Raw genomic sequence first — 132,029 nt, 5'->3', positions numbered from 1 at the left:
ATTTTATTTTTGATAAAAATATTTTTCTTCATTTTCAATAACTAAACATGTTTTTTTTTTCATTTTTCTGATGGAAAGGAAAACTAGAAAAGGAAAAAAAATCAAATTAAAAAGAAAAATATTTGTCTGTATCTAAAACATACCCTTCATTTTCACTGCATTTAATGAATACCTTAAATGTAAAAATAAAAACAACTATGGGATAATATATTATTATAATATTTATAAATAACACAACACCATTAACAAAAAAGGAGGAGGGGTTTTTATTATACCCCTTCTAACATAACACTATTAATTAAATAGCATTTTTATTTTACTTACTTTGATTTTAAAATAATTTATATTTTTTTTAATTTTAATTTCATCTTTCAATATTAATTTTATTAAGGATTAGGCTACATAATGTTTTTATTTTTTTATAAAATTATCTTAGATTTTTTCTCAATTTCATCTTTATCATTAGATTAATAGAAAATTAGAATTCTAAATTTATTTCAGTTTATTTTTTATAAGGCTATTTTTATCTTAAGACTTGGATTACAAGTTTAGTGGGTTAACCTTGGTTGACCCAAGTATTTTTTTTTAATCGATTATTTTTTCAATTTTATCTTTCAACACTAGGTTGTTTGAGAATTGAGTTTTATAATTTGTTTCGATTTGCTTTCTATTAGGTTATCTCGATCTAATAACCCAAATTGTGGGTTTGATAAGCTAACTCGGGTTCACTTGAGTCATTTTTTTATTCTTTTTTAATTAATTTTTTTTTCTAATTTCATCATTCGGTATTGAATTTAATAAAAATTGAGCTTCTTAATTTGTTTATAGGTATTAGCAGTTAACCCGGGTAGACCTAAATCAATTCAATATATTATTGTCTCAATGTTTTTTAAGGAAACTGCATCTTAAATATTTATTTTGAGTCCAATTATATTTTTATTGATTATATGTGTTGCTTTTAAACCCACTAAGAAGATCGAGTCATATCAAATTAATTTTTGTATAATTTATTTTTTATACTAGAAAAAATATCAATAAAGTCAAGATATTTTTTTAACATTAAAAAAAATTAATCCGAGTTAGGATATAGAATCAAATAATCCAAAAAGAATTGTATTATACGAGGTAAACCGGAAATAAATAAAACGGAACTCCTATAGAAGTGGTGGATTGGTATGAGACACGCAAGTCCACTAGTTGGTGTTATGGTCAATTTCTACCATCTTTATTCCTAAAGATTATTAACGTCCAAAATAAACATTCCAAACCAGCAGGAATTGTTCAATAGAAAGCTGAAAATTGGCCGAGATTATTCTTGAAGATTCTATAAGTTCTTCAGGGTAGTGTTTTTTATTTATTTATTCTTTTAAAATAATTTAATATCCTATTCTGTTTAGTTTTTTTTTTTCCTTGACCGATTAGCAAAGTGTATAGAAACACGGGTCAACCCGTGTTTCTAAAAAATTTACTTTTTTTTGCGAAAAATTAATCTTTCTTATATGTTTTGGATCGTTTTGATATGCTGATTTTAAAAGTGATTTTTAAAAAATAAAAAAATATCATTTTGATGTATTTCGATATAAAAAACACTTTAAAAAACAACCGCAATCACTCTTCCAATCAGACACTTGTTCAGAAACTGGCCAGGTCAATTATCTTTCCTAATTGCTTGTATTGCAAGTAAATCTTAAGTCTTAGAATATTATAAATAGAGAAACACCCTTGTTGTATTTTCTTTTGCCTGCCTCGATAGAAAGTTTGACAAAGCTTTTTCAAGTTTTATCCTTGTGATTTATTTCTTTTCAATTTACCTCTTCTATGTTATTATGTTTATTTTTAGCTTAATGCTTTGTATTTATGTTTAATGTTTGTTTTCTGGAAAGTGATTTCCGGAAAACTACTTTCTAAACTTTCTTGTATTTGTTTGTCATTAGGAAAGTTGGTCAACGGAAAAATATTTTCCAGTCAAAGAAAAATTTGGCTTGGTTTCCAAGAAAGTGTTTTCATTTTATTTTGAACGGAAAACACTTTTCGGAAGTTGTGAAAAATTTAGAAATATCATATTATTTGCTGATTATATCAAATTTGGTCCTCAAACTTTAGATTGTTATATATATTTTGTTTTGAATATTTGTTTTTCAATTTCATCCATTAGAATTTAATTTTTATATTAATTTTGGTCCTCATTTGTATAATTATTATTTGCTTTTCCCTTATCATTTTTTAATTGAAATTTTTTATCTATCAAATTTGGTTTTCATTCTTTTGATTGTTACTTATTTTATTTGAAATAATTTATGAAATGTTAATTATTATTTTAATTTCTTAATCTTTCAATTTTTTTATTTTTTAGATTTGATCTCTATTATTTTGATTATTATTTATTTTATTTGAGATAATTTATGAAATTATATTTTTTTCAATTTCATTCTCATTCAACTTTTTAATTTGTAAGATTTGTTTCTCATTATTTTAATAAACTTGAAAAAAATAAAACAATAATAATTTATTTTCCAGCTCATTTTCCATGACATAACCAAATACTGGAAAGTATTTTCCAACTTATTTTCCATTACACTACCAAACATCGGAAAATAATTTACTTTCCCGGAATTCATTTTTTTAAAAAAAAACTACTTTCCAGCAAACAAACCGGCCTAATTTATCACTCCCTTTACATGCTTTCTTTATTTCCTAGCATCTTTTCTTTTCTATAATTTACTTATTTAATTGCTTTCTCTACTATGAAATTTAATATTTTTCTTTAGTGTTCTTTGCAAGTTCTATGCTTGATATGAACATAAATCTTCATGATTTGTTGCTCGATTTAAATTGTGTAGTTTAGATTGAGATAAATATCTCGTCTATTTAGATATGAAAACTTAATAATCTTTTGATTATTAATATTTTAAAATTCATGGTGACCTTTAATTTATGGTTTATGCGACCGATATAGATTCTTGAATTTATATCTTAATTTAGCTTTTGTGTCTAAATTCAATATTGCTGAGTATGATTTCTTTAAGATAATCATTTTTTTTTAGATTAATTTGCTAATCCTTGCTTATTTGGACTTATTATCTCTAGATTTTTTTAAAGATCCATGATCATGCTTGATCGTGAGGTAGTGGCTACTTTCTTGTGAGTCTTCCAACTACTCGAAGGAAGGAAGACATTTATATTGGTAACATATAAATTGGGACGCCTGCTAGATCTAGTAATAGAGTCTTGTAAGAAGACAGCTAACCAACAAAAGGCGCGCATTACTAAAGAACAATATTGTGGGAAAACCCGTAAACTCCCGGTCTGAAAATCAGAAAACCAATGTTCATTGTTAAATTCTCAAAAAAAAAAAAACAAAATGATGATAATTAAGATGGAGAATTGTTATAAATTGGGATAAAAACTCTTAGTGATTTAATTTAATTTTGGGATGCAATAACATAACAAAAATTAGTACATAAAATGTTAATTAGTGATAAATCTCATAAATTTCCTGTAAACCCAAGAAATAATAATAATAATAATAATAATAATAATAATGTATGTGAAAAATATTTATGATTGAAGTTTTATGGAAATAAATAGGTGTGACTGAGTGGTTAATAACACTAACTTCAGGTTTGGTGAGCTAAGATCAAGGTTTGAATCCTTGTATTATTAAATTTTATCTTTTAAGAAAATAAAATAATATTTAGAGATTAGTATTAGCTGGATTAAGAAAATAAAATAATACAATTTGTTCACTAACTACTTTCCACTTAACTATAACATATATTTAGTACTTGAGTATTTTGTACCTGGGTGTGTGTGTATGTATATATTTGGTAGATTGAGGAACAAAACTATGAGGTATATAAATGGAGGATATTTTTGTAAATTACATGAAATTATTTTTTATATATATTTGAGGCCCTCGACCATAAAAGAAGAAAGAAAGCTTTCTTCTTCTTTGTTATTTATAACCTTCACTTCAAAGTGAGAGTTTAGAATGGTAGTTAGTGAAAGAAGTGAGAGAGACATTTTAAACAAAAAATAAAAGAGAGTTAAGGATTTGGAAAGTTGAAGACAGAATAATGAGAATTTTTGGAGAGGGATGAAAAATTTAAGAAATAATACCAAAGAAGGGGATTGAATAGCTTCAAACTAGATTGGTAAAGTGCCTACTAACTTAGTTCTTGTTGTTTTTCACGTCTACTTTCTTTAAAAGGGAAATACATTTTCAATTGCTAATTATAGAGTTCTAGTGCAAAATTAGGGAAAATGACTATTTTGATGTTAATTTCTTAAAATATCCTGAATTACGTACTAAAAAAAGTAAAATTATGAAGGTTATTGAAAAGAAATGTTGGGAAAAACATGTACCTAGGCCCAACTAGTAAGGGTATTGAATGAAGGTGAAAATCTTGTTTGAATTTCTTGTGAATTTATGTGTGCAGGAGCTATTTTGATGGCATAAATATGCATAGACAAAGATTGTTGTGACAACCATGAATTTGTATGTAAGAGTTATTTTGATGGCTAAAAATTATATGAACAAAGACTGTTGTGACGACTATGAATTTATGTGTATAAAGGTTGTTTTGATGGTTTAAATGTGTATGAATGAAGGTTGTTGTGACAACCATAAATTTGTGTATATATGGACTGTTTTGATGGCAAAAAATTGTATGAACAAAGATTGTTGTGACAGCCATGAATTTATATGTGTAGAGGCTGTTTTGATGGCCTAAACATGCATGACAAAGGCTATTGTGACATCTTTTGGATGTTCTTTGCCTTATCTTCAAGGCTATGGATCTTTCACAATTGTTTGTGTTGATATAGAATAAAAATAAAATAAAATAAAATAAATTTTTTTTTCTAAGAACACATATCAGGTATAATTGATTAGGATTTTCTCATTTAAATTACAAGCTCTTGTGTCTAAGGACGAACAAGAATCAAACCAAACTTGTTTCTTAGTGGCTACTAAGTCACTCAATTAACACATGTTACAAATCCCTTTAGCTTTTTATGGTACCGAGGAGAATGAGTAGGGTTTTAGAAAGAGTGTTCATTTACTTACATAAAAAAAATAGATTAAAATTTATCTACCATATCAGTTATGTGGTATTTATATATAAAAGAGTTATAGGTGTGTTAGGACTATCAAATAAGAGTTTTAGATTAAATTGTTTTTCTCAACTTAATCCTATTAAATTTAGGCCCAATCACTTTTAACTAATGCCTATATGGATATTTATCAACATCTCCCACTTTATACGAGAAATGAAATGTGCGACTGAACGAGAAAAATATAGGTGATGAATGTTATATTAAGCCACCATTAAACTAATATAACAATAAAATTCAATATCTCATTTATACCCTTAACTAAATAATCATTTGAGATCAAATAGCTTTGATCCCTTTAAATAATATCAAAAGTCATGTGTACTTATGATTATGTTGAATATTTTTATTTAATATAATTGCTATAATTGCTTGAGCAATAAATCTAAAAACATTAGTGTGATTCAAAACAGTTTTTTCTTGGCCCCTCATGTCAATTAATTTTAACTTTACTACTTTCCTAGACATGCTTTGTTGGACCATATGATTAATGACCCTTGGATAACATGTTAAAGTAGCAATATCAGTTAAATTGCATGGATCTTGTATATTTTCTAAGATTGATTTGAAAAATAGATATCATCAAATAAGAATAAAAAAGAAAGATAAATGGAAAACTCCCTTTAAAATTAAATATAATTTGTTATGCCTTTTAAACATACTAATACATCTAATACTTAATGGGATTAACAGTAGGTAAGTTCATTGTAGTTTATTTTGATGATATTATAATTTATAGCTAGAATTTAAAAGAGCATGTTGAACATTTACGAATTAATTGGTTGTTTTGCAAAAATAATGTTTATCTACTAATATGAAAAAACAAGACTTTTACATGGAAAAAATTATATTTATTAGATATATTGTTAGTGCAAAAAATATTGAGATGAATGAGAAAAATATTAAGATTATCCAAGAATGACCTAAACCTATATTGGTTTAACTAATTATAGTAAACTCATTATAATTCATATAGATAGACTAGCACTAGCAAATTAAACACAACAAACAATTAGAAATATAAAACAAGCAATAATACATCTTATTTTAGATATGATGATTTGAAATGATAATATCGTTTTTATAACATAACTAATCGACTAGTTAAGATTCATAAGAATCATAATACCCATATTCTTCATATACATATTATTTCAATTTTAGTATTACCATACTATTACAAGCACTTGTATCACATCATTATTGCCCACTACAACCACTATCACTCATCAATAAAATAAAAATCATAGTAATCCTTATCATTTTTAGCATCACATTCATTGCGACCATGTCTTCATCATTAGCACCATTGCCATGCATGTTCCATGATATCACCATTTAATTATAATAAATAAATTACTAATATTTTTTTTCATATTTTTAATTAATAATATATTATTATATTTCTTAGATCAATACAAGATTTTTTTTTTCTTTTGTACATCTGTTAAAAAAATAATAAACATTTGCCAAAAAACATAAAACAAATTTTGTAAGAAAGAAAACCAAAATAGAAAGTGGTACCACAAGAGGCTCTTAACTTTCCCGTTGTTTTCTTTCTTTCTTTTTTCTTAAATGAATAACCGCTCAGGGAATATAAATGTACATTTCCAAAATCAACCATTTAACATTTTGATAGATCATAGTGTTGTGCAAATATCAGATTGCTACAGGATGGAGGCAGCTGCTCGTTTAAATATTTGATAGTGGACTGCAAGTACCTGTCATCAGCACTAAGGCACAACCTAGCAGTTTCAATCAGCTTCCAGCAAACTTCTAATATATCCTGACATACCTGCACAAAACAAAAGGCAGGAGAGGAAAGGTCCAATGGAATGTTTGGTTAGTTAAGGCATCAAATTTTCAAATTGCAACACATGGAAAGCAAAGACTTTTTCTGCCAGTTGCTCAACAGGCTACTGGGGCATCACCTATATTTCCTTGGCTCCAGATTTGGGGAAGCTTTCACAGAGGGATTAGCTGTTTGGTAAACTTTTTGGGGTGCGACAAATCACCCATGAATTACAGCATATGCAAACTATTAAAATTGTAAATATTGGCTAGTTAAAAGGTGTGCGTCATACACATGATGAGCAGTGGGTCCTAAGCAATCTGATTCAAGATCCTACTCCAGCAAAAGAAAGTCCTTCTAAAGATTGACAGTTGGGGGAAAAGAAAGGGTATTTATAATTTATTTATATTTCAAAGAGGTCATTGGGGCAGAATAATTTGACGCTTTAAGATGAAAAAGTTACCTGAGTGCTCAAACATATATCCCCAAGATAAAACATGAGAATGGGGCAAACCATTTCCAGAAAAGATTTGTAATGGATAAATAGAAATTTTAGCTGGTCCTAACGGGTGCAAATGGCATGATGATTAGGCTGTTGGCATGGCAGGTTTAATGCCCATCCACTGGTGCATATTCTTTGCACTGATGGAAGATGACACAACCAATGTACCTCTCTCTATGATAGAAATGAATTGTGCAAATTCCGTTTTTCAAGATCAAACAATTATACTAAAATTAAGTCATCAAAAGATAACTGAGAAACATACCACAAAAGATGATGCGATGCAGTTGCAAGCTTCGAGTGCCATGGTTCCACGAGCAGCCTTAATTAGAATACATCACATCAGCATATGAGAAACATGGCCTATTACTGGCATGGTGGCATTACAACTCATTTGTTGAAAGCTTTGTTACCTTTGGGGGCTCTTGTTCAATGAAACTAATGAGATTCTGAAGAACACACTCAGACAATGCAGCAATTTCATGTGCATAGGACGGATCACCAAAAAATAACAGGTCATTGCCCATAATCTGAATAAACCAAACAGAAAATCATAGGAACTTTCAGATGTAAACCAAACTTGTAAAAGAAATTGCATGTGCATGCAACACTGGACTTGGATTGTTGCAAGAAACTCAGTATGAGACAAACCATAGGTAGCTATTAAAGGCAGCATAAACAACAATACTACTACTTTGCAGTAGCTAGGGGTTTCTTCCAAATTGCCTTTCATGAAATGTTTCATTTCATGCTTAATTAAACCCAAGGGAGAATGATGCTAGCAATATATGAACATATCTAATGCCAGAGCATATTCATTTTCATATATAATATCCCAGCTCATATCACATGGTTTTTAGTTTACTGCGGTTAGCTATCACTTAAAGATGTATATAAAATAAAAATTGTTGCCGACACAGAAATAATATTGAGAGTTGGAGCCAACCACCCACCCGAAAATAGTAAGAAAATGGCATTTCAAATTTTTTAAAAAACTTAAACATGAAACCTTAAATTGGAAGAGAAGTAGAAGTACCTCCGCACAGTATGGATAGTATGGGAGCTTATCCTGAGAAAGTGTTGCCAACAACAAAATTATCCCACAAAATAACCTTATCTTCATTTTTGGAGTCATCCTACAACAACATTTCATGAAGATGAGGTTTGTTAAATTAAATTGATAAATTTCAAAACTAAAGCAGTAACAGACAAGGCTTACCATGACTTGAAATAAATGAGAGAGAGAATGCTATTTGGAAATCTTGTGATGCCTTGGTCAGGATTACCTACAAATTAGAACAAATATACATGTATTAAAAACAAAGAAAAAAAGAGAGTTAAAGGAACAGTGTGACTCTGCAGAACATAAATCTTATACATGACAACTTGACAGCATGCCATAGAAGAAAGATTATTCTCATTCATTTTCTTAAGATGCTAAATCATTCTCAATCGAAGATAAACTCAAGCAGCACCAGGTTTGGTTTTACAGTTTCTGATTTTTTCAAAACATCTGTTTGATTTTTTTATTAAAATCCCAAGTAAAATATTGGGAATATCAAGCAGCAAAATCAGAATAACTAACCAAATTCAGGGCTATCTAATAAGCAGTTAACATGAAAAGAAGAGTTTTCCACAATGAACTAATGAAAATTCTGACCTCATTACAACAAAAGTTGGTTAAATACAGTATTCTCACACCTTTATTATCCTTTCTAAAGGCTTGTAGAAAAGAATACTTGTCTAAAAATTTCAGGATGTCATTTTGGAAAAACAAAGGATTGTTCAGAAGACATCCCAAAGAAAGTAATGAAATAAATACGCCATGTGAGCTTAAATTTTTCACCAGTTATGTTAGAGATAAAAACACTGATAAAAGGTTTCAGAGACCTGGAAACATAACCAAGAGGCTACATAATTTTTGAATGGATGAGAGCATTCCACCAGCATCAATTGATGTTCTGGAGCCTACACAAAGCGTACAAGCCAATTGAGCAACCAATAAAAATCAGAACATTATATCACTCATAATGTAAGACCACATTTAATTTTAAGGTCTGTGTCACAGATTGGACTTATCACATCAAATACGTGTACACATCATAGACCAAGACATGTCACATCCGTGCCCAATTTCAAACTGTTTTACAAACTTTTCATGTCAAGGGCAAGAGTAGTTATCGAGGATAGAAGCGCCTACAGTTCCCAGCAAATTTATTCACATCTGTTTTTTATGTATGTGTTTGCTTTATCTATGTGGAAATATGATATCAACTTCCTGGTGAAAGGTAAAGACTTCAAAACAACAAATACAGAAACCTAGAAATCAGATGTACAATATTGAGAAGTATCTCTAAATGTCCCTCTATTCATATGCCGAGACAACTGATCATGAAAACCCACCTACTGTGTTACAATTAAAGAATTGTTTATCACATCAAACTTACTGTGTCCAATGCGATAGCATGGTTAAATTTTAATTTTCCAAAAATGATGTTCAAATGTGGCAATTTCTTTGGAATAAAGCAAATCACAATCATTTCTGCATTTTGCTCATTACACAGTGACTACCCTAAGGTTGGCATTTCAAGTTAACAATTTAATGCTCTGACAGTTACTTTAATTTCTATCCAATAATAGCTTTCGATTTTTGAACTTGAAAATGCTTCCAATAATGTTACATGTCAATTTTAAAAATAAGATGGATAGAATATAAGTGGACACAGTTGGTTCTCTGACAGTTATACAGGTTTATATCCCCATATTAGCACTCTGATTTTTTAACTTGAAAACAAAAGAACATGCATTTACTAATATTAGATGTCAATTTCGAAAATGGGCTAAACTCAACATCATCCATTCAAAGTCCGGAACTTAAGTAGTTGGTGTTTTGGAAAAATAAAAACCAAGAATGTAACCTTCTCTGATTAAATTTAGCAATTATCTGAGAAAGGGATCAGTTGGCACAGTACATTATGATTTGTGTAAGTTTATAACCAGAGATTTAACATTGCCTTGGCTGTTATTACAACTGAGAGATTATTACCAATAAATGTATCGGATAGGATAGCATATATCAGCTTATGTAGTTCACAACCAAAGATATTACATTTTCTTGATTCTGTATTATAACTGAGAGAAATGATTAGCAATAACTGAATACTCATAAATTAAGAACAGATGGCAAGCATCAAATAAATTGAATGGTCAGGAACTGACTCAAGTGCTTCAATTGTAAGAAATGATGAACTAACCATCTGTCAAGTCAAAACATTCTAGGCAGCTTATTGCAGAAACCACCAGGCCATCTGAATGAGAAACTGAACCACCTAATAAAGCAACCTGAGACATCAAAACGAATATGATGAACATATGTGGCTTACTTGCAGCACCAGATAGTCGCATCAAAGGCAAGAACATTACCTCAGCGGTCTCAATATAAAGATTAAACTGCACAACATGCTCTAAAACAGAAGGTATTGTGACCTCACTAAATGCTATGCAAGATTTGACAAAATTGAGGTGCTTTCTTCCATCTTTCAAAGCTTTGATAGCCAAACAATTGCTTGAATGGACTAGAGTCTCCTGCAAGAAATTTCAAGTACTGGATGAAGAGTTTAAGATAGTGACAGAACCTCTTATTTCAGAACACACAGGTTTCTAGGGTATATTCAGAGTCAATTCCATCTTCAGTTTATGAACTGAAACTGGTTCTGTGAAGACAGCATATGAAAATCTCAAAAAAACCAACAAATTAAACACACAAAATAACTTCTCTCCAATTATGTTTCCTTTCTAGCCAGGTCAATTGTCAATGACTTTAATTTCATTAACTGTTTCTTTGTGAATGTCAATAACATAGCCATCATGATAAATAAGTTTGAATGTCACTGGGTAGTTAGACATTTCCACTGCACTTAAACATTAACTATGCCACTGCCACGCAGTATTGATGTATAATCCTCATACAACTCTCTGGTCTTTTCTCTCCCCTCCTTTTCCACCACTAATAATTAACATCTCTTCACTTTCTTCTCTATGCATGGTTTTAAATTGCAGTTATGATCGTGAATCATGGACTTTCATCATATAAAATAACAGTGGTACCATTGCAGTGGGGTCATTGCTGTTGCACATCACTAGCAAGACAAATCTTTTCATGATGCATATTTTCTAATAATTCACTAAATAAAAACAATATCAACACTTCTAGTAGTTAGACATATCATGCAAACAATACATAATAACTTAAATTTATGTCAAAAATATTCATTTTATTAAGAATCATCCTGGAAATCAAACATAGTCAAACTTAAAGATAATAATAGAACAAATTAACTTAAAATCACAACCTAGGTTAGTACAGTATTAGTAACCAGAATTGAAGTCAATTTAATCTAAATTTCTAATCATAAACTGTAAACAATTATAATTAATTAAATCCAAAAAATAAATATAAAAAAATAAATTAGGTTAAGAAAATTAAATGACCCACCACCAACACAAATGTTAGTGATAAGAATTAAAGCTCAATTTAACAAATATTTTAAAATTCTAGACAACTAAAATTGTTAGCAAAAAAGTTTTGAAAGTTATTTCAAAAATAATTTGTGGAAGGCCTTTAATAACTAGAACTCCAAGAGTACCTACCACTCGGTACTCCCAGGTCATAGAAAAAATGAAAAACAGTTAAAAATGAAGATGAAAGCAGGCCCTTATCTTCAAAACATGGGCTGTGACAGCCGTTATCCAATATAATGACTTTTTGAAGCAGGAGCTTTTGGAAGAATAAATATTTTCCTTAGTAATTTTAGTTTTTTTAATTAGTTTAGGAATCCTTATGCTATTTAGACTCTATATTACTCATATAACTTTTAATAATGATTTCTCTTCCTATAAGGATTGGGTGTTTAGGAGAGTGGTAGCAATTGTTTTTCAAAATGCTTTTCACTCGGAAATGCATCAAATTAATGTTTTTTCATTTTTTTAAAATTCTTTTTTACATCAGCACATCAAAACGATCTAAAATACAATTTAAAAAATTAATTTAAAACAAAAAAAATCAAATTTTGACAAAAAACAGGTTAAAACTCGAAGCCAATAACGCACTTAGGATTTAGACCTAGAACTAGTATAAATAGGGCTTCCTATACTATTTTTCCAGGACATGTCATATTTTCTATCAATTAATTTAGGTTTTAGAGGTTGTCTACAAATGCTAAACCTATTTTTCTAGTTCCAGCTTCAATTTTCTTCAAGTTTTAGCCATCATATTAACTGTTCTTTGCTGCTTTGAGTTGATTTATCTTCCCACCTTACATCAGTTTTTGGTACAAAATGCCATTAGCAATATGATAATAGCAGTTACGAAAACTTAATGCTGATTTTCTGTTAAATAGTGGCTGTTACATAAGTCACCACTGTTTTTTTAAAACAATGCCTCTATATGTCAAATGTCTCTAAAAATCTTTATTTCTTTTTATTCTCTTTTCCCTTCCAATATTTTGAAGGTGCATGAGCACCGCAGCTGGTATATACAAAGTTGTACTGCAACATGAAGATACCTCTGCTAACAAAGGATACCAAAAACATTGTAGCCCTCCATGTTCTATAACTTGAACCTCCTCTTGACTGCATATAACAGAGTTCAATAATTTTGTATATAGAATTAAGATTCCCTACTTCCATTGTGAAGGAGTACCTATTACGCTCAAGTTTGGACAGCATGATCAGTAGAAACACTAATCAAAAGCATATTCCTAAATATAGTACAAACACAGTCATCTTAGCTTCAAAAGCATCTAACAGCATACCAGAGAAAATTGTATAACATTTAAAAAGTGTAATTGTAATGCTGGATATGCTAGAATTAGAAATCTTGCAACCTAAGGAGAAAAAAAGGGCTCTATTTCTATACATTTCATTTATAAAAAAAGGAGTTCTGACCTTGAGTTCATTTATGATACCGAAAGCTCCACGGCATTCAACTAAAAACGTTAGATGTTGTTCCATCTCTGTCCCATAGTCAACCTAATAGTCAAGAGCAACAATAATTGTCAACCGATCTAATGATAGGCTACGTACACGTCATAGAACACAAGGAAAGATGTATAAAGCTAGCTGAGATTAGTTACCATCTCAACAAAACGAGAAATCAGCCGTAGTGGCTTTTGGTATTCATCATCTTTCATACTTCCAAAATCTATAACATCATGTAGAGACTGAGAAATTTCAAAAAGCAACTGTATGGTTGACAGATCACGCAAATAACCGGTCCTGCACAAGATTTAGTCAAACTGCACTAAGAGTTGATAAAAAGTTCTTCAAACATTGCCATGCATGATAATTAGAAAAGAACATATTAAAGTGTAAGGAAAGGGGCAGATATTGAAGTATAAAGAACTACAAAATAATGAATGAAGATACTGAAAATGGTTTTCCAGAATCTTATTTCACAAATGAATCTACCAATGTCTGTTACATCATGTAATTTTCATACAATTAGCAACAAGGCTGGAACTCAATGAATCTTGTAGGTCACATCCTGTATTTTTGTTGTGTAGTCTAGGATTGAGTATTTCATGTTGTAAGCAAGATTACTAAATAATGCAATGGTTCACCAGGTTTTTTTTTTTTACCTCTTACAAGACCATGAAAATTTAGATGTTTTGAAACCTTAGCAATAGATGGTTCATTTAAAAGAAAAAAGAAAAAAAGGAGAAGCAAAAGGTGGTTCTATGCATGAAATGACTTCCAAAACTCTGAAAGTTAATGCCACATTGTTTGTGATTAACACAACTCTCTCAGAACCACTAATGGTATTTTCAGTGTGCTACATATTTAAAAGAAGTGCACACCAAGCCCTTGTATCCATACAACTTATCAGATAACTACCCAGGTCAGACATACTTGGTTGCTGCAGTGTTTACTAAGCCATTATTGGTATGCACCAACCTACCAGACTACAAAAATCCTCCTATAGACTGACAGATATTTTAGCAGGCTCAAGAAAATGAATGGCATCAACGCAACGAAAAAAAAAAAGTTAGAAAGTAAACACACATTAGATTTACCAGGATGATATACATAGGTAATGAAAGTTACCTTGTCGCCATACTAAGGATATGCATATTGATGTTACTCCTAGGGTTCCCATACATTACATCTAAGATTTCAAGAAAATGGTCCTGCAGAAATAGATCACAACCAATTGCTTGTTAGCAGCTAAATCAAATTCCATCATGGCGTTGAACCACAAACCATTTACTTTCTCAGCATGTGCATGCTTTACAAGCAATTAATAAAAACAAGGGTACGGGAGGTGTGATGGATTCTGCACTCTTATCTTACCAAAGCAAGTACATCGTGCAAGTCTGTGAAATGAGAAAGAAGCTTCATCAAAATCGACTTCAAGCTTTCAAGCTCATCTTCATGTATTTCTTTATGGCATGCTCGCTTTGAAATACCCTCTAAAATGGTTTTCAAATGATTATCCTGGCATAATCATTGGACTCAGAGAACAGATAACTACAGCACCAAACACACAGAAGAATACCAATAATACAGCATAAAAGAGGCACAAATAGGAAAGCATTGCACTCGGCAGTTATTATTTATTAGTGATGATTAAAGTAAAAGCAACATGGTTTTCTGTTCTATTATCCTTCCAGAACTGAAGAGCAGTGGGTGTGATTTACAACCACATGAAAGAGAACACCCCTAGACTCACAATCTCCGCACATGCTCCTTAAGATATGTGCTTGAAATCCCTTAAGCTTCTCAGCATAGCACTGATTTGTATTAAATTCTACATGCTGGGTCTTTTACAATTGACTTGTTATTCTCAGAACCAATTTAAATCCCTTAAGCTTCTCAGAATCACTTTGCAAGGTGCAGTACGAAGTGGTCACAGTCAAGAAATCCATCTCAGCAAGATATCATGATATCATCAGAAACAAAATTAGGGGTGTGGCTCCAGGAATGGAAGCGACCAAACAGCATGCACAAGAGCCATTTCATAAGAAATTAAGGCAAACAAGGCCAAAAGGAGCCAATGCCGCAACTCATCCAAACTTACCATCTGATTTTGAAGAACAATGTCCATATAAGCATCCACAACCGTCACGTACTGATCAAGTCTATCATATTGAGCAACTGCCTGGAATTATTAGACAAGATATAAGCATAGCAATACAGTTAAGAGTAGCTTAAGAAAATATATGAGTGTGTGTGTGTGTGTGTGTGTGTACATATCAAAGAACATTCTTCTGAAGAGCTAAATGTTGATTAAACTAGCAATAATATCAGCAGCATCTGAAATTCTATCATAATTTACCATAAGCTTCGCAGCCATTCCGCATCTATAGAAAAGCCAAACTTTAACTTTCAAATTAGATACAGGTGCTTATACTGCAATGGCTATCAAGCATTCTTGAAAATGCACGACTCAACAAGAAAATCACAACCAAAAGCAATACAAATGAACACCGAGCAAAAAAGAAAGTACACAATCCTACCACATGCCCTTTATAATAAGTAAACAAGAATGACATTGAAAAATGTTGGATTAACGGAACAGAATACTGAAAGAGATTTTCTAGAATATTGGAAAGGTAGCTCACACAGCTATTTAAAAGGGAGATGAGCCATTCAAATTCGTATATATTTCAGTTATTTATATTGAAACAAAATATTGGCATATGGGTGATTGAGTTACTAATTTGTATTGTTTAGTTCTTAGCGTCAAAATATCCAAGTGTTTAACTTTATCTAGCAAGTCTAGCACCTATCTCTGCCATTTTTATGGCTACTAAAGTTCATATTCACTGCACTCTAAACAAACTTCTACAACTGCACAGAAGAACAAGCCATGACTACCAATGAACCCAAGCCTCAAGGAAAAGCAAGATTCCCACCAGAACTTCCTGGAAATAAAATATAAGCTAGAAGTCCTTGAAGAAGCCTTCTTCAAAGCTAACGACTTCAAAAACAACTCTTCCACCTTACTTGGGGTTTTTCCCAATGCTCGAGACTCGCACCAAAAGACATGTTCCACATATCCTGGCCACAATCCAATACATGAAAAGAAGGCCGTGATGCTTCTCACCACTATTACAGTCCATCAAACAAATAGCAAGTTATGGTGCCTTAAGAGGTCCCCTTGCCTGAAAAAAATTGCAACTATTGATTTTATTAAGAACTATTGTCCAAATAAAAGTATTAACCTTGAAGGGTTCCTTCACTTTCCAAAGACAACGGGCAAGATGGAAAGGTAAAGGAAAAGGAGATTGGGCAAGATGAGAGAGATAGGATTTGCAGGAAAAATTCAACTTCTAAGTGGGGCACCTTCCCCTTCCTCTAAGCTCGAATTCTATTGAATCACCCCCCTCATTGATATTGGTGGCCTACCCATAATTTGCAGGGGACAAAATCATCTCATAGACAAGTGTACCATACACATTAGGCATAAAAGTAAAATGATTGATGAAAATGAAAGATAATAAAACAGGAATATAAAGCTCTAAGGACCTGAATAACTTTATCCACTACTGAGTAGACAATGTCTAGTTTGGATCTACTTTCACTGAGCCTGAATCCAAGTAACCTGTAATTCAAGCACTGAGCCAACCAAAAAATAATACTAACTCAAACATGACATTTAAATTTTGAAATAGAAAAACTAAAAGGCAAAATTGTGAAGTCCTTGCATGCACGACAAGTATGTAAATACCTATAGTGTGTGTGCATGCACGCATGCAACATGGGCAATACCTGATCGAAATAATGATCTTGGCTGCACTCAATCAGATGAAGGATACCCACAAAATTGGACCTAATTACTTCAGTTGGAAGTTCTTTCAGTAGATGGTGAAGAACAAATGAGATACAAGGGGAACTCCCACATAAATCTTCTTGATTCCTTCCCAATCCTAACTCCAGAAGTACAGAATCTACTTGTCTCTTTCAATAGAAATAAGTGAGTCAATATAACAATACAACACAAGCCACAACTAATTCATCTTACAGCAGCAATTTGCGATGAGATACTTCAGTAGTGTACTACAGTGTTACTAAGGAGCACATAGCTGTGTCTCTATTGTAATGAGAGAAAAAAAAAGTCAGAATGAGTTTTGCAAAGCCCAAATGCTAAATTGTTGTACTGTTCTCTCCTTGTACTACTAGAGTTCAGAACAATTTATATATCAAAGAAACTTTGTCAACTGACAGCACATGGTTTTGCTGCTGTACTCTGACAGCTTGTGTTGAGATTTCAACAACGAAAATTAGGAGTGCTGCTGCAACCATAATTACCAAAGAAACCAAATACTGACCTGAGACTGAGAAGTATTCTCAAATATGCATTTCATAATATATTCAATAGTTGGTTCCATCAGACTAACAAGCAACCTTTTCTTGTCAGCAAAATGTCCATCCTCCTTTGCTGATAAATGACGCATCAATAGAATTTTGGTGTCATTAACACAGGTGACCAGGTGCCCTGCTACAGTAAAATTAACATAATATGTCAAATAGAAATGAGATAGTGTATCGCAACTTTTTAATCCTTTCAGCAGGTGCCCTAGTGATGACTGGGCATGGTCAACTCAAAATGAAACACGACACAGAAATTTTCCAAAAGAGACCCAATATCAGACCACTTTGTGGGAAAAGTGATCTTTCTATCCTAAGCAGTGAGAGCATTTTAAATGCAAACTGCATGAGCTGGCATGTTCATCCTTAATGGTGTCGTACTTTCTTTTTCTACATCAAACGACCGCCCCCAATCCCCCATCCATTCACCAATGCAAGAGAGAGAGAGAGAGAGAGATAACCAAGAAAAGAACTATCTCCAGTCAGTAAACAACATTTTTTGCTCTATTTGTTTGACCCCATTCTCACATTATCTTTGCCTGATCTTTTCTCCAGTGCTTCTTTCTCCCCTTACAGGCCATGGGTAAGAGAAGAGGGGTTTATGCAATATAATAAAATGTATGTGTCATTTTAGATCAACTTACAAATGCCATTTATATGTTAGGATAGATTAGCAATGGAAAAGAGCTATGTTGAGAAAAATGGAAACAGGATACAGAATCTAAAAGTCATAATAGGAAAGAAAGAACTCAACAGGTACAGTCTCACAGATGGTTTCTGGATGGTGGTCCTAGATGTGAGCAGTTGAGAATATCACAAGGGCTGAATCTGTATGTTCTATGTTGTGAGCATGATGATATAAATAGACATTTACCTAATTTTTAGAAAACCTGATTTTTAATGAAATTCCAATCATTCCTCTCAAGTTTTATCTCCCTCTATTTTCACATCTAAACCCTGGCATAAAACATAAAGATGAACATAATCTAATATGGCCTGCTGCATAATAAGAGTCTATATTTCTAGCAGGACCAAATCAAACTCATATTTGATCTGGATCTTCAACACAAATCAAACCGGCCTAATTAGATTTGAATAAAACTTGACTACATGAATCCAGAAAAGGGTGTGCCAAACCCACTACATAAGACCACACATTTGGTAACTTGAAATCTAATAATATTTCATACTCTGAAAATAGCATATGAATGGCAATAAGCCACTTCTGAAATTAAGCAGAAACATATACCTATATCAGACAAAGGCAACTTCCTTGCACAGTGGGCCATGTACAAACGGCAGTAGGCAGATGCTAATGGATCAACTACCCCTCTTGCCATCATAACGAGGCGCTGGAGACTATCTAGAGGTTGGTCAACCAGAAAACGCCAGCAAGGAAATATAGCCAACTCCAAATAACTGAAGCACAATACCCAGAAACAATATGTGAGAGAGAAAAGAGAACGAAGCTCACAAGACCATATATTAAAAGGAAAACAAAAAAGCATAAAATGAAAGAAATTTATCAAACCACTAGACAGAAAAAAACTATTATTAAGAGAATGGAATGTAAATAGAAGACAATATGGATAGCGTATAAAATCTTAGATTCCCATGAGTAGCCCAAGTATCACTGAGAATACATTAACAAAAGAAAAGAAATATAAGAATAAAATTACATGAACCATTGGTAACATTTTAATATTTTAAGTTATTGACCACCAAGGCTTGAGCATAACTCAATTTTATCGAGACAACCAAAACATAGAAGAAAAAAATAATAGCTAATTGGAACATCAGAAAAAAGAAATTACTAAGATTAAAGGAAACAAGGAAGATCAGCATCCAGTAGCTCCCCTAAGCATGATGTGAACCTATACTGAGCTTGGGTAGAGAAAACAATAACCATCCCACCTTCAAGCGCCATTCAATTTTACCACCCACAGCAAAGTAAAAATGGTTAACCTTATTAACAATGATGATCCAAATGTGACTGTGATTATTGAGGTCTATAGAGGAGTATACAATAAGTCCTTTGATACAATGAGTAGTGAGGTAGTGCTATGTCCTAAGAATGCCTTGCATCAGTAAAAGTGTAGATGGATTTTCCTTCACCTAGGAATTTGCATCACATTTCAAGTAGGGGATTGTTTCAAATAGTTGAGGTAATCCCCTACTTGAGAATTGATGCAAATCCCTACAAGGAGGAAAATTTATTTACACTTTTCCTTATGCAAGGCATTATTAGAAAGCAACACCACCTCACCACTCACCACTCACCACTCACCTTATCAAAGGACCCCTCGTGAACCGCTCTACAAGGTCCATCTTAAATATTTTTACATGCCAAATATCAACTGCATGTTGCTTCAAGCACAGCTAGCACAACTCAGTTCAGCACACTGGTCTTGATTTATGAAAGCCATTTTAGGAATGATTTTCAGTTTCTTAAACATATCTTGCTATATATACTCAGTTAAGACTGTTAGACATCTTGCTAAGGTATTTGCTTGTTGCCTTTGAACCACCAAAAGGAAATAGGTGCCGGATAGGCACAAAGAAATGTTTAGCCAACAGAGAATAGCAAAAACCTGTCAGTTAATTCTACAAAAAAAAAATCAAAAATTTCGTTTTTTAACATATAAATCTACCACACACACAAAAAAAAAAAAAAAAAAAAAGACAATCTCTACAGATGCATATTTTATCTTAAGGCAAACGCTTGTGTGACATTGTTTGACATAAGGTGATCATTTCAAACTAAAACATTATGAAGCATTCCCAAGTTACTCCTGCTTTAAGTTAAACTCCTAGTAAATGCAGCACCTGAATCATAATTGAACTAAACCGACATATCATCATAGGAGCAGTTTCCTTTTCAAGATGCCACTCTTTGCAGTGAAACAAAACATATGAGACTAACAAACAGAGTACAAACAAAACTACAAACTAAAAATCAATGCAGAGAGTTTATGAATCAAAGAACAAATAAGAGAGGAAAAAATGCTTCACACACTTGGCATAATTTCAACCAAATAAGGGTAAAGAATACAGAGAATATAAGAAGATAAGGACTTCACATGCGTGGAAGTAGCTCTCGAATTGAACCAACTTTGCAAAACCAGTTATTGCAAGTTTCTTTCGCATCAGAGCAAATATCACTTGCTTTAAAATTCTCTGCCAAATAAACAGAACAGTAGTTTCAGGAAAAATTATCTAGCTGCTTCAAAAGGAATGAAAGAAAAGAAAATAATCAAGAATTTTAGCATGCCCAGAGTTGAGAATAGTACAATCTTTGGCTTACAGCAACAAAGATGCAAGTTCAAGTTTCAAGAGTCCCTTCATGCAAAAAAATATGAAAGGTAGGACTGTCTTCAAATTATTCCACCGAAGAGCCAAGACTGCAATTCAGTGGGATGATGACTGGGTCATGGCATTTCTTTTCAGATAATTTAGTCTGAGAACAAGGGTAAAAAATTTCGAAGGCTTCGTAAACTACAGTGTCTAATGACACAACTCTGTTGGCTCTTCAATGATTTCATCATGAAATCAACAGGAATTGTATTTAGCACATTGACATCATAAGCATACCAGAAAGATTGATGTGCACACTTATCGAGATAGTAGGACAAGCATGCTTATAAGTTATTATGTCAAACAGTAAATGGTAGAACTCAATAACTCAAGGTACAAAAAAAAACATGGGTACTCAACTACTTGTTTATGCAACATCAAACTTGATATATCTAATACTAAACAGGAATTACATCCAGCTGCATGATTGTCGTTATCAAGTGAAAATGCAAGTGACATAGACAAACAAATGGAAAAAGATTTAGACCTGGTAAAGAGCACAGAAAGGTTCCATCTTCTGAAAATTCAGCTTTCTGCTGGATGCGTTTCCATACCATATCTCCAAGCATGTCCAATACATCTGTAGCAAGTACAAATAATGTAGGATAAAACTGTAGAACCGATGTATCCATCAAAAGCTTAGCAACCTACACAACAGGCAAATGAAATCAAGTTAAGAAGAAGTTCACCGAGATTCAAAATACACTCATGGACCTACACTTCTCAAATCATGAGGATACTGATTTTTTTTACACCATGAAGTAACAGTTGTACAACTCACAATTTTCCTAGCATGTGAATTGCTAGATTGGTCTTAAAGTTTGTATACCAAAATCAAGCCACTTTCTTCAAGAGCAATGTGACCACATTATTTCACAGACTGACAATATACATTGATCATTGGCCAGCTCAACTAATTCTCATAACCAATTGGTTAAAGAAGAAACCTACAAAGCCAGCCACATCCATTAAAGAAATCCCCATTGAAAAAAATAACCTTTATAGTTAACTTCAAAGCTGTTACACGATCTTCAGCATGCCAAGCACGGTTGATTTCATCTTTGAGCTCGTGTAATCGTGAGACATACTCCTGTCCAGTAATGACCTTCACATCTTCTTGGGAAATCCTTTGTGGATCATCCACTTCCTCTAAATGACTACTTTCCGAAGATTTCCGGAATGATGTGCTACTTTTAATGATCACATCAGGCATCTGTAGAAAATATATCATATTTCCACTAGTATCATTAACTTCAGGGAACAAAATCAAATAATTGAAAAGAATAGATAGACTTACAGAAGCAATTGATATCATTTTGGAGACTGGAAATTTTTGCATTAAGAATCTCTTGAAAGAAGTCCACTCCTTGGATGAAACTTGACTGTTATTGTTAGTAGTAGTATTAGCAGCTTTTTCTTCAGCACTAGTTGAATCCACAGCGTTTAGTCCTCTTAGCGGGTCAAAGAAATCGTTATTTCCATTCTTTTCAACGACCACCTTCATATAAAAAATGAAAAGAAAAATTTATTGTGAAAAAACAAACAAAAACAGAAGAAGAAGAAGAAGAAGAAGAAGAAGAAGAAGAAGAAGAAGAAGAATGGAAGAAAGATGTGTGAGAATTTCGAATGTTGGACCTGGTTGTGGAAAGACGGCGATGGAGGTAAAAGAGGATGGTGATCGGTGCGTGAGCGACGAAGCACGTGGCCTTGCTCTTCGGCACTGTAATCTCGACGCCGGAACTCCATGCGAAAGACAGATTTTCGACTTCTAAGTCTTTGATCTTTCAATTCCATCATCAAGAAGTATAGGAATTAAATTCAGATTTGAAAACGGCAGTAAATTATAAATTAGTTGAAAAAAACTAATCGATTATTATTATTGATAAACAATAGATAGATATATCAAAATTTTTGAACAAATTTGGCACTTAGTATAAAAATGACCACTTAACATATCAGTAAAAACTTTTGGTGAAATATCAAAAATTTGGTTAAATAACTTTTTTTATAATTAAATATTACATTTTAAATCATGATATTAATTAAATTCAAAATTAATTGATATTCAATTCATAATAATCGATTAAATTAACTGACCGGCTAATACTAAAATATAAAAAATAATTACTACGTGAACAATAACTTTTCAAGATTTTAATTGGATTCTATTTTTTAATGTACAAGTTGGATAAAAATATATATTTTGACTCATAAAACATATTTGAAAGAAAAAATCATAAAATTATGATTTTTATGTTAAACAGTTGATCGATTCATACAACTGGATCAATTGGTTGATCAGTTAAGTCAGAGAATTGATGATGAAGCTACATGTTAAGTTGTCGCACTTCAAAAACAAAAACATGTTTAAATATTGTTATTCTAAAGCACAACAATTATCTCTTCACACTTAGGATGACGACATTTAGTAAATGTCTTGCTTTAAAAGTATGAAAGTGTGTTATTTTACTAAATATTTTTTAAATAGTGTTATTCTATCAAAAGTTTTAATTTATTGTTCTAATTTAAAAAAAAATCAATTTTTTTAATATAAAAATAATTATCCAATCATTGTCAGCACTTGTTAAAAAAAAAACATCATAATCATTATCTTTAAATAAAGTTTCAAATCTAAAATAAAATACTAATATTAAAAAAATTTGATAATCTCTAAACATCCATAATCACAAAAATTTCAAATGATTTTTTGATATTGTTATTAAATTCAGCTCAGCAGATTAATATTAAAACTTCTTAACCCAATTGTTTACCTATCTTAGATTTTAAATTAAATCGTGTGAAGATTGTCTCAACATGACTCAATTGATTTAGTGAGTCCAAAGACAGCCTATACGATCGGTAAAATCATGGTTTGACATTTAAAAAAAAAATTAAGATTGAGACGTCGGGCTTCCCGACTTGACCTGCCAAACTCACAACTTGGTCATGGACTCCACTAAGTTTAATAAAGAAATTTTAATTATTTTTTATTTAATTATATGATACCAAAAATAGTTGCTCACAAAATCGATCATTAACCCCATATTGGGACATTTACTTGAAATTATGATAACTCTATAGAAAGTAAATTGAAACAAATTAGAAAGCCCAATTCCCAAATAACCCAAGCTATCATGCCAACGATCCGAGTTATGAAGTCAACATTGTTTTATAACTTTTTTTGCTAAACTATTTTTATTTAATTATTTGAAATAAGACGCTTATAAAATCGAGTATCAATCCAATGTTGGATGTTTGTTTGAAACCATGATAATACCATAAAAAACAAAACAAAATAAATTATGTAACTCAATTCTTAATTAACCCGTCAAAACTCGCGATATGGATCATGAACTACACTATTTTTAACAACTTTGTTTTTTCTAAAACTATTTTTTATTTAATTATATGATAGAAAAATAGATGTTCACAAAATTAACTATTAACTTAATGTCATGAAGTTTATTTGAAATTGAGATAAACCTATAAAGGAAAAACAATATAAATTATAAAAATTAATTTAAAATCAATAAAATATTGAAGGATGACATTGAAAAAAATAAAAAAAACAACAATGAAGGTTGAAATTGGGGAAAATTAAAAGAAAAAAGAGGGGAAAAAAAGCCAAGCCCGTGGGGTTGGGTGACTTAGCACGACTAGGCTTTTAAAAAAAGCCCTCATGCGTGTGCCGATGCCTTCTTTATTTTTTAAGGGGCATGCCACATTTCATCTGCTCCTTTTTAAGAAAAAAAATTAATATAGATGAAGCGTCACCTGCTGCTCTAAATTTCAGCCACTCGTTGTCGAAAAGTCAAGCTACCAATTCTAATGCTTGAAAAAACCCATTTTCACCTATTTTTCAACCAAGAAAACAAATAAGAAATACCATAGGAACCTTAATAGATCCATTTCTAGTATTAAATAAGCATTTAATTGGTTACAAGATAAAAAATAAACTCGAACCAAAAACACTTTCCGATGCTTGATATGCTTTTCCGGCAAAATAAAGGGGGAAAAGACCTTAATAGAACTTCTATCATCAAATTAAACTTATTAATAACAAGAATAACTAGTTTCACCTTTGAAAATGTGTCATCTATCAACTTTGTCTCTCATTCACCATATTCCAAGAACTTTGTCTCCTTTCTCAAACTCAATGATGAAAATATGAGCAAAATAAAGTTTTGGACTAAATCATTTTATGTCAAAAATAAAAAGACTAAAGAGGAGATTTGACAAAATTTAAAGGCATAAAGGCACTGATATTTTTTTACTTTTTTTAAAGGCTTCCCATTCCTTCTCCATATCAATTTTAATCCTTTCATTTTCAATTTTCCTCAAACAATATGATCAAATTCTTTTCTATGAAATCGAGCATCAACATAATGATGAGGCTTTTTTTAGATTGAGATAAATATATAAAGAACATATTAAAACAAATCATCAACTTCAAATCCCAATAAACACAACATTAAAGGATCAGGTTGAAAATAAAAGAAAAAATATGACCGAAGGCAAAAAAAAGGGACCACAACTAACATCATTGTACTTTTAAAAATAAAAAGTTGACCATTTTCTTTTCAATTTTGTTCCTCTCATTTTGGATTTTCTAGAAACAATAAAATTAAAATCTTTTTCATGAAGCAAAGCATTAACCAATATTAAGGCATTTTAGAGACCATAATAAGCATATATAAATAAATAAAAATAAATTAGTAGCCCTAAATATCTATCAGCGCAACATTTAATGACAAAACTAAAAAAAAATCGATGGAAAAAAAACAAAGAAATATTATGTATATCCACAATGTTTCTTATCAGAGGGCTCACCGACACACTTAGCACTCTTAGTGTTTTTTTTTTCTTTTTAATGCTTAAAGATTTTATAGATATCAAGCCACATAGTTGGTGCCACATCATTAAATAATTAAAAACAATATCACATCATTAATGTGTGTGTACATGGATATAATAATATCATGTGTTACTAATTGATTGGTTACATAAGATATTAAACTAATAGAAGGTGCTTCCTTAGTATAAAGTTGCTCATCAGAAATGAGCCTAGATAGATTTTCTAAGAAATGAGCAGTTACGTTGTCTAACGTGAATAAATATAAAATATTGAAAAGGGTCAGCTAACTCATTTAAATGCATAAACAAGAGATTATAAATAAGATTCATCCCTGTCTGCTATCTTGAAGTAATGGACAAGTTGAGCACAATCTGATTCATGAAAAACACGAGTGAAGCCAAGGTCGATATCGAGCTTCAGTCCATAAATAGCAGCACAGGCTTCGCCTATAGCAATTGGATACTGCACATTCAATCCTTTGTGGGCTGAAAATAATAATTTGGCCTAAGTGGTTTCTTGCTATGACTAAAAAACCACTGACATCAATCTTGATCAAGTCAATAGTTGGAGGTCGCCAACAAGAAGTTTTTTTTATTGCGAGACCGAACTTTGTTAGTTTCCTCTTATGAATTAGCAAAACAATAACGAAGTAAAGCAGGATGAGCAATCTCTACAACTCTAGGTTCATCAATACTACAGGGTTCTGGAAAATATAAGGTATTTCTAGCAAACTAAATACTCTAAGCAAACACGACTTCATTCTCAATGTGCATTTAGAAAGTGTCGTACCAATCAACAATAGAGTAGTGTATCTTTAAAAGTTCTCTAATAGAAATGGTTAACTTTAAGATTCCATATACTTTTTTTTCCCGAACAAGTCAGTACAATGATCTCTATTCTCTAATATATATATATATTAGAGAATAGAGATTCCGAACCTAGAGTTTAAAGAATTCACGGGGTATATAACCCTTGAGTCTTATTTTTTTATGGAAAGGAAAAGTTGAAATGTAATTTCATTCAGATGATTGTGGGTTTCTAAATCATTATATCTATGAGTTTCACATCAGTTGATATAAGAGTAAGTCTTTAAATCATATTATATCCCTTTTATCTTCAAGTTTTTTCATTTCATTGTTGTCGAGTTCTTTATTTTCTCTAAAAGTTAGTTATGGAATCAAGTTAAAAAAAAAACAGGAAATTATTTGCAATCTTGATCAATTAAAGTCTTGTTAAAAAAAGAACAACAACAACAACAAAGAAAATCACAAGAATTCTTTTTATGATTTGTCGCAAATCTTGATTCAAATAAACATAGAGTTCGACCAATTGCTATAAATTTCAAAAAAAAAATCTTGATTCTTAGATATAAATCTTGATTTGAGATATTTTAGATTTACTTGGTTGGGTTTCTTGAAAATTACAAAAAAAAGGGTAGTTATTGGGTCTTTTTTTTCAACCATTATATATATAAGTAATTTTGTTATTTTGAGTAGATCTTATTCCATTAGCTTTTTAGTTTTTATAGTTTTTTTTTTCATGTTTTTGTATCGCTCATATTTTGCTTAAATTCGTATTAATATTCGTGATTTCATATTCGTAGTTTTGTATTAATAGTTTTCAATCTTTATTCATTCTTGAGTCTTTACATTATTTTAGTTGCGCCATTAAAATACTAATCTTTGATTTTTTGTGAACCACACATTCACATAATTTGAAATATTTCTTTCACTTCCATAATATAAAACCATGTTTCCTACAAAATCCTATAACTCCCATTACATTTCCAAACCAATTATATATCCTACATCATTAAAATAACACATACACATCAAAATAAAATACAATTTCTTATCATTTAAACTCAATTCATCCCTTCCCTTCTCTTGTATGTTTCTCATGGCCGACCCTAGGGCTTGCAACCATCATTTAATTATTCTTCAATTTAAACCAACTTCTAGTCTATTTAGCATCTATTCTATATCAAATTTATAATTTTACAAGTAATTATATTTTCCTCTAATTTTGTTCAAGAACCCTAATTTGAAAAGGTTAGAGATTTCATTCTAAAATGCTCAAAACTCTAATCAACAAAGAAATAATTAATGAAGAACATATTACCACTCAAGTTTGATACAAAAATCACCTCCTTTAAAAGTTTGGCTTCTAATACCTCTTTCTCCTTCACAATTTGTTTGTTTCTCTCTCGAACCCCAACTTTCCCTCTCTCAAATTTCTCCTAAGTTCTTGGTTAAGTTTGTTTTTCTCTCTTAAATCTACCCTCACACACTAAATAAATCCTCATTTTGGTGAGAAGTTAAGAAAAATAGAAGAAAATAGAAGACGGAAGCTCATTTTTTCTCTTTATAGCCAGCAAATGGTTCTTAAAATGAGAGAGATAATGTTTTTTTTTATTTGTAATTTTTCCCTCACTTATGTCTTTATGTCATTTTGTGTAATTTACTCAACCCCTGGTACCATTTTGACACTATTAAATGTCTAAATTCATCATTATTTTCCCTATTATCTCTAAAAAAAAACTTCAATTCAATTATAACATTTTTATTTTATTTTATTTATTTTCATCAAGGTTTATCATTATTTCATAAAATTTATAAATCTCTGAACCAGAGGATCTACAAAACATTCTGTTCAGTTTACACTTATTTAAACTCACTTTAATGTTTTTAATAAATTCTTAAAATCCCAATCCAGGGGTTTAAATAAAAAGGCTAAGGAAAAAGAAAAGAAGGTTAGAGACTATCTTAATGGTCCAATAACAAACTCTGTTTGCAGTAGAAAAAGAAAAAGATGATCCAGCTATAACAACAACAACAACAACGTGCTTTTAAGAGTTATAAGAAAAGTTCAAAGTACTACTAGATGCCAACAAAGAGCAAAACCATAAGATAATAGAAATAATTTGAACAATATTGGAGGCTTAAGATAGAGGTGTAAAGAGAAAGTTATCAAAAGATACTTGGGGGTGGGTGAAAGTTATTAACGAAGTTAAAAAAATCCTTCATTATAAGTTCAATAACAAAAAAGTTGTTAGAAATAGTTTTTTCACATGCCTCTTTCCATGATAAGTCATCTTTCTATAAATGTTTGGAATATATCGATGATTAATGGATAAACTTGTTTGTCATAAGAGAGCAAAACTCTATGTGCCTGGATCTATCTCATGGAGCATTAAAACATATCAAGGCAGCCAATATGGATATAGAGAAAATAACAAGAGTAACCGTCAAATATAAGCTATATTAGTACTTATAAACCCTCGCATAAACATATAATCGAAGGTAATGAGACCTTGACGAGTAATGGAAATTCAAGATGAAAAGAAATGAATAAATGGTAGAAATAATAATAAATATGACGTGTAAAGGAGATGATGATCTCCATAAATAAATTTAAAGGTATTGTTGAAGTTGAAATGAGGGTTATGAATTTTAGTTGAACTATATTAGAACTTATAAACCCTCGCATAAACATATAATCGAAGGTAATGAGACCTTGATGAGTAATGGAAATTCAAGATGAAAAGAAATGAATAAATGGTAGAAATAATAATAAATATGACGTGTAAAGGAGATAATGATCTCCATAAATAAATTTAAAGGTATTGTTGAAGTTTGAAATGAGGGTTATGAATTTTAGTTGAAATGAGGGTTATCCCTTTGCTAAATCGGGGGGTATGGGCAATGTCTCCCGGTATTCAAAACCCTTTTATCATATTGTTGGAAGCGTCACCATCTCCTCTTTTTGTTGGTGCAGTGCGTGTCTCTGTTGGTGGTTTAGTTTGTTGTCGGCGGACCTTTATTTTTTTCCTTATTTTCTCTCACCTTCCTTTAAAAGTACAATTTAGCCTTCTTTGTTGTTAGTATTTCAACTTTAATCCTTATTCTTTTGATTTTTAATTTTTGGCATTGACCCTTTTGTAAAAGTTTTATTTGTTTTCAATTTTATTTTTTATTCCCATTTTACTAAATATTATATTCTCTAATTTAGTTTTATTCTTTTGATTTTTAATTTTTTTTCTTGGTCTTTTTGTAAAATTTTTGTTGGTTTTTAATTTTATCCTTCAATTTAAATTGATGATATTATGTTTTTCGATTTGATTCTCATTATTTTGATTTATAATTTTTTTTCTTGTTTCTTTTGTAAAAGTTATTATTCTTTTCAATTTCACAATTTAATCAAAACATTGTTTTTGTATTTTTTATGCCAATTTTGATCCTTATTCTTTTGATTTTTTTATCCCTTTGCTAAATTGATTTTTCTTTTCAATTTCACCCCTCAATCAAATAAAAAATTAATTTTGTTTTTCAATTTTTATCCTCATTCTTTTAATTTATATTTTTTCTAAATCCTTTTATATAATTGAGATTGTTTTTCTCTATTTTATCCTTCAATATTTGATTGATTGAGATTTGGATTGCATGGTTTTTCCAGATTAGGTGCTTCGAGTATAATAACCCGGATTACATGTTTGTTAAGTTAACATGAGTTTTTTTTAAGGGTTTTACAATCCTCTTTATTTTTTTTATCGAGTTATTCGAATCTCATGATTTAGATAATGGATTTGGCGGAATATCCCAAGTTAACTCGACCTTGATTACCAGGATTACAGGTTTATTATGACCAGTTTTTTTATGTTATTTTTTTTTCTTATTTGGGAACTTGAACATTATTCTTTACACAAAAAATAGTCCAGCCTCGGGATGAAGTGCGGGCACCAATAAGGCTAAGGGTGTGTTTGAGATTGTGGTAGCAGTAGCAATTCAAATTGTTTTTCACTTAGAAATGCATCAAAATAAATTTTTTTATTTTTTAAAAATTATTTTTGATATCAGCACATCAAAACCATCCGAAAAAATAAAAAAAATTATTTTAAGCAAAAAAAAATTAAATTTTGAGGGAACGCGGTTTGCACCGCGATCCCAAACACTCCCTAAGTAGTTTTTGAAATTAGACAGACTATTTAACTTATTTTACAAAACTAGAAGAAACAGTTTTATAAAATGAACATAGCAACTCGAATAATTTAAAGTCATGCATTTAATTCATAGTTCGAAAGTTGTTGCTCAATTAACACTAGTATATTTTGCTTTCTTCAAGAAGTTTTGAAGTTTAAACCTCTTTTTTTGCAATAGAAAAAATCTGCTCGAACAATTTAAAGCCATGCAATTAATTAATTCATAGCTCGAAAGTTGTTGCTCAATTGGCACTAATGTGTTTTTTTTTTTCCCTCAAGAAGTTTGGAGTTTAAACCTCTAATCTCCTAGTTTTATTTATGAACAAAACCCCGTAAAAAGAAATTCAAATACTTGTAACTTAACCCTTTTAGTTTATCAAATTAATTAATTCTCTATATTTTAAAGTTTTTATTTAAATTTCATGTTCATTTTTATTTCTTGAAAATAGAATAAAGAAAAAATAATTAGTTTAATAGGGAGCTTAAGATCAGTTACAAAAGAACGTATTTTCTGAAAATTGAAAACTATATCGGTGAAGGGACCATTTGATTATTTCTAATACTATAGGAACTAATTAACTAGTTTTAATAAACTACAATATATATATATATATATATATATATATATATATATATATATATATATATATATATATATAAACAGCAAATATAATCATATATATTTAACCTGAAACACAAAAATTGTATAAAGTGCAATTACAGACAACGGATTAATACGTTACAATTAAAGTTCATTGGAGTATTACATAGAGATAATTAAAATCCTAGAGGATTGTAAAGCAGTAATTAAATTATTATTTTTTTAATCAACATTGTAAGAAGTAATTAATTATATAAAATGTGGGAGAACCACCCAAATGTGTTTTCTTTTTTATTGTTTTATGAATAAATAACGAACCTCAACCCAATACCATTTCATGGGTAATTGCACATTCCATATACGCAAAATTCACCTTTCTGGCACCGGTTATTGCACTTCCCGCAGTGCCTCTTATCAAGAGAAAGCAGCACACACTCTCCTCTGCAGCAATCTTCTGTGTATTTACACTTTCTCTTGCATGCACCGCAATTTTGTTTGTCTGTAGACAAGTCCATGCACTTGTTGTTGCAGCATTTATAGTTTTTACCTTGCAGAATCTGGCATATTTCGTTGTCTTTGTTGCAGTGGTCAGCGGCTCTAGGATTCTTTTCTGCTGCGAGGAACCGACTCAACCTTTTTGAAGGCATTAGCTCCTTTCCATCGTGCATAATATTAAGCCCCTGTGACAATCTAGTTGAAGTATCGATACTTTGATCATCCTTTGGTGGTTTCTCTTCATCTTCGCCGATTCTTTTCACTGTGAGAGTAGTGGAGAGAGCCACTGTTATAGCTATAATGAAGATTATCCGGACGAGCTGCATTGTTTTGGAATTCAAGAGAGAGAGAGAGAGAGAGAGTTGGTCTTCTTCTTTCTCTTGATAACAACGCGAGAGCTGGTTTTGAAACCTTAGGAGAGAGATGTAGAGCAAATGGCGTGTAAGACTTCGGGTTTATAACAGGACAAAAAGGAAGGGTTGACGCGGGAAAAGTTGTAAAAGGTGGATCCTCGTCTTATGAAACGTGCGGCAAAGAGTGCGGTACTGTCAATATTAATCTAGGGTTTAGTTGTTAATGAAGAAAATTCACTTGTAAATATTAATTTGGGAGCACCCTAACTTACGCAAAGCAGAAGGGCAAACCTGACTTCTCAGAGTTGAAGAACAAGCAAGCCCTGCAAATTGCCGACATGAGCAAAATGAGGCACGCAGTTCGTGGAAGCAAAGGGAAGTAGCATTTAAGAAACTAGGTAGCTTTTGTTATTAAAAATTAACGTTATTAGCAGCCTCTAAGTGGCATAATATTTTGTAGAATATATAAAACTTGAGCAGAAAGATACCGTGCATGTACAATCTATCTCTCAGTCTCTACAAATTATATTAATGAAGCAATAAGTAAACCATATACGAAGAATTAATATCACACGTTATTGAGTTGAAAGGAATGCATCATACATTAATTATATTTTTCATTCCGTAGGAGAATCAATGAAGGAGCACCAGGTGTCATTTGTACAAATACAGATTCAGGCTCCACTTCACATGTTTTTATATATAGGAAAAACTATTCACTGCTAGAAAATAGAAAATTAAGAAATATAAACAAAAATACTTATAGAATCTTTTAGTCGGTATATTGCGGTGACATTTACCGGCCAAATTTTTTCATCACTAAATCCGTCGGTAAATATTGACTGGAATTTTATTAAGGATTATCCGTCTTAAGTAAGCAAATCTATCGCTTTTTTTTTTAATTGAGCAAATTTTAAAATGTTAATTTTTTTGGAATAATTTTGTAGTATATGTATTTTGTTTGGGTGTTTACATGTTTTATAGTTTTTTCTCTAATAAACTTGTATGGATTTATGATTTGTACATGTTAGGGTTTGTTTTAGATTTTATAAAAATTATATTTGTTTGTAAATTATTGAAACTTATGTCGAATTACCAAATTAAGTGTTTTGTGATGAAATAAATAATGGTTTATTTAACGGATTTAATTTGTTTTATATTTTGTTAATTCTATTGTCGAGTTGTAATTTCCGGTAAATGTGTACAAATTTGCATGTAGAAAATTGATAATGAATTAAGAGAAGTATTAAAATAGATTGAATAAGCTTGAGCTAAACTTTTATTTTTGCAAATTAATTTAGTTAACGTAGTTAATTAATACATGTTGTCATCATTATTTTATATAGGTTTGATAAAAGTTATGGATGATCAGTTCATAATGTATAGAGACTTACCCCAAGAATTGTGGAGGATAGATTATTATAATAGTATTCAGGGTTTTATTAATTACACAATATCTAATCCGATAAATATTAGTGGATGTGGTATTAGATGTTTATGCAAGAAGTGTAAAAATAAAAAGTTTCTCAATTCAAATGTTGTAACGATGCATCTTCTACGAAAATGATTCATATAGCAATACTTGTGTTGAGATGCACATAGAGAACCATATGTTCCTCATGGGATCATGATAGAAATGATGGTTGGGTCAACTTCTAGTGCTAGCAACGTGTATGGAGTTGTAGATGACAATAGTAATCCTTATAAGAATATGGTTATGGATGCAATGCAAATGAATTAGAGTCAAGTCGATCACTGTCTAATCGTAAATGAAGAACCTAATGCAAACACGACTAGGTTTTTTGATCTTTTAAAAGATTATGACGAACCATTATAGGATGGTTGCACAAATCACAGTAAATTATCATCGTTGCACAGGTGTTCACTATCAAGTTAGATTATAGGTTGAGTGGCTGGTTATGACAGAATTGTCGAATAGGCAAGAAGCATTTTACATGAAGGGAATAAGTTGAAAGAAAACTTCTATACTACTAAGTCTATGATTTTTTTGACTGGATTAAGCATACTTGAGATGATATTCCCTCCATCATTTTTTTACTGGATGAAGTATCTACTCATACATTTACTGTTTAAGGCAAAAGTTGAAGGCCCAATCTAGTATAGATGGATGTATACATTTAAGAGGTTAGAGATTACACATGCAATGTAATTAAAAATTTATTGTCATATTTTCTATAATTCAAAACATTTATTTAATTCCATGCAGGTGCTTGTTCAATCGTACATAAAAAAGTTAAAAACAGGGCGTATGTTGAGGCCTTGATATTTAATTAATAAATAAATAACATTTCTTTTAAAAAACCTAAATTTAACAAAGAATGACAAAAAAGACCCAAGATAACTCAGGTCATTTTCAAAATCAGTGAAAATCCTATTGAAAGAAAATAAAAAAATAATAGAGCTCAATCTTCAATTAAATAAATATTGAAGAGTGAAACTGAAAAAACATGAGCTTATAAAAAGGGAAAAAACCAAGCAAACTCGTAACCCGTGAAGTTCTAGACCCGGGCTCAATCAAAAACCTTAATTCTCAACTAATTTTATATTGAATGATGAAATTAAAAAAATATATCAATTTTAAAGTTTTTCAAAGCAAAAAATATAGCAATAAAAAAAATAAGAATAAAATGTGATAGTAAAAGAAACTGAAAGATGATGAAACTGAAAAAAATAATCTAATTTTATAAATTATTTCAAATTAAAAAATAGTAATAAAAATAAAAGGGACTACATTTGAAGGAAAAACAAATTAAAGAGTTGTTTTGAAAATTAGAAGGGTCATGCATGGAAATCGAGGAAAAGAGATAAAATAAAGAGGGGGAATGGTTGACAGTGCCAAATCGAAGGTTTGTTGGCCACATGAGCTATTTAGGAATAAAGGGGCTACTGAGATGATTCAAATATCGATGTGGAAGCCACCATTTGGCTGTCGGGCAACACCACACGTCTCGTCCGAAGAGCGCAGCACACTTATTGACATGAGCAATGCACGTGCCAACAACTTTTGTTTTTCAAATACTATTTATATTTATTAAATTACTCAATTACTACTATATCAACTTAATTATAACAAAAAAAAACATATGATGAACATAAAATTCCTTGGACACCAGCTAAAAAACTTTTGCCTTTAGTGATAATTAAGTTATTTTATTATGCCATAAAAAGTGAAAATACTTAAAAGTCCATGGACGGTAGTTAAACAAATCTAGATTTTAAAAGTAATTTAGTCATTTAAATGTGCTAAAAAATTCTAAAAGACATATATATCCCTAACCAATTTGATAATGTCTAATGCATTTGAGAAAAGACTGTATTACCCCAAAGCTAGTACAATGACTTTTTATTGTGAATGACAAAATAGTAATTTCACTGTAACAATCCATAATGAAATGTGTTTGGGTGTATAGTGAAAGACTAAGCACTCATAGTTTTTTTTTTAATAATACTTGTCAATAACTCCCTAAGGTGTCAGTGTCATATAACCAAAGGCAATATATGTTGAAGTCCAATTTGGTGTGTTATCCATAGTAGTGGTGAGCAAAAACTAAAAAAAACCAAAAAAAAACATTAACCAATAAATCTAAACCCCCCCTCCAAAAAAAAAATAAAGTAACCGATCAGAAAACCAAAAAAAAATTGGTATCGTTGGTTTTGGTTTCAAAGTCTGAAACTAATTTAACTAAATTGAACCAAACTGGGTCAACCATCATTAAACCCAACTATAAATATCAAACAAATATAAAAGGAAAACCAAAAACCCTAGAAATTTTACCTCTCCTCACATAGACACAAACCTTCAACTGCCCTCCTCTGACCATCTCCTCACAAACCATTTTTCTCCTATTTTCTCTCTCTGTCTAATAAACAAAGGCAGCCAGTTTTTTCTTTCTTTTTTCTCTTTTCTTCCTTTCCTCTCCACATCATCAAAACATGCTCTCTATTTCCATCTTAGTTAATGAGTTTTTTTATTTTTTCTAACAGTACACACAATTGATTTGTCTTTATTATTTTTTTAATTCCTCTTATAGGTTCTATGTATATGCACATTCTTAAGTCTTTTTTTTTTCATGCTTTTTTCTCTGTTTGATTTTGATTGTTTATTTGTTGTTTTCTTAAAGATACTAATTTGTTTTGTTTGTCTTGTCCTTCTTGATGGATTTGATTCACATCTCCTTCCTTTTTCACGAAAATGATTAGTATTGTTGGCTCAATTTGTGCAGGAAGTCACTGCATTAAAGTCTGATGAGGATGGAGGTTTCATCATTGTTGTTGGAAGCTGTGGTGGAAAGATATGACATTCTTCATGGCAAATCACACTATCAAATTTAACAATTTTACCGACATAATTTTTTATCGGTATTTATATTAGCAGTCTTTCGGTATGTATATTATCGATGAGATCACAGATAGAAAAAATTTATCAAAAAAACTTTCATCGGTATTTTATGGACTATCGGTGAGTTCTCGGTAATAAACAAACCTGTTTGCTGGCAGAATTCAGTTGTCATCTTTGAAAACTCATATCTCCCTCATATAAGATATTTTTTGGTTTAAATTTGGAGTGTTTATAGGCCTTTGCGTCAGGAATCCAAAAAAATTGAGTTTGCATCAATTGGACTTCTGTAGCTCCAGATATTCAAGTTGTAATGGCCGAAGGTCAACACTGGCAGATTGCGAGATGTGACTTTGAAGGCTGTGATTTCCATGCTCTTCCTTATTTTATTTTCTTGCCTTAGATGTACAGAAAGTTATGGATGTTAGCTTTTTAATGCCACTGGAATCACTTCATTTCAACCTCTAGAGCTCACGCTCTGCACAAAACATCAACTGAAGGTCAAATCTGCCAATTATCTCCTATTAACTCCTTTTTGCATCTTTCATCCAAAAGTGCCTTCAAAATATAAAACAAAGAATATCAAGGTATTTTATATATAAAACATAGGCAAAACACTAGTTAAATGTGGGTGAAACTATCGAATAATATGGTTGCATCAAATTCCCCCACACTTAGCTCTTGCTCGTCCTCAAGAAAGGATAGGTAAAATCAAATTGAAGTTAAATTAAATTAAATCACTATGACTAATCTTCTAATCTCCCATCAATATCCAAGAATATATGCATTATAAACAAGAACACAATTAAGAAGGATAAAGAGTATAAATTTTCATGAATTTATTTACATGCAAACTTCAAAACTCAATTAATCGTCGGGATTTAAATGAAATCTATGTCATGCCAAAGTGATAGGTCCTCTCATTGATATACACTCCAACACTCATGTGTTTAAGGCTTATGTGTTTAAATCTCTCAAATTCAATCAATGAATATGTTCTACCATAAGCTTGCTCTTCAATCTCATCTCCATTACTAAAATATTACAAACAATGCATGAATCAAAAGGTCTTATTTTCTGGTTGTGATGGGGCTAAGGTTAAGGTGAGGTAAAAGAAAATGTTCAAACCAAAGAAAGTAGAGCATTCTGAAAAATGATATTTCAAACAAGATATTTCATCAAAGTACATAAATTTTCCATCTTTAATCACCAATGCTTAACTTCTTTTGATTTCAAGCTTTTTCAACATAAAATCTTAAGAACATAAAGGAACACTTTTTTCTTTTTTTTTACCTTTGGCAACTTTGCCCATCTTTTCATCAAGCATCACTTCTTCTTTATTTTCACATAATTTCCAACCATAATTCCATGAGATATCATAAGTATATGCTCTACTAATCCTTGGCCAGGGGAAAAGGAAAACATATAAAAAGTTAAGGCTTATATATGGATAAAGCAAAGAAAAGATAAACAAGCTCAAAAGGGGCTCGCTAAGGATAATATGCTTTAGGTTGGCTTTTTGGCTCAAGTGGTTAAAATTCTTAATGCCTTTATCATCTTCATGTATATATGTAATGTGAATGTAATCTCAACAAGATATAAAACAAGTTCTAGACATACATATCATTGAAAGAAGGCACAATCAAATAATATAATGTTCAAGGCTCAAAAGCTTGCATTGGTATAACACTATAAAGTCAACATGACATATTCTCAAAGTCAATCCCTAAACCAATTAAACCTTAAAACTTGCATGCACACTCCTTCATTCGATTTATATCTTCATCTATCTCAATTAATTCTCATATATAATACTCACATTCTCATAAACCAATAAGAGTTCAAAAGATCAAACATAGAAATTTGTTTTTTTTAGAACAACAAAGAAAATCAAAATAAAAAAACCAACATTCTCCCAATACCCCCACACTTAAAACACGACATTGTCCTCAATGTTGAAATAAAAGAAAAGGAATATAGGAGAATGACAAAAATAAAGTAAAATGCGAAAAATAAAAGTTAATGGAAAAAGAAAGCAAATCTGTTTTTTTTTTGTGCTGGGTTGCCTCCCAATAAGCGCTTTTGTTTTATGTCATTGGCTCGACATGTTGCATGCTCATTCTTCATAGATTGGTTCAGCTAACTCTGCAGAAGCGGTGAGTTCTATCGTCCAACCTTCATAGAAAGGTTTCAAGCGATGCCCATTGACATTGAGTACTTTGTTGGTTTCTAAACTTGTAATTTCAACTGCACCATAAGGAAAAACATTAGAAACAACAAAGGGTCCAATCCAACGAGAGCGCAACTTTCCAGGTAAAAGTTTCAAACGCGAATGATAAAGAAGGACTTTGTCTCCAACATTAAACTCTTTTCTTGTAATCATTCGGTCATGGAGACTCTTAGTCTTTTTTTGTAAATCCTTGCATTCTCATAAGCATCATTTTGTATTTCTTCCAACGTAATTCCAATCTTTTTGGGCACCAAAAGGATAGGCGCCACCCATTCACTGTCCATGATGGGGTGAATGACTCCTGCATCATGGGGAACAGTTTGCAAAGATTGCAAAGCCAATGTTGATTCATGCACGTTTTGGGGAACATATATATGCCTCTCCATCTCTTCTATCTTGGTAAAATCATAGCCATCTCACTATCAAAATCACAAACTTGCTGCACACACTTATCAACTTGATCATAACATGTGATAGAATAAACATTGTTATAAGGATATGTCATTGCATCATGAAAATTTAATTTAATTTTTTCATCTCCTACCTCCATAGATAAAGTATCCTTACCACAATCAATTTTTGTATTAGCAGTTTTCAAGAATGGTCTCCCAAACAATATAGGAGTGTTGTTTGATGAATCACAAGAATCATGTTCCATATCAAGAATATAAAAGTCGCATGGAATGACCAAACTATCAATCTTGACTAGGACATCTTCTATCACACCAAGTGGGTAAACAAAACTACGATCCGCAAGTTATATTACAATGCTAGTTTTATTCAAAGGCTCAAGACTAAGAGAATCATAAACATGTTTAGGCATAACACTAATGGATGCACCTAAATCATACAAGGCCCTTTTGAAACTAGCATTACCAATAACACATGGGATAGTAAACGCACCTAGGTCTTTTTGCTTCAAAGGCATATTCTTTTGAACAATAGCAGATACAACTTCACCCATACTTACCATTTCATGACCTTTTAGTTTGAAAGCTCTCTTGGTAGTACACAACTCCTTCAAGAATTTGGCACTTGGGAATTTTCTTGATAGCATCAAGCAAAGGAATGATGAGTTCTACTTTCTTGAAAACCTCTAAAATCTCTTTTTCTTTGTCCTCTTTCTTTGACCTAGAACTCACAGGAAATGGTGAAATTGTTTTAAAACTGGAATTCATTGAGTGAGGAGTTACCTTTGGAGTATTGGTCGATGTTTCAGTTTGTAGAGGAGGAGGATGTTCCTTCTTTGTACTCAATTTGGTTTCTATCTCTTCTTCTTCCTCCATCTCAATTTATTTCGACCTTTTTTCTTCAAGTTCTTTCACACTAACATTCTCTATTGGATTCAATGTTTGGGAGGGCAATTTTCCATTTATTTGTGCTTCCAATTTCCCCACACTTAAAGCTACTTGCCTCATTTGCTTCTTCAAGTTGTGAATACTTAACCTTGTTTCTTGTTGAAAAGACATGACATTTTGTTGCAACGTCACAGTGTTAGAAGCCAAAGTTTTCATCATCTCACGAAGATCATCACTGGATAACGATCCCATAACATTGGAGTTTATGAATGGAGGGGGTTGTCTTGCTTGATAATTCTGTTGGGGCTGAAATCCATGGGGATGGAACTATCGTCCTTAATTGCCTTGTTGAGGCTGGTTCCCATAACATAGGTTGGGATGATCTCTCCATCCAAGATTGTACGTGTGGGAAAAAGGATCATACTTACGCTGAAGTTGTCCATTGAATCCTTCATCAACTGCATGAACTTGTTTAATGTAATCTTCTTGCATTGTTGGGCACATATCTGAGGTATGTCCTTGTAAGGAACATATGCTACAAACTTTCACATACTGTACATTTTCACAAGCCAAAGAACGCACTAGAAAAGTAAGATCATTAACTTTATTTTCAAGGTTAGAAATACTTACCTCATTTACTCGTTTGTTTGCAAAGTCTCCTCGCGTGCCAAATTGTTTCGAGTTGGCTGCCATATTTAAGATCAATTGGCTTGTAGCCTCTGGTGTCTTATCTACCAATGCCCCTCCACTTGCCGCATCAATAATACTACGGTCAGTAGGCATCAATCCTTCATAGAAATATTGAATGAGCAGCTGATCGGGTATTTGATGATGAGGGAATTGAATACACAGTTGCTCAAATCTTTCCCAATACTCAGAAAGTGTCTCTCCATGAGATTGTTGAATCCCACATATTTCTTTCCTTATGTTGGCAACTTGAGATGCTGGGAAATACTTTTCAAGGAAAATCTTCTTTATGGCATTCCAAGTTCCAATGGAACCTGGGAGAATAGAGAAAAACCATGCCTTTGCTGCTCCTTTTAAAGAGACAGGGAAAGCTTTCAACTTAACCTGTTCTTCATCAACTCCGTTCGATTTCATGCCAACACAAACCATATGGAACTCCTTAAGATGAGTATGAGGATCTTCTCTTGCAAGACCATTAAATGTTGGTAGCAAATGTATAAAACCATATTTGAGCTCAAAGTTTACATTATTGTCGATGTTTATGCACAATGGCTGATTTTCCACGTTAGGAGCAACAAGCTCCTTGAGTGTTTGTTGTCGTGCAACAACCATGGTGTTGAGGCGAGCTTCCTTTCGTAACATGCGTAAAGTTTTTTCTATTGTGAGATCCAACTGTACTTGAATTTGATTAGTAGAAAGGGTTACTGGCATAAATCATCAAGAAAACTCAAAAGAAACCAACCACACAAGAGATCGAAAACAATGCAAATTGTACGAAAATCCTACGCTAGAAAACTAAAATCGCCTAAAAACCCTAGAAAACAGTGGAATTTTGCCTCAATAGGGTGGGGCTAGTGGTATACCATAAGTCCTGTTCAGAACGTCGTTTCCCTTTAGGAAGGAAAAAGCCAATACCTAATTCCACCAAAAAATCTGTTTTGAACAGTACCGCTGCCGTAATGAACAGTACCACAACAAGCAAAAAATATGTTTCTCTTTTTTTTTAAGAAAAATAAATAACAATCACAGCAAATAAAAATAATAGCACAAGAATCAACTAAAATTACTTCCCCAGCAATGACGCCAAAATTTGTTGCGATGTCGCGGTCGCACAAATTAATTACCCTAGCTTCAAACATAACATACAAGATAGTATAGAGCAAGCAAGGGGTCGATCCCACGATGAAGGTTCAAGTCAGATTTTTATGTTAGATGATATGCAATTTAGGGGGGGTTTGGATGTTATCTAGGCTAAAGCAAAAGAAAACAAAAAACTATCAAGCGAAATCAAAGAAAATCAGAAAATTATCAAGAGAACAAACCTTGGTCGCAAGCACACATTCACCTACAGAAATCAGAACTAATCATGGAAACGAAACATCAATTTATATTCTGAATATTTATCTCTTCTTAACATTGGTTAGTTAACAGATCCGCTATATAACTAACCCTAACCATCAAACAACCATAGTGTCCGCACTAGTAATTTAATTCAATGGCAGCTTTAAGAACTAGATAAGTTGATTAATCAAGAAAACATAACTGTCCGCAGTCTATGTTTGATTTGATTGAATGTTCTCCCTAAGATTAATAACGTAGATCCGCCACAATTATTAAACTCAGTTGCTTCACAAGTTCATATACCACAACTTCGGTTTTGATATTAAACTTAGCAATAGATTGTCTACAATAAAACTTAGAGTCCACTCTAGCAATTAAAATAAACAATCATAGGAAAAATAAGTATAGGAGAACAAACATATTCATCATATAAACTGGAAAAAAAAAGGTAAAATAAATCTCACAGTTCTTGAAATCCAAAGGTTTCCGTGTCCTTGCAACCAAGAAAAAGTGTTTAGCCTTGCATGTTTGTTGAACAACTAATCAAAAACAAGGAAGAATGTATAATTTCGAGTTTCTTAGAGGAGGGGGGCGTTTTTCTCTTCTTGGCTGGCTACCCCCCTTCTCTACTTTCATTATTTTTATATCCTAGGAAACCCTAGTCTCTATTTTACAAAATAGTCCTCCCGTAAGTAGACTGTTTACATTTTAAGTACTTCAATAACTATTTTCCTAAAAACGAAGAAATAGCCTTGCATGAAATCTTCAAGCTTTGACTTAGAGGAGCTAAATTGCTGAAATAAAAACTTGGATATCGGTTTAGATGCTTTGGAACATAATTTGGACTCGTTTCTTCACGAAACCTGTTTGCTGGCAGAATTCAGTTGTCATCTTTGAAAACTCATATCTTCCTCATATGAGATCTTTTTTGGTTTAAATTTGGAGTGTTTATAGGCCTTTGCGTCAGGAATCCAAAAAAATTGAGTTTGCATCCATTGGACTTCTGTAGCTCCAGATATTCAAGTTGTAATGGTCAAAGGTCAACACTGGCAGATTGCGAGATTTGACTTTGAAGGCTGCGATTTCCATGCTCTTCCTTAATTTATTTTCTTGTCTTAGATGTACAGAAAGGTATGGATGTTAGCTTTTTAATGCCACTGGAATCACTTCATTTCAACCTCTAGAGCTCACGCTCTGCACAAAACATCAACTGAAGGTCAAATCTGTCAATTATCTCCAATTTACTCCTTTTTGCATCTTTCATCCAAAAGTGCCTTCAAAATATAAAATAAAGAATATCAAGGCATTTTATATATAAAACATAGGCAAAACACTAGTTAAATGTGGGTGAAACTATCGAATAATATGGTTGCATTAGCCCACCAGATGATCCTGCTTCCAACCACAAATCCGGATCGATATTTTGTTGGGTTGAAAGATCATCCTCGTATTTCTTCTTCAATCGATTGTTATATGTATCTTGGAAAAAAAAATTCATCAAATTTAAGGAAATAATAATTTAAGAAAAAAAATAATTGAAAACCAACATACCACAAAGTGTTGAGCTTGGCTATCAAAGAACTAATGCACCCCTTTTTGGTGGTCATCACTTCGCACATGCGTTTCAACAAAAAACTTCATCGAGTTTGGCTCGAGTCAAAGAATCGTAGCCCGCAATAAAAAAATAATATTAGTTAAATATATTTATAAAAAATAACTAATAAAAAATGGATGTAATAAAAAATCTTACCATCCAAAGAAAAAAATGGATGAAAATTGTTTATCTTATAATCAAAAGATTTAGGATTCAGTTAATTGTAAGTTTTGCAACAGTAAATATTAATGATGTTGTTTGTCAAGAATTCAACAATGTATCAATTTAAGATATTATAAGAGATAAATTATTTGAAAATAATGACATGTTAAGTAGTATACTTAATAAATAAAAGGTCTCAATTTATCGCAGTTAAATAACATATAATTATGTGCTTGTCTGAATGTTATTTCTGATAAATATCTTTCCCTTACAATATTTTTTTAGTATGGGTCATTCAGGATGGGAGAATATTGACAAGTTCTCACTCGAAGGCACTTCCCCACCATCATCATGCATTGGAATGTGGTTGATTCTTGTTCTCATCTGAGGCTTAAAATAGTACGAGATAAATATTGAGATCTCTTCAACAATATAGGCCTCACATATCAAAGCCTCAACATGTGCCTTTGTTTTTACTTTTCTCTTAAGGTTGAACAAGTATCTTCATGGAATTAAATGAATGTTTTGAAATATGCAAAGAAAGACAACAAAATTTTAATTACGATGCATGTGTAAACCCCAACCTCTTGAATAGACAAGGCCCCCAACTTTTGCCTCAAATAGTAAATGTATAGGTAGATGCTCCATCGAGTCGAAAATGATAGAGGGAATATCATCTCAAGTTTGCATATTGTCTGGATGATATTATTTTCAAGTCTCTCCATGTGTTGTGTCTGCAACTTGTTGGAGCATATATCTCTAATGAGGTGACTGATCTTCGTGAGTACATCTCATATCTCTTTTGACAATAAATCATGGTAACCTAATGGAATGAGTGTTTCTATAAACACGTGGTAATCATGGCTCTTCATTCTATACAATTTACAATCCTCCAAACTTACCAACCTTGATATGTTTGAGACATGTCCATCAGGAAAACACAAACTTTTAAGTCATTGGTAGACAAGCAATTGTGCATTCTTATCTAAGGCGATGTTAGCTTTGGGCTTTACGATTTGTGACCCAACATAAACCAACTCCATATTTTTACGGTGACAAAACAAAACTATATACATCATAATTCAAAGCCCTGGATGACCACAACTATCTCAACTCATTAATTATCGTTCGAAGACAAACATCTATATTTTGACTTGGACTATTAGGACCGGTGGCAAGTTGTAAACCGTGAGTATCACTGGCCAACAAAAATAAAGAGCAACAAATGACACAAATAGATTGAATCTATTTGTACATAACCCAAGATACACATTTCTTGTCTCCACTGAAAATTAAGGATGCACATTGTTAAATTGTTTCCAGGCTTCATTATTGAAAGGGTGCATCATCACTTCATCCACCACATCATATGATTGATGTCATGTCATGTGCTCAGCAGTCTTTGGTGACATGAATAACCTTTTTAGTTTATGTGTGATTGGAAAGTTTATAAGTTTTCTATGTGCGATAAGAGCCCTTCCTCTGCTAGTTATGGGTTTATAACAAGAATGCCTATATATTACGCGCATGGTCAACTCTGCATTTTCAATATAGTACAATATACAGAAGTTTGGACACATGTCAATTTTCCGGTATTTTAGACTGAGGGGTTTCATCATAGAATTAGCAGCATAGAAGTTCTCTTTCAATATGTTCCCTTTAAGTACAATGCTTCTCGGTCATTCAACAATTCTGTCATAATTGGCCTCACTCAACTCATGATCTACCTTGATGGTGAACACCTATGCAACAATCGATAATTTACTATGATTTGTGCAACCATCTCATAATGGTTCGCCAAAATATTCAAAAGATTAAAAAATCTAATCGCATTTACATTGGGTTCTTCATATATGATTGGACATTGACCAGCATGACCCTAATCATTCTCATTGAATCCATAATCATATTCCTATAAAAAGTACTATTATCATCTACAACTTCATGCACGTTACTAGCAATAGAAGTTGACCTAACCATCTTCTCTACCATGGTATTATGAGGAACATATGGTTCTCTGTGTGCATACTAATACAAGTTTTCTCCATAAACCCTTTTTGTATAAGATGCATCGTTATAACATCCAGATCGATAAATATTTTATTCTTACACCTCTTGCATGGACATCTAATACCGCCACCACTAATATTTCTCGGATTAGATAGTGCGTAATTAATAAAACATTGAACCTCATTACAATAATGCATCATTCACAACCCCTGGGGTGAATCTCGATACATCCATGAATGATCATCCATTATTTATATCAAACCTATGTAAATAATGATGACAACATATATTAATTAATTACGTTAACTATATAAATTTGCAAAAATATTGGTTTGGCTCAATCTTATTCAATCTATTTTAATATTTCTCTTAATTCATTATCAATTATATATTTAAATTTAATTTTTTACACATTTATCAAAAATTATAACTCGCCAATAAAATTGATAAAATATAAAAACAAACTTACTAAATAAACCATTATATATTTCATCACAAAACACTGAAGTCAAAAATTCGACATAAGTTTCATCAATTTACAAACAAATACAATTTTACAAAATCTAAAACAAATCATAACATGTACAAATCATAAATCCATAAAACAAAATTGTATGAGAAAAAATTATAAAATAAGTAAGCACCCCAACAAAATACATATACTACAAAAATATGAAAAAAAAATTAACATTTAAAAACTGTGTTCAAATAAAAAAGGTAGATTTACGTAGATTTACTTATTTAAGATGGAGAATCCTCAATAAAATTTGAATCAGAACACGAATGCTAACAAATCGAGTGTTATGGTAGCCGAATTTATTGTGAAATGTTGAATTATGGTGAGATTGAAGGGGTGGTTGTTTGTTTTAGAAAAAAAATGCATAAGAAAGAAGGAGAAATGAGGGAGAGGAAGGGGAGGGGAAGAGGAGGGTAGATCACCAGGTCATAAATTAAATATTACCGATGAATTTACCGACATAATTATTCTGTTGGGCATTCCATCGGTCATTCTGTCGGTAAAAAATATCACATCACCATACGATTTGCCTTGTTGAATCCCATTGTAATATCATCTATAATTATGTTGGTATATACCGAGGGATTATTTTTGTCAGTATATTTAAGGATTAACTTCACCGTTGGATTAATTCCATCGATAAAGTCGTTGGTAAAAGATACACGTCATCGTACTTTTTTGGTTTTTTATTTTTTTTTCACTGTAATTCTCTCGGTATATATCAACGAAATGTTTCTGTTAGCATTTACCAACGGTTATAGCAATGGAAAAGTTTGTCGGTAAAATTTATCGCAATCTACTGACGAAAAAATTTGTCGGTGTTTTCATTTATATTTGTCAAATTTTCTGGTACTCTGTGTATGTTTGATTTGTTACTAAAATTAATTCATAATTCAATTCTTTTTTATATTTTAGTTTATGTTATTTAAAAAAAAATTAACATGGATGTAGACTACACACTAAATGGATTGACAATGGCTTTGTTTAACACAAAGCTCGAGTCATGCAAGGGTGGACGCGGATAATGTGGCAAGACTAATGGTCATCCCTTGTCCTTGGGATACATTAGAGAGACTAGCCTCGTGAGCTCAAAGCCCCTAAATGAAGGTCCAATGTTACTTTATTTAGTGGATGTTTGGTAATGTGGCTGCGTGTGAGGTTGAGAGTGAGCCACATAAATATGTATTTGGTTAAGTTAAAACTTGGTTTTGTTTTGGTGAGACCCACCATAAATTGAGGCTGCACCTGAGGTTTAACAAAAGCAAAAAAGTTGAGCTTTACAAACAGCAGCTCACTTTAGTTTTTCAATTATCCACCGACAAATCAGTTTGGCCACAAAACACATATTTTTGAAGAGAAAAAAAACTCGTTGAAGGAATATCAAACTTCTCAGAACCTCAATGATTCCTCTAGAAAGTAGAAGAGAAAGAAAGAAGGAAGAAGAGTTGAAACAAAGGAAAAATAAGAAGGATCGTCGTCCATCGGCCAAGCAACTCCCTCAGTTCACCACTGGCCTCCGTCGTTTCGACCGCCAGCCAGACATCGTCATCGTGCAGGGTAGCCTGCTCTTCCCCTTCCCCTTCTCCTTCTCCTTCTCCTTCTCCTTCTCCTTCTCCTCCTTCTTCTTTTGCTGCATTTCCTCGTCTCCACTGTTCTGCAAAGTGAACAGTGGAGAGTGTCTCCACTGTTCATGCCAATCCGACCCATACAAATGCATTGAACCGGGTCCGACCTAGTAAAATAAAATAAAAATCCAAAAAAATTTCTCAGATATTGTATTTTATTGAAAAACTAGTATTTAACATTATTCAATGGCACTACATAATTACATTAGAAGGAGATTGCATGATGACGTAGTCCTTGTCAGATGGATTTGATCGCAATCCCAATTTTGTTCCTAATGATATTTTACATGATGTTGTTGCACGCTCAGTAAGCCATGGAAATTGTAGTTCTTGTCGGATGAATTTCATACGTGATGGAATTGCAGATAGTTTAATTGAACAATAAAAAATACTTTATATAAAGTATTGTTTATTTCATGATGTAATAGTAGTAGTTAAATCTATAATATTTCAATTAAAAACCATCAATATATATATATATATCTTTTTAGTTATTTTATAACCTCAATTTGAAAAGCATTCTTAACCAAATACATTAAACTACTTTTTGTTCAACCTTAATTTCAACCATAGTTTTAACCAAACATATATTTTACCAAACCAATCTCAACTAAAAATTCTTTTTATAAAACAATTTTTTTCAAACTATAACCATAAAAACTAACACAATACCAAATACACATTTAACCTTTCCTGTAAACTTAAAGTAGAAGTAGCTTAGCCTATAAAACTCTACTTTCTTTCGTCTAGCTCAAATATGACACGTGGGTGATTTGGTGTGAATCATAACATCACGAGGGCATCTTTTGTCTTTGATCTTCTGCTAACTAGAACTCTCTCAAAGCTCTCCTACTCTCATACCACACGACTTCTGGAGCTCCGTCTGTTTGGACCTTGACCACTAACTTATGCTTCTCTAGCATTGCTTGTCCTCCTCCTACGCCTATTTCCACTTGCATCCATTCTTCTCGATTAGTATATTGTTGCTTCTACAAGTCATAACACTACTAGCTCTTGGGATATTGACATGTTCTTCAGAACGCTCGTACACAAATGGGTTTTGATTACAAATCTATCATGTATATCTCTAGTTAAATAATTTTGTTAGTTTCTATACTTGTTTCTTTATCTTGTTTTTCAGAGAACGAGAATTTTAAGTTCTTATTTGATTTTTAAATTATTTATTACATTCTTAAATATAAAGGAAAATATGTCAATCAGTTTTTATTGACTGGTGGTCTACACATCACATCACGGACGGAGGTGCCGCTTCTATGGCATACAATGACTCGGTCAATATGAGATTCTTGGTCAATGACTTTAACAGAGTTGCTTGTATAATGAGCCAGTACTGGTCCATCCGGACCTTAGTTAACGGACATTTTTCGAGTTAATGACCTTCGAGCCACCACATGATTCTACTCGGAGATCATTTCCTTGTCACATTTCACAATCTCATGGTTTGACCATTTTAGCAGACGAAATTCAGCAGCCAGTTGTTCTACATTAGAAGCTTAGCGTCGAGTAACCAGGCACTACAACAAAAAATTCGTTCTGAAGATATGGAGCAGAGAGGATTAGAACAGCTTAAAAATGTGGATAAGATGCACAACTAAAAACAGTTCACTCTCCAGTTACTCAGTTTTCACAACTATATGACTACAACAAACTCCTAGAAGTAATAACAGTAATATATCAAGGTGTAAACCTCCAGATCTCTCTTAATTTATCATGGTGAAGCAGAAACCGTGTCGGTGCCGGAAAAATGAGAGGCAGCATCATCTTTCGATATGGAAACATAGTTAACAGGGGCAGATAGCCTATTATCCCTCCTTCCACCTTTAGTTGCAGAACTGCTCCCATTTTGATTAGAATTTAGAGATAGCCGCCTGCTTGGAGTTCCATTAGCACTGCCATTTGCACGGGGACCAACCACCTTCTTCGTACCAACTGGTCGAGCAGGACTAGGTCTTGCACTGAAAATGGCGTCTTGTTCTGTGTTTTGCTGCTCATGGAACTTCTTCTGATCCTGTCATATCCAAGGTTATCTCCTTTTAGCAAGAGAGCGATGGAACAAATCTCATTCTAGACCCAAATCAATTCACATTCTAGTTTAAATGCATGCGTGAGCTGGAACAGTGTAATAGTCACTAAATAGGAACTCACCCTCATTCTCCGCTTCTCTTCTTCTCTTTCCTGTCTGAGCATGGCATATTCATCTAGCATGGCAAGGAGAGGAACACCATCATATGCAAACTGTATGCCACGATCTTCTTCCCAAGCCCGAGTTTTGGCAACCAAGGTGTCAACCAAAGCTACAAGGGCCAACAAAACCAATTAAATCTCTGGATGCAGATCTACACAGAACATTTTACAAACAGAACAAAGATGTTGATCTTGCCAACTCTTTGGCTTCCCTGATTCAACAGATACCTGGAATTTTGTTAACCAGGATACGGGCCTTTTCTGCGCGTTTGAGATTCAAATGTGCACCTCTGCTTGCATTATACCTGTTTTCATCCTGTTTCAACAAGACAATGCCATTTAAGTTACACCATCAAATCAAGTAATTTCACCTGCTTTCTAGAAAATCCAGTTTGATCTGTTGTTCCTTTTCACTATGTTTAACCTCATCATTTACCATTAGGACTCAAGAGTTTTTCCAGTCATATAATGCCAAAATGAGACAGTTGTCCTGCTACTAGGCAAATGTGGAATGCACAATTAGACAAGATAAAAACATCAGCAAGCAAGATCAATCACATTAACCTATTATCTGTAAAAGAAAACCAGGGGACAGAGATATCCTGTTACTAGGCAAACATGATTACACAATTAGATAAAATAAAAACATCAGCAAGCAAGATCACTCACATAAACCTATTATCTGCCAAACAAAACAAGTGTAAGCAGAGAAACAAATATTTCCCACATAAACGGGGATCTATAGATCAGCTCCCAATGCAGGAATTTCTTGGGGGACCTGAGAGGCCATGGCCCTTCATCACTTGAAATATTTTTTTTCTATTAATGCCCCCACGCATCTATAAAGTATATGTATCATCAACAGCCCTCCCTAAAACAATGACATGCCATACCACTGTACCAGGAAAGCAGTGGAGAGATCTCTTGGAAGTGATCATTGAAATTCTCAAATCAGCAGTGACAGTATGTCACATAGAAGGAGAGAGATCAAAATACCCGATTGTAGTCTTCTAGCCAACTCTCTTCCTCACATGCTGACATCCATTTCTCAACCTTATCCAAAATTTCTTTTCTGCTTAGAGCTTCTTCTTTGGCTCTTGATATCTGATTGTCCATGTCAGCCAGTAACTCAGTAGGCTCAACATTTCCAGAATCAATGAGAGTCATAATCTTTTCTCGAGCAGCCTCTGGATCTATCTCTATATGAGCATGGACATATATCTCTTCAAGCTCTGCTTGTTTTCTGAAGGCAATTTCTTTCATCCTGCTGGCTTTCAATTGATCAAGCCTTTCAACTTCAACCTCAGCCTTAAAAGCAAGTAATGGTAAAATCAGTATTCAACTTTCAGAGTTCTCACAAAAAAAAAGGCATACAGCTTTCACAGTTATTCAACCTTGCAGGTATATTTACTTGCAGAATTCAAATACCTGCTCAATCAGATCCAGCGCCAGAGCTCCTGGGACAGCCACTTCATCAACTGAAGCCAACATGTTACAGGTTACATGGTCGAACAATTTCCTTTCTTCCATTGGAGTATCCATCAGATTCCACAGATCAATAAGTTGATTTGTCAGCTCTTGAAGCTGTGGTAGGAAGATATAAATCAAAGATATTATGAATCTTAGTGGAGAACAGAAGGATGTGGTTCAAATCAAGCACATGCAGCAAAAAATATATCCATTGTGACACTTCATTTTACAAAAGAACCTTTAGACTTTGTTCCCTTTGGATGCTATACAAATTATACTGGTGCTATAAAAAAAATATCAAGTACAAATTTAGAGGAAACAATACTTGTTTTATATGTTTTGAAGATGTCAAACAGAAATATGATGCAAAACAACGTTTTCCCTACTGTTGAAAGAATATATCTGAATTACAAGTATTCATTAAGAATGCAGTTTTCAGAAAACATCAAGCAGACACATTTAGTTCACAAGATAAACTTATTTAACAACAAAAAAAAAGCCTTGAGGAAATAGGGTCCTGATATAGCATAACTAATTTTTCTGTTTAAAAATGTAAAAATTGATATCCCATTTCTTCATCACAGAATATCTTTATGCTATGGATTGATCTACAGGATCATCATTTGGTTACAGCTCTCAATCAGTACAAAATTCTTATGTCCTTAGGTTCATGTGAAAATGTACCAAGGAAAATATATTCTCCCTAGCAGAGAAAACTACAATGCCAAAAGACTTACCTTATGAAGCCTTTGCTTCTTATCTTCTTTTAACGCTAAGACTGTCTTAGCCAGCCTTGCTAATGTATCATTGCTAATACTTTTTGATTGCGCACCAGTTGAGTCAATTAAGCTTGGATGAACATCAGTTACAGTACTGAAGAAGTCCATCCCGAGGACAGCACAGAGATCATGCACACTGCTTACAAATTCGAGGACCTTGTGCAACCTACCACTCTACAATTTAAAATTAGCAGTTAACGATTAACTTGACAGATCTAGAAAGCTAGAAATTATATGATGCACCATTACCAAAATAGAGAGATTTACCTTTTCCTTTTGAAGCTCTTGAAGTTGGGCATGATATTCATCTAACTTCTTTAGGGATAAGTCAGCTTCATCAACTGCAGGAGCATCATTGATATTTAAGTTCCCAGCAATTTCACCACATATCTTCTGAATCTGTGAATGTACGTCAGAAAACTCCTTCACTCTCTCAGCTTTCTGTTCCCACAGCTGTTCAAGTGCTGGTGCTATAGCTGCAAGTTGTTCCTTGATTGTTCCTGAAGTCTTCTCAGGCTGAAATTAAAACCAAGGAAAGCCATGAGGAGCCAGCTTTCACAGTTCATTACCACGAGCAGTTTTGCATCAACAAATCACCATAATACACACTTTAGACTTATGCTTAAGCGGACCATACAAAACGAAGTCAAATAAACCACTCACAATTCCTGCAAAACTTTTTTCTCCAAGGGCTGATAGAAGACGGGCAAGTTCAATTTTGGCATCTGATAAGGCCTCAAGAAGCTGTACCCTCGACTTTGCAGCCTGCTCAACTTTCTTCTTGTACACATCCAAGCACTCTTGTTCTATTTGAATGAGCATCTTGTCCCGATCCTCGTCACTTTCACCAACCTCATCCCAGATTTCCTACACCACATCAGGGACAAGTTATGATTTCTTCATGCCATACACATGAACAATCAAAAAATGAAATACCTGGAGCTTTTGCAATAAAGTGCCACAAGTTGCTTCTCCAACAAGAGGGTTTTGAGCATCCGTGACTGCCATTCAAGTTATTTTGCAACCTCACTTCAACTACATGGAGCATTCAAAAGACATTTAGTAATCCATAGATGGGACCATGATACGCCCTATATGCTTACAAATGTAAACTACAGAAAGAGAGGAAACTGAAGCAACTTACCTTATTGACCAGCAGGAAAAGTACTTTTACCAGACAAGTAAAACATACACACCTGCAAAGACAATCGACTGATCAGGAGTAGGCATAGAGTGAGGGTAGTTGAAAAAATAAGCTCTGGAAACATTTGAGGAAAGACTACCTAACTTGTTTAATTGCAAATGCATCACGACTCTAAATGCCATTCAGTACAGAACACTGAAAACTAACTGCAAAGCTTTAACACATGTAGTAGAACACACACAATGGATGTCTTTATTTAAAAGCAAAGAGATTTAGGTAGCATACAAGACAAAGCATGGGATTTATCAATCCTGTTACATTATTGACAGAAACATAGAGATCTTTTTCACTGAATTACAGCTTGCCAAGGCTATTCAGAAAATACATGAAAAGAAAGAAAGAGAATAAAATTCTGAACTAGAATAAGTTGTTGTTTGGACCTGAAGAAGAAAACTATAATCGTGCTTAGCCTAACACAATCATTCGTATACTTGAGTCAACCTTGTACAACCATAAAAACACAAAACAAGAACTAAATACAATATTAATATCATGCCCTTTACCACTTTCTTAACAAAACCAAACAAGGAATAACATATATTCTACTGAAACTTGTCAAAAAAAAAGACAATTTTTCTCCCTATTGCTTGCTGACATTCTCAGCTACCAGCCAGCTTATTTTACTAAAAAAACCTTACATATCCCAATTACGATATTATTAAACTTCTTGGCACAATTCTAGATATTTCTTGAGTCTGAACAAGATCTCAAGCTTAAAAGGGGGGGAAAGTTGATTTCAACAAAAAAAACGCAGCAACAGTTTTTAAGTAAAAAATTCCTACATTCACTAAATCAAGAACAGGAACAAGTTCTAAGCAACTTAGATCTCTTGACAATCCGAGAAAACAACAAAAACAACACTGAAAATGATATCAAATGACAACAAAAATAATAATGCTTACCCAGACCGTCCTTGAAGGAAGCTAGGGTATTTGAGGAGGGGTTTGTTGCTTTCAGATCTAAAGATTTTAGTTTTTTTTCTCACTCCAAAGCTAGTATCCGTGACTGACTGTGTACTGTGTGCAGAGAGAAACCTTGAGTGAGGGAGTGATAATAGAATCGAAGAAGCTACCAAACAAAAAGACAGAGAAAGAAATGGAGTGTGGGTCCCTTTAAATATATCTATCTAAAATGAAGTCGCAATCGTCTCCTTCTTTAACACCCCGTGGTTTTCGGGATTATTTACGAAGATGTCACTGCCAGACTAGTATTGTTAGAGCATGTCTGATGGAGATGATAAATAGAAAGTTAAAAATAAGACGAAAAAAAATATTATTTTGGCTTTTCAATTCTTGGAGTCCAATTTCAATTCTTATACCATTTTCAAAGGGAGATGTTATTTAAAAGAGTTAAATTGGTAATATAGATTTTTTTTTTCATGTGCACTTCAATAAAAACAGGTTTTTAGAAAAGCAAAATATATTTTAATATATTTGATATAAAATTATTTTAATAATTTGATATGATTTGGTTGACTTGATAGGTCTAAAAACAACTCGGACAATTATCAATCAACCTAATATTAAAATATAAAATTAAAAAAAGTTCAATTAAAAAAAATAATATAAGTCAACCAGGATGAACTTGTCAAAATCATGACATATGTCATGAGATCATGATGATCTCATAAAAAAACATGGATTTAAAAAATTCAAAGGAAAAAATAGTGAAACAAATATTGCAATGAATAGTGTTTTAGTATTTTTATAAGAGAAAAAATAAAATACCATTTTGTTTAACATAATAAAATGTTATTTTATCATTTCTCTTATAAAAATATTATTCCTATATATTTATTGTAACAATGTTTTTCTCACTAGTTTTTTTCTTTGAGTTTTTTTATAAAAAATCTATTTTTTGTAGGGGTGAGCAAAAAAACCGGAAAACCGATTTAACAGAGAAAACCGGAAAAAAATTACCCGAAAAAACCGAACCGATAAAAAAAACCGATTGAACTGGTTAAAATATTTAAGAAAATGTCTGGTTCGGTTCGGTTTCCGGTTTTGGTGTGCCTGAACCGGCCAACCCGAACCGAACCGAACCGGTTCAGATTAGGAATGAAAAAAAAAAAACCAAGCGGTCCAAGCCGTAGGCCGCCTCCTCCCATTACTTTACTTTTCAACAACCCTAACAGACCATTTATCTGCTTTCCCTTTCGCACAGCCGCCCCCTCCCCTCTAACCCTTTTAATTTTCATTCACACTTCTCGACCCTGGTAAGAGTTGAGTTCGTTGATCCCAGGCCAGGTCGTTGTAAAGGCAGTCAAGGTTGACGTCATCGTTAAGGCTCAGAGTTGGAGTGTTAAATGCTTGTTTCCTCATAGATACAAGATCTATTTTGGTTTACAGAGATAAAACAGCTTATAGACACGCACAATTTGAATCTCCCACCTGAAACAAAACCCTAGAAGAAGGGGAGAGGATTGTGACTCCCAGCAGACAACCTGGCGGCACCCTTAGAAATCCATTTGGATTCGGGCTGGTTATACCCCCAAGACAAAGTCGCCGTCTACCAATCCAAAGGGGCCTTGGTATGCTCTTCTTTGATCTGGAGAATCATGGGTTTGGTTCCATTCTCTTAAATTTTCTGCTATGTGTGTATGTGGATGAAGAAAGATTGATATGGGTTGGTTTCTTTTATTATAATATGTGATGCAGTGAAGAAAGGAAATGCAGACTCAAGAAGTTCCTCTAGGTTATGATCTTGTTGTTCCTACAAAGCCAAAAACTAAATTTGTTAAAAAGGGAATGAAAGAAAGAAGTAAAAGCGGCTTCAGAAAAATAACCATAGGTTTTTTCGGTTTTGGACCTCAAAAACCGAACCGAAACCGGTCGGTTTGGACCGGTCCCGGTTCGGTTTGGGTCCTCTTTTTTTTTTCTCCTTCCGGTTTGGTTGTTTTTTGAAGGTAAAAACTGAACCGAACCGAAAATGATCACCCTTAATTTTTTGTTTGTTTTTTATAATATTATCTTAATCTCATTACTTATGGCATGAGTTTGACGAGTTCCCCCCGAGTTGACTCAGGTTATTTTTATGTTTTTTTAATTAATTTTTTTTCAATTTCATCCTTTTAATATTAGGTTAATTGAGAATCGTCTGAGTTGTTTTTATACTTGTTAAAGTCAACCGGGTTATATTAGGTTATTAAAATAGTTGTGTATCAAATAAATTAAATATAATTAGCTCTTTTGCATGGCTTTTTACCATTGCAGGGCAAATAAACAAAAAGATTATATTTACACTATTGTCATTTTTTTGAGTTTTTTCATGTTTTTTTAGCTATTTTACACATTATACATGTTTTTTGCAAGCATAAAAAAATAAAAGAAGAAAAGTGGAAAATATAAAAATTGAGAAAAGAAAATGAGAATGAGAAAAATAAAGTGTCAAGTGAAAAACCAAAAGAGCAATAAAATTAAAAGAAGAAAAAAATTAAAGAAAAATAAGAAAAGTCAAAATATTGGTACAAGATATGGTTTTTTTATCCATATTTTTCTTGTACAAAAATATCATAATCCTTTCTAAGTATATCAAGTAAAATTTTCCAAATGTCAAATTAATGAAAACTTGGAGGATAAGTTAAGCCAAATAAGAGACAGAGGAGGGAAAACACACACCGCGAAAAAAAAAGAGAAAAAAAATAAAGAAGAAGAAGAAGAAGATCTTTTTCTTCCTCTCTCTTTCTCTCACAATTTTTCTTAGTCCGAATTTGATCTAGACCACAACATCTAATCCATCTTTTTGTAGTTTTCTCTTTTTGCCAATTATCTTTTTTCCTTCTCCTTCCTTTTTTCCTCTTCTAAGGGTATTTTAGATATATCACTCTGCAAATCAAAGATCAAAAGACTTTTTTCTCCTTATTCAATCTTGTAATAACAAATATATTATGTGAAAAATACTATATTACTCTTGAAAATATGCTATAAAACTTAAATTGTTAAGGATAAAACAATAATTTTATTATAGAAATCCACTATAAAAGATAAAATATATATACAGTGAAACATTAAATTATTTTAGCTTTTATTACAAGAGAGATCGGTAGTTCAACAAACCCAGAAGTTTGGTGGTGCAGTGAAGACTATATTTTAATCTTTTAAAATGTTATAGTTTCGATCTCCAACTTTTTGTTAAGGAAATTCAATTTTGGAGGGTATTGTAGATATATCACTGTATAAATCAAAGATCAAAAGACAAATACCATTACTCTTGAAAACCACAGGTCCATTCACTGCCAATGAAACGCATGTTTGAGTCATCTATCTTGGACAAAAGATGTTAGTGGCAGCATGGTAGTTAAGATGGATGACGAGGGTATTATGCACAGTGATGCATAAATGATGATCAAAAGTATGAAGTGGTGCATTTGGAAAGCAAAACGAGATTTGAGGGCAAAGGTCGTATTCATTACGAGGTGTCTTCACGTATCAAACAGTCTTTTGTCATGTATGCAGAGCCAAGATATTTCTAAAAAACTAGGAAAGCTTATCTTCCTTTCTCTACTATTTCAGTCCCTCTAGTTTTATAAATTGTAATTTTAAATTAAAAGTTCATTTTATTTATTTTTTAATCAACAAATTTGATAGAAAAGAAACAATTGCTAAAAAAACAATGAAGATAAGAGAAAATTATCGGTTAACCATGTTTTAGCAACTAAAATGATAGATTTTTAAGGCTAGGTACATCGGTCTAGTAAGCCCACATGACTGACTTTTTTTATTTAATTTAAATTTAATTTTTTTGAAAATTAATTAATTTAAAATATTTTAAATATATCAATTTATTAAATTAAAACTAATTATAACGCTTAGGTGGGTTGAATTGGATTGTGACTTCATAATTTGTTTTGATTTACTTTTTATGAGGTTATTCTTGTCTCATAACTCGGATTACAAGTTTGACAGGTTAACTTGAGTTAGCTTAAATCATTTTTTGTCCTTTATTTAATTGAACTTATTTTCAATTTTATCATGGTTTTATGACCAGGATCGCGAGTTTAGCAGGTTAACCCGAGTTTATGCGGATCTTTTTTTATACTTTTTTAATTGATTTTTTTCATCCTTCAACATGAGATTAATTAAGAATGATGTAATATAATTTTTTTTATTTGCTTTCTTGGGATTATCATTCTTCAACTCGGTTCATGAATTCGACAAGTTAAATTAGATTGACTGAGTCGATCCAATATGTTGTTGTCTCGATATTTTTTTTAAAAAAAAATGTCTTGATCTTTTTACTCAAAATACTTCTTTGTCGTTCGTCTAGGTTTTTTTTAGAACTGCTAAGTTGATCAGGTCAACCATCACATAGTTAGATTTTTTTATACTAGAAAACACGTTGACAATGCTTAAACATTTATTTTGTGTTAATTTTTTTTATCCAATCCCGCAATGCAACACATGCTAATGATCTAGTTCTTACATAAATAGATGAGATGAGGATATTTTTTGAAATATGAATAAAGGACAAATGAACTTTTTATCTTTCTACCAAACTTGAAAAAAAAACTACAGACATAAGTACCGTTTGGAATAATGACACTTAAATGACATTTTCTTTCTTTCTTTTTTACCTTTTCTCCCTTTTACTTTTTCATTTCCTCTCCTACACCAAAACCACCATATCACCAAACCATGCCTCCATTGCAACCCAAATCACCACTAAACACCTTGCCATTGCCATTCAACAACTCTAGTAGTGTTTCTTATGTTGGCCTAACAATCTCTCCATTGTAAGAACTAACACCCAAAATAACAAATTCGACAACCTCCCTTCAAAGTTTTAATCCACTTTCATTTTCTAGTAGTGATTGTCATTACCTTTATCACTAAGGTTAAACAATTTCAAGCTCCATTTCAATAATTGTTAGTTTTCCTAACATTATTAGATGCATCCTCTGCTTGTCTAACAATTACTACAGTCTTTAATGTGTGTCACCGCTATTTTTATGTAGTTTTTAAAGCAACTTTTGAGGTATCTTTGATCCTTCTTCCTTCCACTTTCATGTTCAACTTTTGATTTTTAGTAAATTTTATTTAGTTTTCATTTTTATTTGATATTCTAAGTGTATTATATTTGAACCATAAAATCTTTGGAAATCAAAGACCACTAAGGTTTTGAGGTGAAATAAAATGGGTGTATAAAGCATCATTACGAGGATGGGTTATGTTGCTCAGTGGATTTAAAATACGAGAGAGCAATTTTATCTTGATTTTGACTATCAACCATATTGTGTTTTGTTATATTTTTGTGTTGATTTTGAGGTCCTTGTAAGGCTTACAACTTGCTAACATGTTTAGTTCTAGATGTGTTTTGGTGTCATTTCTGGATTTAAATGTTTTTTTCATTCTCACATATGTTTAATATTGTATTCATGTTCTTTTTTGTTTTTTTAATGCATTCATTTTGTAATAACCCAAATGTGACCCCAATTTTTATGCAAATGTCAATAAAAGAAATCCAACAAAACATAAAAAATTCATTCTTCATAAAATTCATCATTGTCCAAAATTTATTAATTATATTATTTTTTCATTATTTTTAGCTAATTTTACATATTTCACATATTTTTGGCAAGCATGAAAAAAAAGAAAAAAAGAGAGAGATGAAAAGAAAAATCAAGCAAAGAAAAAATGAGTGTGGATGGAGTGAAAGAATCAAGAGAATAATTTTAAACTCAAATGAGATAGGAAAAGAAACACACACCACAAAAGAATGATAGACACAAAAAAGTAATCAATGAGAAACCCACACAAAAAAAAGGATAATATGTATCTAAAAAAGAATGGCCATAATTCATTTCTCTCTCACTCTTTCCCTTTATTTTCCTCCTTTAGCAACCCGCTAGAATCTAATGGGTTTATTCTAGCAGAAATTATTTTTTTATTTTTTTTTCCTTCTTATCTTCCATTTCTTTCTCTTTCTCTTTCTCTTTTAACTTGAGTTTCTCTCATTCTTTTTACACTAAAAATTACTATGGTGATAATGACTTCAACCTCTTTGTCCAACCCAATAGTAACCATTGATTCTAGAAACAATGCTAACCTTTATAGAAAATCAAATAAGTAGAGGACAATGTTAATAAAGGAGAATCAATTTTAGCCATCCCCTTCTATGCTTTTGATATGCTCTATTGGCTGTGGTTATCCTTACTACCTTCATTAATGACAAGTATAGATCCCAAGGTTTATTTTAAACCTAGCCACTTGCCAAGAAAACATTGAAAAAAATCTCACTAGTGGCCATAAATTGTCAAATTATTGTAGTCCAGCACCAACAATGATCCAACAACTTTCAGATTAATTTTTAAGGGTATTTTCATCCTTCTCTTCCTCTTTTTTATTTATTTTAAATTATTCTTAATGTTTAAATTTACTTTTTAGTTGATGTGAAATGTTAGGTCATGCTAGTTTGTGATACCACAAAGTATGATGTTATCGAGGAAAGTTTATGGTGAAATAATAAAGATGCTCAATGTTTCATGATGAAACTAGGAATATGAGATTATGAGTTCTTATTGATTGAGTTATTGGAAGTATAATGGTTAGAGATCAGAACCTATCAATTTTGAAAAAGAAAATTAGGAAACAAATAAAAGGAGATTTTGAACCAAAGAAAGATAGGAGAGGGAAGAGATCATGACTCGAGATGATAAAAGGAGGTTATTTTTACCATTAAAAAGAGGAGAAACAAGAAAGAGAGAGTTAGAAGAAACCATACGCTATAGTGGAATGCTTCTTCAAATGATTCCAAGTAAGAGAAGTTTTATTCTTTTTCTTAATTTTTCTTTGATGTATTTTAATATGAACATAGTTTTATTTTATATTGATTATGTACTAAATCTTATTATTTGAGGGCTTTGATATAGTCTAGTTTTGATCGCACAATTTAAATTTCAAGTTATTTTATTTCTATTTTTTTATATTTTAAGTTTTTATCCTTGATCTTGTTGCTTACAATTTTCTAGCAAATTATTGTTTGATTTAATAAATCATAATGAGATCAAGAGGTAATATATTATTAGAAGTTTTTAGGACTAAACACCATTAGTTAAGCAAAAAATAAAGATACTTTACTGCAATTAGTGTGATTTTATATTAAAAAAATTCAAAGAACTTAATGAATCTTCAAATAATTATATTTACACAGAGATATGTTGAATTATTAGGTGAAAATGTTTTTAATGTTGTTTGAGAGAAAACATTAAATAATTAAAAGATCTTTTAATCATCAACATGAAGATTTGAGATTTTATAACAAGAAATAATAAATTGTGTGGGACTAACTATGTGAAATCAAAAGCTCTAGATTTATTTTTTATTATCTCTATAATCATAAGTTTTATTTTTTGTTCTTTTAATTTACTTTTGTCAAACACTGTAGTTTAATTTAGATGATCAACTCTATAAAATCTTAGTTCTATTTCTAAATTGTAACTATTTTGATAAATCTCAATATTCAATAGCATAATTAGTTCTTGTGGGTTCGACACTCTTTTCTTTAGAAAAAATTTACTACTTGTGATGATTTTGTTCTCTTGTAAAGATTTATCACATTTGTTAGTGATGAACTAAACAACATTGATTTCACAAAGGGGTTAGTTGCACACTTTCCACAATAATCAGTGATTTGATGATGTATTCCGTTATTGATTGGTTCTTATAATTTAATAAAACTAATTATTTAATCCTTGTAGTTTTATAAAATACATATTTAATTTCTATAGTTTTAAATTTATTTATAATTTAATAATGTTATCAATTTGAAGTTCTTTTCAATTTTTTTCTTAAATATAGAGTAAATGTAATTAGGTTCAACAACAAAATTTGATAACAATGAGTTATATTTGTTAAAAACAAATGTTAAATTAGGAATGTTAGCATCAATTAGACACTATTTGCAAAGAATAATTAATCAATTTTGGCAAATTGATTAATGAAAGTTATAATTATATTATGAAATAAACAAAAACAAATTGGGTTTTTTACTATTCATATACCACATGCCTCCACACTTCACTGTCATTATTTATGGTCAATTTTTCCTTTTATGTCCTTTAATATTTTTTTTTTACACTTTGTTTATTAATTTATTTTTTTCAATTTCATCGTGGCAAGTCAAGTTGGCATGGTTTTAAATGTTGAGATTTATTTTGATTAGCATGTTCTAATATACTTGATGTGAAATTGAATATTCTAGCATTAAATTAAAGGCTAATTTTATAAAATTGAATTTTAGGTTATTCTTAAAGTAAAAGATTGCAAGAACGAGGACCAAGATTATCTTTTAAAAAAAATCAGAGCTTAAACTGTTCAAAATGCTCAAAAGATTTTAATTTGGTCCCTTAAGTTTTATCATTTACATATTTGGCCTCTATTCTTTTTAACTTTTATATTTTAGTCATAAAACTTTAGTTATTTTGCATTTTAATTTTTGATTGTTGTTAAAAGAGAGAGAAATTTGCTAGAAAAGAAAAAAGAGAGAGAAAACTCTTAGATGACTAAATTCTTGTGTTTATGGATTTATCTTTAAGATGAGAACTCAATAGAGATGGTTTCTACCTTTAATGATGTCTAGAAAACTAGATCAAGTAGTCCAATTAAAATGTGTTTTGTGGTTAAAAATTAGGTTTTAAAGGTTTATATGACATATTGTTTTTTCATTTTTTTGGATCAACAATGTAGAAATTCTAGTTTTGGGGATCAAAAACTTGAACCCTATCTTTTCGATCATCAAAATCACCTTTAAAGACCATAAAATATTACAGGCAAATAATGCGTCAACCTTTTCATTTAAGAAAAATATGAGCAAACAACATGAAAATCAAATAGGCACGCGAGTATGGTCTTCTAAGCCCAAATGCATTTAGATTTTTTAGTTTGGAAGAGACATGCAAGTCTATCCTTCCAACCTAGGTGATTCACCTTTTAAAAAAAGAAAAAAAAAGAAAAATAGCCATTGATTGTTTTATCTTAATAATTATTCAATTATGTTATAGTTTTAAAATAATATTAGAGCTTTTTATAATAATATTAAAAATTATTTTTTCAAAATAATTATATATGAACCAAATATGGATTTTTTTTATTTGCTATGTGAATAAAGTATTTATTTTGTTGTTTTTATGATGTTTTTTATATAATTCTCTCAAATTTATTATTTTTATATATTTTTTAATACATTCATGAATTTATCTATTCATGATTTGTTTTCTTTTATTATAACTTGCTTTTAAGATTATGATAAGTTTGTATTTAAAAAATAATTTTTCTGATAAAAAAGATATGTTATTTTTCCAAAAATAAAATAAAAAGAAACACATGATTAAAAAAAATATTTTTCTTTTTTTTGAATTATTTGAATATTTATTTTGATTTCCTTAAGTTTTCATTCAATGAAGCACATTGTTAATAAAAACTATAAAATATATGTTTTTTGTGAAAAAAAATTTATTTACATGAACAATAAAACAGAATTTGGATTAAAAAAATATATCTTTTATTTCTTAAAAGGTACATTTTAATTATTATATAATTAAATAAAAGAATTCAAGAGGTGTCCCTTGTTACGCATCAAATATTTGCATGTATATTTTTTACAACTTAAAAGGAAAATCAACTTAATATTTAATTGCTTTTAACCATTCTTTTTATGATTTTTTTCAGTTAATTTATTTTATGTAGATATTATTTTTAAAATTTTCAATTAAAAGATTATATGATACTTAAGAAACAAATTCCAATGCTAATACCTTATTCTTTTATATTAAATGCAGCTAGCACGGGTACCCTGCCTGGTCACCTCTCAAATATCAGAAAAAAGTTAATTACCGTAAACAAATGTAGCCAAATTGTTTCATTTTCAATTCAATATGAGAACGACATCGTTGGCTCTCAAGCTTAGCGTGTGCGTGTGAAAGTGTGGTTATAATTATCTTTTTAAATGTTTTTTATTTTAAAATACATTAAAATAATTTTTTTTTATTTTTTAAAATTATTTTTAATATTAATATATTAAATTTGAAAATATTAAAAATATATTAATTTAAAATAAAAAATAAAATAAAAATTTTTTGAAGTTTTTTAAAAGCATTTTTTAAAGCCATGTCGGTCCTTAAGGGCTTTGCCTCAACTCCCAGCGAGCAGTCCTCACGTATCCTCTGCTCTGCTGAATTATATCTTTTACCCAAAAAACCGGCGATTCCTGAAAAACAAAGCCGAGATTTTGGGGTGAGAAAAATGGAGGGAGTGGGATCTCGGTTGGGCCGGTCTTCGTCTCGGTACGGCCTATCAGCGACGGCCGCTGTTCTTAATGGCCCCGTCAGGAAGTGGAAGAGGAAATGGGTCCACGTGTCCCCTTCTCCCACCCTCAATTACCGCAACAACAGCCACTCCAACGGCCATAACAACAACAACAACAACAACAACAACGGCTCTCGCCTCCTCCTCTGTCGGTGGACTCCACTACCCCCCTCTGGGGCCACCGCCGCTACCTCCTCCTCCGAGGATCCACCTAAACGCAAATTCCGTTACACCCCAGTAAGTAAAACACAACCTGGCATGAGTTTTTGTTAGTGAATTTTGTTTCTTGTTTTTCACTTGCTTGCTATTTTGGTTCTGCTAATTACTTTGTAGAAGATATGGAATTAAGTTAGAAAACTGTTATTTTATTTTTATTTAGTATTTTCTTATGTTGTAGATTGCTGTACTGGAGGAACGTAGCAAGGTAGAAAAGAAGGTTGAACAAGAAGTTGAGAAGCAGTTGGTAGGGTGGCTAACTTCTAAGGATGATAGACAAAATATTGGAGATGGTCTCAAGAGTGAAATTCAGGTCTCACCCTCTTACAACACTTTTTACCGCGAATTATATAGCTCTTTTTTTTTTTTTTTTAATGATTACTTTTCGTGTATACCGTTATCGTATCCCATTATTTCCCACATTTTGATGCTAAGAGTTCTTAGTAGGTTTAAATAAGAGATGGTTTGCTCTTGCTATTTTTTGGAGAAGTTGGGAGAAGTTGAGTTGAGACGATATCATCCTGCCTGACCATTTTTTCTTGGAATTTTTTGAGGCAGACAGATCACCTCATCTGAATGCCTCAAGCTTGTGAAAGTAAAATGGTTTTAGGATTCTGTCTAGACAAGTAGAAGATCAAAAGGCAATCTCATACCCTTTTTTTCTTTTTCTTTTTGAGGACTTGAGATGTTAGTTCAATTATGATTTGAGAATTCCACTCCCCAAATGAACTATTTGAAGAAATTTCAGATACCTGTTAAAAGTCTTATTTTACATGAAACTTTTGCACTTATAATTGAACCTAGAATTGTTTTATATTATTTGCTCATGTATTTGGATATTCAAACCTTTGATTCTTTTTTCATCAGGCAAATGGTCAACCTTTCCAAGACTTATTTTGGGAAAATTATTTTTAAAGTTTGACCATTATATTTGTTGCTAAACGCAACAGAATTCATGGTTTGTAGCTGTCAAAAACTTGATCACCGCCCCAAATTTAGGTTGGCAAACTCCCAATGGGTTCCCAGAATGCATGTCTTCCAATGGCAATGAGAATGCATTTTCTTAGTTGTTTCCGTTCTAGCAGATGGAAGTTTTGTTTTCAAGGATGTCGAGGCTTCAATTTGTTGAATTCTCTCTTTAATATTGGTGTTAAACAGGAATCTGTTTCCCCTGCAGGATTCAAACATGAGCCATTTGGATTTGGATTTGGATTTGCGCTTAAAAGGCCTCAACAATGATCTTGACTCTGTTGGCCAAAGCGAAGAGGATCAAGTGAAGAAAGCAAGCTCAGGTGGGTTTGGACGAGTGGTTGACCCAAGAAACTGAAGCCAATGAGTCATGTGCTAGTATGAAAGTCTGAATTGGTTTCTCATTCTGATGCTTGTAGCATGTTAATACAACTCTTTTCTATTAGATTAAGTAGCATTGCTTCACATTGTAATTAACCGTAGGCTTCTTGTCCAGTTTCTCGATGAAGGTTCTCTGCACTAGCTGCTGCTATCTGTATATATTTTCAACCCTCATAGCTTATTGTACCCTTTGTGCGTATTGTTTTTAGTACCATTACTACGACTCTGCAGCAGACAACTATCTCATCTGTTGTCTTGTTAAGAATTTCCAGATTAGAATTGCAAATCCTGTACTCTTCGCTTCTGTTATAAAATGCAACAGTGTGGATTGAGGCTGACCCAAAAAAGAAAAACTGAATGGGGTGGTCAAAACGATGTTACCCTAGATACAATGCATTGGGAATAATGTTTTTACTATGTTGCCCTTAAAAAAAACCATAAAGGGTGAAATTGTTACTGCACAAGGACCATGTGGGTATTTTAGAATTGATCTAGGTTAAAACGAGCAGTGTGTATTTTCTTTTCATAGTAAAATGAAATAATTTCAATGCTTTTAAAAGTAAGAAAATATAAGGTTTAATATTTCTAAAAGTCCTAATAATAACTAAAAAATAAATAAAATAGTAGCCCAATTAATCTAAATAAGACTAAAGTTGTTTTCGTCATAATAGTACTATCGAAGCTCAACTTCAAGTGCATAATCCTCCTTCATCTTAATGAATTAGAAGACGACCCATATATTATTAGAAATGTATGGATGTCAACTTTCTAGTATTACGTTTCCTTATATAGATCCATATATGATAAAAAAATAGAAAAAAAGTCAAAACTGGTAGATTTGAATCTTCTTATTCCAATCTTTTTGTAATGTTTGAATGCCCATCTAGAAGCCCTTCTTGAACATGAATTAATTTAATCAAGGCTTGTACTTAGCTATTTAATATCTTCTTGAAGTTCACCTTAGCTCATGTGTATTGAAGAAGTCTATCGAAAGCATTTTTGAACCTCTTAACTCTAAATCTTGTCATTTGACCAACTAGAACCTCTAACGGATCTCTTGGTATTGCTTAGATTACATCAACTGTCTTCAAACAACATGTGTGACTGATTCTGGTTGCCAAAAATATCGTTCCTGGGCAGTATTCGATTTGTCTTGATGGTCCCTCCATGGATTGGTAGTGTGTGCACGCATTTTGACCTCCGGTTTGGTGCTAGCAGCCACCTTTTTTTTTCATTCTTTTCTCTCTCCTACTCGATTCTTGCCCCCTACCCTCCAATTTTTCAAATAAGCCCTTCAAGTTTTTCATTCATTTTGATTTAATCCATGTTCTTTTGACTACTATTTATTTTATTTGAAATAATTAATAATATTGGAATTGTTTTTCAATTTCATCATCGTTTGGTTTTTTCATTTGTCAACTTTGGTGATCATTTTTTTTATTGTTATTTATCTAATTTGAGATAATTTTTAGAATTGATTTTTTTTTTTACGATTTCATCATCCATTGTTTTCTATCAGATTTTATCTTTATTCTTTTGATTTTTTTTTAATCTGACAGATTTTTTAAAATTTATATTTTTCTTATGATTTTATTCTTTAATATTAAATTGGTTTGGATTTAAGCTTTTTAGTTGCGCCCATGTCTAGGATTTCACGAGTTGAAAGTTTGAGAGATTAACCCAGCTTTAGAAGATTCACTCGGGTTTGCTTGTTTTTTTTAATCATTTTTTAAAGCTAATAATTTTTTTCAATTTTATCCTTAACATTTATTTAATTGGAGATTAAGCTTAATTTTTTTTATCTGCTTTCTACATCCTTTTTTTCTTATTTAATTGAGTCATCTCGAGTCTTTTTATTTGTTGTTTTTTGTTATATTTATGTTTTAAAAAGAAATTTTATTCTTGAATTAAGTAGAATTAATTAATTGAATATAGGTATGATATGCTCACTTCATGATGTTTAAATAATAATTTAAATTAAATTATTTAATCCGAATAATTAAATAGAATTATTTAATTCATGACTATGTACTTTCAAATTTACAAGACAAATAATTTTATTATGGGAAAATTATCCTCATCATCATTCGATTTACTCTATTTTATACTTTGCCTCTAACATCCTTGTAAAAATAAGTCATAAAAAAATACATGATTAATTTAAATTACTGACAATAATTTCTATTTAATAACTAAAAACTCATTGCAATATTAATATTACAACTTTACTAAAAATTAAAAAGGAACTACAACTTGGAATTTCATCAAACACTCTAATTTCATAATTTTTTTATCAACACAAACCTAATAAATTGCAAGGTAGTCGAAGAAACCCAAAAGATGTCACTTAGTCTTTCATGCCCAGTAGCAGCAATCACAAATCACACCCAAAACTGAGGAAATTGGAAAGATCCATTTACTTTTAAAGATTGGCTATCTTTTTGTTCACAACAATATTGTAGACCTTAGAGATGCAGAAGTCAATGGCCATGAATTGCTTGAATTTGTACGTTATCTACAATGACAAGATGTATCACGATGATATCCGAACAAGTAACTTTCGATACAAAAATCAACTAACAAATATTGCATTAATGATTAACCTTTTCTTTCTTTCCAATTTAAGAATAGCCATGAACAGAAGCCATTGCATTACTTCATACATAGTTTAATACATTCGAATCAGCCATGCTGTAAATGTCAACAATTAATGAGCAGAAAGCTTACCCAGACAGAGAAGCTCACACCCTCTATCCAAATGGGATTCCTATGACTGCTTTAATCGTATGGGTTTCTGAAGTTTTTTAACAGGTCTGGGATGTCATAACCTAGCATGTCATCCACAGCTTGTATCATTTTAGGCTTTAATTTCTCAAACTTGTCGAAGTTGTAACCACTCAGAACCTCCCTGAATTGCTCCACGTTTGGGAAATCACCTGGAGGTAAATGGAACTCCCTTTGGACCTGCATGAACATGAATAATGTCAATATTGTATATTTTATCCAGTGCAAAATTAAAACAAAAAACAAAAAGTCAACGTTGTCTGCAAGGATGATAAAAGCAGAGAAAAAGGAGTGCTGCAACCTTTCCAAACTCCTCTGCCAAATTATCAAGAAGTCTCTGTTGAGCCTTTGCTTTGCCCATCATTGCGGGCATCTCCTTTTTAAGATGGCTAATAATGTAAGCATGTATCTTGGCAGCTCTAGCACGTTTAACGAATTCATTTATCTGTGAGAAAAAAATTTCATTGAAATCCTTCAAGTAAAGCGATTCCAAGGGACAAGTTCAAATTCCTAATGAAAACGAGTTGGAGAATATGTTCAACTAAGGAACAATCTTCAGTTTCCTCATAAACATAATTTCGAAAACCAGAATTAACCTGAGGTGAAGGTTCATTACTTTTCAAAGCCAAGTTATGACTTTATATGCATTTGCAGGCATCTGTCTTACATGGTTGTCCTATGTTTTATTAAAACAAAAACAATAAACTCACCCGACGATCACAAGCCTTTTTTGGTATATTTTTTAGATCAGAAAGAAGGTCCTCCTGTTCTTTCTCGAAAAGTTCTTTCCCAATTGGACCAACAGCAGCTTCATTTACTGGTTTGTCATTGAATGAGCTGCAATGGTAAACATCAATTTTTCATGACAGGAGCAAGCTCAGTTTCTCATGAAGCTAGGTTATAAAGCAAAGGCTAGAGGACCACAAGTTATTGGCAATAGCGTAAGCTGATGTATTTGCACAATAAATAAATAAAAAAAAACCACCTATGCTCAATGAGTTCAAACAAGCAGAGTAGTCTATGCAATACAAGAGGGTGTGAAATAAAGCACGAACAAATCAATGCCATTGATCAACAGCCTTGATTAAGCCCTCTTTCTCATATAAAAAACTTTTCCGCAACAAAACTTATCCTACAGCCCAACTTCTGTAATTAATGAGCGAAAGAAAAATCTTGACAGTTTGTTAACTTAACATATTAGAGTGATATTAAACTAAATTTATTGATAGAGAGCTTACCCAATATAGACACGCATAACTTCTGGAGTATTGAGAACTTTCCCAAGTGACCACATTAAAGCTCCATAGACTCTCATAAGCTGCATAATAGAACAAAAATCTGTAAACAAATGGTTCTTTTATAGCTTCTATATTACATATGTATTATAAGTAAATGTGTCTACATGATTTATACATACACACATTAATTGAATTGAAGATTGAAAAAAATGAATTAACTTAGTAAATTCTTACTTGCTGAGTATCCACTTGATCTGCCTTGTTGAGAACAACACGAATTTTGTCATCATGACCGTGTAAAGATGAAATAACACGCTTGAACTCATCACTGACATCAAGTTTGTGAGGATCAAACAGAAGGAGAATGAGGTCACATTTTGCAGCAAACCATGATGTTACACCTGTAAAATCATAAGCTCGTTGTGTCCGTTGTTTTTCTCCTGATAAAACTCCAGGTGTGTCCACAAATGTAATATGCTCCAGCAGCTTGAAACACGATAATGAATGAGATCTTCAGATGCTCCAGAACCAAAATCAGGAAATCTCAGTGTTTTTTAGATTCTAACACTTACAGGATGTGGCATTTGAGAACATTCAAATTTTGACAAAAATGCAGTTCCAAAAGTTGTGAGTCCACTGAATGGCATATCAGCTTGAACTGCAATTGTGTTGCCTGGAACACTTCTTTCATCAGTTCCAGACTACACTAGACAACAATTAACATGCAATCAGTATTGGTAAAATAATGAACAGATTAGTAAGAGTAAGAAATGACCACAACAAAACAATGAGTGCTAGTCTTTCCAGTAAAACTAATACAGACCAACTGCTAACAAAAAAAAAAAAAAAAAACGAGCTAAATTTCCCGAAATAGTTTTCCCAAATCAACTTGCTGATAAAGCTCAGCAATTAGTGGAGTGGTGCCCAGGAGCCACCATCAAATGCTGAGATTCATCAGAAAACTCCAAACTACATGTTGACTTTACCATAATTCTGGTTAGCCATGAGCTAATTTAATTTCTTTACTTCACAACTAATTTTTAAATCCCTGATTTTTGGTTAGCCATGAGCTAGTGGTAGCTGGACCATTTGCATTAAAAGCCCAATGAGCATTAACCACGTGACTGCAGAGAAGTTCATCAAAGCTATTGCCGAACTAAATTTACATAAACATCCCCAATTTGAACAGTTACATGAAGCATCTCCAACTTTAAAGTAGACAGGTAAGTGTAACAAGTAATGCTTGAAGTTCTATTAAAAGAAATCAAAAAGCAAATGGTAAAACTGAAAAGGATCCAACAGATATATAAACATGGAAATGAATTGGACTCTGCTTTAAAGGTTGATGGTTAAGACCAAACAAGCTTACAAATCAATACAATAATAATATTTATAAGTAAACCAGTCAAGAAATTATAAGGTCACATCAATACAAAAATCATCAAGATGTAGCAGTGTTGAAGAAAACCAACCAAAGAAGACAAAGCAACCAGGGAAAATAAAACAGCACTAGCAAAACTTTAACCAATTACTGATAACAATAGGAGGAAATTAGAACATTGATTAAATGAAAAAGGCAGTTCTCCTGATGTTAAATTCCAATAATTCTAATTTTCAAGAACCTTAAGAAACTGCACAAGACAAATCAGACAAAGCAAACACAGACAAGAATAAATGAATGATTTTATTGTTGGCAAGTAATACCAGACAGTACTCATGGAAACATAACAGATAATAAATTTTTTTATACCATTACAACAACAAATCTGTCCGTTGTAGGCTCAGGTCCAATATGAGCTCCTGTAGCAAAATACAAGGGAAATCAGTACAAGGAAACAAAGCAATTCTTACTTAGCACACCCCCCCCCCCCCCACACACACACACGCACGCGCATGCACGCTGTGTGTGTGTGTGTGTGTGTGAGTGAGAGAGAGAGAGAGAGAATCACCTGGATAACTGCTTCTAAGTAAATGCTTAATGAATGTAGTTTTTCCAGTTGAGTATTGACCCAAAAGCATAACCATAGGTTTGGCATCAAAATCACTATTTGTCTGCAGCGAACAACACATCCACAAACAGATAAGTTCATATCAAGGATAATTTTTTTTTCCTTCTGGTTAAATAGACAAGAACAAATCAAGGATACTATTAAATATATTTTCATGCATATCCAGAAAAACTGAGCTCAAAAGTTTTTGGGCATATTATCCACTCACCAAGGCTGGAGATACAAAATCATTAAAACGATAAGTAACTTCTAATGGCTTCAGCTTCTGAATGTACAGTCTCTTCAAGCCGTCAATTATTGATGTAACAGAGGACAGTGATGCCTGTGAATATATCATGAAATTGAAGCTCACAGAGAAGACAGGCTTTGACTAAAAACAGGTGCATTTATCAAAAAATGAAACAGAATATAATAAGGCTATGAAAAATATATATTAGAATTATTAACGAATAGGATTCAGATTAAATGTTATCACAGGAAAAATCTTCCATTTCAACAGGCAAAAGCATTGCACGTACACAAATTAAAAATAAATGGAAACGCAAATAAATTAACAATAACAAGAAGTAAGTTTCGAGTCTCCAATTAAGCAATCCATATACAGTGTCAGGCAATTAAGAAGAGATAAATTCCGGTTAGGATTCGGTACACCAGTTATCATTGTCATCACAAACATCTCAATTGTTGCTAATGAAATATGAAACTTCTGAATGAAGTCTAAATACCAAACTGGTTTTACAAACAGGCACCAATTCAGATAAAGAACATAAACACGAACCTTTCTTGATGGTTTTGAAGAAAACCAATTTGCCGAAGGTGTTGATTGCACTGTCGGAGTACCTGCATTGCTGGAAATTAGTGAAAGCACGATAATAATTAAGTAAAACAAAGAGCAAGCGCCATTACAAAATTATTGAAAGCACGATAATAATAAAATAAAACAAGGAGCAAGCCCCATTACCATTTGCTTCATTATCATTTGATTTCAAAGAACGCCTTTTCTTCTGCACACCAAAATTAAAAAAAAAAAAATCATATGAGAATGAATAAGGAAAAACCAATTATAGCCGCAGCACACGTTCACTTACCGCCATTAACGCATCCAAACCTTCCATGGACGGAGGTTTAAGACTTTGAAAGTCAACTGCAATATCATTTAATTACATTATATTATTAAATTCCAATATCAAATTAAGTTGTTCAATTTATATATACACATCTTACCATCGCTATTGAGGATATCATTTGTTATTTCACGCCCAGATTGCGCCAGAGAAACTAACTACAAATCAAGAAAAACATAAAAAGATAATTTAATTTTAATTAATATTAAAATTAAAATTAATTAACTAATTAATGCAAACCTGCATAGCAATGATGAACTCGATGAAGCCAAGATATCCCTGTCGCTTTGAATCTGCAATGGCCCATACCTTTCAAAAATAAAAATAAAAATTAGTATGTATATTTTCTTCACCATGAGATTTTTATTAAAGAAAAAAAAATCAAGAAATAAATGAACGAACCGGCTTGAGATCCTGGCGAGATAATTTAGACAATGAAAAGAATTTGGTAGCATCATTACCAGTAATTCGACCATCACCATCTTTAAAAAAAAAAATTATTATTATTATTATCATCGAAAGTAGCAGAAACAAACTAGGAGAGGAAAACAAAGGAAGGAAGAGATTGTAGTGACCTGAATCGGCATAATGAAACCACTCTTGATACATGGTTTTTTGGTCTTTCGAGCAGGAACCAATAGCGCCTGAAGATATTTCCATTCTCTTGAAAATATCACAAAACTGTATCACTCTTGAAACGAAACCAAATAAAAATTTCTTATTTCCGATTAAAAGCAAAAATATGAAAAGAAAAGAAAGAAGCCTTTAAGGTTGGACTGTTTTCGTAATTGCTCTGCCCCGGTACTTCCGGGGGACAGAGACCTCCTTGCCGACGCAAAGGGTCCCTTGAGTTAAAATTTTGGAATACGATGTCGTTTACATAAGATTCCAAGGGGTGATGCAACCGCATTTTCCTGAAACAGGAACGGTTGGATCTAAAATATGACCGAGGTTTACAAAAAAACAATTAAAAATAAATTTATATTTTTTTATTATTGTTTTGATATATTAACATTAAAAATAAATTTAAAAAAAAATAAAAATAATATTTTTAATACATTTGCAAATAAAATACAATCTTTACTGTATTCTTAAGCATGCTCTAAATGGAACTAGTTTCATTGTTCTCTATGATTTTTTTTCTAAACATTAAAAAACAGATATTGTTAAATTTTTATAATTAAAAAAATATTTAATTATAAACTAAAAAGTTTATATGTGAATTTCATAAAATAAATTAAGAATTATATTGTCTAATAAATTTATTGATTTTAATTAAAAATTAAGTTGAAAAAATAAAATAAAAATGTTATTTTTTAGAAAACAAAAAAAAAGCTAAATATTTGTTTTAGTTTGAAACTAGATCCTAAATTTTTTTTAATTGATTTAAATTAATAACATAAAATTTTATTTTATTAAATTAAGTATTAACTCTTAAGAAAAACATGAGGATATTATGTCTAGGGATATCTTGTCACCTGGGATTTTGGTGATTGGGTTCTTAACAAAATTTCTAAACATAAAAAATAAAAAATTAGATTTATAATTGGTTCTATCAAATCTTGATGAACTACCTGTCAATCTAAAACTTGATGAGACATAACTTGTTTTTTTTACTTGTAAATATAAAAAAAATATAAAATTAATTTATGAATATTTAGGCTACCTAGATTATTTCTTAACTTTTGATATGGATAACTATATAATTTTCATCGAGATGAATTATTTTTTTATTTTTTGATGTGGGATAACTATACAATAATTTAAGTTTTTTATAGTTGATATTCATATGGATTGTTTCTTAATTTTTTTGATGTATGGTAACTATATATATCCTTTATTTACATGAATTATTTCTTAAGTTTTTTCCTAGATTATTTATTAGCTCTTTAATGTGATATAATTATATTACACTACACTTCACATTTCTCGTTTTATAACTTACTTTTATATTCATTGTTTTAAAACTTTTTTTAAAAAATATTAAAATCTCAAGTATAATTTTTTTTTTAAAGATTAAACCGTGTAATCTAGAACCCATTTTCTTGATGAGGTTAATTTCCGACCGAGTTTAATAACTACTGTCTATTTTAAAACCGATTCACGTGATTATAATATTATATACCAAAAATAGATCTCTCTCAATCCATACAAAGCAAGCAAAAACAGAATTCTTAAGCTCACCAGATGCACGTGAGCTCAGCTATTATTACTAAAAAGAAATAAAGAAATTTGAAAAATCCAGAAAAGACTTCCGATTTTTATTTTTACTAAAAAATAATATATTTTTTTTACCTGACAAGAGAATTACACAATAACACACGGGGCAATGAACAACCCAGATAAAAAAAAAAAAAAAAAGAGTAAGAAACGGATTGAGCGCAGGTGAAAGAAGCCACGGGAAGGAAAAAAAGGAAACATAAACAAATCCCTCTCAAGAACTACCTCCATCCCTGTTTCTCTGCACGATCCTTCCATGGAACTTGGGCACAACAAAATTAATAACCCTCAAAGCAGTAAAGTGTTTTGTTTTGTTTTTTTCCCTTAAGAAATACCAATCGTCTTTCCTAGCAACCATAGGACCAGAGCTAACTCAACACCAAAAATCGAGTGCAGTGTACTCCTGTCAAGGATGAAGCCATACACGGTAATCCCGGCTCTGTTGTTCTCAAAGTAGGTCACTGCAATTAGAAATGAAGATATAAATCTGATCAGATGGGATTCGATCACAAAGAATAATCAACCCATTGCATGCAAATTCAACGAAAAAGTATCGTTTCTCTGAGAAAGTTGAAGTTAGCCCACCTAGAATTTGACTCGTGTTATCATCTGATCTTAGCCACCATTATATCATTGATCACTACCTAAATTTTGCTTTTATCCCACTAACTTTTTTCTAGAACTGACCACGATAGTCCATTTTAAATCACTTTTTTTCCCCTCAGACATCATATGATGTTATTTGGTATTTCTGCACTAAATTACATGGTTACTCAGGACCCAGTACAGTTGAAGATTTTTGGTGCATGGCGTGTAATACATACCTAAAGCTTGTCTCTTCTGGAATGAGATGGTACTATAAGCATAGGCTGGAATCAACTTAGAATTGTCCAATTCATCTTCTTCATCACCAGCATCATCTCCATCTGATTCCCCGTCAGTGCCCACAACTGGAAAGACTTGGCCACTATCATGCCTTGGAGTTTCACCCTCGGTTGCATCAAATGTGTCTAGCGTTGCACAAATATGCCACTTGGCTGCTAGGCTAGTAACAGCTTGTGCCTTGTGTGTGATTTTTGTTGCACTGCGCAATATTATGAGGAGCCCTGTGACAAGAGTTATAGAGCAGAGCTGCCATAAACAGAACAAACACATATCATTCTTATTAGTTGACACTATGGCATTCATTACTTTACCCTTTGCAATAAAAGTGCTTTCGTTATCCATATTACTAACAAAAACTAGTTTAATTAGTAAATATTTCCTCAATTGCAGGTTTTTAGAACTACTATTCATCATCACAGGGGAGAGAATTCATACCGCAAGCTCTCCAGCTCTATAAATGTCAACAACAGCATGAGCCTTAGTTGTTATGAGCAATGAAGAAAACTGGCTCCCAGTTATCAAAATCAAGGAGCATAGAACAAATCCACGGTAACGATGGCTGATGATCCTCAAGTGCCTTCTGATCCTGAAGTGCTCCGACAATACAGAACCCACATCAGAGTCCACTTGGAAGACTCGAGCGAAGTCCTGGAGCCGTAGGATCTGGAGGTGACATATCAGATGGAATAGAACGCACACTAAGAAGATTACTATTGTGCGATAAAGCCAAGAGCACAGTTCCATTATGCAAGCTACAGTGTCGCTAAGAACCACATTGCCCAAGAATGGGATTTGTGAAGCGCCAGATGCATACCACCATATCTTGTATGCACATTCTGCTACAAAGCATGGAATGACAAAGATCAACAGAAGCTTCAATGAACTCTGCATGAAAAATAAGAACATCACATGTTTTAACTAAAGATTTTACCACAGTAAAATGGAGAAGAACTTTATGTGCCAAATTTAGAATAGCGTAAATTGTTTTTTCCTTTTCATCTTAATTGTCCTGCATATTAAAATCCAGTTGACGATCGTAATAGTGAAGGCATCAGATGGGTGTTAAGGCGTGGCATTGGACAAATAATTCCTTGAGAATCTTTTCTCACCACCAATTTAAAAACTTCTACAAGCAAAAAGGGATCCACGCAACAAGTCGTAAAGAAAATTAGCATAATGGATGTTCTGCAATGTTCCAAAAGAATAAAGTAAAGTCATCGTGGCAAGATGATGACTAGACAAGGAGATTGGATTCATCATTCAACTGTTTCGTGACGAGATGAAAACTCTCGAACATGTTTTGCAAAGAGGAATTCAGCCCATAATAAACCTTGCTCAGTCCAAATGGACTTGATGCGCTCTTCGTCAGATAGATCATGATGTGAGGCTATACAAAATCTATATCCTGAGGCGAGCATGTGACTGACCAGTCTACCCTAAATATGAATTTCTACTCTTATATATTAAAGAAAGAGCTGCTAGTTCTGAAAGAACGGCCACTTAAAGCTGAAAAAAACTGAAGTTGTTTATTTTATATGTGGTAATCTACTCTTCTTCTAATGTCTAACAATCACTTACAGATCCTTTGCTTTAGAAAGACAACGTTGGATTTTTTAGGCAACAGGGTTCTCTTTTTTTCATTCTTTTTGCTCATAACAATCTAGAGCTCCAGCAAACATTTTCATCACCAATCTGTGCATTTTCATGGAGTTGATTTTCATTTTCATGGAATTTTGTGTGGTTGAGAAGCAAAGAATCCTTACTCCTAGGTTAGATCATCGCTGTGATTTTGGAATAACTCAACATTAGTTCATTCCTGTTAACTGGTTTAAGAAAAATGGAAAACTATTTCAAAAATGAATTGAATTCTCAAAACTATCAACAATTGAGATTCCAGGCCGGAAACCTCCCGTTCCCTCTGCCCAGAAGAAAGAAGAAGAGAGAATTAAGTAGCCCCTAAACAGTAAAAATATTCTCCAAAAAATCTCAAAGATTTGGCACATAAATAAATAGAGATAGATAAACATACGTTGAGCTGATTGGTGTAGCCTCTTCTGACCGTCTCGCTCTCATCCCAAAGCTTATCAAAGAACAAGAACCTCCTCAGGCCATACTTTCTGACAAATCTTGATAAGCAAACAAAGGAGAGTGTGGCAACGCTACTCAATGACAATTGCACGACACTGTCGTAAGGCCTTCCATGCCTGCTATCACAACTGGAACAAGCCAGCACGAAATGTGATGTTGCAGGCACAACAAGGCCAAATAAAACGAACATGGTCCATGATAGACATGCTGTTCCCATGCTTGATTGGTCTACGCACATCCATCGAAGGTATGATCTGAAGCTTTTCAATTCATCGTACGCATGCGATTGACTTCGAGATAATTTATTGTTACGGTTTATTAATGACTCTCTGTTGTTGTTTTCTTCCATAGACGTCTGATTTGAGACTCGAGAGAGAATGGGAAGACCAGACTCGGGGATTGAGAAGGAGCGAGAGTGTTGTAAAGATTACAGAAACTGTTTCAACTAGAAAACACAGATCTTGTAACGATTTTTTCTAGTTCATGATCGCGTTTGGAACAGTATATTTATAGGCAGAACAAAAAAGGAAAAAGAAAAAGAAAAAGAAAAAAGGAGCGGCTTTTGATTTGATTAGATGATTATTATTTATTAGGTACAAAAATTAACCCAACTGGAATTGATGCTTTTGGTCTTGGTTTCTGATCTGGATTCTGGACAACCCATACAAATTTTGACCAGTGTTATCAGAACGCCGTTTCCAATTCCAAATCCAATGTCATTTTTAATTTTAAATAACTGATCTAGAATGAGTTTTATTTCAAATTATTTTGAATATTGATTATGGTGATTTCATGTGATCTAGAAATTACAATTTTTATTTTATTTTTCATTTTACAAAACTATGATGAGTTTGTAAATACTAAATAATCGCTCGACTTAAAAAACTAATCTAGAATGAGTTTTATTTCAAATTGTTTTGAATATTGATTTAGTGGATTAATTTATGATTCAATTAATCCGGCTAGACATGGACAAGACCTTATTAAATTAACTTTAAGAAATATTTTTAGAAACAAAATTTTGTCCAAAACCATGTTGTTTTTCTAAAATTTTATGAAAAAACAATGTAAGTCCCATGTTCAGTTCATCCCATCCATGCTGATTAGTGATTACAATAAACACTATGATGATGGGAATGGAAAGTATAGAATAAGATACACTGTTAGCTGAACGTGGGACCTGCACATGAAACGTGGACACCCAGTCCGTAATTCAAGCAATGGCCAACATCTCACTGCCACGTGGGATGTCAATCATCTTCTTTCATGGACTGTTGTACAGGTTTTGCCGTGTCTTCCATTTCTATAATCAAAGCTTGAAATCAAAGCCGTTCGAAGCTCCGTCGCTTGTGCTACCTAATTATATTTTTGTTCTCTCTCTTTTTTTAAAATAAAATAAAATTGTCAATGGAGCTGGCATAAGGGGGTTTGCTGGCAAACTCTAATTGGCTGCATTTTTACCACTTTTCCTTTAGCTGGTAGCAGGGGAGGCAAGTAAGCCTTGGAAGTTTTAATCACATGTGCATATGGAACAGGTAACGCCAGCTGTAAAACCCACGCAAGGTGGTGAATCGGATTCCAAAGTAATTTTTATATAGTAAAAAGATGTCTGTGTATGTGTGTACGTGTTGATATTTTTGTATGTTTTTTAATTAAGGAAATATAAAATTTTTATTTATGTTTAATAAAAAATTTAAAACAAATTAAATAAATCAACTGTAAAAAATTAAAAAAAAATTGTTGATACTATTTAGATGAGCATGCAAATATTTATGTGTAAAAACAGTTTATTTATATCAAATATAAAAAATTAAATATAAATTATAATAATCTCTTTAAAACATTATAAAAACATAAAATAATTAAAAAATAACTACTATTTGAAAAATAAATAAAAAAGATTTGCAAAAAAAATAAGAGAGTTTATTAATTTAAATTGCAATAAAAAAAATTAAAATACACACAAAAGAGGGGAGATATTAATTAAAAAAAACTACAAAAATAATAAAAGAGAGAGAGGCCACCAACTTCTAGCCAACTACATTAGCTAAGATGTTTTTGGGTTTAAAATTTCATTTTTAACCTATGTTGACACTAAAAAAACCTAAGAAAACCTTAAAATTCTCAATAAACCAATCTTTTAACTCAAAACACCTATAAATTAGTCAAACAATAAAAAATCAAACTGGAAAAAAAAAATCTTCTCTTAAGCTCAATCTGAATTTTTCAAGCAAGATGAAGCAAAAAACCACCACAATTGAACTCTTCTCATTGAATGTAACTACCTGGCACCAAACTTGACCATTTTTTCTTTGTCGGAATTATGACAACCACCAACTTTTTCTCTCTTCTATCATTTTCAATGAGTTCCCCTCTTCTCTATTGAACTGACCATGAATATTCTGTTTTGAGTAGAGTATTGTGATAATTAAAAAATTAAGTTGACTTATATATCCACCCAATAGTTCATCCCCATTGAATTGAGGAAAATTCAATTTCATTTCTCTCAATTGAATATATCAATCCCCAATTTATTTTGGCTCTACACAACGATGGCTATTAACCAAAGTTAAAGGGTGTTTGGGGGAGATTCAATAGACTTTTTTCCTTGTACCTTTTGATGACTAGTTCACCTTGTTAGATATGTTTTGTAATTATTGAATAAGCTCTTGTAATACCTGCTATTGAGATTGTTGATGTTGTTGTTCCTTTTGTTGTTGTCTCATGTTGGCTATTATTTCCAATAATTATGACATTCTTGTTCTATTTGTTATGGTTCACTTGATTTGATACTAATTTGTGACAAACTCAAAAATTAAAGCATGAAATTGGACTTTTTTAATAGGAAAAGACTGAATTATAAATAAAAATAGATATAATTGAAATAAAATAAAAGTTTATCGGCATATTCAAGGTATCGAAGGAAACATTATTAGGCATGATTAAGGTTCGTGAACTACTTTTTAGAGCTCATCAATCTAGAATTAAGATGAAATGGTTGATCATGAACCATGACTTTCATTGGTCAAGTATAACTATGAATTGCATTAGTTATGCAAAATGGTATAGAACATGCCAATAATCTAGCCAAATATAGTATGTGCCATCAACTAAACTCAATATAATAGTCAAACCATGGCCCTTCAAGAGATAAAAATACACCTATCATATTCAAAGAGGTATAATTACATTCGGGTTACTATAGATTACTTCAATAAATGGGTTAAAGTTATTCCTTATCGATCACTCAACCAAGAAACTATCATCAAAATTATTATAAAACACATCATTAACAAATCTGGACACCTATAAACAATTATGATTGACCAAGGGATAATATTTACTATAAAAGATGTAGAGGAATTCAAAAATAACTTATTATACTCCTAATTATATCCAAGCCTATTAGCCATCATAATTAACAAATAAGACTTTGATTCTTAACATACAAAAATCAGTCATAAATAATCCTAAGGCTTGGTATGTTGTATTGTCGAAAGTACTATAGACATATAGAACTTCAAATAAAATTATCTTAGAAATGTCACCATTTAATCTAATTTATGACTATGATACAATATTGCTCATAAAACTTATAGTACAATCACTTATAAAGGTTGTACAGTGCAATATAGACAACACATATTATCAATAAGCTATGTTAACAAAATTATAAAATTTGGATAAAATAAGATTTAATATATTGGATCACTTGTTAGCTAATAAGAAAAAAGTGGAGGGAGTAGACAACAAACATCTTTGATCAAAGAGCTTTTTTTTTATATATGATTAGGTACGGAAGGCTATACTACGAATTGATCATAACAATCTAAAATTTGACAAGTGGTCATCTAATCAAGAAGGTCTATATATCATTGTTAAAGCCTTTAGAGAAGGTGCATATCATCTAGCAAATTAAAATAGAAAATTACATTTATCCTTAAAAGAAGTACATATCATTTATCTAACTTATTTTGATCGATTAATGGTTAATAATTTAAGAAATATTATCTTAATGATCTTTGTAAGCTTATTTGGAACCTCATATCCAATTATATTCACCTTAAAACAATAAATTAATTATCAATTTTTATTTTTAAATTAAAGTTACTATCTACCTTTCTCATCCACTTTGCGGCTCTTAAATACCTCTTTTCGACCCGTAAGAATTAGATTAATATGATGAAGGTTGAAATGGCACCATTCTCCGCTTAAAATTAGTATGCCCATCACATGTTTTCCTCTCTTTCATTTCTCCAACCTTTTCTTTTTAAGAACAACATTGCAAGGGAGTTTTTTTAGACATTTGACTCCTTATGTATAAGAACCAAAATTGACTTTGTCAAATAGTATTGACATAAAAATCACATCAAAATGACATTGTTTTGCACACTAAAAATGCTAAAAACATAGGGGAATTCAATGGATAGTGAAGAGTCCCTTTTATTTTTTTATATATAAATAACTACATGGAAAGCATCTATACATATTTTGATGTAATGATATCCGTGCAATGTTTTTCATGAAGTGAGCTTAGGTTCAAATTATAATCCTCCCAATCCATACTATACTATGTGTTTTTAGTATTGGGTTAGTATAACCATCAACCTTTATATATTTGATATATTATTTCATATAACATTTTAAAGATTTACCACTTTATATACCCATGTATTTTCATATTTTCGTCTTCTATACCCTTTTTTTATATAATTTTTGAACAAAAAATCTCTTTAGACAGCTAAAAAATAAAAAAAAACAAAAAAACATGAAAAACCTGAAAGTATAAATGTCTATTTAGAATCAAATCATATGTGATATTGAATTTAATTCCACATGATAATCTATTACAATTTTTATATTTGAAATAAAATTACTAAATCATATAATTAAATTTAATTATATTTCTTAGAATACATGTAAAAATAAATTAAATTAATAATCTATTATTTTACCTTTAATTCAATTATACTTTGGACCACTAACCTATTGGAAGACCGTCTTGCCAACACTTTTCCACTTTTTTGTTGAAGAAGAAGAGACATAAAGAGAGCATGGAATGAATAGATGCAAGTCAGGGTATTTAAAAGAAAATAAAAGGAGTGTATTTTAAAAATAATTTTTAAAATCAATTAGAATTGAGTTTTTTTTATGAAAATAAGAGGCCTCCCGTCTTATTTGATTTTTTTATGGATTAAATTTAATTTAAGATTTAAATCAATACTCTAAAAAAAAAATTCTTTAACCATAGAAAGGCTTAGAGAGAGCCCTTGTCTTTGGTCCCTAGTCGTGAAAGTTCTTCTTCAATGTGAATTGTAACTTACTCCAATGCCGCCTCGTGCCTATCTTCTTTTGAGAATATCAGAGCATCCTCTCCGCCGTGCCCTGTATATGCCATTTCCGCCTAACCTGAATCTTCTCTTGACTGAGCTGCATTCTCTCCCAACTTGACTTTCTTGTGATGAGAGAATTTCCGAGGTATGCCCTCATGCCCGTCGTAGTCAGTAAAGCTAATCCCCAACTCCTTTCCGGCTACTCTGGTTTAGTCACCAATAAAACTTATTTCATTGACGGTGACATATTTTTATACACTAGGCTTAAAACTGATGCTGCTAGGATTTCCTCTCTCCCACGCCATTTCTCCATCAAACTCGACTGAAATTATCGACCACGTATTTTGTGGGATGCTACTGTTCATTTTGAACAAGATAAACCCTTCCCGGCAAGTGGTGGTGTCCAGCTTAAACACCATAGTAGCAATCATCCCAGGTGGATAAATATTCGTTTCGGTGGGGGTGTAGTCCAGCTATAAAATAATTAAATTTTGCATTTCATAGGCAAATTAAATCCTTTTACTACATAAATTCCATTCCTGGACCGTTTTCATCTGGTAGAAGTACGTTTATCACCCTGCTATGCATATCAGCACCGAGTGGTTTTACACTCGAACTTTTTAGTTGATAACCATGGGCCAGTGGCTAAATGGCTCCAACATGGCACTGATCGTTGCTAATTCTGAATGTTCTCCGGTGTATTAATTGTCAATTGTAGTGGGGCCGGCGAGAGATTTTCCACCCAAGACCAGAAACTCTCTACAGGAGACAACAAAAAAAAAACACAACGATTTGAGCCTCCCCCGTCCCAGACTATTGTTTGAAGAGAGGGAGGAAAGCTAACAAAACCCACTCTACAGATCGGTAACTTGCCAGATCTGGTGAAAGCTCCTCAAATCTAGTTCAAACAAAGACCACCACACCCATATTTCTATTTACTTTCCTTGAAGCACCAGCGAACCCAGGGCAGGTGTTCATCTAGTTCAAACATTGGTTTTTGCTCCTAATAACAAATGTCTACTACTGAAGAAAGAAGAGCAGTATAAAAGAGAACCCTTTTCATGGTTGACAGAATTGAAATGCAAGAAACATTGCTTGCTGGTAGAAATTGGGAGGGATAACAAAAGGGTTTTTCATCCAGTGAAACACCACATACATCAATAATAGCCTAATTTACAACTCCAAAACCATCGTAGAAAGAAGAAAGAAGAGTATTTTTCTTTAAACTTCCCTCCTTCCTTCCTTCTCATATGGATGCAACCACCAAAAGCATAACTATTTGAGAATCCTTGAATAAAAAACAGGCATCCTAGATCCTGTCCCAAAGAGGGAACAAGCTTTCACTTTCTATGTTCAGCAACATTGCTCTTCAGGCACAACTTGTCAGAAATGCATATGCATCAAAAAGAGCTCAATACAAATAGAAAACAACATTTCTAATAAAAATTTTCTGTTACAACCTAAATGATGGGTTTTCTTTTCTTTTTCTTCTTCTTTTTTTTTCAGTAGTCGAGTAAACAAGATTTCTCCTTCTCAAAATAGGAAAAAAATCATTAAGAGAAAAACAATAGTAGGATTTTTTTCTCATAAAAAACCATCGCTACATAATAAAGAAGATCGATCATTTTTGTCTTCATAATCCAATCTCGTAATTTGTTTTTTTTTGTTCTTTTCTTCCGCATCATAAAAAAAAACAAGAAAAATTAAAATTAACAAAAAAAAAGAAAAAGAGATTGAATCATATATCATTAACCATTAATCATCATCATCATCATCACCATCATCAAAGGCATAAAGCAGTGCAGTGGAGATCATCACCAGAGCCCAAGTCAACCTGGTCCAACGGTGGGAAATTTAGATCGAAAGGCAAAGGCTTGCGGCACAAAGAAGAAGCAGCGGATGCGACATCTCTGTCATCAACCACCGAAGAAGATGAATCGCAATCGCTATGACAATCTTCTGGAACAACCGGTGGGATCCGTGGATGAGATCTCCTCGGCCCATTTCCCGATTTTGTTGTTGTTGTTGGCTGCGGAGGCCTAGGACCGCTGAAAGACTCCACTGTACTGCTCAAACTGCTAGATGTGGGTCTTTGGGGATTTATACTGTGGTGATCCAAGAAGGGATCGGTTGGGCTTTGGTTTTGATTTTGATGATTGAATAACTGGTTCGTTGTGGAGATAGGAAAGTTTGTCTTGGCCTTTGCTCCGCGGAGGGTGCGAGCAGCCGCATCGTAGGCACGCGCTGCATCCTCTGCAGAGTCGAAGGTGCCCAGCCAAACTCTGGTCTTTTTCCAGGGATCTCTAATCTCCGCAGCGAATCTTCCCCATGGTCTCTTTCGTACTCCTCTGTATCTGGGCTCTTTTGCAATTACTAACATATTTTGGGTTGCAGATCCATTTGGGTCAACAGCCTGTTTTGTTGTTGTTCTTGTTCTCCCCATGTATTTGAGAAGAAAGACGGAGACAAAAAATTAAAAAAGGGAGGAAAAAGCAGAGGTTGATGGAGGAAGAGGATAGAAATCAACAACACAAGCAGCACCAAATTATAAGAGCAGATCAATCTAACTTTCCATGGATTTGAAATGATAAAAATGTATTCAATCCGAGAGTATGAAAAGAGAGAAGTTTTGAGCAGCCTGAGGCAAGGAGAGAATAGGTGAGATAGGAACTGGATGGCAGAAAGAAAGCACCACCTTCTCCTCTACACAAAATTGATAGATTTTTTTTTTTGGTTTCTCTGGCTCAAATGGCTTTTCCTTCCTTTCTCGATTTCTCTACCTTCTCTCGCCCCCACAAGCCGACCCGGGTGGATTGCTCCCTTTTTTCTTTATTTATTTTTCCCCTACCTTTGCTGTTCAAAATAATCTAGTGGTGAAATGACTGAAGGACCCTTCTGCTTTTCCTTAATTCCCACGAAGTGAAATTTCTACTTGCACACCTTAATTTGTGTCTCCGTTATGCCCTTCCCCCCTTTTGCCTTGTACAGTCGCCATAGGACCAGGTGTCAAGAGTGTAAATGGAGACGGGGCTCGCGTGCTTATTTCTTGTGGGACATGGCGGATTTGGTTCAAGATTATGGGTTTTCTTTCACATTTTGGTCAAGCTTAGCCACCTTTGGCATGATCTCCGGTGTACCTAATGTTTCACATTCTTAGAAATATTTTGAAGGCAGAATTCATTTTCCCTGAAAATCAATTCTCGAAAAGATAAAAAAGAAACAAATGCTATTCAACTTGCTTTTTTTTTTTTTTTTTTTTGAAAGCCTAAGCCCAAATAACCACGAAGAGATGCTCATCATGCCGGGTAAAGCAACCCTCTGTTGTCAATCTATACTCAATGGTACTAGGTTGAGTTTGATAAAGCATTTATAATACATTCGAAAATGCTTTTCAAAATGAATTTGAATATACATACATTTATAATTCATTGTTTCTAACTTATTTACGCAGTAATTCATCTTCCATTAGATACTTTTCAAAAGTATTAAACCCTACTTTTCTCTCATTTGATTCCTCTCGTGTTTAAGCTCTCATAATCCCTTGTATCACACCCTAAAACTTAAGTGTTTAAGCTCTCATAATCCCTTGTATCACACCCTAAAACCTAGCTTTTCATAAGCAATTTGGAGAAAAAAGCCATAAGAAGAGAAGAAGAAAGCTTCTACTTTCTTCCATCGGCCGAAAAACTTTTAAGTCTAAGGCAGGAGCTAATGTTTTTTTATTAAATTTACAATCTTTTCCTTAATCCATTTCTCTTTGATAATTCCAAGTAATTCTCCTAGTTTTCGTTGTAATTTGATATTAAAGTTGATCGAATTCATTTATATTCATTAACTAACCTTTAGGTAACATCATATTCCTAATATATACTATTTGTTTACTTTTATTTACTTATTTATCTTTCATCTGTAATTTCTACTATAACTAGAAATTCATACTTAAATATTTTATATTCAACCTCTATATCAACTGCTCATTTAAACTCGTTTAATACACACACACTTTAATATTTTCTTAAAATTTTAACTTGGGGGTTTACAAGTACTTAACCTTCGCATTTATGTGAGAACCAATTTATAGTGATATATGTTTGTTTAAACCCTATGTTATTTTTATTGTATATGTTAAGATTATGTTTTATTATTTTATTTTATGTAATTTATGTTTTACATAGATGGGCAAAAAATTAGTGCAATTGTCTCATGCCAATTTTAAACTATTTTTATAAAACAAGATACTAAAATTATCATTTAATGACATTGTAAACATTTTTTTTTTATGTTTGTTTAATATAAGTGTTATTTTCTTTACTTGGTTGGTTTTTTTTTTTTTTATGTATGTGGACTTTGTTTGTTTGGCATTTAGTAAAATTATTTTAGTGTGGTTTAATTTTATATTATTGTTAGTTTATTTTTTAGTTACCATTTTTTTATATAAAAAGAAACCAAAAGAAGAAGTAAATTGCATGTCATTTACTCATAATCTATCTTTTTATTATTGCATAGTAATAAATTTTTTTAAAAAATAGTTTATTTTCATCCATTATTTGTTTTCTTTATTTTCCAATTTAATTTTAATGTTCAAATATATATATGTGTGTGTGTGTGTGTTATTAGAAAAACCTACTATTATATTTCAACCTAAAAGTTTTTTTCATTTAAGTTTGCAAAATCATTTATAATAATGCTTGTCATGTATATCAAAGGATTGTGTTTGTCATGTACACTAATAAAAGATGTTTAAACATGTCAAGTTGTTAACAAGGATAAAATTAATCAAACTCACCCACCTTATATAAACTAAGGCACCATAAATAAACTATTATGATGGTTTGATTATGCTAGAAATCTTTAGTGGTTCAAAATCAAATAAATTATATGATTAAATCACCAATCATTTTACATATAACTACCTTTTATGGTTTAACTATAAAAAATTTGAAGTATATGGTTATGGGTAAATTATCATAAGACTCAAATATTGCATTTAACAAGCCTCGAAGGCTATTACACCTTATTAGAATATTTATATAGCATTGGCCTGCTTGACATTAAATAAATGAAGGAAGCTATATTATTTATAATGAAGGGATATTTTCTTACATCTTGTTTTAGCGATGTATAATATATTTTTTCTATGTCTCTATAGCATGATAGCATCTTGAGTTACTATAATAAGCCTAGAATATCAACTCCTTTTTAGCAATGAATTACGATTTAGTGAACCCATCTCATAATAACTTTCCTCCTCTCGAGGTCTCACAATTATATATATTTTTGTACTTTACAAATACTGTAGGAATAGCAAAATGAGAACTTACAACTATAAGATATTGAGATCAAGGATTTAACTTTTAAACAAAACTTAAAATTTTTAATGCATAATAACCATGATATAATCAAGTATAAAATTATCAAAAGCTTGTCTAATGTGCGTCTCATCCTCTAATTGGTATGGGTTTTAAAATCTTATACCCGTCTCATACTTTAGCGGATTTGATAATTGGATGATAAATGATTAGTTACTGAATGGGTATAAATAAATTGACATCTTAGAAAAAAGAAATTAATTGAAATAAACTAAGGGTGTAAATGAAATGCAATATAACTCTTATACCATAATGCACTTTTAGAAAACTTGAAGTACCTAGAAATGATTAACCTAGTATTTGATTAGTTTTCCTTGTTTTTCGATACTTAATAAAAAAATATCAATGTGAATCCTATTTTGAAGCTTATAACATTTTAATAGAAAACTAATTTTGATATCATGTGGATAAGAACAAAATATACAACATAAAACACAAGCACACATGTAGAGAAAATGGGATTGCTTGTTATTTGATCTTCTTAACCATTAGGTATCACAACTCTTCAGCCGAAGGCAGCCACATATGTATGAACATGCATTTTGTTTCCTTTGTGATAAGATGTTCTTATGATGTGATGATGATATACTTGTATATATATGGAGTTCGGGGTTTACATTATAGATTTCAAGTTTATCCTTTTTCCTTTTAAGTTTATATAGTCAGCTCAAGCCAATCAAGGTAGGTTTTTTAAGAAACCTATATATCACCAAAGTCTAGTCATGTCAAAACTCTTTTATCTAAAGAATCCTTGCATGTGGCTAAGACCATCTTGCATTATTAACATGATCTTTTACATTTAGATACTGTTATAACCTCATGTTTTAGTTTTAAACCTGAAATTATCAAAACATCAATAATTATTAGTTATTTCTTATTGGTTTTCAACTAAAATGAATCAAAACCATTCACCTATGCATCATTGGTCTTTGGAACAAGTTGGCAATTCTCATTAAGTTTCAACCCACATTAATGATGTGTAAGTGATATTTATCTCTCTATAAAGCTATCAAGGCAAGATGACACTTCAGTCCTTTCTCTCCATAAAAAGACAAGATTCATAGGTTATAAAGACCCTATAAATCCTTCAAAGTCATTAGATACACATTCTCTATTATTTACTGCATATTTATTTTAGAGTCTATTTCTAACGTATCATTGTCTTTTCTTTTAAAAAAATATTTACTTAAGCATCGAAGAGTCTCCAAAATCACCAAAGAGGACCTTTTGCAGGTACCGGTTACTGACCATCTTAGCTAGGAAGAATAAATCAAATTGTTAGAACTAATAAATTAACTAATTACATATAAATCTTGTTCTTCAACTACTTGATTTTTTTGGTACATCATGATATTGTTTGCAATGCTCTCGAGGGAACAAATGCAATGGAGAAGAATATCCAAAGTTTTTGAGATTTGTATACTGCCTTTGTATACGAAAGAATTAGTGTTTGTCAATAAATATAATACTATTTGCACAATTATCTATGAAATGAACAAACATTTTACTTTTTCCAAAGTATTTTACTCTTCTTCGTTATTATTTATTGAATGTAAAAGTATCTCTAGAGTTTTTCAATGTGTTTATTGTTCTATTTTACTAATTTTAGTTCAGTTGCCACAACAAATATTCAAAGGGTAACGATCTCCCTCTCAATCAAAGCATAATATAGTTCTCTCTCTTTATGGAATCAAAATTCTTCATGTATTCATTATTATATTAAAATACAAAATAACCCAAAAATTAAATGAGGGGGAACTCATTGTTCCCTTTCTTTAAAAGCACTATTTATTTGAACAATATTTCTCTTTTTTATTGTTTTTTTTTTAGTTTTTCTTTTTTTTTTAATTTATTATTCAATAGGTTTGCTTATCTTAGTCTCATGATTCGAGTTGCGAGTTTGGCCGGTTAACTCAGATTTTTTATCTTTTTTAGTTGAGTCCCCCCTCCAATTTTATCTTTCAATATTTGGTTGATTTGGAACAAGGCTTCATAATTATTTTTTGTTTGATTTCTATGATGTTATTTTGGTCTCATTATCTAGGTCACGGGTTTGACAAGTTAACTCGGGTTGAATTAGTTATTTTTTTTGTCTTTTGTTTAATAAATTTTTTTTATTTCATCCTTTAACATTAGATTGATTTGGAGATGAACTTCATAATTTTTTTATTTGTTTTTTATGGAGTTATCTTGGTCACATGAAACGGGTTGCGAGTTTGGCATGTTAACCCAGGTTGACTCGAGTTGTTTGTTTTTTAGTCTTTTTATTTAATTAAATATTAATTTTTCAATTTCATCATTCAACATTGAGTTGATTGAGAATTGATTTTATAATTATTTTTTATTTGCTTTTTATAAGGTTATCTTGGTTCCTTGATTCTGGTCAAGGATTTGATAGGTTAACCTGGATTGACTGATTGATTAAATATGTTTCCATCTCAATATTTTTTTAGAAAATATTGTATTAAAATTGTTTTAGTCAAATTATATTTTTATCAGTCATTCGTGTTGTCTTTAGACCCGTTTAGTTGATTCGGTCATATTAAGTCAACCCCCACACTATTTAAATTTTTTTTACTAGAAAATATGTTAGAAACACCTGAAAATTTTTATAGGTTATAAAACTTAATCTTGCTCGCAGAGTAGCCAAAAAAGATTAAGTGATTGTGTCCTATTTATTTAGGTTATCCAGTTGGTAGTTGTTTAGTAATAGGTAAAAATACTATTTTTACTTTTTAATTTTTTTATTAGTTAGATGTGAAAAAAACCATTTTTTAAAGTCTAATACATTATAACTATTTTTTTTGTTTATTTTATTGAGTAATACTGAAATTTGTATTAAATCCTCTACGAAAAGTGATGAAATTTCTATCAAATCATCTATATGAGGTCTATAGTTGTTCTGCGGTGGCTTATTTGATTATTACTCCACATTACGAGGTCAAATTTTATAACTCATGTTTGACAGGTTAATCCGAGTTGACTCAATTTATTTTTTTAGTTGAATTTTATTTCAATTATATCCTTAAACATTGGGTTGATTGAGAATTGAGTTTAATAATTTTTTTATTTGCTTTGTATTAGGTTATCAGGGTATCATGACTTGGACAACAAATTTAATAGGTTAACCTGAGTTGATCCGAGTCAATCTAATATGTTGTCGTTTTAATAAAAAAAAATTTAAAATATGTTGTCTTGATTTTTTTAAGTCATGTCGCAAAGTTTAATTCGCATTTGATTTTTCATATAGATTAAAAAAGTGCAATTAATTACATGCCATATCATTTATTTTTAAAATAAATTGTCTTTCAATACTACACTTTGTTTTAGAATGCAATACACGTCAAATTGATGAATTAGGTTAGTGGTGAGAAATTTATTTACCAATAAATAAAAAAGGTTCCAAATCCTAGAGCATGCATTTTTTTTTTCATATTTATACACTATAATTCTTTGAGAAAACCTCAAATATATCCCCAAATTATTTTTTATATCAAATAAAACCTCAAACTAGTTTTATTTCTCAATTAAGGACTTTTGTTAAAATCACTTAATGAAAAATGTTAAACATTTGATGATAAAATTAATGCAAAGAATTATTTGGTGGTAAAATTGAGATCACCAGAGACAATTTTAAGGTTTGTCCTAATTTTTTATCCATACTCTGCTAAGTTGAGGAAAATAATAAAAGGTGATGACCTACTATGTTTAACATGACATACAAAATTAAACACTCACTCTACTAGGTTAAGGAAATAAAGGGGCTGTTATATTGTACATGACTTGAAAAGAAGAGTGACAAATTTGATGTAAATAAGGTTATTTCCTTTTTTTCTTGTTGATGAAAAATAAGTGTTATAAAGTTTAAATATAAATGATATCGTTATTTAATTATTATTATTTTTTACTTTTATCTCATTTTTTGGTTTTTTTATTTAAACAAATCATGAAGTATCTAAGATAAATAAACGTGAAGTGGTTGGATTAAAAGAATTAGAGTTGTAATCATGGATATAATAGAAAAAATGGTAATGAACATTTTAATTTTTTTTATAATGGATAATAATTTTAGAGCATTTCAAAATAGAAAATAGACTATTATTTAAGACAATAACTAATAATTACGAAAATTGGCAATATTGAGTCAAATAATCACTCAACATATCTTAAAATATTAAACTATTAACTATTAAATTAATTCTTAAGACATTGATTTTATAATTATTTTATTTACTGAAAGTGTTTGTTTGTGCGATTGGACGATGCTTTTCAAATTTTTTGATTTTGTTAGCTTCAAATTATTTTTTTCCATATGTTTTTAGATCGTTTTCATGTGCTGATGTAAAAAAAAAATATATAATTTTAATGTATTTCCAAGCAAAAAACACTTTGAAAAGAAATATTTACCACAATTTCAAATACACTTTATATCTTTAAGCATAATCAGGTTGGTAAATTAAGTATAAAGCTAAAACATGTGAGGGTTTTTACTGTAGCTAAAATAACTGTTTATCCTTTCACAAATCATTATGGATTGAAGCAACTATTTTTTTCAAAAATCCCAATTTGATTCTCAAACTTTTTCTTTGCACAATTGAACCAATTTTAGCCTAAATTAGCACTCAATTGTATGTTTTTTTTAAGAGATGATTGGATTGAAACTCAAAGGACTAAAGTGAAAAATATGGTTAAAATAGGTGGTGCCTTTCAAATTTGTTTGAAAAGTACATTTGAGTCCCCTATCTTGTTAGATATTAAATGACCAGTCCCTTTTATTATAAAAACATTAATTTTGGTACCAAACTTCATTTTCATCATTTTTCATCCTATTTGGGTGAGAAGAGAGAGAAGGGATCGCTGAATTCTGTTCTAGAGAGAGAAAGTTATCGTTGCAACGATTTCGACCACCAAAACAATAGAATTTTTTTTTTAATCAAAGTGGTTCTATATAATAAGAGGAGTTTAAATTAGGTGTTTTGCATACCATATAAGTGACAAAAAAAAAAAATAGATTTGAGCTCAGGAAGATTTTTAGTTTCGAGTTGATTTTGAGTTTTGAAGCGGTTTTTGTGCTTTTGGAGGTTATGAATTGGTTTAACAAGGTTTTTAGAGTGTTTTCTAGGTGTTTTTGGTTGAAAATAGGTTTTTAGAAAAAAAAAACGACCCTAATTTTCCGACTACCATAATGGCTGAAATTTGGGGATCTGAGACAATGCATAGTCTGTTAAAGCTGAATTGGGACGTACGACATGTCTTCCGCCTCATCAACTTACAACAAAAAATAAAGGCTCTCATGCAAGCCTTTATTCTTGGGCCAGGCACCTGGTCTGACCTCATTCTTTTTATATATATATATATATGTGTGTGTGTGTTTTTCTATAAATAATTTTTAAGTTTGTATTTTATTTCTCTGTAATTTTTTTCTTTCTTATTTAGACTTTCTTATATAATTATTATTTTTTAATTATATTGGATTTGTATAATTTTTGAAGAGGTTAGTATGATTCCTCAATAATGTTTTTTTAATATTTTATATATATTAAATTTATTTTTAGAAATAAAAAATATTTATTTTTTATAATATTTTTAATATGTGCAGCCTTGCATGATATTCTTTTCTCTTTTTATTTTATTCAATAAATTTTATGTGTGTGTTGATTTCTATTACAAAATGATTTTAAGAAATAAATTCAGTAAACACAACAAGATAAATGACCAATATTGCGATAAATATCTTAATCTATATTTGTCTCTCAGTCTTTTTAATTTTGTGTTTATTTATTGTTAGTGATTTTTTTTTATTTCTTTACATAATAGTTCTTGATTTATTTAATTATATGCATGCATAAGTTTTTCAATTTACATTTAGGATTATTTTCATGTAAAAAACACGATGAAAAATTCAACATGTTCATTTTTTATTATTATATATTGATGTTTTCAACTTGATTCTTATTCATTAGATTTTTCTTTTTATTTTTTTCCTTGACCCTTTTATAAAAGTTTTATTGTTTTTAATTTTACCCTTCAATCCAAGTTTATAGTATGTTGTTTTCCCCCCCATTTTGGACCTCATTCTTTTAATTAATTTTCTGTTTGTTAATGTTTTTATTCTTTTCGATTTAACTCTCAAATTAAAAATTTGTTGTTGCCCTTTAATTAATTTTTATATTAATTTTAACCCTCATTCTTTTAATTGTTATTTTTTATTTTTTTGTGTAATTTTTGTTTTTTGATTTAAACATTCAACATTTCATTTCTTAGGAATTGAGCTTCATGATTTTTTTCATGTATAATGCTTAAAGTCTGATGACTTGGGACACAGGTTTTAAAGGTTAACAGAGGTTGACTTTTTTTTTTTGTCTTATTTTCTTTTCCGCAGGTTTGCCCATAGCAATATTTTAAAAAAAATTCTTTTTGTTGTTACTGCCTCATGTTTTTATCATATTATTAAATTAATTAAGATTTAACCTAATTATCAAATTTCTCTCACTTCTTTAAGAACATAATTGTATCCTGAACTTTTTTCTTCAAGTGAAAAAAAAATGGTGCAACCCACAAGGCCACCAAACTAAAAGGTGTGAGAAATTATTTTTCACTCACACCCATTACATTGTGGATTACAATAGTAATCCACACTGTTTTGCTCTTTTTTTTGCTTTTGTTTTTTTTGCTGTTGAATTTTTGTTATGATTTTTTTAAATTTGTTTTTGCATCTTTTAATATTGAAATAGTTGAGAATTTGGCTTCATAATTTTTTTTGCCTTTTATTTCACCTTTATATAGGGTTAACGTGGCTTGCGGGTTTGCTAGGGTAATCTAAGTTGCCCCAATTTATGAGTTTGGTAGGGTGTTTTTTTAATTGAACTTGATTTTTTTTTATCGTCTATTTTTTTCTCATGTAGTAAAAGAAATTAGTTCAAGAGAAAAACCATGTTATTAAACTTTATAAAGTCCATTGACATGTTCAGTGGTTTGGCTGGCTGAGCTGGTTCGCATGTCTGACGAGTTTATCTGTTTTTATTTTTTTAATCATTTTTTTCAACATCTTGGTATTGGGTTGGTGTTTGATTTTGCGATTTTCTATTTTTGTTATCATATAGTTATAAAAAAATAGTTTTGAAAAAAAACAAATTATAATCTTTGAATTTTTTATTTTATCCTTCAATATTGGATTAGTTAAGAAATAAACTACATGATTTATTTTTATTTTCTTTCTATATGGTTATCAATGTCTCAAATAAGTGTTATTTTTAGGTTGGCACTCAATTTTGTGAGCATATATTTTTATCAAATAATTAAATTAATGAAGTTTATTTAAAAAAATTATTAAATTCGATAGAGTCCATGACACTGGTTTATGGAAGATATGGTTGTTTATAGCTACAACCATGCTCAATCTTAACTCACAATAGTGGAATATTAAGGAGAAGGGACAAATAAAAGAAAATGAGAAAGGAAATGGGTATTAGAAGAAACTATTAAGCTTCTTGAATTGCACGATTGAGAACCAACACTTGTCAAAAAAAAAATTTTAGCAAACTTGCACAATCCAAAAATTATTTAGAAAAAGAACACAGCTCTTGAATTGCACTGTTAAGAACAACGTAACCTCTTAGATCATGTTGTTTTCAACAATGCAACCTATAAATTGCATTGTTCCCAATAGTGTAATCCATGTGGTTTGCACAATTCAGAATAACAAAAATCATATAATTATAATGTTCGCTACGTCTTTTTTCTTCTTCTCATTTCTCTTTTACTCCACCCTTCTTCATTTTAAGTCTTTTGTTTTTATTTCCTTGCCTCATTTGTTATTTCTTCAATCTAAAATCATTGCTCCATCTCCTTCACCCTCCACCATGTCGATGCGCTACCACTACCACTATCACCTTAGCAAATCAAGGTAAGCTTTCTATCTCACTCTTAGTTTTATGAATTTAGTTGTTATATATATATATATTGTGATTATGTTAGGGTTTAAGTGATTATTGTTCATATTTATTTTGTTAGGGTTTAATTGAATGTAGATAATTTAGGTATGGATTAATGCTATAAAATATATATAAAAATAAATTAGATCAATTATGGTTTTATGTTAAATTTTGAGACCAATAATGATAATTAGAGAATTTTATCTAATTGTGCTTTGAATTTTAGGGCAAATTGGAATAATTAAAGAATTTTATCCAATTGAAGAAATAAGATATCAATTGAAGTAGTTCATATTATAAATTACATTAATTAGGTTTAAATTAGATCAATTAGTATATTATGTTGAATTTTAAGACAAAATGGGATAATTGGAGAATTTTATCCAATTAAATAAATTAAGTATCAATTGAAGAAATTAATGCTATACATTAGATCAATTAGGTTTAAATTAGATCAATTAGGGTTTTTGTTTTAGTTTTGAGACTATTAGGATGATTGTGGAATTTTATCTAATTGAAGCAATTAGGTATCTATTAAAGCAATTGATGTTGTAAATTACTTTAATTAGGGTTTTATGGTTAATTTTGGGATAATTTAAGATAATTAGAAAATCTTATCCAATTGAAGTAATTATGTATGAATTGAAGCAATTGATGCTATAAATTTTGATTGAATTTGTGAGAATTTGCAAGAATTAATCAAAATGAGTTTTTTTTATTAGAATATAACTTCTAATATGGTATTGTTAAGTTATTATGGTGGTATTATTGTTAATGATATGAATAATAGTATCACTTATAATGGAGATAACAATGTGATTATGAGTACTAGTTTAGATATGTCACTAATTGGACTTAAATAAGTAATATGTGGAGGAATAAAGGTGGAGAATTATAATGATGTTGAGGTTGTTATTACTTGGTGGATGCTTGATAGGGAGCATTTAATTCATTATGTTGTCATGTCAATTTCATGTGATGTGAGTTTGAAGTTAGGTTAGGTTGTAGGTCTAATATTGATTGAGATATATTAAGTTGTACTTGAATAGTTGATCTAAATGAATACACTCCTTTATTATAGAGTATATTTAGGTCTTAAATTATACTCAAATAGGTACACAAACATCATAGTCTATTGGTATATATAAGATAGTTAGTGGTGCAATTAAATTAACATTGATACCCAAAATTGTAAAAGAAAAGGATCTAATAATGTATAATTACGTATACACCAATAATAATTCTGAACCTAGTGACTTTGAAGATGAGGGTAATGTTATTTTAAGTTTGGTTGACATGATAGATGAAGATGGGTTAATGGCACCTCTCGTTCCAGAATTCAAAGATAATAGTAAAGCTTATAAAGTGGTATGCAATGATTAGGCTCTGGGTTAGTAATTCAAGCATAAGTGTTTAAGTGGAGGTTGGACAAAATTATTGATGTAGATAAGTTGTGGCACATTGCAAACTTATTAGGATATAAAGTTCAACGTTTGACCATAACTTATGTACAATTAGAATGTGTGAATGCAATATAATATAAATGGTGTTTATGTGTGGGTACCATAAAACTTAGATTCATTTGCGATCTAAAATTTAACTAGTCCTCACACATATATCAATGCATTTGTTAGAGAAAAACACGAGCAACTCGATTCAAAATTCATTGTATTAATGGTTTCCGCAATTATGACAACTAACATAAGTGTAAATATTATTACCATTCAAGTAGCAATAAGTACACAATATGGATTTAATGTATCATATCAAGAGGCATGCCAAGAAAAATAAAAAGTTCTTGAATGACTTTTCAATTCAAATAAGATGTTATTTAAAATTCTACCTATATTGTTGTTGGCTCTTTAAGAATCAAGTCATAGTATAGTTGTACAGTGGAATCACAATAGATATTTTAAGGATATTACAAAAATACTTGGGATTTGTTTTAGGCATGTGGAGTTGTAATTGAGTATTGTAGGCCATTGATAAGTGTTGGCAGCACCTACCTATATGAGCAGTTTATTAGAAAGTTTTTTATTACAATTGATTTTGACACAAACAATGGGATATTTCCTTTGAGTTTTGCTCTATTCGAAAAAAAAAACCAATTATAAATAAACATGGTTCTTACATTGCATTTGGCAATATATTATAGGTGGTTGTACTAGTATATGCAAATTATCATATAGACATATGGTAATTAACAAGAATGTTATAGTAGAGATATGGCCCGAGTTGGTTAGGATTCACCAGTATTGTTCGCATCATTTTGTCAAAAACTTTGACATCAGGTTCAAAGATCTAATTTTGAAAAAGATTTTGGACGTGATGTGTGATGAAACATCAAAGTGAAAAACTGATACATGGCTTGGTCAAATAATTGAGACGGACCCGTGAATCAAAGAATGACAAGAACTTAAGCCAAAGGAAACAAAATGAGCATTTTGTTAGATGGGGCCATTGTTATGGCAATATGACAATGAATATATCAAAAGTATTTAATAATGTCTTGAAAGGTGGATGTGCATTGCTTGTTAATAATCTAGTCTAGTTAACTTTTTATAGGACAAATAAGCGTTTTGTCCATTAACAATCTTATGCATAAGATTTCATTTCTCGTTGTATATTATGGCTTTCATAAGTATTTTGTGAAATCATAACAGATTCAAGTAAATCAAAAGACCATACAACAACTCTTTTCAACATTGAAACGAGATTTTTTTAAGTCAACACCTCTTAAACATGGTGTTTGAAGATAGATTTGATGAACTATTAACATGTAAGAAGGAAGTTACGATGCGGTGAATGGTGAATGTTCCATCAATCATGTTCACATCTCCTTGCATGTTGTATAACATATCAAGTTGACTATACCTAATTTGTTAACCCGTTTTACAATGTTAACATGTACAAAAACTTATATGCTCCTTTACTTCATCCCTTAGTCAATGAACCACTATGGAATGAGTATACTAGACCTTAGATATAATTAGTCGACATTAAGGGACATCTACTCTGTTGCATAATCAGATGGATGCAAAAGAGGAGAAAATATAGCATGTATGGTGAGAAAGGGCAAAATAAAAAAAACTTGTCAAATTAGATCATATGCATGAACATTGTTATTGGTGTATATTGATGTTATTTGTTATTGTTTTACAGTAATGTTATTTTTTATTTTATTTTATTTTATTTTATTGATTAAATATTAACAATTAAGTAGGATAAACTTACATTTTACAGGCTCGCATTGAGACGATGTCACATACAAGAAGTGGTGCTTTGGGTTTATAAGGAATCCATCGATATGGTGGATACCATACCCGACACATTAAGGGGAGCAATTTTGTATTTGGTCTAATATATAGTTTGGTTATATGCTTGCAAAACTGTCATAAATTAGAAGATGTATGGGTGAGACAAGTAAGTATACTTTTTTATTATATTTAACAATGTTAATATTCAACCATGTTTACAATACCATAATTGTACTACTATTATGTTATTTGATTGATTTTTACTATTAGGATCATAGATTAATGTCAGCATACATCATATTAGCAGGTTTCTATAGTATCATATGCCTTCAACATATAAGGCTAAATCATGGATTTATTGATGTGTTGATTGAGAGATGGAGTCGTGAGACCCAAAATGTTTTATCTTCATGTAGATGGGATAACAGTTACACTCCAAGATATTATTATTTTACTTGGGATGTCTATTAATGGATAACCTATGATCGATGGGGGATAGATATACATAGAGGATCTATGTTGATGCTTATTAGGATATGTACCCCTATAGATGTTATGAAGAGGTATGCCATCAAGCTAAAATGGATGGAGTAGACTTGTTTTAGCCTACTACTTGATGATATGACTAAGAAGATTTTGTATGGGTATCCTAGAGCATACATCATGCACGTGTTTGGCAATATTTTATTCACAATTCTGGCTGGCAATACAACATTAGTTACATATCTACTATTATTGAAAGAGTTTGATCATATTCGAGTATTTAACTAAGGGTCTGCAGTTACTGCTAATATATACTTCTAGCTATGTCATGGATGCATGATAGACTCAAAACAAGTTGGGGATTTATTGCTACTTTTACAAGTATAATAATTAAAACAAAGTGTTTTGATTTATCATATTTCATTTATATGATAGTACTATATATGAGCAATTTATAATAGTTTAGATATTACTATATACAATTATGGTCCTGAGAACATTTGTACGTTGGGCATCCGTAGCTGATAGGAAGATGGATGATTGATAAAAATTTGAGGCTACCAATCATATTAGAAGCTAGATAGTATATATTCTAAAATAGTTTTTTTTATTAGCATATAAATTAGAATTGTTGGAAAATTATAATAACTTTGTTGTTGTGTGGGACTATGATGTTTAAAGGTAATCTAACCCACATCTTGTGATTTTAACATAATGAGTTGAATGAACAATATCCTCATCACGTTTAATTTAAAAAATAATGTTTCAAATCTTTTTTTATATTATTTTTTACATCAAATTGTTTATAACAATGTACCTTGATTCAATGTTTTAATAGGTTGAATGAAAACCTTATACTAAAAATGAGCTTTTAGCTATTCTTTATAGTTGTAGAATGTCTAGGAATATATGGACATTAATGGATCAACTTATATTTTTTAAGGTGGTTGAGTTGCATTGCCATTATAATGTCATGTGACAATTTTGGATGTAATAACACATTCTATTTGATATTGACACAAATGATGAATTGGATTTGATAAGTCATTGTGGGAAAAATAAGGATAATTGGTCATTATGTATGGAGGGGTGCATCCCATTATTTTAGTTGATGTGTACATAAAAATTATGTGATGTTTTATCACACCACTATATGACCATATTCCTAGGCGCAAGCATATGATATAAGCCTCATACATTGTGCCATAATAAATCGGTACATATTTATTCATTATTTATTAACATATGATAAATGATGAGTTTTATATATTATAGATTGATATATGTAATTGTTAATATGTTAGGTGGAGATTTTATTATAGGAGGGTTGATGAGCCATTGTTGTGGCTCATAAGGCAACTAATGATGCGAGACATGCACTAACCACCTAGCCACCAATTGGTTTAGCACTTGCCATTCTAGACTTACGTGTTTAGGAAGGCTTCATTTTTAAATGATGTCATAGATGGGAATGAGGTGGCTTAAGGACGAGGACCTATGCGAGTCCCAAAACATGATCCTTATAAAGCTTACCTATTAACAAGAAATAGGCGAAGAAGTACTAGTGATAAAGTTGGTTATATATAGCTATGATATGGCATTTTTTTTGTTTTTTTAATGATTAGTTTGTATTTCATTTTACTTTTATAATTATTTTAGGCTTCCTAAAGAGAAATCACTATTGTTGAGTATACTTTGAATTTTCATAACTAGGTTGTTTAGAATTTCAAACCAAATATTTCTAAATGAATGAAGGCATCACAATTAAGTGAAGCAATTAGAGTAAAAGAAATAGTTAAACCAATTATTGTTCTATAGGTTAGGTTGCACTATTACAATAATCAAATAAACAGTGCATCAATGGTGATAAAACTTGAATAATAGGATCTCTTAAAACTTGTACAATCATGTGATGGCCTAGTTAGAATAAACAAATTGATACTAATGCTACCAATATATATGTTTAGGATCTATAAGGGGTTTAGGGTTATGATTCATGATTTATGAGGGTTTAGGGCTAGTGTTTTATATTATAATTTAGGATTTAGAGTTTAGATTTAAAATTTATATTAGGGTTTATGATTTAAAAACGTTTGAGATTTAATTTTGGAGTAGTGTTTTATATTATTGTTGAGGTTAGGGTTTATGGTTTGAGTTAGATCTTAAGGTTTAGGCTTTAATTTTAATGGTTAGGGTTTGGTGTTTGGTTTTAGGGTTTAGGTTTAGATTTGGTTTAGGGTATAGGGTTTGTGATTTTAGGGTTAAGGTTTGGTGTGAGGGTTATGGTTTAGGTTAGAGTTTAAAGTTTGGGTTTGGGTTTGGTTTTGAGATTTAGATTTAGGTTTGAGTTATGGTTTGGGCTTTGGCTTTGACTTTAGGGTTTGGATTTGGAATTTAGTTAGGGTTGACCTAATTAAATTCCAGTGTTGTAACATAATTGTTTAGTTAATAGGTTACGCTGTTGAGAACAACATAACCTATTATATTATGTTGTTAGGGACAATGCAGTCTATGGGTAATGTTGTTCACAACACAACACAAGTAACTATTTTAATTCCAAAAATATATTTTTAGGCTATGCTAGTTTGTCAAATATGTTTTTTTAGCATGTGGTAGTTGTTTTTATTAAAAAAGAAACCCTCCGTATATGGCTAGGTGTCAAATATTAGGATAGAATATAATCGAGTTTTACCTAAGAAATAACTAACTTCACATGTATAATAATAATCACTTAGTATATAAATGAAAATCTAGATTGTTGATTTGAATTCAATCATAAGAATTTCATGAATATGAATATAATTTTTTTAATATTATAATTTTTTTTTATCTTTTTAGAGATATATAATTTTTTATGAATACAAGTATAATGACCCCATTTAATGCTCAAACTTTTAGTATGATTAACATTTCAATTTAAGTAAAAGGCTAGAAGAATTATTATTTCTAAATCTATCAAAATTTTGATAGAGTCTCCTCTTAAAATATTAATATCGAGTTATAGACACATTAAAACAGTTCTTTACAATCATTTTTTTCAAAGAGTTCAATCATCCTAAACTTAATCATTTCATCATATCACTAGATTAGAACACATAATTCCAATTTCAATCATTTCATATCTTATAAAACAATTTTCATGAATAATAACCAAATGAAATAAAATACACAAACTCAGAGAAAAACATTTTAAAATAAATTCATACATTTTCAATTCTAATATGCTAAAGTGGATTGATAATATTATAAAAGCCTAATAAGATATTCTATCAATGATATTGCAAATATCATAAATTTTAGCATTAATTACACACCAAAATTACATTGCAAAATAATTGCAATCCAAAATTACATTTTCATTACTTAAACAAAAGAGATTTTAAATATCTATACGAGGTTGCGATGTACCAGAAATTGATTTAACACGTATTGTAAATAAAATCACATAATAAAACATACAAAATAATAAGTCAACTTCAATAATATATCACGATCTTAATTCATCTTTTCAAGTGATTCTATAATTCTATTGAACCATCTTGTCAAGTCGTATATTCTAGTCATGAAACGAATTGATGCCACTAGCCCATTATCAAGCACTGATCCTATTACCAGGTAACTAGTTTTGTAGTCCATTATTGAGTACTAATTCTATTACCAGATAACTAGTTTTGCCGCCCATTACCGGGCATTATCTCAATTACCAGACAACTAGTTCATCCGTTCATTACCATACACTAGCCACACCTACCCATTATCGGGCACTAGCCCTACTTCTGGGTAACTAGTTCCACTTGCCCATTACAGGGCACTAGCCCTATTATCAGGTAACTTGTTCCACTTGCCCATTACTAGGCATTAACCCTATTACTAGGTATCTAATTCTACACATATTACAATTGAAATATAAACATACCACATTAAAAGAATTTGTAGTTACTTCACTTAATAAATTGTTAAATAAAATGTCAAGGTATCAAGCACTTACCTGATATTTGAGCTCTAAATGAACTACCCTACGTCTATACCACTCCTGCACCCTCTCCTGTGTTAACATGAATTTTAAATTTTGTACTCTTATCCATTCATCACAAGAACTTTTTTCCAAATTCAAGTTTTGAACCAACAAAATCATTTAAGTTTTATGCATATTCATTTCCATTCATAATTTCACTATACTTTATATTTAAATACAATTCTCATAAGCATTTAACTCAATCATTACAAATTTCATTTCTTCTGTCTTTGGTTGAATCATACACATAAGAAGGAAATGTGAGTTTTTTTCAATTTTTCAAAATCAATTCTTTACTACACAAGTTTCATATAAAGAAATAAAATTTATGAAATAACATATTTCTCAATATATATTTCCCTTTAATCATATATTTAGCTAAACTTTTACACCAATTAAACCAACCAACCCATCCTTTTTAATTTTCTCAGGTCGAATTCCATCATCAAAGAGTAGGTGTGTGTGTATAAATAACACATTTCTCAATATATATTTCCCTTTAATCAATATTTAGCTAAAGTTTTACACCAATTAAACCAACCAACCCATCTTTTTTAATTTTCTCAGGTCGAATTCCATCATCAAAGAGTAGATGTGTGTGTATAAAAACTAACCATTACCCATTTATTAAACCCTTTTTTAAACATAATCTTACATAGTTTAAGGCCAAATAAATTATTGTATTCAAGTCTTTCCATTTCCTAATATGGCCGAATATGATAAAAAGAAAACCCATCCGAATTTTTTTCAAATTTTCTTTCAATTGGCACTTTTCCCATACTTTAACCCTTACTTCTAATATAATTAAGTATAATCTAACTCTCAATCCAATAAAAAAAAAAATCCTATTTTCTTAAATTAAATGCTAGGCCGAATTTTCCATTAGTAAAAAGGTTAACTTTTTCTTTTTAATTTTTTCAATTCACACAATACCCATTATATTTTTATGTTAAAGAACATCATAAAATCACATAACAAAACATTTAAACTCATAAACCCATTTTTCATAACTCAATACGGTAAAATCAAGCTTAAAATTCACAAATCATCATGAATGATTTCATTAGAGAAGTCTCTTGTCTCTTATTTTCAAGAATTTAGAAGGACAAAAGCAATGAAAATAAGCTCCCTTCACTTCTTGTTTTACTCCACGAAACCCGCCACTTTTAAGTCCTTAAAGCCCAAGAAGGTTTTGAATTTCTAGTCCCAATCCTTTTTAAACCTCTCACATTGATCCACTAATCTACTTCTCTTTAGTGATTTTAAATGACAAAATCCAAGAAAAATCAAACATTCAACCTCCCTCTTTCTGTTTTTTGTTGGTTGGCCATGGCCTCTTAAGAAAACAGAATTCTCTTATTTATAAGTACAAATTTCTTTTCATTCCATCAATGACCTAAATTTTCTATAATTACACATTGAGCCTCACAATTCTTTGTTTTTTCCCCCCAATAACCCTTTAAATCACTTTTAGATCCTTCTATGGCTAAAAAAAATTATTTTGGTTTATTTCCCTCTTCTTATCATTATCATTGTTTTTATTTAACCCTCTTTTCATCCAAGTCAATTTACGCTCCTTCATCTTAAAATAAAATTTCAATTGTATTTACTAATTTAATCCATTTTATCTCCAAAACAAAATTTTAATGTTCCACTAACTTGAAAAATTTCTAACCGGGGCTTACAACTTTACTCTTTCCTTTTTAATTCAAAAATATTTTATTTTAAATTTAATTCATTTATCATCGGATTAAATTTTAATATTTCAGTAACACTATAAAAAAATTTATAAGGATTTACAACAAATATAATTTCATGATTAGAGTATAATTTTTTTTTAATATCTTAACTTTTCACTACAAGAGTTAAAAGGAATCCTAAAGATGTATAAAACAATATTTAAAACAACTTTGAGTTATTTTATAAAATATACTATAGCATAGCGCTAGATACATATTATTATGGATTGAATTGTTCATTTTAAACACTACAATCTTTTTTTTTCAAACTTTTATCTTTGCAATTTCATCATTCAAAGTCAAAATACTGAGGTTTTATTTTTATTTTTTAAAATTTATTTTAATTTGAATGAACTCACATCTACTGGATTTTGTGCAATATTAAGTGACAAATTAAGCTTTCATTTTGCGAAGTCAGAATCTAATTGGATTTCAGATTAAAAATTAAAAGAATAAGGATTAAAAAAAAAGTTAATTTTTGTGTCAATGGACTATCTTCTCGAGAGGAGTTTAATGAATATGATATTTTTCTATAACTATACTAGAAAAGTAGATCAATGTTTGCTATATATTTTTTTATTTGTTTGATTGTTATTTTTATTAGGCTTCCTATAAAATTTTTGAGATGTTTTCAAGGAAAAACGAGTAAAAAAAAAATTAGATTTTAGAGTTCAAATACTTGCACACCGATTTCTATATCACTAGAAATGATAAAAAAAAAAAAATTACTCAACAATCACTTACCATAACAAATAACTTATCATTCTATTAAAAAAAAAATTTGCAAAGCGCCCAGGCTTAGTTGAATACAAGTCTCAAATACCCTTCGGAACATATTTTAAACTAATATTTCATATTACTTATTTGTTTTAACAAATTTTGTTTTGATTTTAAAAAAAAATCTATTAATTAAAAAAAATTGTTTCATTCTTTGGTTTGTTGGATTTAAATTTAAGAGCAACATGAAAATTTATTAAATTATTTTAAATATATAACTGTTTGATTAGTAAAAAATAATAAGTTTATTTGACAATACTTTTACATATAAAAAAAATAAAATTTGGAATGGAGGTGACCTTAGGGTAGAGGGACATGAATGGAAGAATATAAGTCTCAAAATACCCTCGGAACAAACAAACGAAGATCTCAAAGATCATGCTGTGTGGGCCCCAACCCCATCCGACCCTAGCTAACCGTTTTCAAAACCAAACCCTACCCATCTCTCACACTTCATTTTATTTCGAAACCCATTTCCCAAGAATCCTCTCCTGTCCAAAGCTGCCTGCTACTGCCTGGAATCCGCTTTTACCGGTACCACGCAGTTTCCCGGTCACCACCAACCGGCTGGTGAGCAGAAGACCGTCCTGCAGGATCCATGGGCCTCTCTCGTCACTCGAGGCCTCGATACCCGACAGACGTGCTTTCTTCTAGACGGAGTCAGTGCTAAATGACCGACGCGTGTGTATGCTTCACGCTAATGACCATTTTTAAATGGGGTGTTTTGCTTTGACTGGTATTGTTATTGTTTTTCTTTTTTTTTTGGGAAGGAAAAAAAAAAGCTTCGGTTTTAGCGTGAGGTGCACCGGATTGAGTGGGTGGGTGTCAGGTGGGGCCACATTGATGGTTCTGGCTGGTTTCCAGTGAGGTCAGGATAAACTTCCTTTTCAGCCAGTAATGCCATGCCATGTCACCATCGTTACAGACACTGTAGCAAGTTGATGCGTTTTCCTTTTTAGAACGCATTGAAGAGTGAAGATTACTACACCTTAACCTGTACACTCCCGTGTCCCCATTGCTCTTACGAATTATGTGTGTGCGCGCGCCATCATATATATATATATATATATATATATATATATATATATATATATATATATATATATATAAAGTAAATCAATATTTGACTGTGAATGCAGATTTATTGTAGTTTTGATCGAAACAGTGTATTAAATAATTTACGTTACACGAAAAAAAAAATCAATAATACTGTATTAAATAATTTTCTGTTGATCAAGTTATTTGCGTTGGGTCAGTTTTCAGCTAGACCATCAACTTTTGGATTTCTTAATAACCAGACTCAATGCTATTAAGTCTAACTTTTTATCTAGATTCAAGGTTATTTTGGATTTAACTATCAAACCCAAGATATTTAATATATACTCTATATTTTTCATATTTTTTTTACATTTAAAAAAAATTATTATTGATCCATTGCAGAGCGCGAGCTAATATACTAGTTAAAAGGAAATCGATATTTTACTGTAAACACATATTTATTGTAGTTTGGATGGAAATATTGTAATACATAATTTACCTTAGTAAAAAAAATCAATAATATGGCTATTGAAACTAATACAATCATTAATTATTATTAGATTAATTAATAATAGTTTTGTATTTTTGATATTTTTAAAACACAGTAAAATACTCTTAAAAAATTATTTAACTAGTGTCCATGTGCTTTTTTTAATTTTTACTTTTTAAAACATAATAAAATGACTAAATTACCTTTAAAAATAAAATTTCTTTAACTAGCATCCAATAACTTTTTCAAATTTTCATCTTGTTTTTTTACTATAATAAAGTTGAATAAAAGACAATTTGGTATTTTATTAAATATAAAATATTTATTAAAAATTAAAATTGGATGGCGCATATATCGCGTCATCCGCTCTGTCGTTTTCAAGCGACGCATGCAGCGGATTGCAGTGACAAAAAAAAACCTCCTATGATATTGTTGGAATCGTCTTAGTGGACTTACCCTTCCTCGGTGGTGCGTGTAGCTTACTAACATATGGTTTGGTATCAACAATCTTTTTTCTCTCTCATCCTTAATTCAATATTTGACCCTCTAGATTTTCAGAGCAAACATTCAATTTGTTATTTCTTCATATTTAATCCATGTTTTTTATTACTATTTTTTTATTTAAAATAATTTATAAAATTAGAAGTTGTTTTTTTTTTTAATTTCATCAGCTTTCAATATTTTTCATCTATTGGATTTAGTCCTCATTATTCTAATTGTTCTTTATTTTATTTGAGATAGATTTTAAAATTGGTTTTTTTTTATGATTTTATCATTCTTCAATTTTTAATTAAATTTATTTTTCAATTTTATCCCTTAACATTTGATTTCATTTTATTTTTATGTCAATTTTAGTTCTCATTCTTTAGATTGATATTTATTTAGTTTTGGATATTTTTTATTGAAATTCTCTTTTTTATTTTCATCTCTCAATATTTTGTTGTTGACTAGGATTTTGTTGAGAGGACCTTAGGTCTTGACTTACATCTTTTTAGGTCATTTTCTACAATTGATTTTTTTTTCAATTTTATTCTTTTATATTGGGTTTATTGGGGATTGAGTTTCATTGTTTTTTTCTCTTTTCATTCTATGAGGGTTATCATGATCTTAGGTGTCAGGTCACAAGTTTAACTGGTGATTCCGACCACTTTTTCTTGTTTGATTTATCTATCATCGTTGCCTATTTTTTCTATTATATTGTTAAATTAACCAAACTTATTGGATCGAGTAACGTCAATGACGTAACTCTTGGATTTTTCTTACTTCTTTAAAAATATTACCATCACTTGAATATCTTTTTTTTTTTACATTAGAAAAGGTTTAGTTCGGCCTATGGCGTAACACGGGCCACCAATTTAGTTATATACTAAAAAAATTAAGGTTTTGACATAGTGTTTTACTATTCATATAAAAAAATGAAGCACTATAATGATTTTTTTTTCACTTTATTTTTTTGTATTTATTTTTGTTATCAGATTTATTTATTTTTGTGATTTAATCATTTTACAACCTAATCCATAATACAATGTTTTAAATTGTGGTAACGGAACAAAATAAAAAGAAAGATTACTGCAATGTAAAACATGAAGAACATGCTTGGTCAAGCCCAAACGTTTGATATTTTTTATTTTGATCCAAAAATTCATTTTATTTGTTTTTCAGTCCCTTAATTCAGAGAGAAGAGAGAAAGTCTCTGAAAAATAGAAAAAGAAAGAGAAAGCTTTTGGTTGACAAGATTTTAGCAATAAAAAATGACGATCTTGTCATCAACAAATTCTTTTCAATGAAAGGAGTTCAATGATGATAACTTATGCCTTTCATCTTGTTGGAAAAATCATGAAGTTTTGTGATTTTAGGTTGTTTCTCAATCTCTAACTAAGTTTTGACTATTTTAAGGCTACAAAAGGATTTATTAAGTTTTTTAGGGTTATTCCTGGGTGTTTTCAGGTGAAAAATAATTAAAAATAAGTTTTATTTTTTAGGAAGGAAAAAATGTTTCGGTTTTAGCGTGAGGTATACCGGATTGAGTGGGTAGGTGGGTGTTAGGTGGGGCCACATTGATGGTTCTAATTGGTTTCTATTGAGGCCAGGATAAGTTTCCTATTCAGAATGTGTTTGAGAGTGTGATAGTGATATTTATCAAAGTGGTTTTTTACTTCGAAATGCATTAAAAAAATATTTATTCATTTTTTATTAATAATATTTTTATATAAGCACATCAAAACGATTTAAAAATATAAAATTTTTAATTTTAAGTAAAAACAAAACTTCAAATTTTTGGAAAACATCGTTCCAAACACGTTCCAAAATGACCTCTTAACTAGTAATGCCATGCCATGTCACTGTCATTACAGATGTTAGGAGAATTAATGAAAAATAAATAAGGCAAACAAATGCAACAATTATTAAAAGCAAATAAAAATAATTTTAACTAAAAGTAAATATAAGAAGAGTAAGGGTTTAGATGAAACCTGAGATTATGGCACATGGTAGTGCTATCCTTAGAGAGAAATCGCTCCCTCTACTCAAGGACACTTCAAATATAATCTGCATCTCTCCTAAGATACAACAATCCATTAGAATTTTTGAATGCAACAAAAATTTTCCAAACCTTAATCACCCATAATTCTCATTTAAATTAAAAGGACAAATAAAAAATAACTATAGTGGAACTTGAAAGAATTAAGAAATGAATGTTTAAAAAAAAAACTATGTGAGAGAATAGTTTAAAATAGGAAAGTGCTTTTTATTCTTAAAAATCTTTAATAATATGAATTGCACATGCCATATATATTTGTTACTAATCATATTTAAGACAATTAAATATGATAAATTAATGATAACCAATTAATACCATTAAAACAGAAAATAGTTATAGTAATTAATTATAACGGCTATAATAATTATTACTAATGGTTATCATTAAAGGTAAATTAAAATTAAAATTGTAACATTCCCCCACATAATTTAAAATTATTAATATGTATATTGAATAATTTAAGTGAGCAATTAATGTTGTGTAATAGGTGTTAGGTACCTTTAGGGTTTGAACCTATATTTAATATAAATAAGTCATAACATGAAGAAGCATATTAACTAGAATGTTTTTAACTGGATTCTTTGGACCAAGTATAAACTTACCACACACACAACAATGGGTGATTTTAAGGCTCTATCAATGTTGTGTTTTTTCGGTCATGCACACATATCTTGTTACATGAGTGTCTTTAAATAGTTGCTCAAGCTCTTATAGTGGCAACCCTATAACCACACTCCCTTAAAGATGTATTGTGATCAACATCCCACAAAACAATTTGCCTTTGGATTCATTTAGAGACTAATTCTTTCTAATCATCATAATAGAGAGCACCATCATTATAAAAATAGGACTCGGGACCACCCCGTAAAATATATATGTAATATTTATCCTCTCTCTAATCACCAAATAGTTTTGTTTTTACTTGTTGAACTTCATTCATGGGATTGCCACTCATTTAAAGATAGGTTTCCACTGTTAATGAGTAATTTAAGGGCTTCGGTCTCATTTCCCTAGATGATTGAATAACTTGTTTGCAAGCCAAACCTTTAGTGAGTGAATCCACCATGTTATTTCCAGACCTAACAATATCCAAAGAAATAATTCCATGAGATATCAAATGTCTTACGGATTTATGTCTAATGATCATATGTCTTTTTTTTTCATTAAAACTTTTACTATTAGCCTTAACTATAATAGCTTGGCCATCACAATGTAATGGTGATATGTCTATGGTATGTAAATTAAATTTTTTTGAAGCCACCCAGTTTCTGAATTAGCAGCATCTAATGCACCCAAATTTACTTTCATGGTAGAACGAGTACTCATAGTTTATTTAACAAATTTCCCAACAAATTATACTATCACATAAAGTAAACACACACGCTCTAGTAGACTTTGTTTCTTTTGAATTAGAATCCAATTAGCATAACTAAATCCCTCTATTATAGGAGCGAAACCATAATAATAAAATGCATAATCAATAATTCATTTTGGAATTTAAATATTCTTTCTGAAGCACTTCAATGTGAAACATTTGGATTATATGTATATCTACCTAATCTACCAACTGCATATGCTATATCAAGTCTAATATGATTTGCTAAATGCAATAAAGATTCAATAATTTAAGAATATGTATATTGCGACACACTTTCACCATTATTTTTTTTTAATTTAATAGAAGGTTCAAAAGTACTATAGGTTCAAAAGTACTATATATTGTAGACACATCCAAATAATTTAAACTTTTTAATATTTTTTCAATGTAATGTGATTGAGTCAAAGAAAATTCACTATTTTTTTTAATAATTTAATTCCCAAAATAACATTAACAGAACTAAGATCCTTTATATTAAAATGTTTAGACAAGAGAGATTTAGTAATATTTATAACTTGAATCTTACTACCAAGTATCATAATGTCATCAATATACAAACATAATATCATAATCATTTTCCATTTGTTTAAAATAAACACATTTATTAGCTGCATAACTTGATTAATATTTTTGTGCTATTGTGTGGAGCTTGTTTTAAATCATAAAGAGATTTTACAAGCTTGTAAACTTTCTTTTCTTCACCAAGTATTACAAAACCTTCTAGTTGGTCCATCTAAATTTCTTCTAAATCACCATTTAAAAAAGTCATTTTAACATCCATTTGATGGGTTTTTAATTTATAAAAAGAAGCTAAAGAAACAAAATTCTAATGATTTTAGAAACTAGAGTATATGTGTCAAAAAAGTCTACTCCTTCCTCTTGTTTAAATCCTTTAGCAATTAACCTAGCTTTAAATTTTTCTATCGAACCATCAATTTTTAATTTCTTTCTAAAAATCCATTTATAACCTATTATCTTACAACCTTGTCGCAAATTAGTCAAAAACCAAGTTTTGTTAGAAATTAATGAATCCATTTCACCTTTTATAGCTTCTTTTCAAAAAGGAGCTTCAAAAGATGTCATAGCTTCATTATATATTTTAGGTTCATTTTCATGTAAAAAGGTATAAAATTAGCACCAAAATCTTTTGCTCTTATATTTTTTTTTTTTTTACATTTTCTAACATGATCATTAACAATGTCTATTTTAGAAAAAAAAAAACCTTCAATAATAGTTATAGACAACTTATTTTTCATTGGAAAAATATTTTCAAAGAAAATTACACCACGTGACTCAATATTAATATTATTTAGGATTTCAAGAATATCAAAATTTATAACTAAACATCTACAAGTAGTGCTATTCAAAGAATATCCAGCAAATGCACAATCAAGTCCTATTTTTCTTTTCTTAGTAATACGAATATTAACTTTTGCTAAACACCTCCACACTTTAAAATACTTTAAAGAATGTTTTATTCTTTCAAAATTCATATGGAGTTTTATCTAATTTTTTATAAGGAACTTTATTAAGAATATAATAAGCAAAATATAAAGCTTCACCCTATAAATTATTATGCAAACCTGAACTAATTAACATTGCATTAACAATATTCATTAAGTTTTATTTTTTCTTTCCATTGACCCATTATATTGTAGTGAATAAGGAGGTGTTACTTGATGTATAATACCATGTAGTTCTAAAAATTCATTAATTTTATTAAAAGTATACTCGTCGCTTCTATCATATCATAAAATATTTATTTTTCTTTATAATTGATTTTCTAATTCTGCTTTAAAAATTTTAAACTTATCAAATTATTCACTTTTAGAGTTAGTCAAATAAATATTACAATATCTTGAAAATCATCAATAAAAGTTATAAAATATCTTTTACCACCATGAGTCAAAATATTATTACTATCATAAATATCATTATGTATTAACTCCAATAAATTTGTTTTCTTCTCTATTGAATTAAAAGTCTTTCTAGGTTATTTAGCTTGTACACAAATTTTGAAAATTTTATTTATTAATATATGACTTAGATTTTAAATATAAATGTATCATTCTTTTAATAGTGTTAAAGTTAACATGCCCAAGCCTATCATGTCGTGAATCACAACATTCAACATTTGAAAAAGGCATAAAAAATGCAAAGTAGCATTAGAAAAAGGCATTAAACTTAGTTTATAAAGACCATTCGGCAAATGAGATTTTCCAACATAAGAACCAAACCTATTTATAACTATTTTATTAGATCCTAGAACAAGGGTAAATCCATTTTGATGTAATAAAGATGCAGTAACTAAATTTTTTCTAGAATCAAGAACATGAAAGACTCCATCCAAAGAATTTTTCTGGATAACTACTCCAACTTTATTGGACCTTCTCCTATGACTTAAGCTACAATCTCATTCCCTGTACCCACAATTCTTGTGCTTGATACCAGATAATAAAATGAGAATAATCTTTTATTAGCACACTCATGAACATTAGTCGGAGAATCCAACCACCAATCATTTGAGTAAAAAATCATATTTAACTCGGGCTAGAAATAAAGTACATATGAGTTGGGAAACAAGAGCTAGCCCCTAAACTTACTACATTGGCTTGTGGTTTTAAAGACTCTTGAGGTCCTAAAGCTTTAGATGTTTGACCTTGTCGATTGTTGCAATCCTTAGCAATATGATTGTATTTGCCATAAACATAACATTTCACATCTTTTTCTGATTCATATAGTTACTTCTAGGTCTATTAAAATTATTAAAATTATTATTATTATTAAATATTTTTTTCTTAAAAGTCTTAGGCCTGGGTTTGAAAGAACCCTCAACAACATGTGTCTTAACATGAAAAATAGATTTTTGTTGGTGTGATGCACAATGTTTTTCCTCAATCCTTAAATCAACAAGTAAATCATCAAAAGAAAAGTTTTCAAGTTTTTATTTTAAACCTTTAGCAAAATCAAACAAAAAAGATGGTAATTTTTTAATAAAAGAAGAAATAAGAATCAATTGATTAAGTTTCATTCCCTTAATTTTCATGTCATAAATAATATTTTCAAACACATGGATTTGATCAGAAACACTTTTTCCATCAACCACTTGAAAATTAAGTCATTTTTCAATTGAATATTTTTTAAGACCTTTTTCTTTTGTACCATAGTTAAATTCAAGTTCTTCCTATGATTTAAAAGCAATTTTAGTATAACAAAATATATGATAAATATTATCAAACAAAGCATTTAAAATTTTACCACAACACAAAATATTTTTATCTTTAGAGACTGTTAGAGGAAGATGCACCACTTAGAAACAACTACAAAAGTTGATATTTCACTATTTGTTTTTCAACACTTTTATTTTTATAACCATGTATAATCACAAAAAAAGACCAAATTTAGTAAACCATAATTTCATTTGTTGTTGCCAACAAAGAAAGTTTTGGCTTCAGATTTACTAGATAAGGAATTTATAATGTCCATAGAAAAAATCAAGCAAATAAATCAATCTTAAAAAAGAAAAAAAAAAAGTAACCAAGTGAAAACTTTACTTTCTAATATTGTTGGGAGAATTAATGAATCATAAATAAGGCAAACAAATACAACAATTATTACTTCACGTAACTTAGTATTGAAATAAAGCAATAATAAAAATAATTTCAACTAAAAATAAATATGAGAAGAGTAAGGGTTTAGACGAAACCTGAGATTGTGGCACATGGTAGTGCTATCCTTAGAGGAAAAACGCTCGATCTACTCAAGGACACTTTAAATTTAATGAGCATCTCTCTAGGATACAACAATTCATTGGAATTTTTGGATGCAACAAAAATTCCTCAAACTTTAATCACACTTGAATTAAAAGGACAAATAAAAAATAACTGCAGTAGAACTTGGGAGAATTAAGAAAGGAATGTTTAAAAAAATATATATGAGATAGAAAATTGTTTTTTATTCCTAAGAATGTCTACTAATATGAATTGCACTATGTGTGTGTATTAGTTACAAATCATATTTAAAACAATTAAATATGATAAGTTAATGATAACCAATTAATATCATTAAAACATAAAACAGTTATAGTAATTAATTATAACAGTTATAGTTATAGCAATTAATTATAACAGTTATAGTAATTAATTATAATGGCTATAATAATAATTATTAATGGTTATCATTAAAGGTAAATTTTAAATTAAAATTGTAACAAAAGACATTATAGCAAGTTGATACGTTTTCCTTTTCGAAACCTGAAGAGAAGATTATTATTTATAGGAATAACTACAAACCACCTTAACCTATATACTCAAAGTCCCAATTGGTCTTATGAATTATATTATATAAAAAAAGCTAGAGAAAATCAATGTTTTATTATGAATGCAAATTTATTGTAGTTTGGTTTGAAACAATGTAATATATAATTTACCTTACTCAATAAAAATCAATTGTATATCTATTAGAGGTAATATAATCTTTTTGTAATGTATATTAGTAATTATCAAATTAATCGATGATAGCTTGATTTTTTCATAATACAACCTTTTTGTAATGTATATTAGTTATTATCAGATTAATCTTGATTTTTTTTTTATATATTTTTAAGTATAATAAAATGACTAAATTACTCTTGGAAAAGAATTATAAAACTTATTTCTAAGGGCTTTTTTTGAATTTTCACTTTAAACATAGTAAAATAACTAAATTATCTTTAAAAGCAAAATTTATTTAATTGGTGTCCAATAGCTTTTTCATATTTTCATCTTGGTTTTTTGTTATAATGTTGACTAAGAGGCAATTTGATATTGTATTAAATATAAATATTTATTAAAAAATAAAATTGGATGGCGCATACATCGAGTCATTCGCTCTGCTGTTTTCAGGCAACACGTGCAATGAATTGCGGTGACCAAAAACAGCCTCCTATAATGGGGTTGGAATTGTCTTGGTGGACCCACCCTCTCTAAGCGGTGCGTGTAGCTTACTAACATCTGGTTTTTTTTTTTTTGCCCTTATTTTCTCTCTCATTCTCAATTTCAACGCCTGACTGTCTAGATTTTCATAACAACCATTCGATTTGTTTTTTCTTCGGATTTGGTCCCTGTTCTTTTGATTACTATTTGTTTTATTTGAAATAATTAATAAAATTAGAATATTTTTCAATTTCATCCTCTTTCAATATTTTTTTAATCTATCAGATTTGATTCTCATTCTTTTAATAGCTCTTTGTTTTATTTAATATAGTTTTTAAAATTGATTTTTTTTTTATGATTCCATCATTCTTCATCTTTTTTTCCATTCAAACTTGATCCTCATTCTTTTCATTTCTATTTATTTTGTTTTGAATTCGTTTTTGAATTGATTTTTTTTTCAATTTCATCCCTCAACATTTGATTTCATTATATTTTTATATCAGTTTGGTTCTCGTTCTTTAGATTGCTATTTATTTTATTTTGAATATTTTTTTAATGTAAATTCTCTTTTTTCATTTTCATCCCTCAACATTTTATTGATCGGGATTTTGTTGATTGGAAATTTGGCTTCATGAATTTTTATGGTTTGCTTTCTATGAAATAATCCCAACCTTAGAACCTGGGTCATGAGTTTGGAATGTTAACTCAAGTTGACTTAAGTTTTTTTTTATGATTGATTTTTTTTTAATTTCATCCTTCTATACTGGGTTTTATGAGTATTGGTCTTTGTTATTTTGTTTTTCTATGGGGTTATCTTGATTTCATGTGTTGGGTCGTGAATTTGGTGAGGTAACCTAGGTTGACTCGAGCCAATTTTTTTTGTTCGATTTATCTACCATCATTGCTTTTTTTTTTAATCATATTATTAAATTAAGCAAACTTATTGGATAGAGTCATGTCAATAACCTAACTCTTGGATTTTTCTTACTTCTTTAAAAATACTATCATCACTTGAATATCTTTTTTTTTACATTACATAGTGTTTTACTATTCATATAAACAATGAAGCACTTTAATATATTTTTTTTTCACTTCAATCCTTTTATATTTATTTTTATCATTAGAAGTTTTTTTTTTTGTGATTTAATCATTTTACAACCTCATTCTATGATACAATGTTTTATATTGTGGTAACGGAAAAAAATTAAAAGAAAGATGTCATCAATGTAAAACATGAAGAACATGTGTGGTCAAGCCCAAATGTTCAATATTTTTTATTTTGATCCTTGAAATCATTTTATTCATTTTTTAGTATCTGAAGAAGAAAGAGAAAGTTTTTGGTTATCAAGATTTCGGTAATAAAAAAACGATGATTTTAGTGTCAACATGTTACTTTTAATAAAAAGGTTTAATGGTGGTGATTTATGCCTTTCATCTTGTTGTAAAAATTAGAAAGTTTTGTGATTTCAGGTTGTTTTTTTATTTCTAACCGATTTTTGACTATTTTAAGGCTATAAAAGCATTTATTGAGGTTTATAGGGTTATTCTTAGGTGTTTTGAGGTGAAAATGATTAAATATAGATTTTGTTTTCAAAAGTTGGAAACCTGATTTTTCAGCAACCTGAAGTGTCCGAAACACTGGACAAATAAAAGACATATTATCTTCCATCCAATATATTGCTCTATCTTGCAGCGTATCACGTGCAATCAAAATAGTAAAATGTTATATTATTATGATTTAAAGTATATGACTTAGAACCAAAAATTGAAAATAGAACATTATTCTTATCTTAGTTGTAAAATATTTAATACTTTCCTTTTTTCATCTTCTTCATATGTAAATATGTATATTGCATATTTAGTTACAATAAATTTGTTTATGTATATATAAATTTTACCTTTAAATATAACATAAATTTTATAGATAAAGTGACCCAGAATAAAGGGTAAATTAGGATAACCTTGCTGAAGTATTGTGAAATTATGGTGGCCATATCAAATTTGAAATTAAAAAAACAATCCTCCACTTTACATACCTCTTTTTATATCCAAATGTTCTTGTTACTATTTAGAAAAGATCATTAAATTAATAACGTAAGAGATTAGATTAAAAAAAGGCATCGTTATTGTCGTAGGGCAATGTCAAACGACTCGTTAAATGCCTCCTGAGAGGTATTGGGAAAGGAAATGGTTTTGGGTATAATCATAAAATTATAATTATAAAATTCAAGAGTCGCCACCTAGTATTATGGTTACTAGAAAACCTATGGTGTGCAAGAGTCTGGGTAAGAGACTAGTTGTGCAAGGGAAAGACACATCACCCTCAGTTCACCCTACCAGAGATAAGCTGCATTGTTGTTTGATTGTTTTTATAGGTAAAGTTTCTATTTGTTGGTCTTGACTGAGGTTCAAGGTATATCTCCCTTCATGAAGAAGTCTCTACAATATCAGTATATATCCTAAACATTCTAAGGTCTAAATTTTAACATCGCATTTATTTTGCACTTTGTATCTTTAATATTTGAAGGTGTGCTCTACTGTGAACAAAATGAAAGGTAAATGATTTTTTATATTTTGGAAAAACATTATTATTATTATTATTATTATTAAAGTGTGCTCTACTGTGTAATTTTACACCCTCAAATATTAAAGTCTATCGCTAAATCCTAAAACTTTAAATATAAAGTGAACAAAATGAAAGGTAAATGATTTTTTATATTTTGGTCAAACTCTAATAGATAATTATAAACTAGTTTTGATATAATTTGTTTTTTTTTTAAATGAGAAAATGCAATTTCTTTTGTGTTTTATGAGAATATGTTTGGAAAACTTTTAGCATTCGGTCGTATGCATGAAAACAAAAATATTTTTTTAACAGGAAATTAATTAATTTTTTTTTAATTTTCAAAAAAAATTAAGAAAAGTTTCGCAGAAAATCAAGTATTTTAATACCGGATCTGTATCTTACAGTGAAAATATATAGCTCAATACTATGCAAAATTTTTGGAAAAACATGTGAGAAAATCAAAAATATTTTGAAATAACCCTGGGAATTGTTTTGGAATTTTTTTAGTTTTTTAATTATATAATACTATAAAACATTATTATTATTATTATTATTATTATTAAATATAAGTTGGGCTGGACTCGGCCTAACCATACGGACTGTGCCAAAACGGATCCAACTCGGCCCAGTCGGGTTGGGTCAATAGGCGGCCCAACATACTCTTTTTCTCTCTTTTTTGGGCTAGGGTGGGCTAAAATGGGCCTAGCCCAGGCCTACATGGTTGTTGGCCCAGCCCAACAACCATGTTAATTTTAATTCATTCCATGCATGCAAAACGAATTCTTAGAGTATTACCTGCAGGGGGAAGAAGAAAAGAGAGAAGAAGAGAGAAGGGGATTACCTAACATGGAAGGAGTGATCGGTTGCTCTTATTGTCGACTGGTGGTAGAGGTGTAGGTGGAGACACCAACGACTAACGCTGAAGTTAATGTTGCTAGGATGCAAGAAGAAGAAGTAGCTTACAGTGAAGAGCGATAAGCTTATGGTGGCTACTCCTGACGTGAGATGGCCAGCTACTGGTCGAGCTAGCGGCTTGTGGTGGAGTTGGTGGTGAGATAATTTGTAGCTGAGATGGCGGGGAGAGAGAAAGAGAGAGAGCTGTCAGCTAAAAAATAAGAGAGAGGATGATTTTTTTTTATCAACTTTGCACTCGATTTTCTCCTCCCTCAAGCCATGAAATCCACCTGTATTTGTAAGGGGTGAAAGAGGGATATTTTTTCTTTAATGGTGTCAAATTTTAGCCCTTAATTCAACCCGAAAGAGTTATTGCAGAAAGGACTGGTCGGGTTGGTCACTTTGGAGCGGTGCCACAATTACTCTGGCGTCAATCGATCAGAAATGACCACATTAGGGTGTATTCAAATGTCAAGTCATCATTTGCTTATAAGTTCTGTCAAATTTGGTGGACACGTGAAAAAATAAATGCCTTGAAAAGAAGGTCACTTGAGCAAATTTTTCAGCTAAAATGATGAAGAAGATGAACAGTCACTAGACGACGCGTTGTATGGTCCTTTTTTTTACTGTAAAACAACGCTGCTTTTGGGAGTTAGGGTTTTAATTTAGGAATTTGGTCAAATATCAATTTCATCCTCCATCTTTTAATTTCTTTTAATTGCACCCCTAATTGACCATTAACTTCTAATTTTATGCAAGTTTACCCTTGCCGAATTTCAATATCAGCCTTGAATGTTTCACATTAGTCCTTGATATTGGATTTATGCAATTTGACTCTCAATGACCATTAAACTTTTAATTTTCTTCAATTTCATCCCTAATTTCAATTAATTGAGTCCCTATAATTCGACACCTTTTGCAAAATGATCATTTGTTGTGAATTTCATCAATTTAGCCCTTAATTGACCCCAAAACTTTGATTTTCTTGTAATTTTACCCCTGATTTGAACCAATTGACTTGATAAAAATTAAATTTAGTCTCCTAAATTTTCAATCTTCTCAATTAAGCTCAAATTGGGATCTCAAACTTAATTTTTCACAAATTAAGCCCCTAATAAAATTAATTTGACCTATTTAAAGTATAATTAAGTCCTTGCACCTAATTAAATCATTCAATTGGACCCAAATTAATTCTTAAACATAATTAAACTTTTAATTTGGCTCATAATTAAATCAAATTGACCTATTAAAAATCTCATTATATTATTGGACTTAATTGTTATGCAGATTCATCTAATAATCATGTAACTTGACCTTGAATCTGCATTCTCTCTCTAGTTTTGGGTAAATATGATACAATTAGACTCCAGATTCCATCCAAAATTGTAACTTATTTTTTTCTACATTTGAAATCCTCTCAGGTTACTTTTGTCAAAATGTCAGTCTTCTTGCTACTATTATTTTATTTTTGATTTTTTTTTAATTTTGAAAAGAAAAAAGATGAATTTAGGGAATAACGTAGAAATGAGTTATGACAGTTATTTTTAGTACATGAACAATATTAATTTCATTACTTTGTTTTGTTTTAGTTTAGTTTTTAATATTCTTTCTCTAATTTTTAAAATCCCCTTAATTTAACTATTGTTTTTTAAATAGTAATTAAAATTATTTTAGATATAATAGACAGTTTCTATTAGATCTTTTTATTTTTGGATATTTTTTTAATTTTATGATATGTCAAAAGAGTTATTTTATTTATCCAAAAATAAACAAATAGTCGACTTTTTCTTGTTCTTATTTTTTTTATTAGTTTATTTGACATGAAAATAAGAATGTATCAAACAATCTCTAACTTAAATATATACAATTAAAAAAAAATAGTAAACACGTAAGATTTATTTATGAATTAACCAAACCAAATTTCTCATTTATACCTTTTCTTAGTCATATTATTAATATAGTTACAAAACATGGAAACCATGTTCATATGAATAATGAACCACCTAATTTTTGTTTCGATCAATTGACTTTTCTTTTTGTTAATTTGATATTTTTACATTAAGTTGATTTAGGATTGAGCTTTGTGATTTGTTTTGGTTGGTTAGGTAGGGAGTCTTCATGGTGTTGAGAAACAAATCCAAAGCTTGGTTGATGCTCAATTTGGCAAAATCAAAGTCAATCTTGTTGGGTTTTTTTCCCAATTGAATCCTTCCACATTATGTTTTTTTGTCATTTGATTTTGTTTTGGTCACCTGCTCTTTTTTTTCAATTTAATTTTTTTTACATTACATTAAGTTGATTTAAGGTTGAGCTTGGTAATTTGTTTCAGTTGGCTTGGTATAGGATCCTCACGGTGTCGAGAAACAAATCTAATACTTGGTTCATACTCGATTTGACAAAATCAAATTCAATTTTGTTAATTTTATTCATAATTGAATCCTTTTATGGTCAATGTAATGAGTTAATGGTGAAATTTGCAATAGAAAAAAATTTCAAAGAAATAGAGATAAAATAGAAAAACAGGGAAATCGTATGGCCAATCTAAAATTCACGCTAAAGATCATTTAAGTCCAAAAAATTACTTTGTTTATTTTTCAATCATTGGACTGAGTGAAAAGAGAGAATCTCATTGATAAATGACAAAAAAAAAAAAAAGAGAAAGTTGTTGGTTGCCCACAATCTAGGAACCAAACAATGTCAACGATCTATATTTATTCTAATTCTTTTAGTATTTTTATCAAATCAAGAACCCATGACAAAGCAATATGTTTTTTTTTAAATATATATTATAAGAAAAGGAGGAATTATACTAGATTTTTTCTCAATGGAGTTTAGATTATTTCTTTTCTTGCCAAAAACAATTTTATTATTGTATAATTAAATAAAAAGAATTAAAGAGCTCCTTGCAACATGAGATCATATAATTTAATATACATCTTTATCTCAACTTCCCAACTCGATCTTTAGTTGGAATCAAAATATTTCTTTATCATTTATTGAGATGTATAATTCTTGATTTCTTTTATTGAATGCATATATTAACTTTTTAATTTGTAGTAATTCATTTTTATTGTAATTTTTGTAACTATATTTTTGTTAATACTCAAGGCATAACAATCCCTCTCTCTTAAAAGATTTTCATGAGATTTCTAATCCTGCAGATCGTATGGATTAGTATTAAAGGTTGGATAATTATATGGATTGTGGTTTATAACAATCCAACCTTAAAGAGTTTATCTAACCCTATAAAAAGATATGATCTTCAGGTAATCTTCATATAAATCCTAAATGACGCTAGATTTTCTAATACGATCCTTGAAACTCTCAAAAAATTTAAAAATATTTTTTCATTGCATTTATATATTACAGAAATCTTAATAGTGGCAGTGAAGCTATCATTAAACAATTATGGTTGTTGATTTTATGTTTTGGTTGTTATTGGCATTAATTATGAATTAAGTTTACGTGTAAATTAATTTTTCTAAAAAGTATTTTTTTCTCTCATAAATTCAAAAAAGATAATTTCTAGCTACTTTTTTAGGCATATCTGAATGGAATTTTCTAAATCTATCCAAAATTTTTCATATAACACTATTGCAAGCCTATTTAATAACATTTGCTCTTATCAAGCAAATATATGAAATGTGAATTCCATGTAAAAGTTATTAAGCATGCCATCAAACATTTCTCATCCTTTAAGCATCATATTCATACTTTGATAAGGATTACTTGAGTTTTTGAAATTTGTTTCCCTAAAAAGTATAATGTTCTTTATTAATTGAGTTATATCTTTTACTTTGAAAGTAGTTTTTGTATCTTTTTGTCCAATTCTTATTATTGATTTATAAATTAAAAAATGTTTATTTAAAAGTATTATTTGACATTATGTTTTCATCCACAATGAGGAATATAATGGTAAATTATTCTAAATCTTTTAAATTGATTAGATTTCCAAACATGTCATGCAAATTCTAGGATACAATTCTTATTTCTAAAAGAAAACACTTTATTTTTTCATTTCTAATAAATTCTTTGATAGTATAGTTTTTCCAAGGATAATGTGAAGATGCCCAAAACTAGAGACCAAATGATTTGATCTCCTAAATGATGATGAGTAGTGCATATTCAGGTCATGAACCCACCTAACCCCTCTATTTCTTCTCTTTGGGTAAGCTTATTGATGCAGAATTGTCCCTTAAAGTACTAATTTGAGATTTGAAGAAACGTGTGCAACTTTACCCAACAAAAACCATGCACTGGAGAACAAAAGTTATATGTAATTGCTCACCCTACCCTACGCCTATAACGAGATGCAAATGAGAAGTATGAATCACAAATATATTTTACCGCAAATTTGACAAAGTTTTGTCTATATTTTCAATACCAAGTTCTCAACCCAACAATCTCACAACCTGCAAACAATAATTTTAATACTTGTCCTATTATTCAAGACTCCCATAACTTAGTCATCACATCATTATCACCGAGACAAATTTGTTATTTAGTTGATTTAAAAGGAACTAAAAGAATTAGCAAGGAATTGACCCTCCTGACTTATTTATTCAATTAAAAATGCTTTTGTACAATTAAATTTACAATGACTATTTGATTATGTTGTGTATTACTATTATTAATAGAAAGTTTATGCTTTTGAGGCAAAAATTAGTATGTTACGTAATTAAATGCATAGACGAAAAACACGTAGTATGTTATGAAGGGTGATTGACCACAACGACAATATTGAGTGATGTTGAGGAACTACTTATCCGGTAATGGGGCTAGTGTTTAATGATGTATCATGTCGAGGAACTAGTTACCCGGTAATGAGGTTGAGTCAACCTGGGTTCCTGTTGAAAAATAAAATTGAAAACAAAATTCAATTTTTTTAAAAATCGAAATAAATTATAAAGTTTAATTCTCAATCAACCTAATAATGAAAGTTGAAATAAAAAAAAATCAATTATAAAAGGAAAAAAAAACTGAGTAAACAGGCCTAACCTGCGACCTAGGTCATAAGACCATGATAACCCCATAGAAAGAAAATAAAAAAAAATCATGAAGCACAATTCCTAATCAATCCAATGTTGAAAGATTAAATTGAAAAAAAAATCAAATAAAAAGGATAAAAAAATGACCTGGATCAACTCAAGTTAACTTTCCAAACTCGGGTCGGAAGACTGGGATAACTCCATGGAAAGAAAATTGTTTTTATAAAGTCTAATTTCCAGTCAAAACAATATTGAATAATAAAATTGAAAAAAAAATTCATTTGAAAAATGGACAAAAAAACTCAAGTGTCAACTTAGCTAACCCGCAAAACTCTTATTTTTTGTCACGAGACCGTAATAACCCCATAGAAAAAAAATCAAAAAACTATTATAAATACAAATTCTCAATCAACTCAATGTTAAAAGATGAAGTTGAGAAAAATATTAATAAAAAATAAAAAAATAACTTGAGTCAACACAGTTAATCCATAATACACTTGACCTAAGTTATGAAACTAAAAAGTCTAAGATATCTCCATAGAAAGCAAGTACAAAAAAATTATAAAGTTCAATAGCCAATAAACTCAATGTTAGAAGATGAAATTGAGAAAAATAAGTTTGAAATTAAAAAATAATAAATAAATAAATCATGAATCTCAATTCTCAATCAACCCAATGTTGAAAGATTAAAATAAAAAAAAACAAAAAAATTACTCAAGTCAACTCAGGTTAATCTGTCAAACCCGGGTTAGGAGGTCGAGATAACTCCATAGAAAGAAAAAAAATTATAAAGTTTAATTCTCAATCAACCCAATATTAAAGGATGAAATTAAAAAAGAACTATTCAATTAAAAAATATGACAAAAAAAACTTCAATTAGCCTAGCTAACCCGCAAAACTTTTGATTCTTGTCACGAGACCATCATAACCCCATAGAAAGCAAATAAAAATAATAATTATGAAACCAAATTCTCAATCAACTCAATGTTGAAGAATGAAGTTGAAAATAAATTAATAAAAAAAACAAAAGAATAACTCGAGTTAACACAACTAATCTGAAAAATTCACGATCCAGATCATGAGACCGAGATATCTCCATAATAAAGCAAATAAAAAATTATAAAGTTCAATATCTAGTAAACTTAATGTTAGAGGATGAATTTGAAAAAAAAATTAAGATTTAAAAAAATAAAAAAAAATTTAAAGATCAAAGTGAAATATATGACGACATTTCAATGCTTATTGCAAAAAAGAAATTTTTGTATTTTAGTATATGTTAATTTTTACATGCAGTACTTGTATTAAATATGCCGTCCATTTATTTAATAATATTTCTCAGATTGAAGAATGTTTATATTGCACTCACTTTGGAAATATCTGAAAAAGCCACTTAACCGAACCCTAATATGATTGGTATAGGTGTCAATATGAGTTCATTATTTATTTTCATGCAGTACTTGAGGACAGTTTTTTTTTTCCGTATGAGTTAAAGGTTTAATGCATTGTTTAATATTATTTCTAAAGTTTTCCTAATTGAAATGGAGTTCATTATTTATTTTCATCCAATTTTTTTTCAACCTCAATATTTTCAAGCGAGGTTCACTTGTGCCAATGGTAGAGTGAGCATTGTGCGGGAGAAAGCTGGATATTTTCAACCGGTCAATTAAGTCGGTGATGCAACCGCTAGGGTGTATTTGAAATGATAATAATAATAATAATTTAAAGTATTTTTGTTTTATAAATATATTAAAATAATATTTTTTTATTTTTTAAAAATTACTTTTAATGCAGATCAAAATATCTAAAAATATATATATAAAATAATTTTTAACAAAAAAATTTAAATTTTTAAAAGATATAATTTACAGTATATTTCCAAATATAATCTAAATCGATTACATCGCAGAACAAATTAACTCCTATATAATTTAATTTTATTTTAATTTTAATTTTAATTTGGGTTAAAGATCATCATAGTTTGGGTTAAAAATTAGACTGGCCGGCTACTATATTAGCTCGTCGTGGAGCTAAACTAGGTTTAATAATCCTGTTAAAAAAATTACCCTCGGCAGCTAACTAGTAACCTTCTACCTATCCAATTTTCAGTGGCTACGCATGGTTGGTTCGATTACGACGCCGTACAATAAACAAGATTTACGGCGCACAATCCATGCCTCGAGAAATTTTGGTGGGTACATCTTTTGCTTCCTACTTGTGCGAGGTGGCGTATCTTGTGGATTCATGAGCGTTTGTCATGACATCTAGAAGTTGCGTGGGGAGCTGGTTGAGCGGGATCGGATTATTAGGGAGCTTCAAAGTGATTAATCGGGGTCGACATTAGTGGACGACGTTTGTATTTATTAAAATTTAATGCATATTGAATGATATTATTTTTAAATACTAAAATAGTAATATATTAAATAAAATATTATTTTAATAAATATTGAGATAACTATATATTTGATTGGGTTAATTTGTATTAACTTATCAAATTCACGACGTAGATCAACTCGTGTTAAATTGTCAAACTGCGACTTGAGTTATGAGACCTTGATAATCCAATAGAAAGCAAATCAAAATAAATTATAAAACTCAATTCTCAATCAATCTAATATTGAAGGATAAAAAATATTCAAATAAAAAACAAAACAAAATCATCTGAGTCAACCTGAGTTAACTTTCCAAACTTGTTATCCAAGTCATGAGATTAAGATAATCTCGTAGAAAACAAATTGAAAAAAAATTTATTAAGTTTAATTTTTAATTAATTTAATGTTAAATAATGAAATTACAAAATAAAATTAAATAAAAAATATAAATAGATTGGATTGTCAAAGGAAGAAATTGAAAATTAAAAAAGAAAACAAAAAGTAAAAGCAAAGTATTGTTCTAGTGGACAATGCTTTTTGAATAGGTGAAATGTAACATTTTTTTTAAGTTTGGGTTAAATGTAATTAATGGAAAGAGATAAGAAAAATATTGTGATTAACTTGGTAACTTTTTTTCTATTTTTGTCTTTTTATGGTAACTTTCTCTCTTTTTTTTCAAAACAAATAACTGAAAAATAAACATAATAAACTTTTAAAACAAAAATAAAATTTTAAAACTTTAAAATTAATCATACATTTTCTCTTTGTTTTGCACTGTGCTCCTCACTCTTTTATTATTATTTTTTACTAAAATTTAAAAATTCATCTCATAGAATTAGGTCATAGAATACATTAATAAAAAAAAGAGTATGAAGATATAATTTTAAAAAAAAATGAGAGGAGCTTTATTATTTATATAAATAACGACATTATTTTCAACTCTTTTAGAATAAAGTTAATATCTAGTTATCAATTAATTATATTTTATATAATCTCATATTTTAATATTCAATTAAAATATTTCGAAACATTTAAATAAATTTTCAATTGCAATTTTGTTGGACTACTAATTTTTTCCAATATATTTGAAATAAAAAATTAAAATGGGGGGGGGGGGGGTTAGCAACTTATTACGACCTTATATATATATATATATATATATATATATATATATATAAAACTCTCAAGCCCATGGGTCAACCTCCACCCATCTAAATCTAATTTATGATCTCAAAACAAAAGTCCAAGATGACTCATCTAAACTTATCCAACCCAACCCCAGTTGTCAGATCTAATTGAAATCATATAAGATAACGACTCAATTAATACAGCATACATTATTGTATGATTTATGGGCCCGCGTTTATGCCATAGGCTGAAAAACAATTTGGGCAGCACAAGCATATTTTAAAGAAGTAAAAGAAACAAACTCGTGGCATGGACCGGATTCAAGAAGTAAAAGAAACCCCCTCAATTCCAAAACAACCCCATATTAAAGAACAGAAATATTAAATATTAAATTTTAAAAAAAATCCTAAAATATTTCTAGTCAATCCAAGCTAACACGTCAAATCAACCGTGCAAGTGATGGAACCAAAATAAACAAATATAAAGGAAATTAAGAAAAATCATGAAACCCAATATAAAAAAACTTCAACCTTAAAAAATGAAACTAAAAAAGAAAATTAATTTCTAACTAATCTAATATTGAAGTATAAAATAAAAAAATAATTTAAAAAATTTATCAAAGTAAATTTAGCAAAGAACGACAAATAAAATATCCAAGATAACCTGAGTTAATTTTTAAAATTTATGAAAAAAATCTATAGAAAGCAAATAAATGAAAATAGTATTGCCCAATATCCAATTGAGTAAATAATGAAACTAAAAAAACTTGGGTTTTAAAAAAGAAAAAATAAAAAACCAAGCAAACTTGATCAAAACTCTTAAATCTAAGTTAATCTCTAAAACTTGCAAGATGTGAAATCCTATTCCCGGGCTAAATAAAAAAGCTTAATTCCCTGTTGAAAAATAAAATTTAAAAAAATTATTTTAAAAGAAAGTATCAAAGTGAAAAAAATAGCAATCAAAAGAATAATAATCATATTTGATATGAGAATGAGACTATAAAATAAAAAATTAATTCAAAAAATTATCTCAAATAAAATAAATATCAATTAAAATAATAAAAATTAAATTTGAAAGATGAAAAATATTTAATATTTTTTCAAATATAAAAATATTTCCGAGTCAACTTAATATTATCCAGAAAAATCATGATGAAAAGATAAAAAAAAATAATCTCTGAAAGATTGTTTAGTAGATTCTTCCTTTAAATAATTTTATCTTGCTAAAAAATCAAAAAGATTAAAAACCTTTAGTTGTCAGCTTTATTTTTATTAATTTTTTTTTATCCCAGAAGAAACTAATAATTTTACTGTGGAATAAAAAAGCTAAAAAACTAATATGTCTACATATAATTTGAAAATAATAATTAAATCATGGCAAAAAAAATGTCTTGTCCCCGATGTTGGTTCAAAAGTCTTATAATTGAAAAGCAAATTTTCATTATACGATTACAATAAATAGTGTTTTACGAGTATCTGTACAATAATTCCACAAGTATATTTAGTTTTTATATATATATATATATATATATAAAATGTTAAGGCTTTGGCAAATTATGGGCTTATCCGAATCAAATCCATCTTTGATTTTCTTGAAGGCTCGGCCCATCCAAAGCGAGATGGTTATCCAATTAAATATATTTGACTAAAATAGGGAGATGAAACAAATGTCTCTAGGACTATAATCTCGCGCGCGGGCACATATATGTCG

At 30.6% G+C, this 132,029-nt stretch overlaps 8 protein-coding genes across 11 annotated transcripts in view; 2 read left to right on the top strand and 6 right to left on the bottom strand.

The window, feature by feature from the left end:
- Nucleotides 1-6,646: 6,646 nt before the first annotated feature.
- LOC7478706 (uncharacterized) lies at nucleotides 6,647-23,033 on the bottom strand. Of its 3 annotated transcripts, none has more exons than XM_024593421.2 (22): nucleotides 22,770-23,032; nucleotides 22,432-22,632; nucleotides 22,132-22,347; nucleotides 21,622-21,781; nucleotides 20,861-20,957; nucleotides 19,030-19,199; nucleotides 17,741-17,910; nucleotides 17,181-17,369; nucleotides 16,938-17,027; nucleotides 15,487-15,567; nucleotides 14,760-14,903; nucleotides 14,514-14,596; nucleotides 13,544-13,685; nucleotides 13,356-13,439; nucleotides 10,833-10,994; nucleotides 10,664-10,751; nucleotides 9,300-9,377; nucleotides 8,629-8,695; nucleotides 8,446-8,545; nucleotides 7,823-7,939; nucleotides 7,675-7,731; nucleotides 6,647-6,910 (listed from the first exon to the last, which is right to left on the bottom strand). In XM_024593421.2, the coding sequence occupies exons 1-22, from the start codon at nucleotides 22,929-22,931 to the stop codon at nucleotides 6,740-6,742; spliced, it is 2,829 nt and encodes a 942-aa protein (XP_024449189.2). In that variant the 5' UTR covers nucleotides 22,932-23,032; the 3' UTR covers nucleotides 6,647-6,739. The 3 variants fall into 3 exon arrangements, with proteins under 3 accessions (XP_024449189.2, XP_024449193.2, XP_024449198.2); XM_024593425.2 differs by having other exon boundaries at nucleotides 17,741-17,907; XM_024593430.2 differs by lacking the exon at nucleotides 9,300-9,377 and having other exon boundaries at nucleotides 22,770-23,033.
- An 8,616-nt stretch (nucleotides 23,034-31,649) lies between these two features.
- On the bottom strand, nucleotides 31,650-32,489 carry LOC18095356 (stigma-specific STIG1-like protein 1). Its single transcript, XM_024595092.2, has one exon. The coding sequence runs from the start codon at nucleotides 32,387-32,389 to the stop codon at nucleotides 31,904-31,906; it is 486 nt and encodes a 161-aa protein (XP_024450860.2). The 5' UTR covers nucleotides 32,390-32,489; the 3' UTR covers nucleotides 31,650-31,903.
- Nucleotides 32,490-49,785: 17,296 nt separating this feature from the next.
- LOC7470807 (65-kDa microtubule-associated protein 1) lies at nucleotides 49,786-54,983 on the bottom strand. The gene is made up of 11 exons (XM_002298784.4): nucleotides 54,798-54,983; nucleotides 53,836-53,887; nucleotides 53,628-53,726; nucleotides 53,355-53,558; nucleotides 52,959-53,207; nucleotides 52,650-52,865; nucleotides 51,871-52,026; nucleotides 51,439-51,750; nucleotides 50,671-50,758; nucleotides 50,404-50,552; nucleotides 49,786-50,266 (listed from the first exon to the last, which is right to left on the bottom strand). Exons 3-11 carry the CDS (start codon nucleotides 53,697-53,699, stop codon nucleotides 49,967-49,969), a joined length of 1,746 nt encoding a protein of 581 aa, XP_002298820.1. The 5' UTR covers nucleotides 53,700-53,726; nucleotides 53,836-53,887; nucleotides 54,798-54,983; the 3' UTR covers nucleotides 49,786-49,966.
- Nucleotides 54,984-65,002: 10,019 nt separating this feature from the next.
- Nucleotides 65,003-67,047, top strand: LOC7478703 (uncharacterized). Its single transcript, XM_002300293.4, has 3 exons — nucleotides 65,003-65,432; nucleotides 65,593-65,724; nucleotides 66,589-67,047. The coding sequence occupies exons 1-3, from the start codon at nucleotides 65,133-65,135 to the stop codon at nucleotides 66,736-66,738; spliced, it is 582 nt and encodes a 193-aa protein (XP_002300329.4). The 5' UTR covers nucleotides 65,003-65,132; the 3' UTR covers nucleotides 66,739-67,047.
- Nucleotides 67,048-68,896: 1,849 nt separating this feature from the next.
- On the bottom strand, nucleotides 68,897-74,766 carry LOC7478702 (EH domain-containing protein 1). Of its 2 annotated transcripts, XR_002980296.2 has the most exons (17): nucleotides 74,492-74,766; nucleotides 74,319-74,398; nucleotides 74,157-74,225; nucleotides 74,017-74,074; nucleotides 73,881-73,936; nucleotides 73,754-73,796; nucleotides 73,571-73,632; nucleotides 73,001-73,114; nucleotides 72,733-72,835; nucleotides 72,534-72,583; nucleotides 71,356-71,484; nucleotides 71,018-71,269; nucleotides 70,784-70,863; nucleotides 70,256-70,382; nucleotides 69,847-69,990; nucleotides 69,489-69,725; nucleotides 68,897-69,276 (listed from the first exon to the last, which is right to left on the bottom strand). XR_002980296.2 is itself a non-coding variant. In XM_024595089.2 (16 exons), the coding sequence occupies exons 1-16, from the start codon at nucleotides 74,574-74,576 to the stop codon at nucleotides 69,540-69,542; spliced, it is 1,638 nt and encodes a 545-aa protein (XP_024450857.1). In that variant the 5' UTR covers nucleotides 74,577-74,765; the 3' UTR covers nucleotides 69,353-69,539. The 2 variants fall into 2 exon arrangements, 1 of the variants encoding a protein (XP_024450857.1); XM_024595089.2 differs by lacking the exon at nucleotides 68,897-69,276 and having other exon boundaries at nucleotides 69,353-69,725; nucleotides 74,492-74,765.
- Nucleotides 74,767-76,147: 1,381 nt separating this feature from the next.
- Nucleotides 76,148-79,669, bottom strand: LOC7478701 (uncharacterized). Its single transcript, XM_002298782.3, has 4 exons — nucleotides 79,051-79,669; nucleotides 77,457-77,906; nucleotides 76,961-77,267; nucleotides 76,148-76,597 (listed from the first exon to the last, which is right to left on the bottom strand). The coding sequence occupies exons 1-4, from the start codon at nucleotides 79,456-79,458 to the stop codon at nucleotides 76,461-76,463; spliced, it is 1,302 nt and encodes a 433-aa protein (XP_002298818.1). The 5' UTR covers nucleotides 79,459-79,669; the 3' UTR covers nucleotides 76,148-76,460.
- A 6,188-nt stretch (nucleotides 79,670-85,857) lies between these two features.
- Nucleotides 85,858-87,258, bottom strand: LOC7470806 (ethylene-responsive transcription factor 3). Its single transcript, XM_002298781.4, has one exon. It carries the CDS (start codon nucleotides 86,883-86,885, stop codon nucleotides 86,226-86,228), a length of 660 nt encoding a protein of 219 aa, XP_002298817.1. The 5' UTR covers nucleotides 86,886-87,258; the 3' UTR covers nucleotides 85,858-86,225.
- A 44,657-nt stretch (nucleotides 87,259-131,915) lies between these two features.
- The window catches only part of LOC7470805 (endoglucanase 11), a 6,661-nt gene continuing 6,547 nt past the window's right edge, over nucleotides 131,916-132,029 (top strand). Inside the window, exon 1 of the mRNA XM_024596164.2 lies at nucleotides 131,916-132,029. This exon is cut by the window's right edge and continues 263 nt beyond it. The gene's annotated coding sequence lies outside the window, so the exon portion shown is untranslated.

Source organism: Populus trichocarpa, chromosome 1, assembly GCF_000002775.5.
Source record: "Populus trichocarpa isolate Nisqually-1 chromosome 1, P.trichocarpa_v4.1, whole genome shotgun sequence".
In the NCBI taxonomy this organism is placed as follows: Eukaryota; Viridiplantae; Streptophyta; class Magnoliopsida; order Malpighiales; family Salicaceae; genus Populus; species Populus trichocarpa.
Note: the sequence above shows the minus strand (reverse complement) of the source record. Positions and strands in the feature narration are given on the sequence as shown.

Coding starts and splice junctions, on each gene's coding strand:
- LOC7478706 (XM_024593421.2), bottom strand. CDS start 22,931: ATGATGGAATTGAAAGATCAAAGACTTAGAAGTCGAAAATCTGTCTTT. Junction 21,782..22,131: donor CTTTGAAGTTAACTATAAAG/GTTATTTTTTTC, acceptor CCTGTTGTGTAG/GTTGCTAAGCTTTTGATGGA. Junction 13,440..13,543: donor TTTCTCGTTTTGTTGAGATG/GTAACTAATCTC, acceptor CTTGACTATTAG/GTTGACTATGGGACAGAGAT.
- LOC7470807 (XM_002298784.4), bottom strand. CDS start 53,699: ATGGCAGTCACGGATGCTCAAAACCCTCTTGTTGGAGAAGCAACTTGT. Junction 53,208..53,354: donor AAAAAAGTTTTGCAGGAATT/GTGAGTGGTTTA, acceptor TTTTAATTTCAG/CCTGAGAAGACTTCAGGAAC. Junction 51,751..51,870: donor CGCTGGATCTGATTGAGCAG/GTATTTGAATTC, acceptor CTTGCTTTTAAG/GCTGAGGTTGAAGTTGAAAG.
- LOC7478702 (XM_024595089.2), bottom strand. CDS start 74,576: ATGGAAATATCTTCAGGCGCTATTGGTTCCTGCTCGAAAGACCAAAAA. Junction 74,075..74,156: donor AGTTCATCATTGCTATGCAG/GTTTGCATTAAT, acceptor CTTGATTTGTAG/TTAGTTTCTCTGGCGCAATC. Junction 72,836..73,000: donor ATTTTGTATCTCCAGCCTTG/GTGAGTGGATAA, acceptor TGTTCGCTGCAG/ACAAATAGTGATTTTGATGC.
- LOC18095356 (XM_024595092.2), bottom strand. CDS start 32,389: ATGCAGCTCGTCCGGATAATCTTCATTATAGCTATAACAGTGGCTCTC.
- LOC7478703 (XM_002300293.4), top strand. CDS start 65,133: ATGGAGGGAGTGGGATCTCGGTTGGGCCGGTCTTCGTCTCGGTACGGC. Junction 65,433..65,592: donor GCAAATTCCGTTACACCCCA/GTAAGTAAAACA, acceptor CTTATGTTGTAG/ATTGCTGTACTGGAGGAACG. Junction 65,725..66,588: donor GTCTCAAGAGTGAAATTCAG/GTCTCACCCTCT, acceptor TTTCCCCTGCAG/GATTCAAACATGAGCCATTT.
- LOC7478701 (XM_002298782.3), bottom strand. CDS start 79,458: ATGGAAGAAAACAACAACAGAGAGTCATTAATAAACCGTAACAATAAA. Junction 77,907..79,050: donor GCTACACCAATCAGCTCAAC/GTATGTTTATCT, acceptor TTTTTCATGCAG/AGTTCATTGAAGCTTCTGTT. Junction 77,268..77,456: donor ATAGAGCTGGAGAGCTTGCG/GTATGAATTCTC, acceptor TGTTTATGGCAG/CTCTGCTCTATAACTCTTGT.
- LOC7470806 (XM_002298781.4), bottom strand. CDS start 86,885: ATGGGGAGAACAAGAACAACAACAAAACAGGCTGTTGACCCAAATGGA.